The sequence below is a fragment of the Onychomys torridus genome, chromosome X (genome assembly GCF_903995425.1).
Source record: "Onychomys torridus chromosome X, mOncTor1.1, whole genome shotgun sequence".
NCBI lineage: Eukaryota > Metazoa > Chordata > Mammalia > Rodentia > Cricetidae > Onychomys > Onychomys torridus.
In genome coordinates, this window is record NC_050466.1 from 121,134,682 (window position 1) to 121,278,860 (window position 144,179).

General features: G+C 36.0%; 1 protein-coding gene across 1 annotated transcript; it reads left to right on the forward strand.

Annotated features, from left to right (window-relative positions):
* Positions 1 to 12,341: 12,341 nt before the first annotated feature.
* Nrk (Nik related kinase) lies at positions 12,342 to 112,513 on the forward strand. Its single transcript, XM_036175669.1, has 29 exons — positions 12,342 to 12,398; positions 19,667 to 19,732; positions 59,618 to 59,674; positions 60,414 to 60,485; positions 63,974 to 64,099; positions 65,579 to 65,689; positions 67,096 to 67,186; positions 69,400 to 69,530; positions 71,989 to 72,043; positions 73,359 to 73,437; positions 74,431 to 74,606; positions 76,352 to 76,415; positions 76,837 to 77,083; positions 77,120 to 78,001; positions 80,452 to 80,550; positions 83,907 to 83,974; positions 84,303 to 84,397; positions 86,452 to 86,549; positions 87,805 to 88,169; positions 89,324 to 89,624; positions 91,749 to 91,929; positions 92,719 to 92,790; positions 94,695 to 94,838; positions 98,119 to 98,277; positions 101,040 to 101,140; positions 103,023 to 103,172; positions 106,113 to 106,248; positions 109,207 to 109,346; positions 112,378 to 112,513. Exons 1-29 carry the CDS (start codon positions 12,342 to 12,344, stop codon positions 112,471 to 112,473), a joined length of 4,419 nt encoding a protein of 1,472 aa, XP_036031562.1. The 3' UTR covers positions 112,474 to 112,513.
* Positions 112,514 to 144,179: the final 31,666 nt, after the last annotated feature.

Here is a 144,179-nt window from a genome sequence, read left to right on the forward strand (position 1 = left end):
TCTTAAAATCACCCATTTCTCTTCATCGATAAGTTGCCATGTGGCTTGTGGCTTACCAGCACTTTTATATCTTGCTTTCTCTGTGTCTGGCTGACTCAACCTTCCTGTTCCCAGAATTCTCCTCTTTCTTTGTCCCGCCTATACTTCCTGCCTGGCTACTGGCCAATCATCACTTTATTTATGAACCAATCAGAGCAACACAACCACAGCATACAGAGCTATACCCACAACAGAATATTATCTGTAAAGAAAAATGAAATAATGAAATTTTCATGTCAATGGATGGACCAAAAAAATATTACATTGAGTGAGGTAGCCCAGACCTAGAAAGACAAATAGTGGAGTATCCACAGAAGCTAAGTGGGAAGAGAGAGAACTTAAGAAGGGAATAGGGAAATATCAGGACATCAGTGATATGAAACAGGAAATGGAAAGATGGGGATGGGGGGGCTCTAACTGGGGAGTGGGAGGGAGATTAATACAGAAGGAGGAGAAGGGAGGAAGTGTAAATAACATCAAGGTTCTTTGATAAGGCCTAAAGAGTCATAAATAATTATATTTACCTAAAATTATACTGTAATACATATACACACTTTATGTCACTTAGGCTGACAACATTCCCCACATGTACCATAAAATAACAAAATTTCCTATACCAGTCACAAGAAACTTTCTTTCAAGTTTTTACTCAGGGTAGTCCAAATGACTCCAATAACTAATATAGGCTATTGCTGTTGTGCTTGAATGCCACTTAGAAGTTGAAGGTAAGCCTCTATTACTGAAAATGCAGAACACATAGAAAATGGGACTTGGATTATTCAACATGAGTATAACAGAAAAGTCTCCTTCCTACAGTCTAGGTTCTGTAGTACCAGAAAGTTCTATTCAAGCTACCAAGGGAAGGAAGAAATTAACAGTCCTGTCAAACTGGGGCATCTATGAACCATAAAAATGACCAATATGACAAGATATCCATAAAGGTCAATAGTGGCACTAACATGTTGGTGGGAACCAAAGCTATCTAAATGACCTTAACGCCTAGTAAACAGGACTCCATAAACAATAAATGAAAAATGACAATATCAGTAGACATTTTTTGTGGTTTGAATAAGAATTGCCCCAATAGGATCATCTATTTGAATGCTTAATCACCAGGGAGTGGCACTATTTGTGAAGGATTAGAAGGATTAGGAGGTGTGACCTTGTTAGACAAAGGGTGTCACTAAAGGTGGGCTTGGAATTCTCAAGAAGATCACATCAGGCCCATGTTTGTCTCTGTCTCTCTGACTGCAATTCAAGATGCACTCTCAACTACTTACTTACTGCTCCAGTGTTATGTGTGCCACCATATATGCCACCATGCTCTTAACCTCTTTGCCATGACAATAATGGACTAACCCTCTGAAACTGTAAACAGGCCCCCAATTAAATGTTTTCTTTTCTAAGAGTTGTCTCTTTGCAGCAATAGAACACTGACTAAGACAGACATGCTAAGGCAAAAGGATGAAAATCTCATGGGGTCCTGTCCCTAGACGAAGCACTGCAAGCAGCTAATGAGATCTTAGAGAAGGAAAATGAGTCTCTCCTGTGATGAGCCTCATGATTGTTTATCTAATACAAAGTTGTAATACCTGAAGCCATGTACATATAAACAACACACATGGACTAGTAGGTTTTGTGGAATATAATAGTTTTAATAGAAAATAAAGATCATAACTGTATTACCTTGAAGGCTCTCCTTAATGTTGCAACACTCCAAAAAGTAAAACAGAGAAGATTGAAACAGTAGGTATTTGCAGACTGTGCTAAGAGTGTTCTTAGTATGGTGATACCTTGGTGTGCTGGGGGTTAAGGAGAGAGGGAAGGAGTGGTAGCGATGCCTGCATTGCTTGGTGCTTGCTCCATATGTATAAATAGCCAGCTATGCCTCTTCATTCTAGCCCATGTAGCATTTGTTCTGTGACCCTACATAAAATGTAGTCTGCTGGGTGTGACTTAAGGATAGTACATGCTCTTGCATTAGAAATAGAATTGCAGTGCCCTATGGATAAACAGCTCAAGACCACAATGTGCAGTACAAAAAAAGAAGAATACCATAGCTTCAGACAATTAGAAAAGTCAGTTTCTTTAGTTTGATTTATATTTTAACCATCCTTATTTTCAAGTTCAAGTCCAAGGCAGATATTTATCCAGCTTCAGCTTGAAATAGTTACAGTTTTAGAGAAATGGCTCCTTTAGAAAACAGCTATTTACAGTGACAATTATCAGAACTTTCGTTCTTTAATTGCTCCAAAATTTACCTGTTTATAACATCTGTCTGATAATTCTTTTTCTTTATGACTTCCCATTAAAAGCACCCAAAGATGGCTTCTGAGCCTCCTCTCCATTATGCAACATCTTCCTTTTCTTAGTTAAGTGACAGCTCTGCTTCTTTAAAATGCAACTCTCTAGGACAGTTACTCCTCCTAAGGGTTCTTTACACAGCCCAGCAAGCAATTTAGACAATTGCCCTAGATCTGGGTGTTTTATTGGCCTGTGTTATCACTGTAACACCAGATTAATACTACCTCTTCATAGTGAGTTTCTGAGATTCCATCTTTGTGGACTTGTTTTCTCAGCTCAGCTGCAAGAGTTTTAGTTATATCTCTGTTGAATATAATTTGGTTGGTATAAGCCAACAAAGTCTAGGCTCTTGAACAGTGTGATTCTCTTCAAAATGGACCTGCAGTTTTAATGTTCCAGCTAAAGCCCAGAGAAAATACAAACCATGAGGGAGAGGAACAGTGGGAGGAAGAAGGAAACAAAAGCCAACACAAACTGCCCTTCATCTGTGCTTACTCCTTGCTCCATTTCAATTCACTCCCTGCCTCCCTGTCTCCCTTTCCTAACCCCTTGCTAATTCATCATCCCAGTTTCCTGTCAGGCCTGGTCTCATCTCTAGTTTTATCTTCTCAGCTTTTCTGCTTCACTGCCTCCCAAACCTAGGTCCAATTTATTGCTTCTCTCCTCTAACCTGTTTTGGCCTTGGGACCCTTTTGTTTGAACTAACCCTAAAGACTATCTCATGACTCAGCCAAATCACTTCTCCAGCTCTACTCCCTTCTTCTTTAGTCAGAAAAATACATAAATCTGTAAATGAGTAATTCTGCCAACTTTGGGTTCATCAAGAAAAGTTATATCCATGCCTTTCATGTTCCCACTGAAAACATCAATGAATAAGTTGAACCATGAGCCAAGAATACAAAATCTGTTTCACATTCCTTTTAGAATAGCTCTGCTTTAGAGTCTACTTCCCTTTTTCTGAAGTCTGGCGATCTAATATCTTAAGACCACTATCTCTATGTTTCTATATAGATTTAATTTTATCTTAATATGAAATACATTTTAATTTTAATTTAATTAATCCTTACAGTTTAAGCACTTGGTGACATACTTCAACTAGCTATCATAGTTATATAATATAGAGAGTATTTTCAATTATACAAAAATTCTTTTGAACAGTGCTACTCTAAAATGTTTGACTATTCTAAGAATAATCCTTTACAACATCTATTTATTTATTTATTTATTTATTTATTTATTTATTTAGGTTTTTCGAGACAGGGTTTCTCCATGTAGTTTTGGTGCCTTTCCTGGAACTCACTCTGTAGACCATGCTGGCCTCGAACTCACAGAGATCCGCCGGCCTCTGCCTTCTGAGTGCTGGGATTAAAGGCAAGTGCCACCACCGCCTGGCTTAACACATTTATTTTTATTTTTATTTCTGTGTACGATTGTGTCTGTGTAAGTGTATACCTTATACATGCAGATTACCAATAAGACCAAAAGTGGATATCAGATGACCTTGGAGCTAGAATTATAGGCAGTTGTGAGGTACCTGATGTGGGTGCTGGGAACCAAATTCAGATCCACTAAAATAGCAATAATAGCTGTTCTTGACCACTGAGCCGTTTCTCCAGCCCTTCTTGCATTTTTGTATCAATATTCTAAGTTCACTTTATTTTACGTTGATTTATTTCCTTCTGTTAAACTGTTTTCTTTTGTTAAGAAGCCTTTAATATGCTCATTATTGCTTTGATTCTATTATTCTATTTTATTTAATAATAGATCATGAAATCATATTGATATGTAATATATGTGTAGTGTGTGTGTGTGTGTGTGTGTGTGTGTGTGTGTGTAATGGTTCACTTAATAAGTAACCCAGTCAACTAGTTATTTGGTGCTTCATAATATGTCATCCCTAAAGTTAGTTGCTTAAAAATATTTTTTCTCTCTCATGTTTCCTATATGTCAGAAATTTGGGAATGTATTCTTAAGGTTTGTCATGTTGCATTAGGATATTGGTTATTATATTGGCTTCACTGGGAACTTAAAATCTACTCACAAAGGGGTACACTCACATGGCTGCCAACTTGGTGGCAGCTCTTGGCCACAGATTTCACCATAAGGTAAATTTCAATGTCCTTGAGGTTTAGAAAATGACTTCCCTCATATTGTACAATCTGGAAATTTTAGACACCTTTGTGGCCTGATTTGACAAGTCATACATGAGCATGATCTCCATATTCTACTGACCCGCAAGGTCAGATATTAGATAATGTGGGAGGAGATTACACAAAGTGAATACAGATGTGTAATTTATTAGAGGTTACACTGAAGGCTAGCAATTACACCATTCAAAACAAGAAAGGAACTTTGGTTTGTTTGTCATGGCCCATTGTAGGTAATGTTTGCTTTCCCCTAGGGAGCGTCTCCTATGAGCCATTCTTATAGTATTCTGTGAGAATGCCTCCCAGAATCAACCTCAAATTTATTCTATGCTTTCTGGAATCCATCTTTTTGTCCTGTTGTAAATTTTGAATTTTGCCTATTTCTAGTCTTGTGCCCTTTCTATTATGCTTCAAAGAGCATAACTATCAAAACCATAGTTTTTGGTTTTTTAATTATAATTATATTTTATTTTCTGAGCCTAAAGATTTGTTCTTAAACACACACACACACAAAAATGCCCCTATCAATTTTCTTTCCTCTTCAACCTCTGTATAAAACTATGTCACAATATTTTTTGGTTCAGCAAGTATTCATTCAGAATTTGAGCTTTAAATCCTCTTAATTATGTTTGGCTGATTATTTAAAACTGAAACATTACTTCAATAATACAAAGTAGTACATAGGGAATTATGCTACCTTGTCTAATCTATGGGATCATTATCACTCTACCATAAACTCAGCTCCCCCAAAGTATGTGATTCTTTTTCATAGTTCTTTTTTTACACAAAGAATGCATGTACACACACACACACACACACACACACACACACACACACACACACACACACAAAGAAATTGAGTTATTTTGCCAGCATTTAATATATTTAAATTTTTTTTAAGGAATTTTTTATTCATTTTACATACTAACCACAGATCCCCCTTTCTTCCCTCCTCCCACACCCCCAGGCTTCCCTCCCCCAACCCACCCCCCATTCCCTCCTCCAAAAAGATAAGGCCTCCCATGGGGAGTCAGCAGAGCCTGGTATATTCATTCAGAAGAGGCAGGTCCAAGCCCCACCCCCACCCCCCACCCCCTACAAAGGTGAGCAAGGTGACCCATCACAGGTAGTGGGCTCCAAAAAGCCAGCTCATGCACCAGGGATGGATCCTGAATCTACTGCCAGGGGGCCCTTAAGCAGATCAAGCTACACTGTCTCACTTATAGCATTTAAATATTTTAAAGAAACTTGACATACTTTTGTTTATCTGATGAAAAGAAATCTGAATATATGCATGTATATTGTAAGTATGGAACAGATGAAGAATACAATCATTTGTTTTTTCATCACTCTTGGATCACATTTTCTTAAAGTGTACCTGCAGAGGGCATTTATTGATATCTACATATATATGCAGAAACATATTCTGACTTTGAACAAAAAAATCCTTGTTCTTAAAATTTGATTTTTGTAGTGTGTATGCATGGTATCATTACTGCTTCTCCCAAACAGTGCAAGGATCTGGAATTAGGAACATCTGCCCAGCTAGGTCCTTCTATCAGTCTGTAGTATAGCCCCAACAACAATGTTATGTGTTTCCTGTATCCTTTATCTCCAGACTAATGCTATCCATCCTGTTTTAGGATAAATTCCTTTTCTACATAGACAGATAATTTCTTGAATTTAAGTGCTAGAATTCTGTGGGCTTTTCCCTTTTCAAAAATATGTGTTTTCTAGCTTTGCACTGCTAACTTTAATTCATTTTTTTAAAATACTGACTGGTATTATTGGAGATTTTTAGATACTTGTAAATTTCAAATTCCCTGTGTTGTCTATATGTACTGCTCTCCCAGCCAAATCCAAATAATTAGGTCTGAAACTTTCAGAATTTAGGGAACTCACTTAAAGGGGGAACATAACAATATCAATACAGTATTACTAGACTATCCTAAAACCTTAATAGTCACTAAAGCTCACCATTTGTTAGTGGTTCACATTAACATGTTCCTTTGTGTATCTGTACCAAGCAATAGCAAATGTGTATACTGAAGTTATGAGGCTAGAGATTTGATATATATCTTCTATAACAAGAAAAGACTAAGAAGAAAAGGAAGCTTGGCAATGAATTTCAGAAATCTGGCTAGTGGTTTTGGTGTCCCTGCTTTAATTCTCTTATAAAACAATTGACTTTATTTTTAAGAGTAGCATTCCAGTTTTCAATAGCAATGAAACCATGTTCATCCAGGATCAGGTTTCCAGGGCCCCATTTTAGAAACAAGCATATCAAACCAGGCTGAGCTTAAGAGTATTCCATGACAAGCAACAGAAGCTCTGCAAACAATGGTCAGAAGGAACATTTCATGACCTTTAGCCTGACAACTAGAGTGTGGATTGTTGCTTTATCCCCAGAGGAGGAGCACGTAGGAAATATAAAAAAGCACGCATGGTAGCAAGATCGTTCAGAACTGTTAAATCTCGTCAAGTCTTTATCACAGCAGTTCCCAAAGTTTTCCTCCCTTTACTAGGACTTTCACATAGATAGGCTGCCCCATGTTAATTCGAAGATAATGGACCAGGAGTGTTTTGACTTGCATATGTATGGATCTTCTTTTCAAGAGGAGTGTTATATACCCTTGCTTTGCTCTTCCTTCCTAGGACCCTGTGCTGTACACAATAAACTTATGCTAATAGAAGGGTTATTGGGGTTTTGTTTTGTTTGTTTTTTGTTTTGGTTTTTCAAGACAGGGTTTCTCTGTGTAGCTTTGCGCCTTTCCTGGAACCTCGCTTTGGAGACCAGGCTGGCCTTGAACTCACAGAGATCCACCTGGCTCTGCCTCCTGAGTGCTGGGATTAAAGGCGTGCGCCACCACTGCCCAGCAGAAGTTTTTAAGACATTAATTCATTTTTAGAAGTGACTTCCTAGAGAAAACCTAATAGCTGACAAATGTTTCATTTACAGTAGTCACTCTTAATCCTCAGTAGCTTTCCATGGCTTCACTTAACCACAGTGAGCTATGGTTCCAAAGTATCAACTGGAAAATTCCAGAAATAACGTATTTATAAGTTTCCGATTACTTTCATTGAAGGATGTTATTATGATTGTTCTGTTCTGTCATTAGTTGTTGTTAATTTCTTGTTGTCCTTAATTTGTCAATTCAACCTTATAATAGGTATCAAGTACAGGACAAGAATAGGTATCAAATATAGGAAAAGAATAATAAGTGTGTATAAAGTTCAATAATTGCCATGAGTTCTGACACCTACTGGGGGTCTTGGAACATAGTCTCTGAAGATAAATGAGGAGGTATTGTACTTAAAAGTTTTAATAAAGAATTTTATAATATTCAAAAGTTTTAAAGTAACATTATATATCTATTGGCATATATTCATGATAGTAAACGCATAAATGAAGGGAAAGGAACAATTTAAAATCCTTTTTTTTTTTAGATCATCTTGCCTCTGCTTCTAGAGAGATCTGGAATCTCTTTAGAAATTACTTTTCATGAAATATGTCTGTACTTTTAGTATTACTGTTCAACACTACTATGATTAGCCAAGTCTATGAAGAAAATGAATATGTAGTTCCTTTTACAAAGATGGAATTTGATTTCCCATTAAAAGGCACATTGACTGATGAGAGAGGAGATGTTATCAAGACCAAAGAAGACCGAGACTCACACTGAGTCCCTGGGGGATCAAAACCATTCTTTACATCATTTTACAGTGTTCTTTTCAAGTGACTAACTAGTTAGCTGTTACTTTGCATTTAGTGTGGCACATCTGCTAAGGAGGGTTTCTCACAAACACAGCCCCCTTTCAAGCCCTCGCTGAATACAGTTCATCCCCAGCCCCAAATCTCTCTGAGAGAAATGTTAATGGATTTCAAAAATAATTTTAATTATTCTTTAAGAATTTCACACACATGTACACAGTGTATTTTTATCATGTGGACTCTCTTTCTTCAGCTCCTCCATTATCCCTTCCACCATGTCTCCCTCTAAACTGCCTACACCCTTTTCTTTATAATTCACTGAGTCAAATTAGTGCTGCCATTGTGTGTATAAGTGTAGGGCCTCCACTAGATCTTGGACAGCTTACCAGGAGCCATATCCAGGAAAAAAAATAAAAACTGGCTCACCCTCCCCCAGCAGCCAACAACTGCTAATAGCTTGTCTTCTATGGGGCTCATGAAGCCCCACCCCATCTGCAAAGGAATTTTGACTCAAAAGCCACTGCGAGTCTTCCAATGGGGGATTTTAGGGCACTGAAGGGTGCTTACGAATTTTCTGGACACACATTCAGCTTCAAATTCATGAAATTTCCCTATTAGGTACTCCCCTCCTCGTGCTCTTTGCTTCTAGGCTTCGCTTGGGCAATGCCTATGTTCCATTTCCTTTTATAAAGTCCATGATATTTCTGTTAGGAGAGCTTGAGGGCTAAATAGGGGAAGGGGAACTGGATAGCTCAGGGGCCTAGCTAGTGTCATCTGATCTCACTCACCCTTGGGCTTTCTTGACTCTGGCTCCTCTTCACACAGTCTCAAAATATGCAGCAGCCCTTCTATGGCCATTGATAAGTGGTCTCTGGAGGCGGAGTGCCTGAGTTGGAAGCCAGGATCATCTAATTACTACCTGTGAGGCTTTAAGCAAGTCAGTTCTTCTCTCGCGGCCTCAGTTTACCAAACTAAATAATGAAGGCTACAATGAATACATTAGAAAAATGTTGGCAAAAAATTTATTAGTGTGGCACATATGGTAAACATTTTAAAAGTTTTAGTTATAAAATATATCAACAACCAAAAGTTTAAAAGGGCCCAGGGTCTTAAGAAAACATAATGGGTTAGAGGAAGAAAGTGTGGAAAAATATGGGACCTAAAATGTGGGTAAAACACAATCTGACAAATTCCTGGACCTTGGACAAAGTAGGATTACTTTTATGGCAGTTGAGGTCAGGAAGGTGGGAAGGAGGGAGGGAAGGAAGAGAGGGAGGGTGGAGAAACATGTGGGAAGAGGATAGGGAAACTGCAGATTGTGGGGTGAGGGGAAGAGAAGTCCTCAAGCTGGAAAACAGGTGCTCTGTTTCAAGACTGTGGTCTGAGCTGAGCCTCCTGTTCCAGTGCTATTTGTATCTGCTGGTGCAGTAGTCAAGTTGACTTTCTCCAAGTGAGCCTCAAAAATCCCCATAATGCCACCTTAAAAGCCTAAGTGTTCACATTCATCATTGCCTTCCTTTCCCTTGAAAATTATAACAACAACAATAACAACAACAACAAAAATAAGTAAAGGTTTCTCTGTGGAGTTCTGGTTAAACATCTAGCTAGGTGCTGCTCGCCCCACCCACAGGAGTCCATCCAGACACTTTAACTAGACCTGTAGAGTCAAGAAGTTCCTGCAGCTTTCCAATATGCCACTAGAAAGCACGAAGATCGAGTCTGAATTCTCTTGCTTGGTCCCCATTTGCTTTCCTAGGCTGAAACTGTTGGCCACGGGAGCATTTCCCCACCCCCACATTCAGCAAACAACATCGGAGGTAAAAATGTCAACTTGTGAACATGTCTTCCCTTTAACAAAGAAAGATTGTCTTAGGATAATCTTCAGAGTTCCTTTGATTGTATTTCTTGATTTTCCTGGCTTTATTTTTTAAAATAGTACATACATACAAAATTGTAATTTTTTATGAACTGCAAATCTTCCCTTTTAAAGTTATGAAACGTTAATTTTCCAGCTTACACTTAGGGAAACCCAGAAGCATTTTACTGGTCATTGAGGAAATCTTAAATTGTTTTAAAGGAATAGTGTTTTGTGTGGCAGATTTGTCAAGATTTGAGTTCTTTCAAAGTGTAATTTCTGTGGACACACACACACACACACACACACACACACACACACACACACACGTAACTTGGTTTAAGAAGATTCGATTCAGAACGCCCAGGCTTGTTATTTTGGAGGAGGTGGTGGTTGACTTATTCTGTTGCCGTTAACAGAGAATCTTTAAGTAGCGAGACCCGGTTCCTTGGACAAGCTGTAGCCATTACAGAGCTCAGGGAGAGTCTGAGATAAAGGATTGTAAAGAAGTCAAACTCTAGCGTTTAAAACAGACAGAAAAAATAAACAAAGTCCAGTAACATATAAGAAGAATAATTACAAAAGTTCGGAAGCTGGGTCAGAAATGATAAACTCGAAGCCAGTAGGAGGAACTATTCGTATAAATCTTCTTAGGATAGGTAACAAAATTTGTTCATTAAAAAAAAAAGAAAGAAAGAAAGAAAGAAAGAAAGAAAGAAAGAAAGAAAGAAAGAAAGAAAGAAAGAAAGAAAGAAAGAAATAGGAAACAAATTCCTAATAGCATTGTAACTTAGTGTTCGGGTACTCAAGCACAGTAAGCTAGCTCCGGGGAATGCAAGCAGTTTCAGGACATTTTCTAAAGTGTTCTTTGTAGTGCGCAAGAGCTTAGAATGCGGTTAGTTTTATGTACTGGCTCCCTTTTCTGTAAATGCTTCAAGAGGCAACTCACTTAAGGCTAAATCAGGCTTGCCTTGTAGGAACCAAGTGTCAGCCTCCTTGCGCTTTGTGGGGAAACAGGGGCGCACAGCTCCGGAGCCCTTAAAAGTTTTGCAATGAATGAGTGAATGAATGAGACCGGACCGAAATGCTGGAGGTTGGAAAGCAAGCAGAAACTTTCTGGGCTCACTGTGAGCTCAAAGCCTGCAAACTTAGGACCCAGGACAGCCAGGGCTGCTGACTCTTGGGTCTGTGTCCCTTAACCCAAACACCTGTTCATAGGTGTGGTTTTGACTGAGCAGCGTCAGCTAGACGCCAGTTAGCCCCTGGGCTAGAGGAGATGCAGATGTCTCCAGGGGAATCTAAGGAACTTTGGTTGTCCTTTCTGTACTTCCTTGAGCTGCTGGGGGCTTTGCAGATGAAGTTGTAGCAGCCCTAGGGACTCCGTTTCTCCCTTCGCAGTTGGGGATACCCAAGTCTGATCCCCAATAGAATGGATGAATCCTTTCCTTCTGGATTTCCTTTTTTTTTTTTTTTTTTCTCTTTTCCCCAATCAAGGAAACAATTAAATTAGAGGGGACGAGAAAGAGAACCCAGACCACTAGGAAAGTTACAATGTTTCTTTGGGGGAGATGACGGTGCGGGTTGTTTGGACTGTGGCAGGGCTGTGGGGCCCAGACTGGGAGCGGCGCTGAGAGGGACCGGTTTTCCGGGGCTGGCAGCTGCCTAGCAAAAGTTTCCTGTGGAACAGTGGCCGGCGGGGGCGGGGGCGGGGGCGGGGGCGGCAGGCGCAGCCCAGAACCCGGGGGCGGGGTGCAGGCGGCTAGGGGCTGGCCCGAAGACCGTTAGAGAGCCTCGCTCAGCCCCAGGGCCCCCCTGGCTCGCCTCCCCGCTGCGCGGCTGCCCACCTGGCGACGTGACGCTCCACCAATCCCCTTCGAGCTCCTCCAGGCCCCTTCGCCTTGCACCGCCCCCCTCCTCACCCTGAAAGGCGCACCCTGACCGGACCGCCCTGCGCTCTCGCCGCGGAGCACCCTTCTGGCTACTTCGTCTCCGGACGGACGGACGCTGGAGCTCTTCTCTTGCCCTTAGCCAAACTTACTTTCCCGCCTCTCGAAAACTCTAGCTTCTCTCTCCTCCCTTCAACTCGCTCTTTTCCACTCCACTTTCCTCTCCTCTCCCACGCCACAAACCCACCTCCCCTCTCCTCTCTCCCATTCCCTCCTCCCCCCCCGGGCCCCCCCCCCCCCAAAAAAAAAAAACCCTCTTCTTCCTCCTTCACCTCAAAGACTCAGTCCCAGCGCGCCTGCTGGACTCGGTGTCTCCTGCTCCGGTTCTTCTCGAAGTCATGGCAGGACCTGGGGGTTGGAGGGACAAGGAGGTGACAGATCTGGGCCACTTACCGGTAAGTAAAGGACTCCAGGCCATCCCCCTCCTAGTGTGCTTCTTTCTGAGGCTTTGGAAGCCTGGGGAAGAAAGCCCACACCCTCCAGCAGCCTAGGCCAGGACTTCGACGGGCTGTGGCTCAGGATGGGCCAGGGAAGCTCCTATGCACAATCAGCGTCCCTGGGTCACTGGTTGAGGTGAAGGCCACAAAAAAGCAAAGGGACAGGGTGAGGTTGGGGAGAAAGAAGTGGGTCCTAAAGGGTGGGGCCCTTTCTAAATAGAGCCCGCTTTGTCTAGCAGCGTCTGGGTACTTGTAATAGGGGCTGACCACCCCCTTTGCTTCTTTTGCCAGCGGAGATCTCTACCTATGGGTGACCCCTTTAAAAAAGATAATAATAATGAGCGCTAGAAAATTGAAGCACTGGAGTCACACTGCTCTCACTTTGTAGTAGTGGTTGCTAAAACTTGATTCTCACCAGGAGAATGTTCTCGATTTGGTATTGCTGGAGCGAAAAGAACTCGACGCCGCCTGGATAAGAACTGAATTCTGTACATGCCTTTTAATTTTTAGAACAATGTATTATGTCCCTTAGATGACGAAATGTAATTCTTTGTTCGTTGTTATGATGTACAGGGTCTCCTTTTGCTCCATGTCCAGTAGAAATTGATTGGTGAGCTATTAAAGTCATCATAAACAGCAGACTTACTACTGTAACAACACCGTTTATTTCATTGGCATCTGGTTTCTGGCTGATACTGGATCCCACCCAAATCCATTTTTCAAGTTCCCTTTTTAGATTGGCATTTCACATGCACCCTCTCTTGAATGCAAAGGGCCCCTGGACTCTCCAAAGGAGAACGAAGCAGGCACTGTGCTGGAATGATCGCCAAGCATGTGTTGTTCAGGGCATCGGCCTCCGTGCCTTGAGAAAAGCTAAATATTAACCGTGCGGTTATAGGACTAGTCAAAGTCATCTTGCCTTAATTAATTTTGTGGATGTTTAGCATTTAAAGATACCTGTTGTTAATGATGGCAGATACCTGCTTCCCTAAAAATGGGACATTCCCAAGGCCTCCTTTTATAATTTTGCAGATGTGGTATGGTATGTGGTAAGGGGAGGTGATCTACTTGGGTAATATTTTAGCAAACTATTATCAGTCATTAACGTATTTCAATACAAAACTGTTGAATGGCAGCTGGTAGAATTGTTGTTGCAACTTCATAAAATAAGACCAAATAATTAAAAAAATATTAAACCATTTTTCATCCCACATGCACCTGAAATAATTTCTTTTCCAGGATGTATACATGAGATTGCTGGATTATGGAGGCTCAATTGGCGGATTGCCTTCTGAGCAGAATTTTCCTATTCAGACTAAGATTGATTTGGTCCTAAATAAGACTATAAAGTCAGTGAGTGACCTGCTCACCTCCTCAACATTCTTAGGCTCTGTGTGTGTGTGTGTGTGTGTGTGTGTGTGTGTGTGTGTGTGTGTAAGCACACATAAACAAGCTGAAATAAACTGCTTTCTAAAAATTGTTCAATTGGGGGATGGAAAAGACCTCATAGAAATGATAGTACAGGGAGTTCCAAACCCAAAGAACACTGACAACAGAAAGAAAAGGTGCTCTTACCACAAACGTTGGGGAGAGATTCCCTGGATTAACTAACCTGGTCATGGCTTTGGGACATACAGGTCTTGATGAGAGTCCATGAGAGAAGCAAAAAGGCTGAAATCTTTATATTACAATTCACTAGAACATTAGTGTTCTCAAGATTGGATTGAGGGTGGCCATGGGTACAGGAGAAAACCATGAGATTGGTTTGTAATGTTGGGGAATACGGAAAAGACAAAAACATAGGGTACAAATGATATTTTCCTTCATTTTACTTCATGGAAGGTTCAATTTAGGAAAATTCTTATATTTCAGATTTTTATTTTAGAGTAATTTTCTGTACCATCTGAACAAATCATGGGTAATTCTCCCCTCTCCCTAGATCCAAATTCCAAGAACAGAAATATAGCTGTTCAATATTTTCTTTATATCAAATGTTTAGAGATTTAAAGTCATTGTTTCTTCAGTCACCGAGGTATAGTTCTTTGTTTTGTTTTACATTTAGCCTATATCCTGAAGACTTTGAAGTAAATGAAGAGATGAATTAATAAGTTAGATAGACATTTGCATTTTGATGCAGAGAGACACGATCAAGCAAAGAAAACGACATAGGACACTGTCTCTTGCAATAGTTATTTTCAATAGGACACATATGAAGGACAGAATATTGGCATATGGCCCTGCTAAGTGTAACAGTTTGGAAACAGCTAGATAATGAGGAGATATTCAAACCTTGAAGTGTCAAATTTATCAAAAAGAATCTTGGAGGCCTGGATATGAACTGGCTGAGCTGTAGAGTGCATGTCTAGCATGCACAGGTCCTGGATCCAGTTCCCATATTACACAGGCACACATAAATGTACATACAACTCTTTCAGAGTATAGAAGTACAATTAAATATAGGTTTTGGATTTATATATTACGTACTCTTTGTAATTGATCAATTAAATGAACATAAACCAGAAACCTTGGAGAGTACAAGCTTGGGCAAGAGTACAAATTGGAATTTAAAGAAAGGGATAGGATTTGAGTCATGGAAGCAGAAGGACCATGACTTTGGGGCTAGTGCAGGCTACATAGTGAGTTCCAGCATAGCCTGAGCTTCCAAAAAGACCCTCTCCATAGCACAAAACAACAAAAAAGTGATGTAAATTACTCGCTATTTTTAATTAGATAATATTTTATGCTTAAAACATTAAGCAATAGTGAAAGTAGAGGAGAAAAATTACATAATTTTCACAATTGTAAATGTTATTTTCATGTAATTATAAAGCCTTTTTTTAGGGCCTTAGACACATAAAGTAAGAAAGCCATTAAACATCAAGGAATAGGTCAATTTAATCATATTTACTCTTTGTTTTTAAGATAGGGTTTCATGTAGCCCTGGCTGGCTTCCAACTATTTATATAGCTGACACTGGCCTTGAGCTCCTGGTTTTTCTGCCTTTCTTTTCTAAGTGCTGATAGTAAAGATGGGTCACCACTTAATCATACTTTTTAAAGACCTGCTCTAACTTTCCCCAATTTTTAACTGAATATATACTTCCTATAGGAGAAGAAACGTACAGAGGTTTGTGGTTTATGCTTCCTTTCTTTGTAAAGAGAGTTACAATGTTGCATGTGTTTAAAATTATTATTGTATATTACATTTTTATTAATTTATAATTTATTATATATGTATGTATAATTAGTAAGCCTGCATAACTCAATCTTCTTCATCTCCAAATCTAGCTAGTCTTTCACTACGATTGTCCCCCAAGCCTTCTCTGCCCAGTATGGTAATGACATTCCTTGTAGCTTTGGCCTTGGTATTTGACACTCCCCTGTGTACTCCTAATCTATATTGGGGTCAGGATTAGACAGGCTTTGAGGACAGTAGTGGCAGAGGTGATCTGAAATAGTACATGATCCAAACACTATATTTGAAATACATTAGGCTTATATTTAAATATAACTTCCAGTTTCCCCAGTCTTCACTAAGAAGGCAAAATGGAGTTCCACATTCAGTCATGAGAAGCTTCCCACTTTACCAAGTCCCTTAGCTGCTTTGTGGAAGCCATTTTGCCTTCAAGGGCTCAAGGTTTGACATATCCAGCATACCATCCATTTTACGTAGAATACTGCCTCAGCATGATGTTGCAATTCAGCCTGTTTTCTGAGCCACGTTCTCTGTCTCTAGGACAGTGTTTTTTTCCATAGGTTCGTGCACAGAGGCAGAGTACGTGAGTTGATAATCATCTAGGTATCTCAAAAGAATGGCCCAAGGGAATTCTGATTTCGTCATTTCAGACTAGCCCTAAGGATTCTTTGTTTTTAAAGAGGATTTCTAAATGAGTCTCATGGAAAGAATATTTATGAAGTAGTGATCTATAAAGACTCTGATTCTGCTGTGAAGCTCATCCCTGCCGCTGTCTCTGAGTTTCACTCTAGAACCAACATTTTAGGGACTCTAGCCACAAGTTCTTTCCATGACTCAAGAAAATCCTCTGCCGTCACTCTGTATACTGAAGCCTTTATCCCACTCCCCTTGCTGTGTAACCGGTGGAACATGTTCCCTAACCTTTACGTGAATGTAAGTACATTTGAAACTTCTTGCTGCCTGTGTTGACCATGTGCTGCTTTTCTCTCCTCCTTTGCACAGGCGCATTCAGCTTTATTGATCAGGCTAGGACTGTGTCTTCCTTGACCAGGAAACACTGCCTTCTAGTGGTTCTTTTGCTACCTTTTTCTGTACCCTTAAGAAAATTAGCCACTGGGGTGCTCAGCCTTTCCTTCTCCTCCTGCCCTCAGAAGAAACAACTCTTAAGCTCCAGCTTTCAAGGGCAACTCAGTTAGGGATTTTAATTTGCTAGAGGTAATTTGGATATAGAAATATGTAAAAAAATATATATTTTTTTAAATTGCCTAATCATTTCTGGCTTAGAAATAAATTGACTTTTAAAAAAATCTCACTGAGAGAAGATCTAGAAATTCGGGTTTCTTATTTTATAGTCCCAAATAAACGTGGGCTGACTAAAATGGAAAATGAGATATCAAGATTGTGTATTAATTTATAAATCAGCACAGGTCTTCTCTCTTTCTATCTGAATTTAGTAAGCATTTAGATGTAAATCAGAGATGAGACAGATTAACAACATCACACAAAGTGAATGAAAGCAATAGCCTTAAAACATAAGAAGACTAAGTTTGACATGCTTTTAAAACTTGAAATTTAAAAATGTTTTATTTTATTTAAGGTGAGCAGTAGGGTAATTAAGATGGTGTCATTATTTGTGACTAGAGAACCAAAAGATTTCTGACAACATTAACGAGGCTAAAATAAGGTTTCTGTGATTTGCACAGTACAGTTCCTCATTTTCTCTTTTGAGTACTTGAGACACTTGGCTTAAAATCTCACTATAAGATTATTGTTGAAGGGCAGAAAGAGGATAAGATAAATTTCTGACTTTTTCTGAAGATTCAGAGATACCAGCTGTATCAACAGATGATATGAGAGTTCTCTAACATCGTATCTTTATTACGTTAAGCACAAACATACTTATAAAAATAATAGCTTACCAATAAGAGTTAGCTAATTTGTTTAATTGTTTTAAGAAGTAACCTGGCCCTGCAAGATGGCTCAGCAGGTAAGGTGCCTGCCCCAAAGAAAGTCTGAAGACTGGAGTTTAATCTCCAGAACCCACAAGGTGAAAGAACAGACTCCCACAAGGTGTCCTGTGACCTCCACATGTGCATTTATGGCATGCGTGAACATGCCCAAACACAGTACAGAATGAATAAATAAATACATAAATAAATAAATGCATTTTAAAAAAAGATCAGTTGTTGTTTATCTTAAATTGCTAATGGTGTAAATAAACTTCTCTCTCTCTCTTTTTTTTTTTTTTTTTTTTTTTTTTTGGTATGTGGAGCTGAGGATCGAACCCAGGGCCTTGTGCTTGCTAGGCAAGCACTCTACCACTGAGCTAAATCCCCAACCCAAGAGATTTATTTATTTATTATGTATACATAAGAGGGTACCAGATCTCATTACAGATGGTTGTGAGCCACCATGTAGGAACTGAACTCAGGACCTCTGGAAGAGCAGTCAGTGCTCTTAACCTCTGAGCCATCTCTCCAGCACTAAACTTCTCAATGATATCTTTGAAAGAAATGTGCTAAAGCAATAGTCCCTAAAACCTGGTTCTTAGTAACTCCTTTGTTGCTTACCTCTTCTCCATACATCTCCAAGAGAGTCATAGCAAAAGTTATATACTAGATGTTAAATATGCTTTGCTTATCAAATAGTAAAAGCTGTCATTTAAACATTTTTTTTAACTTTCAGTAGGTGGATGTGCCTTGATCTATTTGCTTCTAATCATGACTTTATTGTGTTATTAATTTTAATGAGTGTTTTAAGAAAGTATGATTCTGGGTTGCTGCCTTGACAATGTTTTTTCAGTCCTGTGGAGACATTTGGATTTTAGGATGAAAGAATCTGATATTTTTCCTATAAAATATTAGAACTCAGACAACATTGAACATAATGCCTTCATTTCCCATGTGTGCTAAAGGAACCTGAGAGAATAAAGAAGTTCCCCAGAGTTATATACTTAATAAAAACAGCTCTGAAGCTAAAACCCAATTCTCCTGACTCTCCATGCATTTGGATATTTGTTGACTAAGATGAATTTGGAGCTGTCATTTGCCTATGGCAATTTTGCTAGATCACATAAATATCACACTCAAGAAGTCTATGACTTTCTTCATGTATGTTCCTTTTACTAAGGAGTTTTCCATTTATTCTTTTTATCTTGCATTTTAGACAGTGACAAAATAATTTTATAACATCATTAAATATTTATGTTCTATATACTTTCTGGATTTCCAAGTATTTATTAATTTCTCTACCATTCTTATATAAGTTGACATCTACTCATGGTTCATACAAAATTTTCTAAAATCTCTGGTGTTGATTAAAAAACAAGTAAAATGTGTGGAACCATGTTTTTGGTAAACAGAAAAATAGTACTCACATTACAAAGTAAGGGCATAATCCTTAAGGATGCATATGGAAGATTCAGAACTGTATCTATATATACATTTTCTTAGATATGAAGAGTCAGGAGAATATTGATCAATTTGTGCCATGAAAAGACATTCAGTTGATATAAAGGTGAATGTAAGAAGCAAAACCAACACTAGCTGCTCTTTTTAGTTCAAAACTACTAATGCCTTAGTTTTTGCTTTGTTATGCGTATATAGAGATAGTAGTTATAAGGGTTATAAATGAGTTCATTAGACTTTGCATACAATAGCTACCTCTCATTCATGAATGCTAAACTTTTAAATCTATCTAGTCAGAACTCAAAAATAGGTAATGAGTGAATACTTCTTCAGCAAGTGTGTGAACTTATTTCTATCTTACTTACCTATCTAGTTTACTCAGAATTACTTGTATATATTTTACAGTATGGTTGCATGAGTTCTTAGTGTTTTTTTGTTTTGTTTTGTTTTGTTTTTTATAGATGACTATAGTCAATCTAAGGACATTGTTTCCTATTCTTTTGGGAAGTGGGGTCATGAAAGAACATGTTTCATGAGTGCCTTTTATTTTGTAAATTCCTAAGGAACAATGCAGATTGGAATGGTTTTCAAGAAAACTGACCAATTTTGTTCTACTTTTTGTAGGACCCAACTGGAATATTCTCACTAGATAAAACCATTGGTCTTGGTACTTATGGGAGAATCTATTTGGTAAGTGGAACTAGGTTATTTATTCATGCTTAATTTTTAATAACAACAGTAATTGTGAGTCAAACCCCAACAATGCAAATAAAATACTGCTAAAATATAGTGCATAAATATGAGAGGTGAAACAAGTTAAATATATCATTGAGATTTTAAAATTTATTGTTTATTAATGCAAAATTGGATTAGAAAAACTATGCTGAACCAAGGAACATAAGACGTAAAATTAATAAACTGAAATTCTTTGATTGAAAGGGGGAAATCAAATAGAATGTACCAAAATAATTATATCACTTGTTTTGTAACATATATCAATGGCTTTTAGTTATCTATATTCAACTTTAAATTGAATGTTTTATTGATAGGCAAAGTTCATATTAGTGCACATGAGTCTGCAAATGTGTAGATAGAGTTTGCTAAAGAATTTCTCAAGAAAAGGTACAATTATTTAATAATTATATATTATACACTGAGTGTTCCCCTAAGAATGATAATCTCTTGAGACGAAGTAATAAGTAAAACAAGTGTAGTTCCTACTCTTCTGAGGCTTACAATATTGAAACATATTAAGTGTGCATATGTAGGGAGGCTTGTTTAAAACACCCACGTATGATATGTAAGTAAACACACAGCTATATAATTTTAATTGTCATGTATTAACTGTTAGGAAGTTTATAGCAATATGAATGTATAAAACATGGAAGTTCATTTAGATTGGAGGATCAATATTGACCTACTTCCTGAAAAGTTAAAAACTGATATCAGGAGGATAAAAATGACGTGTTGTTGAGGTGGAATGTTGACACATTCCAGGGGGTAGGACAGTATTAAGGGCTTGCGAGTAGCTCTGTAACTTTAGTCAAGCCTGCTTCTTGTACTCTAAATTATGGTAAACTTCGATTGTCTCTGTCCAGTAATGTTATAAAATATAAGGTTCTTCACAGGGAAGCATTCCTTTTTCCAAGGCCTTTCTCTGGAAACCAATATTACTGTCCCTAGGCTAACTTACTGCCTACTGAATTCAGGTCATATTTAAATGGATTGTGTAGCAATGACCTGATATAGACCTAAAGTAAACATCTTCTTTCCCATCAAGACAAGGGTACCCTCTATAAAGACATGTCTGGAGCAGCATCTTCCCAGTGAGACTTCTTCTCTAATTTATCTGCCCACATTGGAGTGAGAGATGCTTTTTAAAAAAATTTCACCAAAGCACATTCCACATAGTAGCAAGACCAATGTAGGCAGGCCCTAAGTATAGAAAGAAGCTTGGCAAGTACAGGGAACTGAGAGAGTGACAATAAAAAGGAAAAAAGTTTCCTTTTCTTTAAATAGTTTTGATCTTACACATAAACTGAACTGATTATCTACAGACAGTAATAATGGCACAGAGCCAAGTATATTGCTTATGCTGTGTTTCATTTCAAGCTTGATAACATTCTCAGTTTTACCTTCTGATACAGTGATAAAACACCAAATACATAGGTAGTAAAATATCTTTTTATGACAGACACATTTATAATATGCATATTATATAAACATTTCAATTCCTGAGGTTGGTTTATTTATGTATATATATATATATGTATATATATATATATGTGTGTGTCTGTGTGTGTGTATGTGTGTGTGTGTGTATGTTTGTAATTCTTCTAAGAAGTATAGAGCCTTCTGCATCACCAAATGTTGGAAATAAGGTAAGAATTAAACATTCATCAGAGCTGTCATGTCCTCACCAGAAGAGCCATCAAAAAGGTAAAAAGGTTATACATGAAATTTTCATTTTATTTTTTTAAAAACACTGTGTCTAGTATATAATTAATAAAATTCACTCATGAGTTAAACAAATATTTATAATCATATAGCTATTACCACAATGAACATTTAAGTATAGCTTTTATGTTAATGTAAGCCAAAGAATACCTTTACACTTAATTGTGTGGTATACAAGATGATGTGCAATGATTATGATTATTATGAATTTTGTTTTTACTTATAATAAAAACCTATAATTGTGTTATAAGTTTATTTATATTGAATATACTCGCTGTTTCCATACTTATTGGGATTTTTTGGGGGGACATGGGTGGTCAACTTCTTAGACAAAATACAAATAATGTCTTTATATCAACATTTTGTTTAACCAATTTTATATCTGGTATGAAGAGCTTAAGACTGAAGACCTGAATGTTCTTTATACTTTGAGGTTTCTACTAATGAAATACATGACTTCTTTACTTCTGGAAGATATTTACAGACATAGGAGCTCGACTGACATTTTCTTTCAGCAATATAAACATGTCAGTCCATTTCCATCTGGTTTCTATAGTTTCTGAAGTGTGTGTGTGTGTGTGTGTGTGTGTGTGTGTCCGTCCATGTCTGTGTGATTCAGAGATGTCCTCTCTCATTTTCTTGCCCCATCCTTCATTTTGTCTTTGCCATAAATCTGTAATTTCTAATTTCATCTTGTATCCCACTTTCCAAGACTTTGGCAAATTCATGCTTGGCGTTTAGTAATTGACTTTAAAAATACAAGATTTCTTCATGTCTGCTTGTATGTATTTCTATTACCCCTGCAGCCATAGGTGAACCCATACCTCTCTTCAGACTTAAGGCTTGTTAATTGCTTTGAAATTTCTCTCTAGATTCAAAAAGTATGATTTTGTAGATTGATTTTTTTCTTGATGTTAGCTTAGGAATGGTTCTCTCTGGATTTCATATCCTCATCCAAAGTGAGAAGTCTATCTAAATTTCTTTTAAATGAATGCTCATGATGTTGTATGGTAGAACACATCAACTTCTAAGAATTTTATAAGAACTATTTAGATCCAGAGGTTAAAAAAAATACTTTGCACTCTCAGATTTTCTGTCAGAACCCAGTTTCAGGATGTTGATGATTAAATCTATTTACAACATAAAGATTTCTTTCTGTCACTCACACATAACTTTACTATTTTTCATTGTATCTCAAATTAATTTCTTTCTGTAAAAAGATACATTAATATTACCCTCATAGAAAACGAGGAGTAAGTAGTCATCAGTTTTAAAGTGATTATCCTCTTTACACTAATAGTTCTACTTTTAGAAGTTTTTAATAAAATACTCCAAATTAGAAGACTAAAGACACTCCCTGCAGCTGAAAGTTGGCACACTGTGGGGAGGACAGCTCCTTTGAGCCAGGCAGATGTGATTAATTCAACGCTTAGAGCTATGACAGGGAATCGGTCATTTAACCTCGAATAACACATTTCCTTTTGTTTATGAGACAGAGTTCATCCTACTTACCTTGCAAACTTGAGTGAAACAGTATTTAGAGAATGTTTGACACATGGCTGATTTCTGTTAAGATGGCTATTACTGCCATTATTGTTGCTATTATTTTCACAAAGAAAAATTCAGTGACACTGTAAACAATACAAAAATTAATTATACTTGGTATTTCACTGTTCTGTAAAACAGTATTTAGTAAAATGACAGAAGAATGCTTAGTGAGCTAAGTAACATAGTCATTATTACACTTCTATCTTAAATATAGTTATGCTTAAATATGCAGATGAAAAATATTGAATAATACTGTTATATTAGTAAGATACTGGATAATTTTTCTAGTCCATATTTTTGATTGATTGTCTTTTCTGTCTGTAATGTTACATGGTTGAGATAAAAAAAAACATGTGTCTATTTTACATAGATATATACATCTATTATATATTAGACATTACCAGCTATTAAACAACTAATCTACACAACACAATGGAGATATGATACCATTCACAGTTAATGTGAGAGTGACTCACAGAGTCCTTTGCCTTTTCAGTACTGCCAACCACATCCCCTGCTGTTGTTTGTTTTGGTTAAAGTCTCTCCAATGTCTTCCAGCTTGTTTCCAAGGCCTCCTTCTCTGGCAGCTTTCCAGCTGTCTGCTGAGGTCTGTGCACATAGAAATGAAGACTAAGTTTCACTCAACTCTACCTAGTAACTCTTTTTCCCTTCCTTCTTCTCATTAGACACCTATCTTCCCACCCTATCCCTCTTCCTGCCAATACAAGCTTCACTAGAAATTGTGGGTTTCCTTTTCCTTTATCATTTTAGGAGAGAGAGAAAAGTATTGACTTTCCCCTTTTCCCCAAGTGGGGTTAGAAATGGTATTTTCTCTCTACCTTTAACTACTAGTCTCAGAGCTTTTGATTAGTAATTTCAATTGGAAGAATATTTGATATTTGGCAATGGAAGGATATAGCCGCAAAAAGAAAATAGGTTATGGCCTGGTAAGATGGCTTAGTGGGTAAAGATGCTTGCAGTGTAAGCCTGATGACCTGAGTTCAGTCCTCAGAGCCCTTAAGAAGGTTGGAGAGAATCTAGTCTACAAAGGTGTTCTCCAATCTTCATATGTACCCTATGGCACATAAATGATGCCCCCCACCCCTCCAGAGAAGGTAAAAATAGGTTGCAACTCATTCTTCAGTGAGGCAGGATAAAACTCAAATTTCTCAAGGAGCAATGTACATGGAGGTGCCACAGTAATTTTATGAAATATTAAGCAAGACACCAAGACCCTTTAGGGAAGAAGGGTGGAAACTGGCAACCTGACCATCTTAACTTACACTAAGCATGTCACTTGAATTTTCTGCATATTTATTCAAAATTAACATAAATGTTCTAGACATAATAATTGCCAGAATTTCATGTGGCACTTCACATAGTGCCTGAGACCATATATAATGTAAGCAAGTCTGACCATCATCAATATAATAACAATAATCTTGTGGTCCCTTTACCTTCTTACACACTAGAAGTTGATTATTGGCTAGTGGCAGTTCGTTGGAGTAGCTCCATGTTTTAGTCCACCAAAGAAAATATTCTTCAGCCTATTTTTCTGTTTCCTCCTCTATTTCACTACGTGATAGGCTTGATAATGAACTGAGTAATTATTATCCACTGCACAGGTAAAAGTTGGCAGTAGGAATATAAAAAATGCAAAGATGCATCGGTATATAATATTAGTGAAACAGTCAACAGAACTTTCAGAATGAATAAAATGACCTTGACCTTCATGAGATCTCAACTGAACTGCAAACATCTGAATCTTGCTCCTACATTACCATTTAGATGCGAAGAAGACAATAAAAGGAGCTAAATGATTCAAGATAACCATTTCAAGCAAAGGAAAATTCATCTGAAATATAGTAAAAATTTATATGATAATTCTGAAACTGAGGCTTACCTTGCATGTTGATCCTCAGAAGACCTTAGTGGGGAATTCTGCAACTTGGTAGTCAGAAGGTTAATGCAGGTAAATAATAGTGTGACATTATAGTCATGAACAAATTCCTGACTTGTTTTTGCTCTGAAAATGTACCACTAATTATGGACATCTTGTTTAAAAACACTGTCCAATGCATGGCTCTTAAATTTTAATTTTTTTGTACATATTGCTGGACTCATTGCTTCTATTTGCCAACCTTGCCAAACAGGTGAGATTGAGCTTTATTAGTTACATTTTCTGCATTTGAATTTGGAGCAATGAATGGGAAAAGAGAGGAAAGAAATGTCTTCAAAGTTGATGACATACAATTTATGATATTTAAAATTAATTTCCAGAAATATGATGCTGACATTTGAGTTGCCTAGCCACTAGGTCTATTGGATGAGAGAGTGAATATTTTTCCTTTTAGGCTGAAATTATACTGTTTATTTGCCTACCAAATGTCTAGCACTGTGAATGCTTTCTTTTTAGGTAGGAAAGTTTCCTCACATCCTTGCCATTTTGCAAATATAGCTCAATTAAGTCAGCCAACAAATATGACTTGAGTGCCCACAGAGAACACAACACTGGGTATTTTATCATACATTGCAAGCCTCTGTAGCAGGAGCTGAAGCTGAAGTTGAATTGAAGCCATAGGCCTACCAAGCTATTGTGTCTTCTTAATACAATATCCCAATTCCAGAGCAGTACCTTGGTTCCACCTCCTTTCTGTGATTTTGCCCCTTTTTGATAATATGCCTCAGATGTAAGGATTGGTCTTTCTCAAGTAACATCAGAATGATCTAGCATAAGAAATGTTAAATGTCTCTATTACAAAAAAAGCATTGTTTTGAATGTTTAAAACATTCATGACAGAAATTTCCAAAATGTTATTGAATACATACTATTTCTCGTATACTGTATTGAGTAGAATGTGATAAGATAATCAGAAACCTATTGGCAGACATTTTTCTTGGTTTACTTAACTTAGACCTCACATTCAACGAAGGAATAATTATAAGAGGAATAAAAAAAGAGAGATGAAGCCAGGCGGTGGTGGTGCATGCACTCGGGAGGCAGAGGCAGGCAGATCTTTGTGAGTTCGAGGCCAGCCTGGTCTACAGAGAGAGATTCAGGAAAGATGCAAAGCTGCACAGAGAAACCCTTTTTCGAAAAACCAGAGAGAGAGAGAGAGAGAGAGAGAGAGAGAGAGAGAGATGAATTAGAGTGGGCAAACGAGAGGATAAAATAGGAATACTATTTATTATTTTTTACTGGCTGTAGAAAGCATAATGAAGCTTTTGGTCAGTGAGATTCCAAGAAGAGTTTTTTATCTTCAATAAGAGAACAGAGATTGAATATTTGTAGTGTGATGGTGAAAAGGGACATCATATGCCAAATAAATTGAGACTCAGGAACAAGTTAATGGAAAGTACTAAGTCTTAAAGGCCTTGGAGAAAAGGATGTGTTTCCCTCTTGGCAATGGCATCTCTCAAACTGTGGAAAAGGATCTAGGCCTCTGAATTTTAGGTTTGCCTTGTTTTCCTGTTTTATCAAAACTTCTGTATCTCAATCTTGAAGAAAGAAGAAGCTGTTAGTATTACAGAACAAGTCATGTAAGCATTTCTGCTTCTAAGATATCATTAATGTACTCAATATAATATATGGAAGAGCAAGTTTTAAGCATATTTATAAATTACACTCATATTCACAGATCAAATCCCGTAACTTTCGTTTTGTTTTAGCCGTTAGTATTTTCCTACTAGGTCACCATCACATCTTATTAAATAGATGAAAATTTTTAGGATAACACTTGCATTATTTCAATAATGCAATGAAATAAGAATGAGTCCCAGTTGGTTTTCAGGCTTCTCAAAAGTCTATCATACTTGTGTACCTATGTCTTAGGTACTGTTGTGAGTGGTGCTAAATCTGCCCTTAGAAATTGTCATTGTGACTCTCTGAGGGGTATAAAAAAGTGGAAGCTCTTAGAAATTTATTTTGCTCAGTTACTGCAGTGATAAAAACTTACAAAGAAGCCTATCATCAAAATTAAATGAAAATATAAAGGACAACCAAAATATACAAACAGATCTTTATGCTACAGTTTTATTTTCCACTGCTTATCTATACCTATGTTATAATAAATTGCTCCTCTACCAAAGCATGAGAAAGGAGGGGAAAATGGGATATTAATTGTTGTGCTATTTAAATTAGAGACATAATGGCATCATGGTGGTGGTTTATGTGTCATTTGTATTACAAAATAAGAAAGCATCTATAAGTTTGTCTTTTTTTAGGCAGAGCCCCTTTATGAATGGGAAAAGAAGGTTGGATTGTTCAGAGTCCCCCGAGGGAGAAAAGACTGATTATATTCTAAGCACTGCCAATGGCATTTTGTATAAATCATTAACTCTGAAGAGCAAAAACCAGAAAAAAAGCACCACCTTGATCAAAAAGCACAGGTCTTAGAATACTCAGAGAAGGGCAGCTTTTCTTGACTTTGAGAAAAATACTATAATATGATTTAAATACCCACTTTTAGAGACTGTGACCTGAAGGTAGAAACAGCACATTTATCCTTAGTTCTCACATTGCCCCTTACTTTTCATTATTACCTTTAAATCTCATAAGAGTACTGTGAAATGAGTACCTTGTCTATTCACACATTAGGAAACATAAGATGGAAGAGATTATGAACTGACAAAAGTAGTAAATTAGAAATTGCAAAGTAAACTCTTAACTTCCCCAGTCCCTAGGTGTGTGCTCTTAACCCTACTATATTATATGATCTATATAATATATAGAGATCTGTATAATATATAACATATTATATATATATATATATATATATATATATATATATATATATATATATATATATTAGCATGTAGCACTTAGAATAAAATCATTCTATCAGACATCAGGTGAATGATGTTTGCCCCAAATGCAAAAACACGCATGTTTACAAAACAAAACACAAAAATCTCAGGTCAAAATGAAGACCATTAAGGATGTATGTATCCCTGGAACATACTTTGTTACCTTCCTGAAGAGCACTAAGACAGTCAGTCACCGGGCCTTTTTCTGGAACTTAATAAAATTTCAGAACTGGATGAGCACAAACAGGTAGGCTTTTAAGGGCACTCAAGTTTGTGACTGCATTCCTCCTCGGACTCTTAGAAATCATGGGATAGTTGAAAAGCGGTTGCTGTCGCCACTTCCTATTTTCTAGTGCTCAAAGTCATACTTCTGAGGCCATGAACATTTTTCCTCAGTTACTGGTCACCTCCAGGAGAAAGGAAAACACTAGAGTCATTTAAAGTTAGGGCCTTGTAGATAATTGGTTTGTAATTGGTGGGAAGTTCCAACAAGAAAATTCAGAGGATGTGACCATGAAGTCCCATCCCTAGCTAGGGAGCCAGAGCAATTGATAGCTACTGAGAGAGGGAGAGTCAAATTCCTCTAAGAGTGTAGCCTCTGATAGACTGCTCATGTTCCAGTGGAAGTTCACATATCCAAGAAAATATGGGCAACACACATTTGACTTGATGGGTTTTTAGAAGAGGGGCATAATGATGAGTAATGGATATGGAAGGAGTTGGGGTAGGGCTTAAATATGATCAAAACACATTAATTGGGATTCTCAAAGAACCAATAAAAATAAAATGAATGCTTTCAATGTGTATATTAAATATATCTATTCATGTACTTCTAGTCAACGTGTATAAACATTAGGCTGTGGAAAACTTAGAGACCCTTTTATCTGCTTAAGAACATAAATTCTCCCAGGAAATACAGGAAAAAAATTGCACATAGGGGTTCTGTGGCTATAGCTCGGACAGTTAGCCAGTGGCAGAGGATGAGAGTTGAACAAGTGGACATAGAAAGCAAGGCTTCAGTATTGTAGATGTGCAGATGAGAATCAGGTGTGCCTTTTAAGATTTTCCCTTACATTGTTCCCTTCAGCTGGGGATGCAGGTTTCAACAGAACTTACTGTTTGAGGTTTCCCTAGTGGTTAAACTCTACAAGAGTTGTAATCAGCCAAATTCTTCCCACCTTGTCACAAAATAATGTTGCAATGACAGTATAAAGCCAGCTAGAAGGCTTGGAGTGGAGGTCTAAAGATTAGTTAGTCTTTAAAAGTGCTGGGCAATTTCTATAGAGAGCAGGGCTCCAGGTGTATTTTTTGTTATTTTGACTGTACTCTTGGAGTGCCTAATAAAGTGAATGGCACATGTTGGGGGCAGGTGGGGTGGGGGCGGGGAACAGCAGGAATAAATAACAAGGGAAATTTTCCTAGTCTATCTTCTATTGTCCACATTATGTTTGCATTTTATCTTAGGAATTATCATTTAGCAAAGAGATTATGATTTAAAAAGGGTGCATGCAGAAAATCAATTGTAACCACTTTTGTAATCTCTTTGGAAAAAGCATGGCACCTTACACCCATGGTGCTTAGTGTGTTTTCTATTGGAACTCAAAGGATGTGTACAGAAGTGACTTCCTCTCAAATGGCACTTTATTGGGAGCTCTCTGCAGATGTACCTCGATGGAAAGAACTAATGACACCCTGTTTAGCCTTTCAAATTATACCACCTAAGTAACTTTCTATTCTGACTTTTTTTAAAAGGTGGTACTGTGTAGAGATAAATATTTCCAAAGGATGGAAATATTAGCCCTACTTTTTATTACTCTTTCCTGAATGAGTCATTTAGGAAGCTTGAAAGAGTATATTTTTTCTCAGGATACTGTAGTTTGCTGTAGTGTTGTTGGCATGGCCAAATAAGATGGTTTCAAGAGAGCTTCATACCTTCAGGAAGATGTCTAGAACATGTACAAATATTTCCTGACTTGGAAAATTGGCAGCCATTAGAAAGAAAAACACATATAAATAAGAACACACAAACGTCCTTGCTTCCCTTCACCTTCTACCCATGCTGGCCAGTTTTTTAACTATCTTAAATTTTATTATGCTTTAAAAGAAATTAAATGGCCCAAAATATTAAACTCTAAAAGATTTAGTAGTGTATTTTTTAGCAGCTTTCCTCCTCCCTCCCTCCCCCTCTGTTTTGGTTTCTTCCCTTCCCTCTCCCTTTCTTTCACTCTCTTTACTGCTCCCTCTCTCTCTATATATAGATAACAAACTTGTCTTGGTTTACTGGTTACGTTTCCAGCCTTAAGTCCCTGGAATGCTACTATTAGTCTCTCTCTCTCTCTCTCTCTCTCTCTCTCTCTCTCTCTCTCTCTCTCTCTCTCTGTGTGTGTGTGTGTGTGTGTATGTATTTATGTATGTATGTTTATGTATGCTTGATTTATGACTCTTTCATACTTTTAAATATATATTGTACTTGTTATTAAAATATCTACTCCTGAATTGCACTAGCAGCAGAATTAATCATGAACAAAAGGATGCAAATTAGTTGAAGTGTAAAATAGAGTAATGATATTGGTAGAGTGCAGAGTCTGTGTTTACTCCAACCAGTGCAGTGTAGAATCAGTTCAACTGATTTTTCAAGAGCACACTATCATCCCTGAAAATACACAAATAGAATTAAATGACATTTAAAGAGATAATCTGCTCAGTCTGTATAATGCTACTTGTATGTATGTTTTAAGTATTAGAGGAAGGAAAGGATCTGCTTTTTGTCATTATATACACCTATAGCCTTACTAAAATAGAACATAGATATTTTATATGACTCAAAATGGTTTTGGGTACTTCTCAGGCACATCTGAATGCCTAGACTCAAGAGAAGGAGATTCCAGAATAATTACTTCCTGTCAGCTTCTTTCCCCTAGGCCCTTCAGATGGGATACTCTGATATGAGGACAGAAATTTCCAGATAAGCCATCCCCAGTTCCCTCCACTCATTTGAAAGTGCCAGTGATATGGGGTGATTATGTGAAGTCAGGAGAGTTTATAGGAATTCTTTGAAATATGGATATTTAATCTCTGTAAGATAATGTTTAGAAAAAAATAATGGGTTGGGGATTTAGCTCAGTGGAAGAGCGCTTGCCTAGCAAGCGCAAGGCCCTGGGTTTGATCCTCAGCTCATAAAAAACAAAAAAGAAAAAAAAAGAAAAACAAAACAAAATAACTATACCCATTATTCTGTTAAAACTACTATAAGGCCTTTCAGATGCTATAAAATGGGACAATTTGTATTTTTTAACATTTTTATTTTTATAATTATTTATTTTAATTTTAACAACATTTTTCTATTTCCTTTCCTCCTTTCAAACACTCTCATATAACCTCCTTGCTCTCTTTCAAATTTGTGGCCTCTTTTTTCATTACTGTTGTTACATGCATATATGTATAAGTATGTACGTGTATGTTCCAAAAGATAATCTGCTCGGTCTGTATAATGTTACTTGTATGTATGTTTTAAGTATTAGAGGAAGGAAAGGACCTGCTTTTTTGCACCAGTTTTTAAGTAGTCATGTTCAACTTTGCAAATACTAGTGGCATTGGGATTCTGTTGAATTATCTTTTAAGTTAATTTGTCAAGACTGCTACTCACTTGATGGAGAGTACAATTCAAGTACATGAGTTATAGCAATAAAGATTCCTTTCCTGAGGATGTATTGCTAGGTTTATAGGACTTGCCTTCTATTTGCATTAAAACATGCAGAATGAGAAGTAAGCTAAATACCTTCACTGATTCCTAATTGAGACTTTTATTGAAAAACAGCCATGAGGACAAGGGCTAGATAACATTTCTTTAATCTTCTCTGCAGAATCCAAAACAAATTTGTTGGTTAATTGTATAGTTTCTGGTTTTCTTTATTTAAATATTATATTGATAATCAGGTAGGGAGTAAAAAATAAAGCATGTTGGTAAAGGAACAGAAATAGAAGAATTAACAGTCTTTAGAACTAGAGTTGCCGTTTGGACCCCAAATGCAGAGTATTCAACTTAAATTTGAATTTTACTGAATAGAGAGTAATTTTGAGTGCAAGTATGCCTCAAAGGTGTATACTTATACTAAATGGACAGTTGTCCTTCTGAAACTAGAATTTAGCTGGGCAAGTTCTGTCTTTTACCTACCAGCTTTATACAGAACTAGCTTTACCCTGGTCACAAATTTATTGTTTGCTAGCTCTATATTAAGAAGTAAGAGGGCCCCTGTCTTACCCACCTGCTATATGACAAGGAATGCTGAATCAGCTTAACTAGAAATGCTGCCAAAGGGTGGGGACAGTTGGTCTCCTAGTCCCCAAACAGCTGCTACTCCTCCCTGCTTCTAGCAAATGTTGTCTTGTGCTTCATTTGGTGCTCCATAACAAAGCTGCCTTGCTGGCTGCTGTAGGGGGCACTAAGTCCAGGTGAGTAATTCTTTCCTCACTAAAGGCCTGAGTCAAGCACAGGAGAGTTTTCACCTTGGCATACTACAAACATTTTCCTGCTCACTCTACTAGACTAGAGAAGACAATCAAAATTAGTCTAAATTACTCTGTGTTTTTCTTTTTCTTACTGTACATGTAGACGGGCTCTGGACTGGTGAACTCATCAGTATTTGTCCAGCTTAATTGCACCTGATATAGGTCCAATCACTTAGTATGATTGCAACAAATATAGATCAATAATGTTGATTTTTCTTCTGCTGAAAGACCATATATTCTATGACAGAGATCAGGTAGACTGGCCACCAATAACTAGTGTTGTTTAAAACTCAATTAAATACAGTCCATTTTGTTGAGTTGTGATAAATCACTTTTTCTACATGTGGTACCTAGACCTTTAGCTTTAGTGAAATATACTTAAGACGCCATTAGTTTGTATATAACATGGAATGGAGGTAGACTAGTAGCAATGCTGTTTAAATCTAGCCATTACATCACCCCTTTCAAATATAACAACATGGTCCAGAGATGCTTCCTCAAGTACAACTGACAGTCTCCAAAAGAATAGCATAGCTGCAGCGCAGTGGTGGCACACACCTTTAATCCCAGCACTTGGGAGGCAGAGGCAGGCGGATCTCTGTGAGTTCAAGGCCAGCCTGGGCTACCAAATGAGTTCCAGGAAAGGCACAAAGCTACACAGAGAAACCCTGTCTCAAAAAACAAAAACAAAACAAAACAAAAGAATAGCATACCTGTGAATTTTAGGAAAAATCTAAAAGGAGGTGTCTAGTTGACGTGACATTGCTAGTTATTCCATGATTTCATGTGTGTATTTGGTGAGTCCCAATCGAAAGAGCAAAGAACCTTGAGCCGAGTCACCATCCCAGGGACATTTGCTGGTCCTTCTACCACCATTAGTTCTTTTTCTAGTCATTCATAAAAAATAGTTCTTAATTTAAAAGTAGAGAGACTTTATCCAGGTGATATGTAGATACAATTAATAAGTTTTGATTTCTAGGTAATAAAAATACACAATAACTTTAATTGTTTACTTTATACCTGATTTTCTATATACTTAGTGGGATTTAAATATTTTACTTTCTTATACCAACCCCATCAAGTAGTTTTATGCATGTTGTCTGTTTTCTTTAAATTTGGTGTGTGTGTGTGTGTGTGTGTGTGTGTGTGTGTGTGTGAGTGTGTGTGTGTGTGAGTGTGTGAGTGTGTGCGTGTGCGTGCACATAAGGAGGTCAGAGGACAGCCTGCTGGAGTAGGCTTTCATCCTCTAACACATAGGGATTGAATGCAGGTCTTTAGGTTTGGCAGCAAGCATTGTTACCCATTGAGCCACCTTTCTTGCCCTATATATGCTATTCTTATTTGATCTATAAAACTGAAGGGTTGTGAAGTGAAATAAAGTCATGCAGCAAGTTGCTAAGCCCGATTTGAAACAAGATTGATTTGGCATACAAACGCACTCACTTTTTAACCATGTAGTGTAATATTATCAGAAAGTTGTTAAATACAAAAAGGGACAGTATGTAGACTGAGCAGCTTATGTTTAGGAACATATATGTATATAACAACAATTAATGAAAAAATAGGTTATGAATCGGAGGGAGAGAAAGAAGAGGTATATAAGGAAGAAAGGGAAAGGAGAAATGATGTAATTACATTATAATCTCAAAAATAAAATAAAAATAAAAAATACTGCTGTGAAAGCTGAGATAGATTGGGAAGAATCAAACTCTACTGCAGGTCAGAATGAGAAGAACTCCTTAGGCACTATAGATTCACCATTTCTTTACAAATAAAATAAAAAACCCAAGCCCTCAACAGAGAAATTACATGCTAAAGGTCAAATAAGTAAGTATGTAAAACCTCATACTTTATAGAAAATTCATGTTCCTATTCTTTACTTACACTCAGTTATTAATACTAGAATGTGCAGGCAGCTGTGAGCTACATATCCTGCCTCTTTCCAGAGAGCTGAAGGTGAAATATCTCACTTTTCCCTGCTTTTGAACCATATTGTCAATCATTAAAACACTAATACAGGCTGATAGTACTAGCTTTTATTACTCTACCAGGGGAGTATAATTCTTTGGAAATTAGATATGATTCAAATATTTCTCTGATATCTTTTGAATGAAAGCCACAAATAAACAATATCAATCAATTTATGTAAAGGAGTTTTGTTGATAATCAACAAAATTCAATGAGAGAAAAAAAGAATCTTCCATCTTTGACACACATTATTCCCATTTCTCTGGATAAATTATTTTGTTTCGTGTCTTCTATCCTGAGTCTTTTCTCTCTAGATAATAATTCTACTTAGTGCAGTAAAAACTTCAACTGCCATGAATTTCTTCAGACTTTTCTGGAAAGAATCTGAAAATATGGAGAAAAATTTTTCCTAGCTTTCTATAGCCACTTTCCAACACGTTTATGTCCATATGTTATGTATTATTATGTCAAATCTTAGATGGTGATGGTCATTGACAGTAGGGACTAGAAGGCAGTAATAGAGAATGAAAGATACAAAATGGACTAAATTTTAGTACTTCATTCTTTCCAGAGTCATCCACAATTTGATAAGAACTAAGAAACTGTTTCAGCAGCATTGTTAGCAGAGTCAGTAGCAGGCCTGGACTTGCATCCCTCCAATGGAATATAATCTCCTTATTTTTGTACTGTACAAGTTCTTAAATTGGAGTGCACATCAAAAATCCCCTGGTGGAATCTGTTGCACAAATACATGTCCAAGGTCTACATTAAAATATTTCCATTGGGAACTACTGCTAAACTAAACTTCAGATGTGAACTAGAAGTCTCAGAGAGGGCTTATTAATTTATTCAGAAGCTAGGAACCTGAAACATAATAAGATTTGAGAACGTAGAGATTTGACTCAACGCAGTAGGATTTGCTGAAAAGATAGACCAAAATTCTTTCCCACAGAACAACTTGCTCCATTTCTCCAAATCACCATCATTTGACAGTCATACACTAGGTCTTGCCAGAAATCACCTTTTCACATGCATCTTATAAATTAAGAACTGCATTAAGCCACTGATTAACAGTTTATTACATGAGACTAGTTCTCACCTTAATCCCAAGGGAAATGAGGTCCATGGCAGGTAAATTATTTCTGATGGCTGTGTGAGAATTAAGAGAGAGAATTTCGTAACAAGGAGAGTTGCTCCCAAGAAAAGCAAAGCCAGATGTAGCACCTCTGTAAAAGGAAAGAGCCTTAAGGCCTATGTGGGAGGGGTGGGGGAATGAAGGCAAAGTACACTTTGCCAGAGGTTATCCATTTGCCCTTGAGGAAGGAGCCTGGTTCTCTCACTCCTACAGGCTCAAGTCTCTTGCTTAGAATGACCCTTCACTGACCCTAGCTCATTTAAATGCAAAACAACCAAAAGAGAGACTGAAGGACTTAATCCTAGCCCTTAAATTACAGAGTATTAAACAGCTGATTTATCTGACCAATTCAGGGAAGAGACAACACACACTGTATATTCAAAGCAACTGTTCAAATTTATTTGTCATTTCAGAGAAATAGACTACATTAAGCCAATGGAGAAACAACTTTCTCAATCTCTTTACGCACAGTATTTTATTTGCTTACCTGAACCTCATTTAGAGTTTTGAGGCCTTTTCATTCTCTTGTGGAAAGGGGAATTGACCATTGGGTCAGATACTGTGAGACCTTTTAGATACAGTGAAAATTTTGAAATGGTCAAAAGCTAAGGATTTAAACTGAAGGGTGTAGAAAATGGGGACATAGCCATGTAGATTAGGTTGGCTTTTTGTTTTTGTTTTTTGTTTGTTTGTTTGTTTTTTCGAGACAGGTTTCTCTATGTAGCTTTGCGCCTTTCCTGGAACTCACGTAGTAGACAAGGCTGCCTCGAACTCACAGAGATCCGCCTGGCTCTGCCTCCCGAGTGCTGGGATTAAAGACATGCGCCACCACCGCCCGGCGATTAGGTTGTTTTAAATTAACTGTTGAGGAGAGAAATGATGAAGTTCTGTTTGTGGGTATAAATGGAATTTGGAGATTTTGACATTGGTAACCATGACTTTTACTATCACCTTTTAAATCTTGCCCCAGTTATCAATAAAGCCTGTTTTTCTAGATGTCTTCAGAGTACATATAGTTCAGAGACTATGTTCCCTTTCAAACATGGTTTTGATTAAGCCATTCTTGGATCATCCAGTTTCTTTTTGGTCAGTTAACTTGAGCCTTGGACTTTAATATTTTTTCCTTTTCATATTTGGCCATGTAAAAGGAGGATTAAAGCACATATCAAATCTAAGCAGCAGGATTTAAACCAAGCCAGACTCATGGAGTTACTCCTCCCTTCCAATGTTAGACATCTATTCCCTAAAGCATCACCAATGTTTTCAATTAAGGAAGCCAGTTTAAGTGGCATGTGGACCAGTTTCTTAAGAGAAGCCCAGAAGCCAGTTCTAAAATCTTGGCAGATAATAAGACAAAATTAAAATCTAGTCACTTTGGATTTACTGGAAATCTGCTGAAACTTCTATGAAGCCCCAAGACAATCCCGATGGTAAAGGAAGGAGGAATGCAGTGTCTTTCAAAAATTTTTGAATGCTCCATTACATCCTTTGGAAACTATCATCCAACTAATGGAATTATAGAAGTGGGTATTTACATGTGTTTCTTCCCCTTCTTTTTTGGCTAAGCCTGTAACATTCAGTGCCCCATTATGGTCATCCTTTTAGTTTTTCATTTATGACCTATGAATTGGTTAATTAGCAGATTCTATTTTCATATATTAATTCCTTTTATGTTGTCATTTTCAAAGTCAGGCCACTGGATCACCAACAACATCAGTATCCCCAAAAACTTGTTAGAAATGCAGACGTTTTGGTCCATTCCAATAATATTGAAACAAACACAGTTGCGAGTGCCAACTGGGTGAAGCAGGCACCTTGATTTAACAAATGATGTCACTGATGAAAAGTATTTCTTAGTCGTATTGCATCCTTGAAGTTGACATTTTTCTTCTCATGGTACATATAACCTTCAGTCAGAATCAGCTACTAAACAGAGGAAAACACATTTTTTTTGGAGTTTCAAGATCATTTGGCAAAACTTACTTAAACTCCCTCTCAATCTCATGACTATGCGACACACACACACACACACACACACACAAAGATGCAAGTTAGAAAACAAAAATATTTATCATTATTTAAAAATTCCAAAATTCCATGAAAGGGAAAGTGAATTGTCTTTTTTCCACTTGGAAAATCTGAAGAAAAAAGATGAGCTAGGCATAAAATTTTCCAGGTTAAGATCTTTCAACATATAGATTTAATGAAGAAGTGTAAAACTCTCCTTCACAATAAAAATAAATTCTAAGCCACGAAAGTATGTCTTTGGGCATGGATAGAAGCAAACACCCTGACACTCCTGCTCCCACAAATCCCTAAAAGTTTAGAAATACATGCGGACCTGGTTTTGATTATAGAATTAGTTACTTTTCTCTGCTTGGCATATGTATTCTGTTAGTGAATTGGAAACTTAAGCAATTTGTTCCTTACATCTTAATACACAGTCGAGTAGCATTTTGGGACAGTCTTCACAAAGTTCTTTCTTGGCAAGTTAGTGATGGCAGCTTAATGCACTGGTTTGGAGTAGTGTAACAGCATTCTGCAGTAAATTTCTCTGTGATGATGGCTTAGAATGTACTAAATGTTTCTGCAGAACTTTCAGATCTGGAAACCTGTGCAGGATTTTTTTAGAAAGGGCAGAAGTTGACAGTAGTGATAGAAAAAGTTGTAAGCTTTTGTGGTAAGATTTACAAAGAGATAATTTGGAGATAATTAGAAAACTTTTGTTATTTTCTTGACAAATATGTTCATTCATTGTTCCAGTCAACTTTGTGAATCCATTTAAGAGTAAATAAGGGAATAAGAGAGAGTGTTTGTCAAACCACATATTTGACCAAATTAATTCTTGGTTAGCTTACAATGGTTGAATATATCATTCAAGACACATAGCTTCAAGCTACTGCTGAAGTTTTGTATATTCCTGTTAGGAAACTGAGGCAATATTAACATCTGTAAGGCACATGAATATAATATGATATATAGTTAATGAACTTCATATGAAACATACTAATTTTAGTCACAGAAAGCAGCAACCTTTATATACTCTAGAATATGTCACCTACGTTTCTCCAAACTTTTACCCAAGTTGACTGAATCCAGACTCATTATATTCTGCTATATAATACCTTAAATGGGTATGCCATTGGATAAAGTTTCTTGAGTTCTCTTGGAGGTTGGCTTTCAGTAATTATAGGAAAATATCAGATTCCAAAAATATGGATATTTGACAATATTTGCATGTAATAGCTTTGGATTCATATTGTGATGTGCATGCTAGTTGTTGAAAAATATACATGGAATAAAAAATAATGAAAGAATATCAATGTTCACTATACTACAGGCCATTCTAATTTTGGTAAAAGGGAATAAAATAGACCAGACTATGATTTAATTACCATAGTACTACTGTATTTAAAAAAAAAAAAAAGAATAAGGAACTAGGGACCGCTTACAGAGATAAAAGGTCCAATTTTCTTTTCTTTTTTTAAATTATTGTATTTGAGTTTTAATTTTACACATCAGCCATGGGTTCCCCTGTCCTCCCCGCCCTGCCCCCACCCCAACCTTCCCCCCAACCCCTCCCCTCTATTCCCATCTCCTCCAGGGCCAAGACTCTCCTGAGGATTCATTTAAACCTGGTGGATTCAGTACAGGCAGGTCCAGCCCCCTCCTTCCAGGTTGAGCAAAGTGTCCCTGTGTAAGCCCAAGGTCCCAAACAGCCAGCTCATGCACTAAGGAGAGGTCCCGGTCCCACAGCCTGGATGCCTCCCAACCAGTTCAAGCTATTCAATTGTCTCACTTATCCAGAGGGCCTGATCCAGCTGGGGGCTCCACAGCCGTTGGTTCATAATTCATGTGCTTTCATTCGTTTGGCTATTTGTCCCTGTCCTTTTTCCAATCTTAGGCTCAACAATTCATGCGCTTACAGTCCCTCCTCTTTCTTGACAATTGGACACCTGGAGCTCCACCTGGGGCCTGGCTGAGTTATCAGCCTTCCATCAGTTATTGGATGAGAGTTCCAGCTCGACTGGTAGGGTGTTTGGCCATCTGATCACCAGACTAGGTCAGATCAGGCTTTCTCTCGACCATTGCCAGCAGTCTACAAAGGATGTATCATTGTGGATTTCTGGAGACCTCTCAAGCACTCTGCCTATTCCTGTTCTCATTTATCATGGTCTGTTATTCCTCATTCTCCCTTTCTGTTCTTGATCCAGCTGGGATCTCCTGCTCCCCTAAGCTTTCTTTCCCTCAAACCTTTCACTTCATTACTCCCACTGTCGTCCAGGTTGTTCATGTAGATCTCATCCATTTCTCTGTCATTAGGTGACCCCTGTGTCTTTCCTAGGGTCCCGTTTTCTAGGTAGCCTCCCTGGAGTTGTGTAGCAGTCTAGTCATCTTTGTTTTACATCTAGTATCCTACTATGAATGAGTACATACCATGTTTGTCCTTCTGAGTCTGGGTTACCTCACTCAGGATGATTTTTTCTAGATCCATCCATTTGCCTGCAAACCTCATGATGTCATTGTTTTTCTCTGCTGAGTAGTACTCCATTGTGTATATGTACCATATTTTCTTTATCCATTCTTCAGTTGAAGGGCATCTAGGTTGTTTTCAGGTTCTGGCTATTACAAACAATGCTGATGTGAACATAGCTGATGTAAATTATCCCACAGTAAACATATCCCAGTTATAACCCAGTAAACCTATCCAATAATTGTGCACCATGGAGCAAGGAGTGTTACATATCCCTTTAATCCCAGTACTTGGGAATTAAAGGCAGGAAGATCAGGGATTCAAGGACAGCCTGGGTTACAGAATACCCTACAGAAGAGTCAAATAACCAGGAGATTTGCTGCAAGATAGTATCTTCTATATATGACATGGAAGTTTTGTCCATGAAATCTCACAATACAGTTGCCTAAACTTAACTTGAAGTATAAAACCAACTTGACATATCAATATAGATGGGGGAAATCCTACAATGCCCCATTCCTCCATGAAGAGCTACAGGCAATTAATGGCTACTGGGAGAGGGAGAGGAAGAATAGCTTGTCTTCTTCAGAGATAAGCCCCCTGTATAGCTTCTCCAGTTGCAGTGCTCATCCCTAAACACATGTACATACAACAACATTAAAGGGATTCAACTGGCTATAATTATAAACACACACAAACATATGTAACAATTATAATTAAAGAACAAGAGGCTATGAATTTTAGAGAGATGTGTGAAAACACTCAAGGAGTTGGAGGGGGAAATGATACCAATACAGTACTCATATATGAACTGCTTAAAAATAGAGGAGAAATGAAGACATGAGACAGATGTGCAGATGAATTTTCTCAGGTAACAAATAGGAAGGCTGGGAAGGATTGCTTGGGCCCAGGAGTTTGAGCCTAGCTTGAACAAAATAGCAAGACCCCATCCCATAAAAAATAAGAGATAAAATTTGACATGTGAAAGAATGGAGACTGAGGTCCCACAGGCATAATTTTATACTTAGCCAGTAATATACTTCCTCCAAGTGACACCATCAGGTTACTTTCGTTTTCTGTAGTTTGTTTATGTGTGTATAAACTGAAGGGGCTTGAGTAGAATCTCATTAAGCTAAGGCCTTTCTCTGTTGAAGTGACCTGATTTGCAGGGTGATGGGGGAATAGAATTGTTTAAGTATCAGAAAGTAAATCATCTGTCAGAAAAACAGGTGGAATGGATAATGTCATGTGAAATTTGAGAAACATCTGTTTGCCTATAACAGTGCCTTGGTCAAGATGGAGCCACCTGGTTGAAATGATGTATCAGGTTACAAAAATCAGAATCTGGTTGACACAGGACATTTTGGGCAGTGTTGTGGGGAGGGGGAAAGACTTACTAGTTTTATAGTTTTAAAGATTGTTTTACTTTAATTTCTGAGGATTTGTTCCCACGCTAGCAGGGAAGAAGAAAGTTGAATTAATGAAAAGCCACCATCATTTTGAGGATTGTGCTCAAAAGTATAGATTGTAACTAAGATGAATAAGCACTATATTCTGAATCTGAATCTTTTGCTTTCTTGCTTTGCTACATTGGCTTGCTTACACAGCTCTCTTTCATATAGGGAAAGGAAAAAAACCCATGTCACTGACTGCATCCATGTGAAATTTGAATGATTAATGCATTTTATTTATTTATTTATGTAATTTTTCTTAGTTATGTTTTACAGAGCTGGATTTACTTTCCTAAGCATAACATAAGCATACACAAAATAAAAACTGTGATGAAAATGATGATTTTGGAAAGGAAATAATAAGAACCAAAGCAAAGTACATTCTCTGGTATATTCTTCCAGAAAGCTTTTCCAGTGATGAGTACACTTATTTCAATGACTTTAGAAATCATTGTCCAAAGCCGATCCCATGGATTTTCAAGTGCCTCAGCTATCCCCTGCTGTATAATGTTCACTTAGAGACACACAAGCAGAATCATTTTTTATCACTCTGTGGGCATGTAGCACAATATATTTAACTTTTGAGCGGAAAAGAAATAGTTGGGGATTCATTTTCAGGCAGAAAGTTTAGAAATAATGCAAAACTGGTTGGTGGTAATTTTGAAATATTACTTGATCTTGAATGGAGTCCTTAATTTATTTTTGAAGCTCAAGCCAGAACTTGCACTGAATGTAGTACTTCTATTTGATTTGTCATGGTTTTGTGCTTACTATCTATTGTACAAGCACTATGATTCTTTTTGTATTTACCTTTTTCTTTCTAATTTCTAAAACAAACTTCTGTGGAAAAGTTACTCCTATTTCACAGATGAGGCAACTGATAATCAGGAGGAAATCAAGAAATTTGCATTTCTGATAACCAATAGTTTTGAGTACCTTGCTATAAGCATATTTATTTCTTGTGTATCTTTCTTGAATAATATCTTTAAATATTTTGTCAGTACAAGACCATGAGAAGCTACATAATTATCTTCTCCTATTCCATGAATTGTTTCTATACTTCAGTTTTCAAGACAGGCTCTCATATAGCCCAGATAGGCTTCATACATACTGTGTAGCCAGAGGTATACTTGAACTTGTGATCCTCTTGCCTCTGCCTCCCCAGCCTTATAGTTTAGTTGTTACAAGTTCAATTTATCTATGTTTACCTTACTTCTTTGGGCTTTGGGGGTCATAGTTAAGAAATAAGTTTTCTTCCACTATTTTTAGTTTTATCTTTTGTATTTGTAGTTCACGTATTTGGAGATACTGTCTATATAGAGTAGAAAGAAGAAGAACTTTTTAAAAACATAGTTTTAGTATTATTTGTTAAAAGAATTCAACAATTTCCATTGGCTTGTGCTGCTGTTCTTGTCAACAAAACCCAATACACTATAAATATAAATATTTTAACTTACTTTGTGTAATTGTCAGTGCTGTTAATTACGCTTGCTGTGGAGTTGGTTTAGACATTTTGCCTCCATAAAAATGAGATAGTAACATACAAATTGGGCTTTCTTGCTGTCAAATAATTATTGAAATAATTTCATACTCACAAAAGAATAGTGGCTTTTAACAATGAATGTAATATGGCCAGAAGTGGTCATTCACATTTGCAATGCCACTACTGTGAAGACCAATGCAGTATTGCTGTCAGAATGAAGCATGCTTGGCTAACAGAGTTACTTTCAGGCTATGTTGGGCCACAAGGTGAAACTCTGTCCCAAAATAAGCAAGCAAAAATAAAAACCATGAAAAAAACCAGAAAGAAAATGTAGTTGAATAATAAATCAATTTGCTCTACAATAGTTTAACCTTGAAATTGGATTTAGTCGGGAGGTAGTTTGGAAAAAAATATATGTGTCATCATTGGTGCCGTCTGTAAAATCCAAGAATTCCTCACTGATTAGCTACTAAAACTTCAAACAGGAAAGAAAAGGAAGCCAGATAATTATCCTGTACTAATTAAACCTAATCATAAGACATTTCATAAAACAAGAATCACAGGAAAGTCATCGCCCATATTTAAAAGGAAGAAAAATGTATTTTAAAGTCTCAGACATGCTTTCTTCCTCATGATTTTCCTTTGACTGAGATTATCCAGAGATGTGTTTCAAAGGATAGCAATGGGTGACAGAATATTTTGGTGCCAGGATATGGATCATTTGATGTACAAACAAACTATATAGAGAAAAAGTTGGCTCCAAAATGAATGTATTTATGGCTTTAACTTTCCTAAGTCAACATTTGTGATGAGCACAATTAGTGACAGATGTTAGACTCAGTATAGGGATGGTTGTATTTACTCCATCTTTAATACTTCTCAGCAAATTTGCTGAACTTATTTCTAGTAAGCAATATTTGTGGCAGAGTAGCAGTACATAGTACATAGAAAGCTCATACTTTTTTTTCAAACTTTCTGTATGATAAATCGTTGGTTTGAAAGTAAAGATTTTAGTCATTAGAAAGATAAAATGTAGCAAGAAATGTTATATCCCATTCATTATTTGGATTGGCCTGGGGGTGGGAAATTGTATAGTATAGATGATAGACAAGGAAAAGTAGGTACTTTGTAGGATGGTATAATATATAAATTTTATGAAACCCCAACCCAAGTCATTGTATCACATTAATTACATTTGTTAAATATCATGAAAAAAGTTACTGTGAGGACACCAGGGATGATTTTAAGGATGCTAAAGTTGCAAAAGTTAATGGGGCAGTTTTGTTGCTGAATACTATTGAGGAAAAGAGCCCAGTTGCAACACCTACTATTCAGACTGACCACATATCAGTCTATTGGGTTAGTTGAGCAAACGTAAAAATACGCAAAACTGTCATTTTAAATAACTTCTTACTGATGTTTAATCAAAATATTTTATACTTTAAGTAAACCTGTCTCATTTTTATCAGTTTGCTATAGTTATAGCAGCATTCAAGATGTTCTATATACTTGAAGACAATCTTCAAGTTAACATTAGACATTTTCTCCTTGCAGTGTAACAACACTAGTACCTGCAAACTTCCTTAAAAAGACTATCAATCCAGTAATATCAGCCAGCATAACATTCTTCACTTTTAATGATGATAATATTCAAATTGATTGAAGTAAAATCTATTCAGGAAAGTCTCACTTTCTATAATTCCTCAGATGAAGGAAGGAGCCTCGCAATCTCAGAATTGTATCTAAGTGACTTTGCTTTTCAACCTGAATATTTTTCACAGTGTCTTCTTTCACCACTTATGATAGTAATTTTTAAGAATTATATAAGCAAACTTATGCTGAAGCATTTCCTAGACACTTTTACTATAGAAGTCAATTTGGTCTTGAATGCATGAGTCAATTTTTGCAAGAGAATGATCTTTTAAGGTTTTCCCCATACAAGGGCATTCTGTGGCATGAACAAACTTATCATTAGTGTAGAGATTTAAATTTTTACCTTAAGGTTTTTCTATATTATTACTGTTTTATTTAGATTATATACTTTAGAGATATTGTGAATTTAATTTCTTTATCAAAGGATAGACCATACAATTATCAATACACTGTGAAAGATCCTATAGTCCTCAGTGATAGTTAATAATCAGAAATCTAAATGAAACACGAAAATATTATTTAGCATATAATACTGCATAGTATATTTAGTTACCTCATAAACATAGAGGAGATTTTGAGATTTCTACAGGCCAAAGTCCAGGTATGACAAGGCAGTTTTGCAAATCAAGTCAGTCTGTTTATTAGGAAAGTTCTCAGGTGTTTTAACTTCAAGTTTCTAGATCCTTTAAAGTTAAAAGAAATAAAATATTAACAAAGAATATCTGAAACCGTCAAGTGTGATCATTATAGAAAGAAATAAAAGGCTTATAGAAATCATTTGTTTTAACTAGTGGCAAAGACAATTGTTTCTGTTTTTGTGTGCAAAGTTAAATGAATATATACATAAAAAGTGCAACGCATACTCACACATGTATATTTATATTTCTCAGTAGTTGAATAGTTTCGCTGTTTCAATTTGATGGTTAAACTTGCCAAAATAATACTAGTTTCTGATTGACTTTCTGTAAGGAAACACTTGGTCAGGACAGAATTAATTTAGTAGGATAAAACTAAGTCATTTATGGAACCTAGATTTTGCTAAAATAGTAGAAACATTTCACAAATTCAAAACAAACAAACCAGTTACATGAGTTACTTGGCTCTACACATTACTCAGTCTCCTAATATTCATCAAATATCAGTTAGCATAAAAACCACAACTCTGCCCGATTTTGTCTCTTTCACAAGAATAAAGTATTCTCTCCTTTCTCCTCTCTTCTTTGTTCCTTTTTTCCCTCCTCTGGATCCCTTTCTCCCAACTCTTGTGTCAGGAAGGCAGCTTATGAATACTCAACACTTACACAGTCCTAAGTTACCCAGTCAGAGTATAGAGCTGCCCCCCCCCCCCATTTACTCTCCTGTATAGCAGTGCTTCCCTTCAGCCTTGTGAGATGTTTCCTGCCTATCTCCCTGTCTCCCATTTGGAAATTGCTTATTTTATTCCTTTGCAACTGCATAAAGAAACATTTCTCGAGGATTCAACTAAAGCAATGTAATAATAAAACAATGCATCTAAGTCATTACTTGTGATTGTAGGATGAGAATAGTGAAAGAGGAGGCAGTAGGAGGCAGAATTACATTCTGAGAAGAGAATATTTGTCATTAAGGAGGCCTTGAGCTCAGGCTTTCAGCCCCATGAAGGCTGGAGATATTCTTCAACTTGTCATAGTTCACAATTAAATAAAAGTATACAATACACAACAATAAGAACAACATCTAAACTACAATGCTGACAGTGAGTCATGACTCTAATACTAGCAAAGACCCTTAGAGACAAAATGCTTTTGTGTTAAATCCCAGAAGTAGACTTAGTGAGTTGTTTTTTAATTGCCCTGTTGAAGTAGAAATATAGCAGTATGTTCCAGGAGCTCTTGGGGTATGCAACAAATGCTTAGGCCCATATAAGTGGCAAAGCCTGATGCATTGCAGTTTATGGAAAAGCTGTAAGTTGGCCTGGAACTTACTGGGATTTGGTATATTAATATACAAAATCAGAGTACTGAAGTAAAATAAACCATCCTACTTTGCCACCTTTCTTTGTAAAGACTCCAGCTCTATCTCTGTATCTGAAGAAGACTTGTTTAGGAAGAAGGTAATTTGTCTTGCAGCCTTATCAACATGCCTGTGGCAAAATACATGGCAAAATCTCCCCTTCATTTATATCTTGCCAATACTGGCATTCTTGGGGTGGGGGGATCCTTGAGGGGAAAATACACTTCCATCTTATTTTCCTAAAAAAATTAGGCTCAAGGAATTCCTCACTTTGTGAGTATTCTAGGTGGCACAGCTTTCTAATAATAAAAGTTAGTTATGTTTTTTAAAAAGGAAACAAATTCAGAAGATATTTTGATGAGAATATTTTACCTCTCTTTGTGAAGTCTCAAATGGATTTGCTTTCTTGGTTTACATTGACATTTATAAGCAATAAGGGGTTTAATACATAATTAAATACTAAGGTTTATTGTTCTAATATTAAAGTATAAGAACTTTTAGGCAAAGTGTTGGAAAGTATGTCCTAAAATAAGTGAGATAGAATTAGTAAAATTACAAGGAGATATTAATATTGTACATGCAAAATTATAATGGAAGTCTTTGACCTCTGTCTCAGAATTTTTATAGATGAAGATGGCAAAAAATGATAAGAATACAATTAGGATGTTTGGTCTCTTTGAACTATGATGAATTCTGCTACCAACAGATAGAGAATAAGCATTCTTTCTATGCACATATGGGACATTTAAAAAACTGACTATATGCTTAAGTATAAAGAAAATATTACAGTTCAGAGATTCAGTATCCTACAGAACATACTCTAGCTAGATTCAATAAAAAATTTAGAAAGCAGTTTCAAAATGCACTAAAAATCTTTATGATGCATTCAGAAGTGGGACACATGCCTGTGTCTATAATTTGGAGGCAATTTACTACTTTACTATAAACTCAAAAGCTTGTTCTCTCAGATACTTAGCTAATACAAGAGTGCCTTTTATTTGTGATAGTGCATATCAAGTAATAATAAATTCACATCATAATTCATAAATATTTGCTGAAGGTCTGGACAAAATATTGCTAAATATAATAATATATTTGACTTACTTGTAGGGAGATTTTTTAATCTCCTTGTAAAAAGAGTTTTTGTTCAAATTCTTTGGCACCATTAGAGTATATATAACATATCTGGCTTGCTGCATAGTTTAAGGGGGATATGCAATAATTAAAAAAAAATACAGAGACAACATGAAAACCTAAAAAACAACACCAGACTAGGACATGATTCAGTCTGTGTCTGTTGTTCATCCTGTCACTGGTTGTGTAGATTAAAGGTTTTGGGGATTAGTAGTGGAGAAAATAGTAAAAAAAAAAAAAAAAGACACAATTTGAATTAGGCAAAGTTGTACTCTACATGCTCCCATGATATTTTATATCTTTCTTCCTTTATTCCAGATCTGAGAATATTTTCACATAAATGTGTGTTTCCTTTAGGTGACTGTCTTAATCCCTTATATTACCATGCATTTCTAGATTGCCTTATTAAATTGAACCACCATTCCTCAGTGATTTTTTAAAATAAAATCTGTTCCACCCCCAACATAAAAAATTTTTCTTGAAGTCATAGACACCCTCTCCACTTTTGACATACTCAGGGTTGTCGTGTTTAACTCTGCTTTTGAGTGGGCTGCTTGATAGAATTGGAGACACTGCACCTCACATTTGTCAGAACACACGGAATACATTCTGTGTGAGTGATAACTCGTCCATATATTGCATACAGAAAGCAGTTTATCCATTCTGTGCTAGAACTTGTGCTTCTAAAGAATTTGTTTTTTTTTTTTTTTTTTTTTTTTTGCCCTTGCACATGCCCTAACACAATGTCTCATGGCTAAGCCCAGAAATATCTTAGTTTAAGAAAAGGTAACAACTCTGTGACAGTGAGAAAAAAATAGTAACTGAGGAGAGAGGGGAAGGAAAGTAAAAAATGAAGTAGCTTCTGGTATCCAAATCCCCTCATACTTTTTAATGTATGGTACTTCTGAGGAAGTATATACACATAGAGCTGTGTAGTTCTCTTTTACTTCATCATGTTCTCACTGTATTTTAATGAATAATGATGCTTAGAAGTGGATTTGAGATAGTGTGGGCCCTAGAGTCATCCGTGTCGTAGTTTTTTTTTAATCATAAAATTGTCTAGATTGTAGACTTGTCATTGTAAAAGACACCCACCTCATGTTTATATGTTCATAAACATGCCATGTATATGCAGCTGCCAGTAGGGACTAAAAGATGGGTTTGGAGTTGGATTCCCTGGAGCTAGATTGTCAGCCACCTGATAGGGATGCTAGAAACCAAGCTCAAGTCCTCTGAGAGAGTAGCTAATGTTCTTAGCCTCTGAGCCAACTTTTCATCCCTGTGGACTGTCACTTAGAATTTGTATTAATGGCCAGCATTGAAGGTTTTATGATGCCACCTACTTGTAAGAATGAACTTCAATGGTTTTGTATTTTTGTCACCTTAGACCTGGCTTATCATTTAGCAGTCTATTGAGGGCATCTCTTAAGTTACCTACTAGCCACTATTCACATATTTTTAGTACACGCACACACACACACACACACACACACACACACACACACACACACAGTTTTAGCCAAGTGTATTGAACTTTATTGTCCATTTTGTGCAATTGGCTGTTTGAGTGCTATACTGTCAGAGAGAGCAGCTCCATTTGCAAATGATGTTACTACATATTTTGACCTATTTTTCCCTGCAGGAGTAATAACAAGGGTAATAAAAGTCACTTGAAGCTGCTGTATAAGCACACATAACTGCCTCAAATTACAGGGCATATCCTAAGCTACAAAGCCACTGGAACCGCGAAGGCCCTCTTCCGACTGTTTCACAGTTCTAGTTAGCATGACCATGAATATCCCAGATTTCTGAAGAGGAAAAACATTAATCTGTCTGGTTATTCTGGTGCTTCTGTAGCTTTTTGCTTACAAAGTCTGGTTCAGTATGAATCCATTTACTACAGCTAGCCATGGTTTCTGTATTTGGATGATTTGCTATGAGAGAAAGAGGTGAAGTACTTGGTGCTCTCACCACTTCAGGCTGCTGGACTTGATCGTGTGTGTGTGTGTGTGTGTGTGTGTGTGTGTGTGTGTGTGTGTGTGTGTATCACAACACATATAATACACATATTATATTCTATATAGTTATCATATGTTTTATATATATATTATATATACTATATAATGTAGATAGTTAGTGAAGGTTTCAGTATAGTAGCACAGATGAGATTCAGTATAGTAGCACAGACCAACCTTGTGTGGGTTTGGCAAGAGCCTTGGCTCTGCTTGCTTTTAATAGGTCCCTGCCCTCTGACATGGACTAGCATGTATCTCTCCAACCCCTGAAGCTTTCTACCTTAAGAGAATTGCTTGGAACTTTTAGTGGCCTCACAATGGAACCACAGAGAAGATTATAGGGTTGAAGAAAGTAAATTCACCTACTGATAATCAATTGCCTTTGGATTCCTGGAGTACTTTGCATCACTTCAGCATTTAATACGCTTTGTCTGGAAATTTCAGTGTGTCATCGTGATTATTAAGCACTACTGTCTCTCTAAATTTTCTCCTAATTTGTACGGCATAAAAAAATTATCTATAGCCCCACCACCACTCACATGTCTACACTCACCACTTATCCATCCCCTTCCTTTTTAGACTCATATTGCAATTAAGTTGGTTTAGCCCAGTACACATTTGCTAAATGCCTATGACCCTAAAATTAAATAAAATTAAAATTGCCCTTAGACATCTGTCATCTAGTAGTAGATGGATAGGTAAATGATTCTTTAGGTAAAAGGAATGTATGAGATCTCAGTCACATAAAGTATCAAGGCATTATATAATTTAAGTTTATGTAGCTTAGGTAACTGAAGTACAAACTTACCCTCATTTTATGCAAAGATATGACATAGCTTTATAATATTTATAATGCTTTAAAACAGTTTCTTCATTAGAATTCTTAATAGAAAATGACTCCTTTTTAACCTCACCCTTTAACTGGCAATGCTTGCAATGAAAGTTGTAGTTTGGTTGTAGAAGTCTTACACCCTAAGGCTTCAATAGTATTTATTCAGTTTCAGGCTCCATCTGCTTTTAACCACAATCATTTGCCTACTCTGAGTTTTCTTTAAGGTGGGAAAGGATCACACCTAGGAAGACTTTTCCAATTTTGATACATATACTCTGCCAAAACCTTTGTACCAATGAGATGTTCGTGCAAATATTGAATAACATATTCTAAATAATGCTCTCTGGCAGCCATTCAGTCTCATGTAATGATCACCATGTGTGTTTTTTCAGTATACTAGGCTTTGTGGGAATGAAAATGGATGAGTCTTGATAATTTTGTCATTTAGTAATTATCACCTATCTAATACCTGCATATTGGAGTCCCTTAAAACATATTTTTAAAAAATCTAAATTTGAAGCACATAAAATTCATTTTTTTTTTCAAAATATACTACAGCTCCTTCTTGGAGAGTGATTGATATTTCATGTATGGCCTCAGTTCTCACCCTCTGTCTTCACCATATCTTTGCTGATTTTAATCACGCCTCAGTTCTCACCCTCTTTCTTCAGTATATCTTTGCTGATTTTAATCACGCCTCAGTTCTCACCCTCTATCTTCATGATATCTTTGCTGATTTTAGTCACACCTCCAAGCACTGATTACTCTGATCACATCTGTCAATTTGGGCTTCTTGAGCTGTATAATGAAAGGATAAAAAGGAAAACAAAATGAGAAGACATCCATGTAAGAAATAGTACCTTTATTACCAGTCTGAAGTGGGACATGCTTAGAAGCAAGAATGGCTTGCTAACCTTTGAACCCTCAGCGAACCACATCTTTTATATTTCTGCATAGATCTGTTGATAGAAACTATTATGTTAGCTATGTTATCTCAACAAGCACTCCAAGAGACTGCTTGTGGCTGCCTGGTGGTGGCACAAGGATCAGTTGGATATTTTCCTAGGGATCAAAACAGATGATGAAGTATAAAACTATGTAAAGGAATAACAAGTCACACAGTTATAGAATGGACATGAATTGTCTTTCTCCACTACAACCCCAACTGAAAAGAAAGAATGCCATGGAGATTATGTGGTTTCAGTTTGCCAACTGAAAGCAAAACAAATAACTGGAGGAACTCCGAATGAATGATTGAAGAGAAGGCAGTTTTTTCACAACAATTTCTTTAACTACATAATATAAAAATTGTCTAATGAAAATTACAAGGCCATCAAGAACTAGCCTATATTCTTTCTAGGGGAAAACATAGTAATTAACTGTTGCAGAATGATGGATTTTACCAACACAGCTGTCACAACTGCTATTTTAAATCATTTGTTATGGTTTAAAATGTATAATCCCCCAAGAAATTGATCATTACTGCAATTCAGTGCTGATTTTTCAGTGCCTTACCAATTTTGAGGCTTGCATCAGACTTGCTGTGGATATCGCTCTGTGCGAATAAAATTCTGATTGGCCAGTGGCTAGGCAGGAAGTATAGGCAGGACAAGAAAAAAGAGAATTCTGGGAGGTGAAAGGCTGGGGCGGAGATTCTGCCAGCCGCAACCATGACAAGGAAGATGTAAGGTAATGGTAAGCCGTGAGCCACATGACAAAGTATAGATTAATAGAAATGGGTTAATTTAAGATAGAAGAAGTAGATAACAAGAAGCCTGCCACGGCCATAAAGTTTCTAAACAATGTAAGTTTACTTGGTTGGTTCTGAGCGTCTATGGGCCTGGCGGGTGAGAGAGATTTGTCCTGTGGGCCAGGCAGGAAAACTACAAATGGCATCCCTGGGTGGGCATGAACCACCAACCTTTCGGTTAACTACACAGACTATTAGCTAACAAAAGCTAGTCATAAAGTACACAACTAATGACTTATTTTATCAGTGAGATTCTACTTTTTCCACTGACATTTCTGATATAACTAAAGCAGGTGTGCTCTGACATTCTGTTTTCATTTTTCTGCTGTATTGTCATTCCCCCATTTCCTAACATTTTTGTGTTTAGTAGGTTGAGTGTTCCTACTCAGCATTGCCTGATGGTATTTGCTTATGAAGTTCTATCCACTTGAGACCACAATTTAATCCCTGATCTTTTCAAATGCTGTGCCATATTCATGTTCCAATTGACATCTGTACCACTACCATGAAGGTTTCCCAACTATTCTACTGTAAATCAGCAAACAACTGGAAGAGACATTACTCTACACCTAAACAGCCCCAAAGGCAAGGGGAAGAGTTTAAAATAAAGAGGAATAAAAGCTTATTGAAAAGATCTGTGCCAACAGAAAGGAAATAAGGGCTTGGAAAGGTAATTGACTTACTGGTCAGATAGAAGCTGGTAAGGCTAAGTGTCAGGTGATCAAGACACTGATAATTCATATATTTATTCTGTTGTTATAAGTTCAGCTAAATTTGCTTTTGAAACCTTAGTGTTTAAATTAGCCTTACTTTATTCTTTTCAAAAGACTTCACAAATTGTAATTATTCTTTAGTATAGCACTTGAAGGAGTCTGACCACGAAGTGGTAGTACAAGTTTTCTTGAAACTCTCACCATTGTGTTCATGACTGTCCCTTAACTTTTGTGAATATCGAGGGTCAGTCTTCAATGAAAGAAATAGTATATACACTTATATACATATACAGTATATATACAGATGTTTGTATGTGATCACTGTCTTAAATTTATGGGTATGTAGCCTTTTCTATTAATAAGATATGTTAAGAATTTTCAAGCCATTGAAAACCAACAGCACAATAATGAACACTGATTTTCCCAGAGGAAGCAAACTAAATAATGCTACTTATTTGATTTCTTAAATTAATTAAGAACACAAATCTTTGCCAAGTTGAAATTAGCACATTGAGGGATTTATGTTCTCTCCTGAGTTATTTCAAATAGATCTGTGAAGAGAATACAGGTTTAGTTGTGAAGGCATTATAATTTTTTAGGACGGTTAATTGGGATCTTATTTATGTCCATTTTTATGGTAACCTGTATTCATTGTCTTGAACCCTTTAACATATTCTGTTAGGGATTCAAGAACATATACGATTAACCAGTCTCTGAATTTTCTTTTCCCTGTTATAGGCATATACATTTTAAAAGTTGTGACTTCAGATAGTTTATCTTTCTAGTATTTTTAGTGTTTTATATTTTAAGAAGATTAATATTCCAGTACAACTACTAATTTCTGTATATTATTGATATTTCCATAGGTAAAGTGGACAACAAAATCCAATTCATAATTTGGGCTTTTCAATACTCAGTAGACTTGAGGAAAATCTTAATGTTTTAGAGTACAAAGCCTATCTGATTTCTTAGCATTTTCTACAAATATTTACAGAAAATTTCACATACATAGAACACAAATTGTACCTGAAAAAGGAAAAGGCACACTGAACCCCACCTTACAAATGCTGCACTCCTCTCACTATAGCATAGCTTTCAGCTCTTATCTGCAAACAGCTTCCACTTAATCAGCGAACCACAAGATGGCACTACTGAACAATTAGTTTATTTCAGAAAGGTGCTTCTAGATTCTGTAAATGGCTGCTCAAGAATAACAGCATCCTTCAAAACTAATGTCAGTCACTTCCAATGAATTACAGTATGACATGAAGAATAGTGACTCCATTGTGGAGAAACTTCACAGGTCTTACATTAAGTGATCAAGGTCAAAACTTAATTGTGTTGTAATACTCTTTACCCTGATACATATGTATTGTTGTTGTTTGTTTTGGTTATTTTGCTCTTTTTGGGGGGCCTGACACCCAGCTCCCAAATAGATCACACATGGAGGCTTATTCTTAATTATGAATGCCCAGCTTTAGCTTGTCTTAGTTTCTAGCCAGATTTCCTTATCTTAAATTATCCCATATACTACCTATGGACTCTGGGCTTTTCCTGTTCTCTTACTTCTGAAAATCTTACTCTTTCACCGTGGCTTGCTGTATAGCTGGGTGGCTGTGTGGCTGACCCCTGATGTCCTCCCCTTCTCTGGCTCCTAGATCTCCCCTTTCTACAGTTTTATCCTTCTATATATACACTCTGCCTGCCAGTGCCACCTATCCTTTCTCCTGCCTTGCTATTGGCCAGTTCTTTATTAAACCAGCAGGTGTTTTACACAGGCACAGCAACACAACTTCACAGGGTTAAACAAATGCAACATAAACAAAAGTAACACACCTTAAAATAATATTCTACTACATTTCCCCCTTTTGTCTAAATAAAAATGAAGGGGTTTCAACTTAAACATAGTAAGACTATATATAATAATGATTATCAAGTCAGGATTACATTCACAATATTCTGTACATGTATAGTTAGCATATTCTTAGAAAATAATGCATTATCTATCCTACCTTATTGAATCTAAAATTTTTACACTTAATTTACTTTCTGTCATAACTAAGAGAACCTGCAACTATAACTATCTAGTCTTCAACTCCATCAAAGACCCAGAAGGATGTAATATTACCTAACAACAGAGACATTTGGCTACCTGGACAGTCATCCAGTTACTCTGCAATGTTGGGGCATCCATCTTCAGCGTACATGCCTAGTGTATCTATCAGACTTTTCTATGAAGCAGGAATTTTGGACTGTCCTGCCTTGTTTAGGCAAAGTTCATCAGTCACTTTCCTCTGTATCCTGCAGAATACTTGGAAGACTGTTCTGTGAAGTAGGAATTTTGAAGGACCACACTGCCTTGTTTTGCCAAAGTTCAACATTCTTTTTCTTGTGTGCCCTGCATGTACAGTCTACACAGTACATTGTCAGCAGTCAAATGCAAGAACAGTTTCTTTGCCTAGTGGCTAACCTTGCCATATTCAAAGCAAACTCCATAAGGAGTTTCTTCAATGCCCATCATATCTGAAGTAAATTGGTGCTGCCAGGGGCAGATGTGTCTCATTATCACGAAAAACCCTAAGTTAACGAAACATTTTAGATGTCATATTCTGTCTTTAAAGGGTTTTAAGACTATCTATCTAAAATATATCTATGATATGGAAAGCATACCTAACATATCTACAATTTTGATTGTTGTAAATGACTAACCACTAACCTATGTTTCCTGATTATTCTATATAGTTTAGAATAACAGCTTTCAAAAACTAGAAATTACCTTACATTTTAAAATAAACTGCATAGGTACAATACCTTAAACAAGAATAGAAACATATATACAATATGTTGTAACAAAAATAATCTTAAATTTTTATCAGTATACAAAATCCTTTAAATAAGAGTAGAAACATATATAAAGTGTTGTAACTGGAGTATTCCTGTGTCCACCCAGCTCCTGTAACCACTCAGGCCCAATTAAACACACAGCAATTCCTATTATTTATAAACTGTATGGGCATGGCAGGCTTCTTGCTATCTGTTCTTATATATTAAATTAACTCCCTTTCTATTAATCTGTAAGTTGCCATGTGGCTCGTGGCTTACCGGTACCTTAACATCTGCTTCTCCTTGTGGCGCTGGCAGTGTCTCTCTGCCTCAGCCTTCTACTTCCCAGAATTCTCCTCTCTCTTTGTCCTGCCTATACTTCCTAAGTGGCTACTGGCCAATCAGCATTTTATTTATCAATCAAGCATAGCAACATATATTTACAGCATGCAGGACATCCCAAAGCACAATGTAACATAAATAACTAAATTTGTGTCAATATTCTATATTCCCCTAAATGATAACAAACATCCATAACCCTCCAAATAACCAACAGCCACCCACAACCTCCAATTCTTGGGAATGTGGGAGTAGTTTTCTTCATAATTCTTCCTGTTGTCTGTGGACAAAGTATCTTTAGGGTCCCAAGGAGAAAATTTTGAGATGATGACCAAGTTTTGGGAAGGCCAGAAATAACGTTTGCTGATAGATATCACATGTCAACTTTCAGGAGGTCCCACCTAATCAAACCTGATTCTTATTAATCTTGAAGGAATCCACTTCCTCTGGGAACAAAACTCCAAAGAATTTTTGATATCCATTTGACAAATCTATTTTTTGACTTTTGAAAAGTTAAGGCATTCCTAAAGTATATAGGCTGATTTATTTCAACAGCCCCTCTTTCAATTCCAGGTCTCTTTGCAGCTGTTGTTTGTTTATTAACAATCAAATTACAAAATCAACACAATACTACACAGGATCCAGACTGCCTGTATATTTCCCATCTTACAAGACTTTTTTTCCCTTTTACTCTCTCTTTAAAGACTTTATTTTATAAACCATTCATTTTTTTATGACTATACCCTTTTTGTTTCTTAAGCCTAGGGACATTGTTAAACACACTGTAACCTGCTTAGAGGATTTTCTGTCTGGACCTCTTTTTCTGCATATCTTAACCTTTACTGACTGCACAAGCAAACTTTTAAACTTTAAGGTACACTTAGTTTCTCTGCATGTGGCTCTCAGCTGGCTCCATCCACTTCTCGGTCAGAAAGACAAGCATGAAACTGGAGGCCATTTGGATGTTTATCTGTCCAGGAACTGTGTTCAACCTTCCCATAGCTCTAGAATGTCAATGCTTGCACTGTGGGAAGGCGTTTTTAGTTTTTTGTTCCTATTTAAAGTACTAGCTGCTCACAGGTTCACTGGCTGGCAGAAATGATCCAGCTAAAATGCTTAAAGAAGCCATATATTCTTTATTTCCCAAAGCTTTTTCAGGCACTATGGAAATTCGAGTGCCTCAAGTTGGTACACCAATTTGTTGTTGTCTGTTTCTGGCTCTTTTTGGGGTGCCTGCCACCCAGCTCCCAAATAATTCATACGTGGAGGCTTAATCTTAATTATGAATGCCCAGCCTTAGCTTGGCTTAGTTTCTAGCCAGCTTTCCTTAACTTATATTATCCCATCTAATACCTATGGACTCTAGGCTTTTCCTGATCTCTTACTTCTGTAAATCTTACTTTTTCTCCATGGCTTGCTGTGTAGCTGGGTGGCTGGGTGGCTGTCTCCTGATGTCCTCTCCTTCTCTGGCTCCTAGATCTCCCCTTTCTTTCTTTCTTTTTTTTTTTTTTTCCGAGACGGTTTCTCTGTGTAGCTTTGTGCCTGTCCTGGAACTCGCTTTGGAGACCAGGCTGGCCTTGAACTCACAGAGATCCGCCTGGCTCTGCCTCCCGAGTGCTGGGATTAAAGGCGTGTGCCACCACCGCCTGGCAGATCTCCCCTTTCTACAGTTTTATCCTTCTATATATACACTCTACCTGCCAGTGCCACCTATCCTTTCTCTTGCCTTGCTATTGGCCAGTTCTTTATTAAAACACCAGGCGTTTTACACAGGCACTGCAACATAAACAAAAGTAACACACCTTAAAATAATATTCTACTACACATGTGATAAAAGGGACACTTCATTTATTTGCTCTTCACCCCAAGTGTGTGATCTTAGAATAATTACAAGAAAGCATCAGATAAACTAAAGCTGAGGTATATTATCCAAAATGGTTGACCAAATAAGCTGTAATATAGTTTAAAGGAGTATCATGCCAATATTGACTTTTAATGATTATACTATGGTCAATGTAATATACTAACATTACAGAAAGCTGAAAAAGAATACATAGGAATTCTGCATTTTTTAAACTAAAAATAATAAATAATTTGAAATTATTTCATAGTAAATGTTTAAATAAAAATCAGTGTACAGGGAGAACTCTGAAAGGTTATCTTAATAACAACAATTTATAATTATGTACTTTTGAATATACTAGACATCTATGGAAGCTTGTAATGGTTGTGTCTTAACCTAATAAATGATTTCAAGACCTAGGGTGTAGCTAGTTTCCCTTCAGGAATAGCAAGTAAATTCTTGAAACTCCACTTTAGTGAATAATTGTACTACAAAATAATTGTGTGCAATTTTAAAATGAGCATCAATCACAGATTGAAAGGCTATTAACGAACTGATTCTTTAGACCATGAGTACTAGCACTTACTGACATTCAAGTACCTCACTAATGTGTGTTTACAAGTATGGTGGTGATGGATTTCAAATTTTGCAAGGTTTAAATTTTACTCTCAATCAGAGAAGATGATATATGATTAATATCTTTGTTAGTATGGCAAATGCTTTATATTTCACAGACTAGTAGTATGAACAGAATAGCAGTTTGACCCATGAATAACCTTTTAGAATCAAAGTAAAGAAAGTTGTAATTCAATGTGCCTATGGAGAAATGCAAGTATAACCAAATAAGGTCACAATCTGAAGTACAAGGTGAACTTGCAATTTGTAAGAATACTGTTCAACCTATTATATAGCCCAAGAATAATTTTGTGCTAGAGAACTATCATATAAGGCATTCCACTTAACTTACTCATAGTAACACTGGATTGGAATTTTTCTTTTACCACAGAATGAAATAATTTTTTTAAAAATCAGCAGCCACAAAATAAGCTCTAACTAAAAAAATCTTTATGTTCACATTAATATTATTATAAATCTATGATTTGCATTTAGGCTAAGACTGTACTGTTAGAAATTATTGTGATTCCAATAAGAATATTTCAGAACATATTTCATAAATGTGTCATTCTTACCAGTGGACATTATGGAAGAAATTGTGTGTGTGAAGAAATATTCAATAGGAAGATATCTCTGCACAGTATATTCATATGTAGGTCAAAAAGTATAGAATAAAATGTCTTCTTTTTGTTGTTACCTTCAATTGAAGATTTGTACTTTTCATATGGATTCTTTGGTGAAACACAAATCGAGACTATTACTTATATTAAAAAATAATAATTTTAGATGATCAATTGTGTCCACAAATTATTATATGCACAAACATCTAAGCTACCTAATAAACTTGCTTCATTTTCAGTGAAGTGCTTTGGATTTATGTAAATGTTGATAACAGTTATGTTCACTACAAACACATATACCTATTTATTAACATGCTGTGATCTTGATTTAATTATAATATATTTCGCTTTATTAGTTTCTTGATAGCTGAGTAAATAACAAAAATTTGACATTTATCACTATCCTTTCTTTCAGGGAATCCATGAAAAGACCGGTTCATTCACGGCTGTTAAAGTAATGAATGCCCGGAAGGTAATCAATACTGTGGCCTCTCTGTATTCTGCATGCTTAAAACACTGTTGTACATGGGATAAACAACTCCAAAAGCACTGTTTTGAAGTCATGATTTTATATATTAGTGAATTAACATGAAATAATTACAATTATGTAATCACAGTTAATAATGTATTACACTTACTGGTAGTTTTATTTCCACATTAAAAATAATTCACTCACACCATAAATTGCAAATATTTGATATTATAAGCCAGTTGGGGAAATACCTGTCTTCCTCTCTATTTTCAGTTGATTATCTATTGTTGGGGATAGCAAAGAAGATATTTCCTTTAGTATTTGTGTTAATACTATTCTGCTCTGTCATATTATTTCTCCAATAATTTCTTTTGAGAATTGAGGCCATTAGATCCCCAATGACAGGTAGAAGGGAAGAAGTTGCCAGAGATGCACATTTTTCATATATTTTCTGACATATAAGCAACAGAGACAATTTAATTGGCACTGTTCCTGCTAACATTCATAAAATTGTGGCACAGTTCATAATTTATTGTCAAGGAACTTGCAAAGGACTGATTTCTGCCCACTTTCTTTAGCTTGAGTAATTCACTTTCTCAAGATAATATTAACATGAACATAACAGAAGTTAAGAAATTTTTATTGTATATGTGTGCTAAAGCAGCACAAAGTATTTTGGCATAAATGATTGCAAAATCATACTAGTAGGTCTAATAATATTTTCTTGGTTGTTTACCAGACTCCTTTGCCTGAAATAGGAAGGCGGGTGAGAGTGAATAAATATCAAAAGTCTGTTGGATGGAGATACAGTGTGAGTACTAAATGTCTTCATTAGCACCTCCTTAGTCTTGACTTGAATTTTAGGTTTCAGCTCATTGTTATCTCTACATGGGTTCCTTCTAATATGCTCCTGCTGGAAATGATAATGCATATCTCCTCTACTATTCATACAGATTCACTCATCATAGTTGAACACTAACATCTGTCAAAGAAGAAGGTGTAATAAATTATTGGCTACAGAGGAAAATTAGAGTATGTCTACAGAGTATAGAACCTTCTCATTGGCAAGCAACAGAGGAAGAGCTGACTGTACCAAGAACAACTTTTTCCTAAAAGTGACCTTAACAAAGTCATTTTTACATGTTACACACCTCCTTTAGAATCAGTTTCTGTCATCCAACTATTTTGATCACAGACATCATTGTATATGAGCCAAATTATGCTTGAACAGTCTTCAGAACTTTGTCCAGAATGCTTGAACACAGGAAAGACTATGAAACCCTTTCTCCTTGCAGAATTTTTGAGATCTCCCTTATCTCAATGATGACTGGCTTTAGAATAAGTTCAAGCATACAGAATTACAGTTTTCAAAAGATCTTAGCTTTCTATCAAAATATTTTATGAGACTAAAACCAAAATTATTATATATATCAATATAAATCATTGATCAATTTTTCTAATTTTCTCTCCTGCAGTCAAATAAATAAGGTTCAGATATTTTTCAGCCTTTATGCCTGAATAAATATAGTGTCATGTACATTAAACATAACTCTAATAACACAAACTCATTTAGAGTCTTTCTAGGTATATGGAAAAAACCCATTACCAAATACCTTCATGATTTATCTGTTATACAACAGGCTTTTTTGTTTATAATGTATCATAACAGGAAGCAGCTATAACTAGCTTTAGTACATCAAAAACCCATTAAACAAAAGAAAACTAGAAATTATTTGGTCAATTCTGTTTTCCTCAAAAGTTTATATTAATTAAAACATTTTAAAATCTCCAAGACCTTTCTGGTATTCTTTCCATATAAAAAGGGGATTTTAATTGTGGCATTGGTAAATTTACAAAGGGAATTCTGGCATCCTTGAGCTGCCTTCTGACAAAAAGCAGGGTATTCAGACTAGTCTGGGATCAACTGGCACAGAGCCAGGAAACACTGGAGCATCATATTACTGGGAGATGTGTGAGAGTTTTAAATTACCCACTTGGCCTGATGGATATTATGTACTTGTGTGTTTCTTACAAGCTCAACTTCCCGTTAATTGAGAGTGGCAAACACACTAATGCTTTCCAAACATATCTGATCTTCATTTATTTGTTTTGGGAGAGTTTACATTTATGTGGAAAACCCACTCTTGGAAGTTTTGTTGTTTTTTTTTTTAAGTCATGTATTTTGAATTCTGTGATTATGTTTTAGTAAAGGAACATCGTTGCTGGCTAATCAGTTAGCATCTCAAAATCAGCTTGATTACTTTGGCTAAAAAGTGTGTTAGTTGCACATACATAGATCTCCTATGAAGACAGGAAAATGTTCGTGTCTTCTGTATTTTTTAAGTAAATGGAATCTTGGGAAGATTAAGTGGGTTTCCTACTATGGAAAATTAATGGTAAAAAGAAAAGTACTACTAATACTCTGAGTACTTGCTCTTTTCTAAAATCAACTTATCTTTTGATAGAGTTGTCTTTTGAAACTATGCTTTTCACCTCAATGATCTCACCTAATCAGGTGGATTTGGGTATTAATAAATTGATAATTCTTAAAAGGAGTACTTCAACATCCCCTAAGCACCAGAACCATATCTCCATTCTTTATAATTGTATGTTGCCCACCAAAGGATATATAAGGATTCATTGCTATGGATAGATGTGTTTTATGTATTGATCAAAATTTTGAAAGAGAAATATGCAGTTGTTTAGATTAAAACGAATTCCACATATGTATCTCTGTAGCTATTGTGGGTATGTATCATATATTCCATATGTGAATTGTGTATTCATCACTTCAGTCTATAGCATGCACTACTCTGACAGAATGTGTACTACAAAACTTTTAACAAGAATCTATGAAAATAATCAGTGAGATTGGATCATTACATGTTTTACAGACATGATGATTAGGAAAACAAAATTTTTATAAACTTACTTTACAAGATTAATATCAAGTGAACCCATACCTTTAAAATGTATTAGAGGATAATCACAACTTTTTCTACTAGCTCTACAAATGTATGAGAAAAAATCTGACTGAAAATAGATCAAATACCTTAACATGAGAGTTACAAAATGATTTACAAACCATAACATAATTAGAAAAAACATAAAAGTAAATATTTGTGATTTTTATTTGATGACTCTTTAGATATGAAACAAAAAGTACTAACAATAAAACAATAATACATTGGACTTTATCAAAAGTAAAAATGTGTGTACTCCAAAGAAAACATGAAAGTGTAAGGCAACTAAGAATGGGTGAAGATATTTATAAACCCACTATCTAGTAAATAATTTGTATCTGTAATATCTAAAAAAAAAACTTATATTTATATAATTAAAAGACAACCCAATATTTAAATATGCAAAGAATTCTTTATTTCAATGTTTTGCAACACACACACACACGCCAATAAGAAATTGATAAGATAATTTGAAACTACTTTGTATCAGGGTATTATAAATTAAACCACACGATACTATCATTTCCGTCTCAAAGAACAGATATAACAAATATCAGAACATCCTGTATAGGTTATGTTAATAAGGCAATGTGATGCAGTTGCTGTTGGATATGAGTTTGGCATTTCATCATATTAACCATACTAGAAACATCAGAATGAAATGATGTCCATTAATAAATTTCACATGAGTGCTCATAGAAACATTATTCATAGTACCCAGAAGGTAGAAATAACAAATGTGCCCATAATTTGATTGATTGTAAACCAAGATAAATGAAATACTAATATTTTATGAATGGTTATTTCATGTATAAACCTTAAAAATAGCTGATCTGAAGAGACTACATATTATAAAATTTCATTTATGCACTTTGGATAGAATGTAAATTAGTGGTCTCTCAGAACTAAGATGAGTGTGGTAGAATTGGGGGTAGGCTATGAACCAAAGTTTATGGAGTTTCATTTTAGAGGAAAAAATGTTCTGTGATTGCTGTGATGATATTAATATATATCTAAGTTACTAAAAGATGGGTGTTACATTTTAAGTGACCAAAGTCTATAATATGTGCATTATATCTCAATAAAATTAGAAAAATATTGACACCATTTATTGAATACTTTCTCAAGGTGACCTTTAGTTCAATCTTTCTTTTTACTTCTAAATTATAATTTTCCAGGAATTTCCATTCACTGTTAATTCTTGAAGTCTTATTTTGAATCACTATAGAATATACTGTTACTATAATATTTTCTTTTATAAATATATTATAATTTTGAGACTAAATGCCACCAATTTACATAGCTTAGAGCTTTGTTGTCTGCTTTCACTGCTTAGGATGAAGAGGAGGATCTCAGGACTGAGCTCAATCTGCTGAGGAAGTACTCTTTCCACAAAAACATTGTGTCCTTCTATGGTGCATTTTTCAAGCTGAGTCCCCCTGGCCATAGACACCAACTTTGGGTATGTTTTTCTTTGCCTTTGTCTTTTTTCATAAGAAATGTCCAGCACAATGTGATATTTGCTTTCCTACTAGAAAACTTAAGCCCTCAACTGTTCAAGACAGTATTGCAAAATGTATTCTGACTCCTTGAGACAGCATCATAAGAAATGGAAAGAGTAGCTTAAATGCCCGTCTAAGAGCTTTTCAATTGCATGGAGGAGGACCCAAACAAACACTATTAATTTATCGTTCAAATTGTAAATTATAGCTTTGCTCTTTGTCCTTTTTGCTGGTACATAGGTGGCTTGATGAGCCAGAAATAATAAATAGATGAGGATAAATTTGAATTAGCAATTGACATGAACAGATAGCTACATATTAGGTGTTTTGACATATGGGCACTTATGCATAAATATAGCTAAATGGTTCATTGATTTGTCATCATGGCTGAACTATTATAAATTCCAGATCAAAAAATATAAATTTCAGTAACTTACAGGAACCTAGCCCAACTAATCCACAGTTACTAGAATTTTTCCTGTACTCTACTATCTTAGATAATGAGTTTTAGTCAGTGATATCTTTAAAAACAGAGTATTTGGGCCATAAACTGGGATAATGTTTTTAATAATGATAAAAAGTGTTCAGGTTCTTCTAGTGTCAATAAAAAGCCCTTCTACAGTCTACATAATAGATTTGGGGAATTTGTGCAATTGATGCTGGAGAAATGCTTACAATGACACACTACAATGAAATTCAAACTTTAGCACGAATCAGGAACTTCTGGAGAACTTTCTGTAGCACAGAATGCTGGCCCACCTTCACAGATTTTAGATTGAGTAGTTCTGGAATATGTGTGAAGTGTGGACTTTCTAGTAAGTCCATAGAAGACTGTGATGCTTCTAATTTAGTAACAGGACTCTTAGAACCATCAGTTGTCACAGTTGAAATTTTATTAAATAATGTTCCACAACTCCATGGTTACTATATTTAATATTTCTGTGTGTATTATATTTTTCATAAAATATTACAAATTTAACTTTCACACAATATGTAAAGTTATTAGAAATATTAACTCATTATCAGATACATCAGTACTCTGTTCATTCAGTCATTCTAGCCCATTAAAAAATGAAAACAAATCCAGTCTTAACAATGAGCTGTAGATTCTTTGAAGACTTTCCACATTTAGGCAAACTAGTCTCTCAGATATTCCTTATTTTATTTTCCACTCCAGTCAACAGTCAGGCTTCTTCTCCTCACAAACTTCTTTTTAAGGTCAAGAGCATCTGTTCTTTTATATATATATATATACATAAATTATCTTCCTTCTAAGTACCTCAAACTACAACCTACAAAACCTACATGCATGGATTAGTTCAAATCCCACCTGCTAATGAAACATTCAAATGTGCCTCCTGGTTTACCTAATTTCACAAATTCTCATTCCATTGCTGTAATTTTTAAAAATATTTTATGGTTTTATGGATCTTCTGCAGATTGTGATGGAGTTATGTGCAGCAGGCTCAGTCACTGATGTAGTGAGGATGACAAGAAATCAGAGTTTAAAAGAAGACTGGATTGCTTATATCTGTCGAGAAATTCTTCAGGTGAGTATTCAAATAATCCTTGCCCTGATCTTAAAAGAACCTAGCTCTAAAACACACACACACACACACACACACACACACACACACACACACACACAAACACACAGACATACACACACAATTATACATACATACATATGTGTATATATATATATTTATATTTATACTGTACACATGACTAAAAGCTCAAATCATAGTCTTGAATGGCTCTCTGTGAGATTCATGCTACTATGTTCATCAAATCATGGGATTGACATTACAGTTTTTTATTTTTTAATCATAGTACTATCATCATAGACTAAGATGAGGTCTAATCAGGAAAAGTTAGTGTTCTACAGTGTGGCCCCAAACCATCTGCAGCCTTTTAAAAGGGCAAATATCAATTTGAAAATAGCCCCACATTTCTCCTTACTTCTCACATTAAATTGGATGAAAGGAATGAGCTTCTTAGTCAGCCAACTTTAATTGCTGTTCAATGCTTAAGTCATTAAGGGTCACCAGAAAAGGATATTAATAAAATGAAGATTATCCTCAACACTTTTGGAATGCCATTCTTCCCATTTTGTCTGAATTTTTTTTTGCAATAACAATACAAATGTATTAAGAGTGCAAACCATATGCCAAGTTGGAATTTCAGTTAATCACAAATTAGTTGTGTGTGACCTTTAATCAATTTCTTGATTTCCCAAGGTCTCATTTTCCTTACCCATAACATAGGAGGATAGCATATCTCCCAAAGGGATTCTAGAATAACTTAGCAATGATTCCATCTAAACATTTAGCACAATGTTTGGTACAGAATACAATCTCAATAAATATATTATTAGTGCCCAACTAGTGTGTGACATGATCTCACTGAAGTGCAAAACTGCATACCATGGCATCGTCTAGCCAGGTCATGGGGTTCTTTCTGTGGTGAATGGGCTTCAGCCAACACCAATTGTACACACTTTAAAATGAATTTCCATATTCTCTCAAATTCTAGGCCTACAGACCTCACCAGAAAATAGTTTAGACTAAACAAATGTTTGGATAAGAAACAGAACCAAACAGCTAATAGTTAAGATGTCCATGTCTTTACTGTCATGGCTAGGCAGAAATATAGAGGCTATAAAGGAGGATAGAGTTTCCCAATCTATATAAATAGTACTTTTTGGTATTCTTTTTCTTTCATGAGTATTCTGATTTATTTTCCCTTCCTTATAGCCAAAAGTAGTATTTCTGGGAACTGGTTGTAATCATTCCAGCTTAAAGAAAGAATTTTGTTTGAAAAACCAAATGTGGACCATTTTTCTTAACAAAAGCTTTTTTTTTCTCCAAAAGGACTTAAAAGCACTACTAGAAAACTGAAAAAAAATATGTATCTATATACTTACCTGACTTTTAAATTGTGTATGTATGTACAGGGCTTAGCTCACCTTCATGCACACCGAGTAATTCACCGGGACATCAAAGGCCAAAATGTGCTGCTGACTCATAACGCTGAAGTAAAATTAGGTAAGTTCACTCTGGCAAGGGTTCGATGAGGTAGAAAGTGATGAAAAATGTCTTTGATCATTTCAGTGCCAATATATTATTTGGGCTTTCCTCAAACTTTGGCAGGAAATTGGCATGAAAGTAAAAAGGATATGCCTAATGATTTCTTTGAAACTGCAGATAAACTATCTTTAAATATAATATGAATTGTACTTTTGGGTCATGTATTGCTTTAAACTATGTTAGAGATAATTTTCATACTTATTACAGTGATTGAATTATGTAAGGTGTTAAACATTTAAAAAATATTCTTGCCCATAATAGAGCTGTATTTTGAAGACTGCAAATAACTTTCAATTGTTTAGACATAAATTGCTTATTTGCATTTATTCCTTGAAAATACATTGATCAGAAGTGAGGTTGCAATATTATGGAAACCAAATTCTGAATTTCCCATTTTCTTGCTAAATAAACAGAACCAGAGGAGAGATTTGGGTCATTAAGAATATTTTATTGAATATTTGTGGAACAAATGAGATAGTAATTGTGTGTTCTTGAAATGACAGTAGTTTTGAGAAAATGTACCATGTCTCATTTGCATAAACTACAGGACTGGCAACATAAACTGCACTGAAATACACATTTGAATATACAAAATTGGATACTGCACTGTCAAACTATTTTTACCCTATATTCACATGCTTGGGTCAAGTTGCTGGTAACACCAAACATTCTTAACATGAAACAGAAATTGCAAGAACAAAGTGTCTTAAATATCTGTTTCAAAGTCTATTCACTAATGTAGATGCACTTTATTCATGAGGCAAATCCTTACACACTTTGATTTTGATTTTTCAGATAGCTTTGTTTTAAGCAATATACATGAACGTAATGGTAGCCACAGAATTGACAGCAGAGAAGACATTGTAAAGTGATAGTAATATTCATAATATATTCATTGTATCATTAAAGAAAATACAAATTATTCTATTTTGCTTTTGGTCTTGTTGTTGCTGCTGCTGCTATTATTTTGAGACAGAGTCTCTCTGTGTAGCTCTGGCTATCCTGGAACTGACTCTGCTGACTTGGTTAGCCTTGAACTCAGCTCCTCTGGCCTCTGTCTCCCAGTGTTAGGATTAAAATTGTGCACCACCACACCCAGCTTCATTGCTGAGTTTTCAACTCTACATTTTATCATAATTTTCTTTTCCTTTTAAAAACTTGTATTTTCCATGATTTCTTCTAGATTTTTACTCACTTGCTTTCCCTGCATATATGGGATATATCAGTTTATGGCCTTCCTAGCTATTTATTGGCTTTAAAGTAGGCTATTAGAGAGAGTAGGAAGGTTGAGCTATTATGTAAAGAAATACTTTTTTAAAGTTTAGATAGAGACCAAAGATCTTCAAAAATATTTGGAATATTCCTCCCTCTTGTTAGATACTCTCTGAAATACTGCCTTAAACTATTAATTTTGTTTCATTTTTCTTTGATTCCACTAAATTATCCAAGCTGCTTTTCAGTTATTTTGTTCACCATCTTCCAGATTCCCAGAAACCATTATAAATTTGAAAATCTACTTCATATTTCATCCCTGTCTTATTGTTTTTGGAATTAATAACCCCAGTCTACTTCAGTCCTTTTCTGTCTGTTTCTCAGGATACCATACTAAATATTTTCCTACAATGTATCCCACAGATGAATGAGAAACTGAACTTTTATAACACAAAACTAAGATACAGACAGTCCGGATAATTCTGTACCTGATTCAGAAGACCCGAATACTTATTTAACTCATATCAGGAATTTCACTTTTCCTTATCAGTGGAGCTGGAGTTTCAGATGTCAGGCATGAGACTTCCTAACTGTTAACAGTACTTACATTAACTAAGATGTGGCTTGTAGTGCTATTTATCCTCCAGCTTGGTGGCACTTCCAAGCTCTATATATGCCATATGCCACATTTTAATAATCAGTGGAACTTTACTTTTAATATTCATGATAAACATTTATCCAAACCTACATAAAATTTATAACAGCACTGTTGGGTCTCATTCCAACATAAATAGCAGCTAAAGCTCATTTCCCAGTATTCCTGGAGAAGACTTCATGGTAAAGTTTTCTGGGCCAGAAAGAAAATTTGTTATCCATTGCGGCTTTCGTATTGCCTTTCCAAGTTGAAGCAATAACTTATTGAGATTTGTGTTCCTGATTAATTATTTTGACATATGTAGTGGATTTTGGAGTGAGTGCCCAAGTGAGCCGAACAAATGGAAGGAGAAATAGCTTCATTGGTACGCCATACTGGATGGCCCCTGAGGTGATTAATTGTGATGAGGACCCAAGACGCTCCTATGATTACAGAGTGAGTATGATAGTTCAGACAGTGAGGATTCAATTTTGAAAAAAAAATGTTGACTACATTTATCTCATTTTATTTTTTAAGATTTATTTTATTTATGTGTCTGTGTGTCTCCGTGAGTGTATACACACATTTGTGTGCAGGTGTCCATAGAGGACAGAAAATAGCATGGAATGCCCTGAAGGTGGAATTATAATTAGTTGTCTGCCAGGTAACCATGAGTGCTGGGATCTGAATCCAGGTCTTCATGATTAAGCAACAAGTGATTTTAACCACTGAGCCATCTCTTTAGCCCCAACTATCTTAATGATAAAAGGATAAAAATATCCTCTTCCTTTGAAGTAACCTCTAATCAGAAATAGTAGTCTCTATTCCTATATGTGGTTTCATAGTATGCATAAGAATAATATTTTCTAATAATGAAGACAAAGCAGAACATTGGCACCTTTTCACACTCTGGAGGGAATATCTACCTCAAGTTGTTGGCAACTTCTTTATAAAAATATATTAGATGGCTTTATTTGGAAATTTAACTTCCAAGAACACAGGCGTTTCTAAACTCAATAAAATGAAGCCAGGACTGGGGTCTCAAGACTGTAATCCCAACTACTTGGGTGGTTAAGGCAGGAGTATTAGGCCTGTTTGAGCTACAAAATGAGTTCAAGGTCAGCTTTGTATCAAAATTAGGAGTGAAAAATATGGTTGATGATACTGGCCAGTGGGTCTAACATTCATGAGGCCCTACATCTAATCACCAGTTCCACATGTAAACAATAAATATAAGGCAAATAATTAATCCTTGTAAATTCAAAAATAAAAATAATAATTTAATTACTTGGTGTACTGGAGAAAATCTTTGGCATTTGGCTCATTTCCAGAACCACAGAAAATCAGTGGAATAGACAAATGAACATTTCTACTGAAATCTCAAATTGAAATGCACATGTATACCTATATGTATACAAACAAATATTCCAAAAAGTCAATATGGAAAGGAGCAAAAGTCCCCATTTGCTAGAAACTAGAGAAACTTCTCTCACTTGCCACATCATAAGTCTTCCAAACAATTCACTGTGACCTCCTTTTACAGAACTTAGGACTCAATACTTGAAATCAATCAATTTACATTTCATCTCTTTGCCACTCCCTCCAATGCCCTTTGTTTGTTCTGTAAAGTAATTATTTACTGAGAATCTATTGCACTTTCCGCACTACAGTGGGAGATCTGAAGACTATAGAAAGAAGTCTCTATAACTCATTTACTACATGATTTATGTCTGTATCTATTTTACAGACTTTCAAGTAATTCAACTTGTTTTTATTATTTAACCAAGGCTCCACCAATAGTTAACTATTTTAAGGGTCAGCCAGTATACCTCTAATATGGTGCCCTTTACCCTTTTCTAAAGCTACATTTTATTTAAGTATGGTATCTGTGCTCATTCACCTGCATGCTGTGTGCATGTAAAGGTACGTATGTAGAGTTCAAAGAAAAACTTGTAGAAATCAATTCTCTCCTTTCAGCATGTGGATCCTGATGATTGAATTCAACTTAGCAGGCTTGACAGCAAATATCTTTACCCACTGAACCATCTCACCATCGCCTTTGCATACTTTGAAAAACCAAGTACAGTTGATAATGGTGGAGATAATTTATAAAAAGCTTCATAATGACTCTAAGTTCACTTGATTATATTCCAAGAGCTAATGAAATATGTATCAATGATTTATATAAAACATACCAGCAAATGTGTTTTATATGTAGCATAATTTGTATATTAATGTTTAACTAATAAATTATTAAATACATGTTTATTAAATATACATATGTTATGTACATATACCCATGTATATGTACATGTGCATGCATAACAATCCTGTTAAATGAGTGCAATTAAAAGGCATTCTACAATAAATGAAATTAAGATACACAGAATTAAATTGCTGGACGGTGGTGGTGCATGCCTTTAATCCCAGCACTCAGGAAGTAGAGGCAGGCAGATCTCCATAAGTTTGAGGTGAGCCTGGTCAACTGAGTTAGTTCCAGGACAGCCAGGACTACACAGAGAAACTATGTCTCGAAAAATCAAGACAAAACAAAACAAAACAAAAAAGAAGAATTAAATCACTGACTTAAAATCACACGCTGTGGATCTTCATATTAAGACTTCTATATAAAAAGTTACTTTTTACATTTAAAGTGCAGCAATAGTCGAACTGTAGCCAAGATGAACTTTCCTTTCACTGAATATCATCCCTTATAAACCTATGGTACAGTGAGGTGCTGGCTGGTCACAAACTCAGATCAAGCCTTTCTGTAACTTCAGTCTCTAAAGAAACTTTATTGTAGAAAACCGATGAAATGGCTGTCACATGGATATCCTATCTCACCCAAAATGGTTTTGAGATTCTTAGTACTAATTTCCCACTTTAATAGTAACTTTCTTGCTATCATTTTTAGAGTGATGTGTGGTCTGTGGGAATCACTGCTATTGAAATGGCTGAAGGGGCTCCTCGTAAGTACAAATGTTTGATATCATTGATCTAGTTCAAAGATTGTGCAAGTATATTTTACAAATTTGTCTCTCTAAAATGATGCTAACACTTGGAACAGTCAGCTTTTATTTGGCTACACTTGTGACATATCCTGTACCAAACCATAAATGGTCATGTTTTCAATGGTGACCAAATGTTTTTGTTAAAAGTCATCATATGTAAATATATGATATATATCTTATTATTTTATGTTTCTTATGCCTTATCCTTTGATACCTACTTTCTGTCCATCTCTTCAAATTCAGAATGTGATAGTTGGCATTAATTCTATTTTAAGATTTTAAGTAACAGATCAAAAAGGGACCAAAGAGAAAAATCATGGGCGGGCAGAAGAATTTTGCATAGAGCTTGAAAATGGCAAGCTTCTTTAGAAAGTTGAGTGAGGGCCAGGAGATTCTGAGCTCACAAGGAGATAGGCCGTCTGCCTAGATAATTAATGAAAATTGCTTTAATCATGAGCAACTCTAGATAGCCTCACTATCAAACATTTCTCTTTCACTACTATCCTGTATTGCCTGGAGTATTTACTCTGCCTGAAAACGATACTCGTCAATTTAACTGCAGCAATTTTCTAGGTTATGATAATTATCATCTCAGAGGGGATAGTTTTCCAAAACCACAATTATCAGATGGTGTCTTCCAAGATTTAGGTAAGAACATTATCATCCTTTGATCTTTTGTACATCAGGTTCTCCCAGAGAAAATGAAGAGGAAAAACTTAGCAGGGAAGTGGTGCTTTGCCAATAGAAAACAGAAGCTTTTTTAGTTCTCAGGTTATATGTGGGGACTTAAGCACTGAGGCTGGAAGATTTGTGGTAGCGTTCAAACACCATAACACCACAGGCCACAAGTTGAAGAGATGTGCTTCTAAGCCTCTCCTTTTTTTGTGACAGTGTGAATCTTCTGCTTGATGGTGAGCAGAATATGGACAGAAATTTCTCCTGTATACCAGGCCAATTTACTTTCATCTGGACAATATATTTCCCTAGTTTTGCATTCTCCTGGACATTGTATAAAGTATTTTAATATTATTGACAATTTTTCTAATAGCCATTTTTAATTGATTTGTTAAACCTGGTAATGGAGACACTGACTTAATGTAAGGTTTTTATTCAAACAAAATTTCCTCTTAGTTGTTATACATTTATGTATAACTGTTCATCTCTTAGTGTCTATTTAACAGGATATGTGAGTGAGCACTGATACTATGAATGAGCAGTAAGCTCTGCAGTTGCCCTTTACTTTCTTTCTGAATTCATCTGTTTCCCTTAACAGCTCTGTGTAATCTTCAGCCCCTGGAAGCCCTTTTCATTATTCTACGGGAATCTGCTCCCACAGTCAAATCCAGTGGATGGTAAACATGAATTTTTTAAATATATTGATTTAGTAGTTTATAACAAAGTTTTCATTAATTTGGTCATTCTTATTTCAATATTTTTGTCCTTATTCCAGTATCTTAACTTGTATGTCTAAATAGCCAGTTTTCATCAAGATATACATGATTACCTAGAAATAAGTAGTATCCTCTATAATACATGATGAGGATATTACAATCTTTTCATTAATAGACATTTTCAGCTGCTTCTATAGCAATGAGGTAAAGCAATGGCACCTGAAAGTGATATTTTTCATGGTGTCTAGACATGCAGTCAGTAATTCAGATATGCAGCCCTATTGGTTAGACCATTATATTAAGCATCCATAAACTTGAAGAACTCCCTCTGCATTGCTACAGGCCAGGCAACCATGAGAATTCTGTTCTATGAAGCAGGTTAATCCAGTTAAACTCTTGCTTACTATTATATTAGTAAGAGGTGAGAATTGTTATTTCATTATTGGCACTTTTTCTGAATCTCTTTACACAGATTTAAGCTTTTGGACTGTATTGTTTTCATGTGCCATTTTACAAGCTTAGTTTGTCCTGGTTATCAATACCTTCTTTAAGAATCATAGTGAAGCCTCTGTGGTAGTAATTGTTTGAAGTAAAACATTCTGACTCCAGAGGATGACTGTTAGAGCATATGACCAGCCCACACTCCCTGACAGCATATGCCACATTAATCTTTTAATTGCCATCTTAGTACATGAGCTTTACCATGTACACGGTGCCAAATTCATTGAAATTTCTGGTGTCGAGTAGAAAAGTTTGTTGACTTCTGTTTCTGAAGTTTAAATGACCTCATTGTATAATGCATATTGTTACGACACTGGATATTTGCTAATTGAAAGACAAATATAAATCGAACATGTCTTTCAGAATATTTAACCTTGAAGGTAGCACAGTAGTAGCATAGGAACAGTGCAGTATGTGACAATGTATTTCATCTGTATGCTTCATTTATTTCAGGTCCCGTAAGTTCCACAATTTCATGGAAAAGTGCATGATAAAAAATTTCCTATTCCGTCCTACATCTGGAAATATGCTTCATCACCCATTTGTTGAGAATATTAAAAATGAACGGCACATTGTGGAGTCATTGACAAAACATATTACTGGAATCATTAAAAAGAGACAGAAGAAAGGTAGAGACAGCAAAGTTTTGTATCATTCACATAAGAGATTTCATTTGTTGGTTTCCATTTCATGTTTGTTTAAGAATTTAACTGATGGGAGCTGGAGAGATGGTTCAGCAGGGAAGAGGTAGGTCCTGTGTTCAGTTCCCAGCACCCATGTCAGATGGCTCATAACCAACTTCAACTCTATCTCATGTAGATCTGACACATCTGGCCTTTGTAAGCACCCACACTCACATGAACTTATACACACACACACACACACACACACACACACACACACACACGTAAAAACAATCTGAAGGTTAAAAATACAGAGGCTTTTGACATTTATATTTTCAGTGCTGTATGTCACTAATTCACATGATTATCTCTTTTGTGAACATTTATGAAGTTATTCACCTTTTTCTATTATACCTATCAAGTATTCATATTTATAAGACTTAAGCCTCAGATTCAAATACAATTTTGTATTGTGGCTATATTATTTTAAGTAAACTTCTAAGTAAAGAAATTTAATCAACTCTTTGGAAATAAATGTGTTCATAATTGCACATTTAATGACTTAGTTTTGAAATAATTTGTATATATCACGTGAAGTTAATTTTATGTACTAATTACAAACTCTGAGATATAATTAAAGAAGATAATTTATGTACACAAAGGTAAGCTTGCATTTATTGATGCCAAAAGTGACAAGATTATTTTACTCAATGTAGGAGAAAATACTCAGGAAGCTCCAATTTCATATTTTCTAGAATTTTCTGCATTTGATTTCAGGGACTATAGACAGGGTCCAGAGTAACTATGGAGTGAAGAAGAGGGAACTTGAAAAGGATAAAAAGCATGCTAACATCTAATCAACTGTGGCAGTGACTGCATTATTGCTTGTCCCATCTACAAAGTTATGTGTCCTGTTTCCAAATGGGGAACTAGAGGGCACTTTATGATCTTCTGATAATGAAGTTATTGGGACCAAAATCATACAGGTCAGCCATTGCAAATTGCTACAGGAACATCTAGAGTTACAAGATTTCAAAAAATATTACCTACAGGAAAGTTCCGTTTATTTAGAGATTACTCCATAAATGTAATTATAGCTGTCCTAAACAATTTGTAACCGGGAACTGAAAGAAAACTCTTCCATTTTTAAGATTCCACATTTCAGTAGGAACAGCACAGCTGATAGGAAAGAAGAATGCTATATATTAAGTATATAACAAGCAAAGGCAGACTACTTAGAGCCTTGCATGAAGAACTCCCTCACTCAAGGTGGTTACCTAAGTGAAAAGGACTTAAACAACTTCATGGACAGCCAAGGTGTTTGTACCACTACAGGCTTAGGATCCTGCATGTAATTAAGCCTCTTCTGGAGCAGACTTGGGAGCATCAATGACCATATTGGGTAGCCCAAGTGTTCAAGGCTGCACAGGTCAAACCCACACCATAAAGTTGTTCTTATCCCTCCCCACCCTTTTATTCTATTCTGCCTTTTATCTCTTTAGAACTCTTCAGACTGCCAAAATTTTTTTTCCTTATGCCCAGAGAAACTAATTTGCCTGAGGTATCTGCACTGTGTTTCAAAAGTGTACTTTGAGAGTTGACACCACCAGCAAAGTATGTTTGAAGAGCTGTCTTATTTGTTACTGTCTTACCTGTATGAATGCACTCTACATCCTGAGCCTTAGAAGCTGCTAAGTGACTAAGGAGAATCACACATTGTTTATGCATTCTTTTCTCTTTTTCATTATAAGACATACCTCTCGTCTTTGAAAGAGAAGCAGCTATTAAGGAACAATACGCCACAAGGAGATTCAGGTGTGTTGGGAAAACTGAATATATAATTAGATAGCAGCATGTTACCTAAGAAAATAGGTTTAATGCTATTGGCTTCTGCTCTAGACAACTTAATCCTTTCTGGTATAAAACAAACAAACAACAAAACCAGTATACTTCTGCTTCTATGAGATATTATATGAAAATATTAGACAATTTTGTTACTATTCCAAAATGACTGAATACATATCAATAGAATGATCATGTGGAATACCAACCTACATTAAGGATTTAATCCATTAGCATTGCACATATTACCTAGAGAGACTATTTCAGACATTGCAGGAATTATTTATCTTTGCAGAGGGGGGCTCTATCTTTTAAAAATTAAATCAATTCTCATGCATGACCTAGTTCCACTGAACTCACTTATTAGATACAGTCATCTGTGTGTTTATTTTAGAGGACCTTCTTGCACTCATGAACTCCTGAGAGTGCCAACTAGCAGCAGATGCAGACCACTTAGAGTCCTGCATGGAGAACCGGCTCAGCCAAGGTGGTTACCTGATCAAGAAGAGCCAAGATTCCAAGCGCTTCAGCAACTGCAGGGGGCAGCCAGGGGAGTTATGCCTCTACATGCTGAGGACAATACACCCAGGCCTTTACAGAAGCAGGCTCAGGCACCACAGCGCCTGCATGTGGCAGCTCAGGTGTTCAGGCCATTACAGGCTCAGATTAAAGCTAAGGCATCCACACCTCTATTCAAGCAGATTCAAGCACCTCCCAGCTTAAAGAGAGCAGCCCGAGTGCTCATGCCACTCCCTACTGAGGATAAAGAACCTGATCCTTCAGAGATACAGGCTGCCATACCCAAAGAACAGCAGGCCCAGTCTGGGGCCTTAGAAATAGGACAGCTTAAAGATTTGGACCAGGTGCCAGAAGAATTTCAGGGACAAGATAGAGCACCTGAACAGGAGAGGCAGGGCCAGGCTGCTGAACAACAGCAGAGGCAGAATCCAGTTCCTGAGCAGAATCCGGAGCAGAATAGGGCACCTGAGCAGCCAGAGGTGCAAGAACAGGCTGCTGAGCCTCCACAAGCTGAGATTGAGGATAAGGAACCTGAGGTACTCCAAGTACATGCCCAGGTGTTCCTGCCTTTATTGTCACAGAACCATCATGTGCTCTTGCCTCTTCACTTGGATACACAGGTGCTAATTCCAGTAGGGGAACAAAATGAAGAGTCACCTCAGGCACAGGCCTGGGCTCTAGAGGCTTCACAGGCTATTGGTGCAGTTCAAGCACTGATAGAGGGACTATCAAGGGACTTGCTTCAAGCACCGAATGCCTATATCTCAAAACCACTTGGTCCACTGCAAATCTTGCTGGAAAATTTGTCATCCAACACGTTTTACACTCAACCAGAACAGACACGGAAGAAAAAGTCAAAGGTTGCTAGTCTAAAGCAAGCACTGGTGAAAAGATTATCACCCAAGAGGTTCAGGGCAAAGTCCTTATGGAGAATTGAGGAATTTGCACTTTCAGATTTAGAAGCCAGCAGGAGACGGCGCCAGCGTAGATGGGAGGACATCTTTAATCAGCATGAAGAGGAACTGAGACAAGTTGAAAATGTAAGAGATTTTTATATTTTTCCTTAGTCAAAACTATTAAGAAAATGTGCTAGTTAATGCCTACAATTTTCCTCCAGGAAGCACAATGAAATAAATACTCCATGCTCTACCAAAGTTTTACTAATTTGTACTTCAAATGAATCAGTCTGAAATCTCCAGATAATTGTGATCAAAAGAGGAAAAATTGCTTTAATAATACAAGTAATGGTTTAATGTATCTCTATAGGAGTTTTGCCTTAATTATTTGGTTTGTTTTGTTTCACCAATTATCCCTTAAACCAGTAAAAGGATAGCATACAAACACTTAAAATAATTATTTTAACTCTTGAAACACTCCTAATTTAAAATTCCAAAGTTGCCTCCATTTTTATTCCTCAATATGTAACTTTCTGGGACTAGAGATATGGCTCTGAACACAAGAGAATTTACCGCTCCTGCAGAGGACATAAGTTTAATTCCCAGAACCCCCCATGGCAGCTCAAAACTGCCTGAAACCTTCTGTCTTCCGTGAGCTTCTGCACACATGTGGTGCAAATAAATTAAAGTATACACATACACATAAATAAATATAAATTTTCTTTTAATTTGAAGTTGCTTATTTGTTATTTCTTGCCATAGAATGATGGACTGCACTGTGTGTGTGTGAATTGCATTTATTTGTACTTTGACACATTTAAATTGAGATTAAAAAAAAACAAAAAGTCACTGACTCAGAGATTAAGAGCACTTGCTCATTCAGAGGACTCAGGTTCAGTTCCCAGTACCACATGGCATCTAACAGTGATTGATAACTTCAGTTTCAGAGAAAATCTGAAACCACCTTCTGGTCTCCACAAACACTATGCACACACATGTTGGCAAAAATAAACATACAAATAAATTAAAATAAAAATAAATAAATATTTTTAAAAATTATAGCAAAACTAATTTCCAAAGTGCTCTATTTGTAGTTGTCATATTTATTACTTGTCTTTTTAATGCACCTATGCTTTTATGCAATTATTCAATGATATGACTGCACAGACCAGAAAACAAGAACTTAACTTCTCATTTAGGATCAGTCAATAAAACTTCACTACTTCAAAACTCCATATGTAGATGAATAAAATTTGACAGGCTTTGTTGAATTTTATCTGGCAATATTAATCTGATAATGAATAGTCTGTAAGTTTGATAAGCAAATTAAGGTCAGGAAACATTAGGAGAATAGTTGTTTTCTAATAATTTTTTACTATTCTTTGTATAAAAGGAATTATTATATGATGATTAAACAGTTAACCACATCCACTTAAATAATAACTGATGTAGTGATTACAAATGAACCTTGCCTGAGTATCTAGATAAGTAATTATTTAGGTGTGTGCACACTAAATCAATTAAACAATTGATAATTCCCTGGCGCATTTACATGAGACAAGATTTTAAAAACCAGAAAAAGAATGACTCAAAAAAAGAAATAGATGCATCACTCCCAGAATAAAAAGAAATAGAAATCACATGCAGAAGAGGAGACATGAGTCTGAAATGGTGGTATGTAGCATGAATTAAGGCATCTAGCATGCTAATGACTGTTCTCAATGAGCACTCTTAACCAATTAGAGCTAATGGGATTTGCATCAGTGAACGAGACTTGTATTTATCCTGGAAATATGCTTAATATTAGCAGAAGAGAACATACTTACTGACAGTGTTTTGGATATATGTATGTATATGTGCGTGAGTGTGTGTGTGTATGTATGAGAAGCTATTTCAAAATTTAAATAAGTCAGTGAACAATTATTACCATCCTATGAGCCTAGGTTCTTACATAGGCATTCATATCTTTATATGTATTCCTTAAAAGTAACTTAAAAGAAATAAAATTCTTCATACTAAAGACATAGTTCTTTTGAAATACATGAATATGAAATATATGAAATTTAATTAGAATTTAGAGACATGTGTGAGTGCTTTGCCATATTAGTCAGGAAAAATGAATACGTTTTCCTTATAATTGGACTAGATAATGTTGGTTGATTCATTTGATTGAACAGTTTCTTAACTGAGAGCTTAATTTAAGGAGGAATATTTGCACCTCTGTATAGATCTTCCTCTACTCAGGACCAAATGTTAGAATTTTAACAACTCACCAAATGTGAAAGTTAGGTTGTGATTATGTGCTAATCAAGTGTTAAATCGGATTCTTAATTTAGAACCATGGATAAGCTTCAGGAACCCAACAGCTGGCCTGAAAATCTATGCAAATGTGTTTGACTATATGCAGTTTTTGTGAGCATTCGGTACCCTTCCTCTTCTTGAAAAGGGATCCTTAACCAAAAACTGTTAGAAGCTACTTGTTTAAATAATTTTATTTGGAAATTATTCATCACAAATTAAGATGATGATGCTGTTGTTCCTATCACTTGCACTCTCACAGTCATTTAAAGATTTATATGATTTTTGTTTCAAAGGATAAAGAAGATGACTCATCAGACAATGATGAAGTGTTTCATTCAATTCAGGCTGAAGTCCAAATAGAACCATACGTTCCAAATCCTGCAGGAAATGAGGTAAATTTCTCAATATGAGATGTTATGACATTAATAAGTACCGAGAAAAGTGCCCCTTAAACTTAATGCTCTCAGGATCACTTTATAATCTTAAATATTGAGAATTCTATAAAGCCTTTTCATTACGTCATTAACTACCTAACTTACTGAAAATTAAAATAAAAATAAAAATATACAAATACATTTAACATGATAAATAAATATAAATGAAAAATATTTATCTTGCCCAAAATATTATTATAGGGGTGTCATTGTCTCATATTTTCAGATCCTTTTAATCTGCCTTGCTTAATAGAAAACAGCTGGATATTCATATCTACTTCATAATTCAATCTGTGGCCATATGGTGTTTTGCTTGAAATATATGTGAAAGAGCAGGCTTGTTACTTATAGGTTGCTAGAAAGGGAAATTTTGTATAAAATTTTCAGATAATTTTAAGTGTTGTAGATTTTCCTTCAGACACTTGTGCATATTCTTTGGTAACATGCCCAAACTAGACAAATAGAATCTAAAATCATATTCATAAAATTTTGTATAACTAATTAATTTATATTAATGTAATTAATTTGTATATTAAAATCCATTGCAATATCTTGTACTATGAATAAATATTTTACTTATACATGATTTCTAAATTCATGTATTCATCGAGTGGAAAATATTAGTACACAGATTCTCCCAAATGTTTATATTCCATTTTACAATATCAAAACAGCACTACCAGTTTTACCAGAAATGTAATTGTGTATTCATAAGCTGTCAACTACTCAGTAACAGATACTAATTTACAATTTTACCTTGAAAGCTCATGTTTTTATCATTGCTGGCAATTGGCATCACTTTGATTTTTCTTAAGTTTGCAAACTTATTTCATTTAAAATTTCTAGCATATGCACATAGTTCAAGTAAGAATGCTTTTCAGTGACTTTTTAAAAAAATACAGTATTTCATATCAAAATATGAGTAGTTCATGTGGATAACCACATGTCATCCTTTATCCTGATAGTGTCTGTTCTTGGTACTCTATTAGTCACAAATCTGGGTCAGTTAATCTATGATTCATTTTCTCACACATGAAAAATTAAATGATTACATGTCAGGGTGACTTCTGTTTTGATGACCACATCAAATAATACAGTATTCATAACAAATATTTGTGAGACTGAGGATGTGAGTTTACTTATTATTTAGATATGGTAGCATTATCATGACTTGAATTCCTAACAGCCAACATCCCAAATTATTTTTGGTCACTGAGATTAGTACATGAATAAATAATACTAACTTTCCTCTGGTGACGGTGGTTTAGGAGTCACATTGTTAACAATAAGCACAGATACTTCACAGGAGTCTACTATGAAATTTGTCAAGACTTTTGAAATATAGTTTCTCAGATACTAAGTCTTGATTGACTAGTTAAGATTATTGGGGGAGTTTTTTTGGTTTGTTTGGTTGGTTTGTTGGTTGGTTGTTTGGTTTGTTGGTTGGTTGGCTGTTTGGTTTTTCAAAACAGGGTTTCTCTGTGTAGCTTTGGTGCCTTTCCTGGAACTCACTCTGTAGCCCAGGCTGGCCACAAACTCATAGAAATCTGCCTGCCTCTGCCTCCCGAGTGCTGGGATTAAAGGTGTGCACCACCACCCGGCAAGATTATTGTTTTATAAATACTAAATATTTACAGAAAGAAGATAAGTGGGATTGTGTCAGTTCGTGAGAATAGTCAGTAATATCTCCCTTGCCACCTTAATACATTGCCTCGCTTATATTCCCAGATGGTAGTTATTGACACTGAGCAAGACATGGAATGAAATAGCATTGTTTGGTTTGGAACATGTTTTGTCTTAAAATATGCAATTCACACTAATTATTTTCTGTCTTCCATTTTTAATAACAAAGAACATCAAGTCATATTAAGCCTTGTCTTTTCATTTTTTACTATTACACACATTTAGTGATTTTTGACATTCATTTACTAAGTGTCACTTAGTTTGTTGACACTGCTGTGGTGACATTACATATCTGTAGTCTCAGCTGTGGGAGAGGCAGAGGCAGGAGCATCATTTCAGCTTGGAAATTTTAGGAGAGCCTGGGAAACATAGGGAGACCCAGTATAGAATAAAAATAAAAATATTTGAATAAAATAGAAAGTTCCTGAGATCAACTTCATGAAAAACATAAGAGTTAATCAGGATAAAACCAATTGTCTAAACTGAAATAAGAAATAGTTACATGTGGTTACATTTGGAATTGCTTGTTAGCCAAATATGAAATACTGACAGTGTTTTGATTTCTCACCAATCTATCTGTTGAAGTACAAGGACAACTTTGATAAATCACTTCATAGGGCACACTAATGTATGAAGGCTAAGTACGGTTCTAGGAATTAGAGGAATTTTTTTTTTTTACAATATGCTAGTTTTTGTTAAGTGAAACATGATGTAATTTCCTCTCTAAAGAGTCTAGTGACTCTTTTATTGCATGTTAGAAAGGCCTATTGGGGGGCATAGCAGAAAATTACTGGGAGTAAAATCTTAGTGATTTTAAACCTAAATGAGACAAGGCAACAAACTATGGATCTCCCTGCTATTGTCAACAGAAAGTAAATCTACTCCATTGGTGTAAATCAACATTGTACATGCTCTTTCTTGAGTATTTTATTATAATAAATGGAGTGTATGATTATAAAAAACAAAATAATTTACTTAGAGGCAAAAAGTATTTGGAACACTTATTATGACATACTTTCTCAAAGAAACTATAATGAATTGTATGTGTGAAAATTTAGAGTTTAGACAGGCATGAGTTTGAACTTAAATTCTTAATTTTTGGTTAAAAAGTAAACTGGTTTTAGATTTTTATTTTGACCTGTACATTTTTAGAAGCATCATTATCTTTTTCTAGGCTAGTGATGACTAAATAATAAAATGAAAAGGTTTTGGGTTTTTTTTTTAATTTTTTTGGTTTTTTTTTTTTTGAGACAGGGTTTCTCTGTGTAGCTTTGGAGCCTGTCTTGGAACTCACTTTGTAGACCAGGCTGGCCTCGAACTCAGAGAGATCTGCCTGCCTCTGCCTCCTGAGTGCTGGACTTAAAGTCATGCGCACCACCACCCAGCTAAAATGAAAAGTTTTGATTACATTATTTCCAGAGTCTACACCTATGCTCAAAGAAAAATCAGAAATGTTGGTCAATAAGTTCTAAGGTTATAACTATAAAAACTTTTGGTTTAAAAAATTGTGTTTTTAAGTTAGATTTTGGGGAAAATGTATGTGAACAGATTAATTTCCTAATAAATTCATAACACAAAAGAATTTATGGTCAAGGACTTTATCAAACTACTGATTGCATTGCATCTCTAAGGTCCAAGAGAGATCTGCTTCTATTCCTTGCAACCGGAATCGTACACACCGTGTGAAATTTTCTTCAAGGTATGTGTTTCTGTTTTTAAATTACTTGTGGTAACTGTGAGGTAATAAACAAAATTTTGTTTCCTTGAAACTGTTTCTCTGTTGGAGATAAACTAGGTTTCAGAAATTACAATTTGAATATAATATCCAAGCTCTACTTTTTTCAGTGTGATATATAATTTTATGAAAATCCTGTGTTGAATTGTATGTACTCTTGGGCATGTTAGAATGTGCCACATGCCTTCCTGTCTTTCTTTTGGTTTTAATAGATGAAGGTAAAACATCATAATATGCTTATCATCATTATAAACACATCTTCAGTAAATCTTTTGTCCATTCATCATTTTAGTGTCTCTCAGCATCCTGTTTTCGAAGAAGTTCAGCATCCCAGGGACGTCAGACAGAGGAGTTCCCTATATCCTCAGAATTACCAAGCAGCATCAGGTGATTCAGAACTCAAAGTTAAATACATAGGCCTAATATTTAACAGCTTATGTTTCAGAAGTAAAGAAGAATTTCCAGAAATAATGAATGAAAAATATTAAGGAGACCAAGCAGTTGGTTTGATTCTGTATTTGAGTGGTTAGTGGTGACCACTGAGAAGTGGAAAGTGATCATTTTGTTTAGTTCCTATACAACACGAGATAATATGTTAAAGACCTTGAAAGACTATTCAACTAGCCAAAATTCATTAGGCTACATTTACAATATAATAGAATAATTGTGAGAATAAGCTTTACTTGTCATTTTATTTCTCCTCTCCAAAATATGATCGACAATATCACATAAATATTTCTTACATTCTACAAAGTGATGGCTTTATTCAGAATACATGAAAAATTAATTGATCAAGTAATACCAAGAGTGCTTCTCAAATTTTGGTATCAATTTCAATCAAGTATTTTATTGATGATGTGCATTTAATAGACTTGTAATTTATTATACATTTTTAGACATTATGAGAAATCAAAAAATTGTGCATTAAGTCATAAAAATCTGACATTTACCAGTTTTAAGCATGCAAGGTAAGTTTAATTAGAGGGCATTTCCTAACCAAGCCCTCACATTATTTATAAAAAATCCAGCATGCAGATTTTTGCTAAACGTTTATATCATAAGGGATATAGAATACCAAATATTCAAATTTCTGAATTTTAAAACCCTATTCCAGCTTAGGAGAGTAATATGATGAAAGAATTCTTTTCATACTGTATTCTCACTTAGAAAGATGTTCTGAAAAGATAAGGCAAAATACTAGGAATGTTTTCCTTCTAAATTGGTCTGGTATAAATTTGCTAATCTCTGGCAAACACATCAGTTTTACAGTTCACTCGCTTGCCTTTCTGAAATCAAATAATCTATCAACATTGATAGGAGAAGGAAGCAAATAAGAGCTAAACCTATCAGGGCTGAGACTCTGTTATGTGTATTACACAGAGCATCTGAGATTCCCAGCAGATTAGGCTTCCTCAGAGAGGAAATCACATCACTGTCAATGTGCCAGAGAAATCGTCAGACACTCCAGCTTTCCAGTTCGTCTCCTGCTCTAAAAGGCTTGAAAGAAAAAATAATCAACATCAAAACTGCACATTCTAAGAGATGGAGTATAACATTCTAAAGATAGCAGTACTTCAAATGCATGTGTTTTCATGTGTAGTGTTTAGACTTTGACTATATATAGTTAGTTTGCAGATAAAGGAAGGGCAGTAATACTTATACTTTATATCCCTAGAAATAAACATGGATCCAGTATTCCTTTGGGAAACCTTTTATATAAATATGTTCACCTAGATGCCACTGATTTCTGAGCATATTAAATATTCTCAGTGAATTTTTAATGCAACTTATTATTTACCTTATCACAGTTTTCAAAACCTATATTGACAAACTGGAAGAACTTGTATTTTAAATAGAAATAGTAATATCATAATGGAATTGTGCTGACCAATGTGACAGTATATAGCCACACCACAGGTCATTATGAAAACTAAACCACAAATGAAATAAACCTTTGAACAGCCTATTTCTTATGTGCACTGGCTACATTTCACATGCTCAGTAGCTCCCCTGGTGGTCCAGTGGTTAATATTAAGTACTCTCAAATGCCCATTAGCCGAACAGTCACAGAATGTTTCCAACACCAGAAAAAGTGGCTTCACAAATTACGTGTGGTACATAGTTATGTTTTATAATTTTCGTTATCTTTATTGAAATATTTGGGAAGTCATAACTTGGTTAAAACTGGGAGGGTTAATAGATTTATCAAATGTACACTAAATATTGAAGACAAAAATGCCTTGTAAGTCTACAGAACAAACAAAACTTGAGCCTGCAGAACTCAGGATCACAGCCGCAATAGGTTTTAATATGAGGTGATCTTTCCATAAGAGAATGACAAAGGCTGAAAGAAATACAGTAAGGTATTGAATTGATCCACTACACACTGAGGCAGTTGTGAAATCGCTGTTGTTACTAATGTATTTTTTGGCACTCCCTAGAGTCATCTTCTGAGGAAGATAGTCCTGTGACGAGGAGGAAGTCCCAGTCATCGCCACCTTACTCTACTATTGATCAGAAGTTATTGATTGATATCCATGTAGGTTTCTCTCATGATACACTTATATCTATTTTTAGTATCAGTTTGGTTTGGCCTATTCTTTCTGACCTTAAAACATGGAGGTTAGGCATGGACAAACAACTCGACTCAGCACTTTTTTTTTTTTTCAGAAGACTAGGGTTTGTTTTCCAGAGTAAATACGGTGACCCAAAATATCCGCAGTTCTAGTTCTAGAAGATTTAACACCCTATTCTGGCCTTTGCATACACCAGGCACGCAAAAGGTGCACATATATGCATACAGACAAACACTCATACACATAAAATATTTTTAAATGGAGAAGTAAAAGAGTTTACATGTGTCTTATAATCTATTTTTAAAGATCACATTGTTGGGCAAGTACTCAGAATATAAAATTTTTGAATTTAAAATTGAAATGGGAAAAAATACTTATGTGATTAAACAATACTGTATTTTCACATTTTTGTCAGAATTTGTTGATGAGAGGTACTGAGGATATAGTCTGGTGGTAGAATGCTTGCCTAGCATACTCAAGTCTCTAGGTTCAATCCCAGTACCACACAAAATAGAGATAGAATATATAGGAAAGAAGATTGACAAACATACTTCCAGAAACTATGATATGACCAAGAGGTATAAGTTACATTTTCAACTGTTGTTTAATAGTGTTCCTTAGATAATGAGACAAAATATTAGCGAAAAAATAGTGTCTTCTGATTGTATAAGTAAAAGGCCTCCCTAATCTTTTTCAATGTGCTTTCAGATCATATTGTTTTATTTTCATAATACCCTTACTCTAACATATACATGTTTATGCCTAACATAAGAATTGCACTTGTATTCATTAGCTTTTTGGAGGCATTAGAAATAATTTAATATACTATAAGGTATATATGGACAAAACTGGGAAAATAACCTATCTATTTCAAGAGTGATACTTTAATCTCAGTGTTAGGATAAACCAAAAGAAAAAACAGACTTTGTGTAGAGCATACTGTCCAGCAATTGTCTACTCCTCAGCAGGCAAGTAGGGTTAATAAATAGTGAGTAAATTTGCTGTGTGATCTACAAAGCCCACTACTAATTACTAATGTTTGGATTTGGGCAACTCATCTTCACTAAAATATTTGCTGTATGTATTGGGTGGACATCTTTTTTTCTGTAAAGAATAAAATTTTAACATGTTTTAAACTGTTGTCATTTTGGAAACTTCCAGTATCTAAAGAAAATGAGAATCTATTAGAGACTACCTTAACCTTTCTTGTGCACACAGGTCCCAGATGGATTTAAAGTGGGAAAAATATCACCCCCTGTATACTTGACAAATGAATGGGTAGGCTATAATGCAGTCTCTGAAATCTTCTGGGATGATTGGTTAATTCCTGAACCTGTCATTCAGCCACCTGAAGAAGATGGTGATTATGTTGAACTCTATGATGCTGGTGCTAACAATGATGGTGATGAGGAAGCTTCTAACGATGCTTATGAAGATACCTGTGACCATTTCAATGGCCATGATGACTTGAATAACCAGGTTGATCAGGCAAATGTCTGTAAAGCCCGTGGTGCTGGTGACTATGATAATGGGTCTGTTCGTGACATAGATGATAATCTTGATGCTGCTACCAATGGGCCAAGGTTTGTTTGTCTCTGTTATTATAACATAGATGCTTATAAGTTCAGAACTATTGGCATATTTGATTTATTTTTTAATGTAACATAACATTAAGAGAATTAATTAATTGTATTTACATATTGGTAAGTGTTTGGTATTATAATTTAAATTTTTCTGGTGCAGAACATGTAACTGAATTACTTATACACAATTTAAATTCAATTATTTATTAGTTTCTTGATAACTGGGATTGTCTCAGTGTTTCTCTTTAAATTAATGCCACTAAATCTCCCTCACTATAAAATCACAATGAGAAATGGGTTAAAAATGAAATATTCTACTATTATTTGAAAGAATTGCTAAGCATTTCTCAGAAAGTTGAGATTTTGTCGTGTATATGAACAATTTAGGATGCTCTTTATTAGTTTAATTGGTGAAGTTACCAAAAGTTTATTGTATATTTTCCCCAAATATAAAATCTATAAAGAATTCCATTTTCATACAGATTTTCTTTTATAATCACCATAGGGAAATATGTTTAATATTGTCTTCCATGAAAAATGAAGTATATTGGGCATTTAAAAAACTTAACATTTATAACCCCTGATTATGTGATTATCTTACTCATCCTCTAACATATGAAGCCTATATCACATGAACTTTCTCGTGAGAGTATTGACTAAGGGGCCATAGCAGAGCTGTTGGTATATATGTAAATAAGTGAAAGCATGTATTAAAATGCTATAACATAGTCTAGAACACTGAAAAACATTCTAATATCACTATGATCATTAAGAGGATGGTAAGTTATTGATAAATTATTCAATTATTTAAGAAAATGAGTATTTCCTGCACTAACCAGTCATGTGTACCTAATAACAAAGTGCAGTTCATTTTTCTCTGTCACCACAATGATGACAAAGAATTGACAGTGGCTATCATGTTAATTCAGTATTTAATATTGGCAAGGAATTGAGGAATTTTTCACGTGTGTATAGAAGACCAAAGCATTCACATATAGCAAAAACATTCCTGAGCATAATGTGAGTGAGTGTGTGTGTGTGTGTGTGTGTGTGTGTGTGTGTGTGTGTGTAAAATCTGATTTCTCTTTCATTTTCTGGCTTTGATTTGTGTTTTTATTGAATGGCTATCTTTCATTAATATGTCCTTATAACAGAGCAAGCTATCGTAGAGGGGGAATATTGAAGAACAGTGGTGGAGGTAATGTACAGCAGGGAGCTTTCAGAGCCTATAGAAACAATGGAGCCAAAAGTTACAGTGCCGACTATGCTGGGGAAGCGAGTGCAGCCTGTAGAAGCCAGGATGGACATGGAGCCAGTGGAAGGAACAGATATAGAGGAGCCAATGGAAGCAGTGAAGAGAATGGAGCATTTGGATTCGACGAAGAAATTCACTCACAGAAGGATGAAGCAGAATTGGATCAACTTATATTTCAGGATTTTGAACATGGACAGGAGGTAATGAAGCATTTGAAAGCAAGAATATACATCTCTTTTAAATGTATATCAGCACATGATATGAAACATTGCAGCTATTCATCATTGATTATATTCTTGTATCCCAAATCCTGAAATAACTTAAATAATATAATTAAATTACTATTGCATGGGATCTTCACTACATACAATTTGATGGTTCCTACATGCTTTCAAGATCAAAAACAACAACAACAAAAAAAACCTGATTTATTTTGCTATTTTAAGTTAGATCATACACTTGGGGAAGTATTTCAAGGTACTGGTAATATTATTCATAGCTATACACATACTGAAACTTTCCAAGTATTCATATCGATAACATTTTAGACATGCACGATAGTGTGTAGCCATTAGCATTAACTGTTTATTAATATTTTGTAGCATTATGGCATTTCCCTAATACTTGGGTTTTGTTGGTCCTCCTCTTCCTTTCATCCCCCTCAACTATGCATTTTCTCTCCAATCAACTCTTAGCTCACTCCCTCCATTCAACTCTTAGATCACATGTATTCTATAGACCCATTTTCCCCATTACTCTTCCTTAAAATCTCTCTCCCTCTCACTGACGATCTCTTCTGGTTCTATACTACACACACACACACACACAAAAAAAAAAAAAAAAAAAAACAATCTAGCATCTGTGGATCTACGATAAAGAACTGGAAGTATGTTTTTCTCTGAGTAGAATTATAACCCTTAATATATTAATTTCCACACCCTCTAGTGCTTTCTGTAGGGATGGGTTTGTGGATAAGTATTGTTTAAATCTGGTTTTGTCTTAGAATGTCTTGTTCACTCCTTCTATAATGAGTGAAAGTTTTGCTGGGTACATTAGTCTAGGCTGGCATCCATGGTGTCTTAGCATCTGCATTACATCTCTCCAGGTCCTTCTGGCTTATTGGGGGGAGGGGGGAGGGAGGAGGAAGGACAGGGGAATCTGTGGCTGATATTATATTAAATTAATTATAAAATTAAAAAAAATTTCCACACCCATCCATTATTTTGAAATTTTCATGACTCCATTTTCTTTGTGGCTGAATAAAATCCCATTGTGGATGTGTACATAGCACATTTTTGTTTTCCAATTAATCAGTTAGACGTCTAGGCTGGTAGATTTTAATCTTCACAAATAATTAATTCCTGATTCTTCCCCTGACCTTCAATAACCTCAACAGAGAGTTGATAATTTTTTCACCTATTGAATATAGAATCATAACGCTTGGAGGCTTTTATACTTGAGTGTCTACTCCATCAATGAAAGCATGACATATGTTTACTCTAGGATTGTTAAAGTTGTTATTTTTTTGTTTTATATCTTTTGTTTGGACATTTGAACCACATGCCCCTCATGGTTCTTCTTACTATCAGTTCTCATTTTTTTGCTTTGTATTGTTTTATTTTAGTTTTTTGTTTTGTTTTGTTTTTTGTTTTGGGGTTTTTTTTTGTTTGTTTTTGTTTTTGTTTTACAGTTCTAGGACCAGAATCTAGCTCTGTAGGCCCATGCTAGTCTGGAACTTACTATGTAGCCCAGGCTGGCCTAAGACTCAGGACTACAGCCTTGAACATGCCAGGAATATTTGCATGTGCCTCCAGACCCATCTCTGTAGACATCTTAAATTAATGCATGAGATACCCTCATGGTGTACTCTTTTTTCAAAGTGGTTATTTGGCATATACATTTTGGGATCAGATTCCTTTCAAACTTTAGATCCCCTGCTTACCAGCTCACTGATCCAGAAAACTTTTAATTTCTCTAAGTTTTTTTTCCTTATAGCAGAATCAGACAATGGTATTTACTTTTTCATGATGTGGTAAATGTTCATGGAGATAGACAAATAATGGTACTAGCATAGCACCTGGTAGATTTCCATAAATATTAGATCTGAAATTGTACATTTGGCAACTTAATGCTCCTTCTATTTCTCCCTTCACATTATCCCAATAATAGCTTACTTCTTTGATGACACTGCTGAATATTTTTAGTAAATATGGAGTTTAAGGATGAATATATTACAAATTTTGCATTCAGATTTTCAAGTCACCCATAGCATGTTTTCCTGATATTAACAAAATAGATTAAAATGCCCTTTGGTCTCCTTACAGGAATCAGATGGTGGAACTGAGACCTCATGCTCAATTGCCTTGGATAACACATCCCTCATACTTGATGGTGAAAATCCCAATGATATATCAGAGTCATCAACAGCAGTGGGTTTTCCTATCATCCATTCATCTTCCAGAGGGTCTGCTTCTGCTTCAGATACTGACATTGCAAGTGACACCTGTAAGTATTTCTGGTGTGATCTTCCCATGCTGAATGCTTATACTTGCTCGTACAGTAATTCATGGTGTGTGGTAAATCAAAGAATTTGAATATTGATTTGCTATAAAATGAGATTGATGAATACCTTTAAAAAGTTTTTTCCTCAGCCTTGCAAGATGAATTGTAAGGTAAAAATATTTGCCATCAAGCCTAACAAGTTAAGTTTATTCCCCTAGACCAACATGGTAGTAGGAGAAAACCAACCACAACATATGTGCTTAAATAAGTAAATACATGTTTGTTTGTTTTTTAAATTACTCCTCAGTGAAAACTTTTCTCTTTCCTTGCATCTTTGGGAGTCTCATGTAACCCAGATGGCACTGAGCTCATTATATAGCTGTTACTGACACTGACTTCCTCATCTTCCTGGGATCACAGGCCCTTGCTATCACACCCAACTATCATTGAATCTTTATGATGACTCGATTGGACTGGCAATTAAGAAATTGACTCCTTCATTCAATTATTGGTTTTGCAGTATAATCAAAGACACAAATCACATCCATACTCAGCAATGTATTTTAACCATCACAATTTGCATTTTCTAATGAGTTAAAAATTTACTATAACTTACATAAGAGATTAAATACAATAAGGAAACCAAACTTTGAGGGCCATCTCCATTATGGAAATACTTGGCACATTTAGTATATAGATCAGTGATTTGTCCTAATGCCTTTCCATTTGTACTATATGCTGGATTTGTTGAGGTGCCTGAAGTAAATGTTAACTCACTCTGTGTCTCCCCAGCATATAACAAACCACTAATCCACGTGTATGAAAAGGAGTTCACATCTGAGATCTGCTGTGGTTCTTTGTGGGGTGAGTTTGAGTTTGGTCTTGTTTTGGATCCATGTTCATGTAGAGAATTTGTGCAGCTTATAGAAGTAAAACATTTTACCATTACCAGTCGATTACAAATGAATTGATAGGAATTGCTTCAGGGCTGATCTGGCTTGTTGAATTAATGTCTTGCACTTTTTGCTTTTTAGCTTGAGTTATCTGGAGGAAAATACAAAATTAGGCTTCATTATGGTCATTTGACAATTTGAGTTTAATATTTTCTAAGTTAGTACATACTTATTAAAAGAAATATTTCTGCAGGATCTTGCAGTTTTTAAGTTTAGAGGATGCATAACTTCTCTCTATAAAATCTTAAATTTGACAGACTTTTTCAACTCTTTGTTTCTGAAAATTATGACCATAGCAATAGAGCTGAGTATATATATATGTTGTCCCAAACTAGTCTACATAGTACATTGCTATAAAATAACTTAGTACAACCAAGGTCCAAAGTAAACATCAACTTCTAACTTAACACTTCATATATTTTTGCCTATGTATGATTGAACAGAAGACAGGTTTTTAAAGAAAAATACAAAGAAATAGCAAATTTAAATTTAATAAGGACTAAGCCCCTAGAAGAAAATGGTCATCCTCAATGATTTTATAACTTAGTGGCTCAGACAATAAATAATGCATGAGCACTTGAGCCTACTAAGTACCCAGAAATGTAGTTGATGTCTAGAAAATGAACCAAAATTAACTATACAGAGAGAGATTAAATTTGCTTAAAAGTAATATTCAGAAGGTCTGATTTGTAGACAAATTGCTAAACAGTCTTAATAAAAAACCCAGAGCCAGATATTGGGGTGAAAAACTGAGAGATCAGAGAGAGTAAGAGAAACCACAGACAACGTCACCTCACCCACACCTCAATCTCCAAAGAGACCTACTTCCTGTATATCCACACTATATGCCTTTCTGTTCAACAATCTCATTTCCTCTCTCTGCCCAGCTACATCACTTCCTGTCTGTCATTACAGACCTACAGACCTTTATGGTTAACTAGTGTTGGAATTTAAGACATATTCCACCACTCCTGGCTGTTCCCAGTGTGGCCTTAAACTCACAGAGATTCAGACAGATCTCTGCCTCCCGAATGATAAGATTAAAGGCATGTGCTAACATTGTCTGATCTCTATGTTTACTATAGTATCTGTTTTTTTCCTCTGATCCTCATATAAACTTTATTGTGGTACACAGATAAAATATCACCACACTGATTGATTCTGGAAATGTTTGTGACAATTAAAATATAGTGCTATGGTATACATAATATTGTGTGAGTCAGATAGCACAATAGACAATAGGCAGTAGAATATTGCTAGTATATATGGACATCTATTTATACATTTTAATGAAACACACTCTGTTAAGAGTATACATAGTTGAATAGTATGAGATTAACAAGGCTAACTAGCCTGAAATTATAAAAGTCATCTTATATAGACTAGCAAGCTGGAATAACCAAAGCAGTTATACATATATATTTAGTTAGAAAATCAGTAAGTAAAGAGTAAAGAAATATGAAACACACATATATGTAGTACAGTATTATTCAGCTATGAGAAAGAGTAGAATAATATTTGTAAGAAAATAGGTTATAACTGGATATTGAAATAAGCCAAATGCATAAAGACAAAAATCACATTTCTCTTCATATGCAAAATCTAGTTTCATTTTCTTAAGGTCCTAAGTATAGAGTGGAGACTGTTAGGGAAATGGACGAGGACCCAGAAAGAGTGAGAAGGAAAAATAAGGAAGGTTAATGAGAGTGATTTCAATTAAATTATGTGATAGATAAGTATAAAAACCCTTTCTGTAGAATTAATACATACTAATAGAAATAATCAGCTAATACAGCACTTTCTGTATCTAAACAGGAGTCAATTTGTTGCTGGGCACCCGATCTAATCTGTACCTGATGGACAGAAGTGGAAAGGCAGACATCATTAAACTTATAAAGCGAAGACCATTCCGCCAGATTCAAGTCGTGGAGCCACTCAATTTGCTGATTACCATCTCTGGTTTGTTTAAGTTCTAAAATTAACTGAGTAATTATGCGGAGTAATTGAACTGCAAACTAGGTTAAAGGCTTTCTTGGGTGAAGGTGTTCATAGGAAAACACTTTAAATATAACTAACTGGGACAGCAGAATCTCCTACTTGTGTTTTCTTATCCATTTAGACTTTAAACAAACTCCCTTTGATCTTGATGCACTTAACCTAGGTTGGAGATCAAGAAAACTGCATTTGCATCCTTGAATTTCTTTTCAGAGTTGTTTCCAAAACTTCAGAACTATAATCTCACTCACAAGGGACTATACCAATATCCAAAACACAAGTGGATGAGTAATTGGGTAAAAGAAAGACATGTTCCTGTCTCTGCCTGATATTACATGGGCAAACAGACAAGATTAGTTACAAGAATGGATTCCCTAAAAACATCTACACCTTTCACAAACAGTAGCTGATTTTCATAATCTTTCACAATTTTCATATTCAGAACCTGAAACTTTGACTATGAAAAAGCAAGTACGTTGGTGTTAAATTAATTGTGACTACTAAATGAATGAAAAAAATAAATAAAATGAGGACATGACTGCTCCTAGGTGTGGAGGAGGAGAAGGTTTATTGTAGATACGAGGGAGAACACAGCCAGAGGCATCTGGGAGAGTCCAGTGTGGACGTGACCTGCAGACTGAACAGGGCCATATGAGGAAAGGGGAGGGGAGAGAGGGAGCCTGGAGCAGCAGCTGAGAGGCCAAGAGGCCAAAAGGCAAGAGTAAAAGGACTGGTGTAGCCAAATGGCTGGGTTATATATTGAAGAGAATATATAATATGGAAGAATGTGTGTATATGAGAGAAGGGCAGCCTAGCCCTTAAGCTGGAGACTTCAGGGTAGGGGGCAGGATATGCCAGCCAGGAGGACCCTGTAACAGGTAGAGACTGAGGGTGATGGGAGAAACTGGCAGCCAATTTCTGCTTTGATTTGTTAATAAGCACCTTAGTTAGCCTTTTGTCCTGAGACCTAACACTAAATAGGGATTAGTATCAGAAAATCAAAAGACAACTAATGAATTAATGGGAATGGTTAACCTAAGAGTTGTCCACCAAATAAAACCATATCAACAACTGATATTTATATGAATTTTTGTACTTCATAACATACAAGATGTATATGGAATATATATATATTAATGTGCAAATTGCCATGATTGGATAAGATTCATTCTGCTTCAAAGTTTGATTAAAGGCAAAACTCTTTACAGATAAACTCAGACTTCATAATATTTTAATTATATTTCATGACCAATCATTTGTAGTGATTTCAGGTACACAGAAGCAATTCTTAGTTTTGAAAACGTCTGGGTAGTTTAGAGATTATACACATCTGGATGAGAAATTTTTTTTTCATCTGATTTTCTCAAACCCAGATATACCTTTTTACAATCCTTAAACTTAACCCAATTGTAATTTGTTTTTGTTTGGTACTGGGTTTTAAAACTAAGGCCTTTTGCATGGTAATCAATGATTCCTCAGCCTATAACTTATTTTTGTGACAAATACTATAAAATCATCATCCTCAAGGGCTACTCTGAAAAGAATTTACAAGGATGCAATGTGAAGTTGTTCAGTAGCTTATTCTACCTGTTAAATATAAAATGACAAGTGTAATTTTCTGAACCCTAACATCTCTTTAAAATTTCCCTATAAAAACACAGTAAAATTAATCACATTAAGAATTTTAGTGGTAGGCTGAGTTTGGAGGCACACGCTTTTAATCTCAGCACTCAGAAGGTAGAGGAAAGTGGATCTCCAAGTTTGAGGGCAGTGTGATCTCAAAAAAAGATTCTTATTATTGGGACTTTTATACCAATATTAAAAATAACAAAGAAAAATGAATAAAGTCATTATGTAGGGCCTTTAGTGTTTAAATAAATTATAAAAAACTTGATAGTATTAGTAATTAGGAAATTAAAATGAAAGACTATCTCACTCATGAGTAGAATATAAAAACTGTCTCAAAAGGTTATATTTATATATTTATGAATATCCATGTATATACATATATGTTTTTAACAACAATTATGACAATAGAGGCCATGGATTTGAAAGAGAGAAAGGAGTGTTATATGGAAGGGCTTGGAAGGAGGAAATGATGTTATTATATTATAATCTCAAAAACTAAAATAAATAATTCAAGCATTACCTGAAAGAGGCTGAGGGTAGACTGGTGGTTGCCAGCAGCTGGACTGAATGGAAAGGGGGATGAAAAGTGATATAAAGCAACAGGTGCATAGTAAGTCAAATTTAAAGAGGAGTACTACATTTTGTTGTTCTATGACACAATAGGTGAATGTAAGGAAAATAACACAGTATGCTTATTTACCAATGTGTAGCCAGAAGGTTTCTCTGGTCATGCCTGGTCCCACAGTCCCACAGTTGCCTATAAAATAATCATTCAGAGGCTTAATATTATTTATAAACTGTATAGCCTATAGCAGGCCTCTTGCTACCTAGCTCTTACAGTTTAACTGAACCCATAACTGTTAATTAATCTATGTATCACCATGTGTCCCATGGCTTTACCTGCATCCCATTACATGTTGTTCCTAGGATGGCAATCTGGCATCTCTACCGCCTCTGCCTTTCTTCTTCCCATCTCTCTTGGATTTCCTGCCTGGCTGTAACCTGACTTGCCATAGGCCAGAGCAGCTTCTTTATTGACCAGTTGTAGCAACACATATTCACAGCATACAGAAAGACCATCCCACAGCACCAACATCTACATTAATAAAAAATACCACATTATACATCATAAGTTTATAAAAATAAAAGCCTTAAAAGACAAGTAAAAATTAAGAAGATAAAATAATTGAAGAAACAAATAAATGTGTCCAATTCATTTATAAACATGCTAGGTTAACAGAACTCAAGGAAATCCAATTTCCTGCCTCCAAAAGCCCAGTCAGCATTCAGACATCTTCTTATCTATTCATATTACCAAGAATCACCTCTTGGTCTGGGAACTGCAGAGGAGTCAAGACTTAGGAAAGTTCAAATGGATGGATAGTCATTGGGTTGGGTTGGCTGCCTAGAGACAGTCTTAACCTATCCTGGTGGGATCCACTTCAGATAGGCACAGAGGCAACTAGTGGAACCCAGAAGACATGAATATCATGTTAGTTTTAAAAGGTGACTTTTAGTTTAATGAACATTTGGTTTAAAGAGCAGCATAGCCCTTCTTTGTATTTCTAGAATGTAAAAAGAGGGAAAGAATTGAAACATCATGTTTTCCTACCAGGCCGCAAGAACAGACTTCGCGTGTACCATTTGACTTGGCTGAGGAACAAGATTCTGAATAATGATCCTGAAAGTAAGAAAAGGCAGAAGGAAATGCTGAAGAAACAGGAAGCTTGTAAAGCTATTGATAAGTTGACTGGCTGTGAACACTTCAGTGTCCGTACGTACATTTCACATTTACTATTGCTATAGAGTTTATGCTTCCATTTATGTGGAGAGGTCCATAATTGCAAAAGACAAGACAAGGAAAGGAAATAATTTGCAATTTTGAATGAAAATATGAGTGGATGTCATCGAGGCCTTTCCTAGTTGTTTTCTATATAACATACCTATTGGCTGAAATAGCTCTTGGAGTTAAAGTTGGCTTATTTCTTCTTTCTTCCTTTCCTAGTCACACTTAGTATATGAAAGTAATATTTTCCTTACTATAACTATTCTTGATATATCTTTATCAACTTGCAGAGATGTATGTGATATTTCCTTTCCTTTGAATGGCAATAAAATATGATCCCATTTAATACTTTAATACCAGGAAACTTTATAGTGAATCTGAAAGTTTTTCTGTGATCTGTTGACTGTTGCTCCTAATACTTTATGTTTCATTATAGAATGTTTTCATATTATGTATCTCTTTATAAATATCTCTGTAAAATAGAGTAATAACCCCTTTGGGCCTCAGAATACTGTTCTGAGCCTTTGACAAATATGAAATAACGTTGTCCCAGTCTATTCCATTTCTGAATCAAATCCCCTGTATTCTCAGTTTCCTTTTACTCTGAAGCAATTGACCCTTAGAGCAGAATTGGTAGTGTAAGTGAATGATTGCTGAAATCACATTATATAAATTGCAAGAGAATAATTATACCATAACTGACTTTTTGCTTTCACTTGTGTGCACATATATACACATATAATGTTAAATGAAAGAATTTGTATCTAGAAAGCTAAAGTATAGGATAAATCCTTTATTATAGCCTCTGATAACACCACTGCCTGCAATCATATTATATAAATATGATGGCCCTAAATGTGAAAGATATTCCAAGATGCTAATCCAGGAATTTATATCGTACAACTCCTTCTTACTAAGTTGGCAATTTTTATCTTAATGATAGATCTTTACAAAGGTAATCTTGGAAATCTGTACTCAAGGTGAATGGACAAATGAAGTCCATTTTCCTAGCTGAGGCCGTGCCAATCATTGGTACTGCTACCCAGGACAACCAAAAGTCATTTCTTCCATTGACAAGTAGAATGGTAGTAGAGGTAAAAATAAAAGAGGAGGAAAAAAATATGGTCAAGAGACAGAATATTGGAGAGAATCAGAACAAAAGCAGTGTTCTAGCCAAGGAAGAGGGATGTTACATAAAACAAGCCTACACTTTGTATAACTTCCACTTTCTCTATCAATAGTGCTATTGAAGTCATTTATGTTATGAAATGTATTTTTTTTAAAGTGGACAACTCAATAACTATTACTATGATCTTACTTACATAAAAGTTCAGATTTTTCTCTCCAAGGAAACCAGTATTCCATTACATTATTTCCTTCCCTTTTTTCCCACTTGTTTTGTTTGTTTTTAAAGATAAGGTTTCTCTTTGTAGCCTTGGCTGTGCTGGGACTCACTGTGTGCATCACCACTGCCCATCCCCTTTCCTACTTTTTGTGAAGTACTAGATAAAGATTAGCCTATTTTCTCCCTATGTATTTGCCTTATCACAGAAGCTAACAGAAAATATCCATGTATTATGTGGTCTTCTATAACAGATTTCTTTCACTTAGTGAATTTCAATTGTATTCAGTTTGTCTGTATTCCCATTGTTTAAAAATATTTGATTCATATGACTGTTTTGCCTGTATGTATGTCTGTGCGCCATGTGTATCTGATGTCCAACAAGGTCAGCAAAGATTCCATTGGTCTAGACTGTAGGTCCTAGAGTAGCAGACAGTTTTAACATGTCCAAGTAGAGTGCCAGTCACTGATCTTGGATCCCGTGCAAAAGCAGTTTGCTGTCTTAATCATTGGGCCATCTCACCAGTCCCTTTACTTTTTCTTCAATACAAATTACATATGTAAGAAAAAGATGTGTGCTACTTGTCTCCTTGAGTCTGGTTTGTTTAACTTAATATAATAATCTCTAGATATATCTACTTCTGAAAATTTTATAATCTTATTCTTTCCTATGACTGAATTCAGTGCTACTAATTAATTTGTAGTAAACACTAAAATCAGAAAATAGGTGTACTTCAACTTTAGGCTTTTGGGCAGACTTTTCTGAAGAGTCAGAACATGTATAAGATTATGTGTGACATTTAGGAATAGACTCTTTATTCCTATAGAATAGATCATTGAGATTTCAACATGGATTGAATTTAATCTGTCGAGATTATTTTAGATAATTGCATTTTAAGAAAATCTACCTATCCATGAACTTGGAAAGTTTTTTCATTTATTTTGACTTTCTGTAATATCTTATTCTCTGTTAAGAATGAAACTCTGAGCTTTACACATACTACCAGAACACTTTACCACTAATCTATACTCACAACCCTTGGATTTCTGAGATAGGCTCTTGGTATGTAGCCCCAGGATGGTCTCAAACTCAGAATCATCCTTCCTGAGCCTCCAAAGTGATAAAATAAGTTATGTCACTCAACCTTACTACTTTATTTTTATTCTCTTATTTTGCTATAGTGTATAATAATGAAGTGCACTTGAATGCTGATAAATACAATCCATGGAATTATTTGGTGATATTAATATTGAATGAAGAGAATACAACTCCAGCAAAATAGCTATTCTAAAAATATGCAGTTTTTGCTTTTAACATTGTGGTTATTTCATTTGTGATAATAAATATAAATTCCTGAGTGTTCTTGTTAAATCTGAGGTATGACTTCTTTGTATGTTGCCATTATAGTTCAACATGAAGAAACAACATATATCGCAGTTGCTTTGAAATCATCAATTCACCTTTTTGCATGGGCACCAAAATCCTTTGATGAAAGCACTGCTATTAAAGTGAGTGACCATTTCATTTACATCATACTGTTTTTCCTCTAAAGAAGAAATTATAAACAAAATAGTAGTTTGGCATGTAAATGTGGAAATATAAACCATTTGGCTACAGTTATTGCAATTTGAATATATCATGTCAATAATTATCATTTAACCCTTTTTTAGACAATCCACAGGTGCCACAGCAAGGGAGAGTTTGAGGGAAGTCCCCAACCCCTCCCCTTACAGGACATCCCCACCAGCTTCTCACTCCCATTTCCTGTAGTCAACATGAAGATCTTCTCTTCTAGAGGCCCAAACACAGGCTTCAGGTGCCACCCCAATGACTTGAAGCTGGGAAAGTCCCTGTTCTCTCTTAGTGGGGGGTGGAGAGCAGAGGAAAGGTAAGATGAGATGTGGAGATACTAAGGAAGCCACATTGGAAGTGGAGAGAGAAAGGCTTTGCTCCAACTACCCTTACAACATTACATGGGTGGGGGAAGAAAGTGGGGGTCTATATTTCTTCTGGTCTGAAACTCACTTCTCTATAGTAGTGCTCTGGGACATAGTGAGTAGGCACAGTATGTGTTACATCTCACTATTTAACTGAACTAGTATGGATCAGCTATGGAAACTAGCCATCTAATGGCCCAAACAAACTGCTGCTGATTTTTTTCTTTCCCATAAATTGAGTTCTATTTAAGTAGGATAGATTTTTTTTTTTTAGAAAATCTAAATAACTATTTTGTCTTGCTTATTATAGGTATCAGAATCAGTGGGAGCATTTGTTAAATGCTTAGATCTCAGACCCAACCCCAGGCTGAATTAATGAGTCTGCAGTGGGGCCTGAGAATCTGATTTTAACAAATGTTCTCAATGATACTGAACTACTTGGTCCATGTACAGGTTTCAAAAAGGACTGATAGGAGCACATCCTGATAGTCTTCAAGGTATTCACGAAATACATTTATATCTTAGGTCAGGTTCTATTTATATGTTCTAATTTTTAGGACAACACAACACATATATACATTGATCATTGTAAAACACATATGAATACTCCTCAAGAACTATTTTTACTGTTTGCACAGCATCCCTTTTCTAGATTGAATAGGCTACTATATAGACAATCGGTCTACCATGACAGATAGAGCATCCCTGATCTGATCTGCCTAAATTGGGTCTTGGCTCAGCTGTCAACATTTGGATATGGGTTAATTCTTGGGTGTCTGCTGACTTGTCAGCGCTACCTGGTATGGAACTGGAAAACAAAGAGATAAGTAGTAACAATATGTCTAGCTGGTTCCTGTCCAAGTCCTCATTTCCATTCTTGATGCCCACCCCATGACCACATTGTTGTGAATCCTGTGATGCTTAGTCCTTTACCTAATCTGATCTTAGCAATGAATCCTGTTTGTCCTTTTGGTTCCTTGGACTATACACCATAGGAGTCTTAGAGGATAGTCTGTCTACCATAGGTTAATGTGTATGGCCTTTTTCATTCCTTACCAAGTATGCATTGATCAGTCAGCAGACTCCGAAGGAGACTACATGTCCTATGAAGCCTATATACGAATATTGGCAAAAATACAGGCAGCTGATCCAGCGAACCGGTTTAAGAGACCAGATGAGCTCCTTCACTTGCTGAAGCTCAAGGCAAGGAATTTAAGGACAGCTAATGAGAGAACAAGAACATATGCGGTTCTGAAGGTCTTAACCACTTGGTCACTCTAGGTTGTAGGAAGCCCTAGATTCAGTCCCCAGGATCATAAATCAGTCAGTTAACCAATCATAAAGAGCCACCTGAGTTTTATAAACTCGTAAATATGGCAAAAGAATAAGGAAATTTTTGCATAGTCAGAATGTCATTTTGGCCTTTGGGCCATATTTGCTTTTATATTTTCAGGTGTTTCCAACTCTTGATCTTAAGCCAGTGACAGTTGATCTGGCTATTGGTTCCGAGAAAACACTGAAGATTTTCTTCAGCTCAGCTAATGGATATCACATCATTGATGCAGAATCTGAAGTTATGTCTGATGTGACCTTGCCAAATAACGTAAGATAATAACTTCAGTTCCATAGAACTTATTGTAAACACTTCGAATTCTTCCAGTTATCAAAATCCTCAAAAGTTTAAAAGTATAATTTCCCTTTATTTCTTTTACTTTTTAAAAGTGATATTTATTTTTACTTCATGTGTGTTTTGCCTGCATGTACATGTATGTCTGAGGGTATAGAGATCTAACAAGTAAGTTTAGCATGCCAGAAAATGTTGCTACATAAATAAAAAACACTAATGGTTTCATATTTCAGATAGTAAAGTGCGGTCTGCAGACAGATTTTGTTTGAACATAATGATTTAGTTAATAATGAATACATGTAACCTTTAAAATCCAGAGTTATATTGATTAAGCAAAACTGATCATCTCAAACCCACACCACCATCTGGCTATTATCAAGTGGAACTAATTGAGGGCTGCCTCCTTTTAATGGCTTTGTGTTCTACATTCACTATCCATTCATCTTTGTGTATTTATACTAATTAGCCCTAGGATGCTTTTCAGTTGGCTTTAGTATTTCTATACCCTGTAATATTCTAATATACTTTGTTAAGAAATCAATAACACAATTACATAATTATGTGCACTCCCCTCTTTATTGCATTATTATAGACTATATTCAAAATTCATTTATGATATTCATTATATTTGGAAATTTCTGATGACAAGATTCAGTATTTTTAAAGTAAATGTACCACAGTTTTCAACATGTAAATAAAGCCCATGATCTAAGCTGTGAGTGGCTGTACAAACACTCATTATTAATATAAAGAGCTTGACAATAATATCATACCACACCAAATGCATCATACAAAATATTGATGGTAGAATTGATGATTTTCCTTGAGAGTTATATTTAAAACTGCTGTCTTTACCAGCAATTGTTTTTCTCTTCATCCTTTATCAATATTCAGTTTGTTGAATATTAAAATTTCAGCAGCTTATCATTACATAAAATCCTTGGACAAGACATTTATATACTTTAAATCACTCAATTTGTGTGGTATTTTGAACATTTTTAAGAATACAGCCTATGTCTCTAATAATGCAATTAAAACAATTACATAAAAACAATCAGCAGAACATTGATGACATTTTTAAAGATATTTTGGTGAAACTAACAATCATTAGTTAGTGACCTAGGAGTTGCCTATATACACAATTTACCATTTGTACTGTGAAAATATTAAACACAATCTTAGCCAAAACCACAAAAATAATTTTGATATGACTATGTTATTCTTCATTTAAGTTATCTCTGTAGCTTCCTGCATCTTATATTTATCATCATAATAGACAGCCTTTATTCAGAAGCCAGTGCAGTAAGGAATATTTGAGTGTTGGTTTAAGTCTACATTTATTGAAAAGCCCAACCAGGCATATTAGTACACACATATAATCCCATAACTTTGGAAGTGTAGGCAGGAAGTTTGGGAACATTATGGCCAGCATTGGCTATTTAGCAAATTTGAGGCTGGCCTGGGATACACTAGTCACTGGCTTGAAAAATAAAATCACTGAAAAAGTTTAAATCTAAATAATAAGCAGGGAAATTATTTGCTTTAGAAAATCAGTTAATTAACTATAGAAATGAGAATGAAAAAAGTAGAGATTTCACAAATCATTTTCTGACCTAATTAGGATACCTCATATATATGCAAACATATTTTTAGACAAAATCCCTAGTGTCTTGACCCACTAAAGTAGAAAGGACTCTAATATGAAAGGAGGGTGTCTTCTGAAAGAGAATGTCCTAAAAATAATATTTTCTCCAAAGTGCTAGATTGCCAAGACGCTAATGGTGCAGGGAGCCACACATGCTAAGTGTATCCGGTTGCTTCAGCAAGCACCTTAGAAGCAAGGAAATTACCTCGGAGGCTGTCTGGATTTGCAGCAGTCCCATTTTATTACAACATATTTTTCTTGAGACAAGCTTATTTCTTGCATTTTCTTTCATTCTTATCTTTTTTCTGATTCAACTGCTCATGCAAGTACCCAGGGAACGCATTAAAGTTGCGTTTCGCCTCTGGATTCCTATTTTAGTTTTGAGGATTGTTGTTGCTGATACATGGCCTCAAGCACTTGGCCTGAGTACGCTGGCTTTGGCAAGTATAGTTTCTGACCTTCCCCACCCCCGTAATTTACTAATTTGGAAAAACAGCAAAACACATTTTTTAAAAAATTTATCAGAGAAATACTGTCAATGACATAATATCTGTGCTCTAAACAGATTTTTGTCGCATTTATGAATCTGAAGATTTACAAATGCTTTGTTATCTCTTAGTATTTCCTTATTCTGCCAACCAATACTTCTGAATTTGCATATAGAGCCTATATTAACATTATGTGACTTGAATGAGATATTCTGCATTTTCTTGAATATGGGACAAATATAATAAAACAAGCTGGGAACAGTATTAAAAGTTGTCCCTTAAAACATTTTAAACTTAAGCTCTTTGAGGTCTATTTTCCTTTTTTCCATGAATTTGCTGATGATCAAGAATTATATATATATATATATGATTTGATACTTAGTTCACACATTCATTATGAAAATACTGCTTAATTTCTGAAATGAACCTTAAATTCAGGACCATATTATTTTTCCTATTACAGTGTACAATTGTTTTATGGCATTTTAAGAAATTTCTCTATGTTGGAAGTACAGCTCTGCCTTTTTTCCAAATTACTATCCTAAACAAAAAATAGAGAATATTAAAACTGATGACCTAATGGAAACCAGCTCTTCTCAAATGTTTAATTAATGTCATTCTATTGAATTTAGAAACAGAGGTTACCTTCCTCCCTGCATGCTGAGCATCTTTTGGTCTTCAGTTAAAGTAATAATTACTTCAGTTAACATAATAATTATAAAATTCTGGACACAAAAATCTTTATGAAACATAATCTTGATACCTGGAATCATTATATCGCAGAACATCATCATTTTACCTGATTGCTTGGGAATTGGCGTGATGCTCACCTTCAATGCTGAAGGTGCTTCTGAGGAAGCCAATGAACAACTCTTCAAGAAGATCCTTGAAGTCTGGAAAGACATACCGTCTTCTGTAGGTATGTACCAAATTCCTTTTTCTGTCAGATGATCCAGAGAAGCTTTCAGAGAATGAAAATGTGTACTAAATAAGGTTTCCAGAATTGTTTTTTTAAAACACTGAAGGGTAATTTTAAAAAAAATTTCTATTTTGTCTAGTCATCAATGTTCTGTTTATAGAGTGGTATTTGTATGAAATCACTTATATAAAAAGACAGAACTTTCTGGAATACCTGTTTGTTGCCACCCATTTTTTCTGCCTAGGGCTGCTGGTTTGGAAAATTAAAATAATTTGAGATTCTTTTGTATGTTTCTAATGCTTAGTGACTAGATAACAAAATACACACAAATAGTTAAAATATTAGAAAGGGTAATGATGAGATGAATGACAGCTCTCTCCTCCTACCCATGTGTGTCTGTCTGTGTGTCTGTGTGTCTTTGTCTTTGTGTGTCTCGGTGTGTCTGTGTCTGTGTCTGTCTGTGTGTGAAGAGACAGTTGGAAAGAGAAGGAAAAGCTGTCTGTCCAAACAGAGGCCAGAATTCCCCAAAATGTCTGCAGTGGGTAGAAAAGTGACACCTACAGTATTTTAAGATCAACTTGAAAGAACTCATTTTTGGAAAATTTTCTATGGGGAGATATTTTTTGCTTTGCATCTGCAGAATCTTAAGTTTTTTATACATAGTCAATGTTAAGGATTTTTCTGAAAACCTGTTCTAATTTCTTCAAACAGGTAAGAATTCACAAAGGGTTTAAAACTGTTATAAATGACAGACACTAAATGCTTATGGTACAAATTGATGGATCTAGGGCAAAAGAAAGTAAAAGCGATGAGTCATGTTATATCTTTTATACTTTCTGAAATAATATGTCAAATAGAAACTAGTGATGCAGCCTAGGGAAAGAATGCATCCCCAGAACCTCAAAAAGTATATGAACCAGAAATGAAAATCAAGTAGCAAAGTCAAAATAGGAAGCTGAGAATAACCCTAATATTGAAGCCACTATATGATCATAAGAGTAAAAGGGATTTTCAATGTCTACCACATATTTGTCCTCGGGCAAGAAAATTTCTAACCTAGATCAAAAAGCTATGGTAGGATTTGAAAGATACATATATAAAACAAATTATAGCACTACAAATATGTGATATTAGTGTTTGTTTAGTGCATAATGAGAATATAGTGCAATATAATACTGATGTCAAAGAAATTATTCAATCTGTTTTCTAACTGAAAACAACTTGCTGTTTACAACTAGCTTAAATCCAGAGCTTCCTAAACTGAATTTTACAGTTCTTGAAACTATGATTTTTTTCAATAACAAGGACAGTGTTCTTTATTCCCAAATAATTGTATAGAAGTTTAAGAATTGTAGAAAGTTTTACCAAAAATCTCTACTTCCAGATTTTAGAGTCTCATTTCAGAAACAAGCTAGTTCAATAAGTATCTAGGTTAAGTGGATCTGTGATGATATAAATACTGGGTGGTGGTCTCAGTAGACAGACTATGTTAAATTAGAAAGTTTTGCTCTGTGTGGCTGTTGAGAATAATACTATTTTAATATAGCAGTCATGTGAGTAAAAAATTTAAATTCATATGTGCTAAATATGTTACTAGTTACTGTAAGCCAGGCCATTGGTTCTTCATACTTCCTGTGACAAATTTAGTTAGGGCTTGAAATTACACTAATAAAGTTATTTCAAGACAGCTAATTTTCATAGTCAAAATATGATAGTAATTTAATAACAATTTTGATATCAAAATCACACAGGTAAGTAGTTTGCATTATAATCAAAACTGGGATAATATATGCTTTGCACTTGTCTTTGACATAAGCTACATTGCTCCCAGTATGCATTTGCTAGTTACTTTTATAGTTTACCTAGTCTTCCATAAGTTATTTTATGTAAATTTAATGTTGATTACAGCAGGTAAATTTTGGTTTAAACAAGAGTACCCGAAAGCATTTGATAAAAACGGGCATTTTTTTCTTATATAAAGACATAGTTATACTAATGCCAATTTCTTCCCTTCAAAGGAAAGGAAAACCGTCAGATTAAGAATTTTGCTTTCAGTCATCAAAGTGTCACATTTTGTGTTTTAACTGCAGTTAAATTTTGTGTCATTTTAAATGTTACAGTGCAATTTATGTATGGAAATTTTCTTCCCCATAAATTTCATAAAGAATAGTAACTTGAAAGTCAAATATTTACTAATATTACTTCTTCAGCCATAAAATACTTCACAGAATCAATAAAGTATATGGATTTCTCAAAATAAGCATTCTTTCAGATAGTATTTTCATAAGTGATATTGTCACAAAGGATTATAAAATAGACCAAAAAAGTTTAAAATGTAATACAATTTTCCTCTACAAGAAAAAGCCTTAGATGTATAAAATTACCTTCAGTTCTGCTTATACCAGGAATGTTTATTCAGTTAAATTAGTTACTAAAGTCATTATTTGAATGAGATATTATTTAGTAATAATTATTAGTTTTAATTCTTTTTCAGGGCTGAGAACTGAACCCAGAGCCTTGCAATCTACCACTGAACTAAATCTGTACCCTTGTTTTAGATTGTTTATGAGTCAGTTTTCCACATGTGTTACAATACAGCTCTTTATTGGGTCCACTGTACTTTACCTACACTGTTATTGCTTTTTTAAGCCGTGGGTTGATTTGAATGTCTACAAAGTTGTTAACCCTTGTGTTAGACTGTGGTCTTACAGTATAATAATACAAAGATGAACAAAGATCTAGAAAGTCAATGCTGATCACTGTGGGAATCTATAGATAACTACTCTGAATACCAGCCCTAAGCAGCAAAACGTCCAAAATGGCCGACTTCAGAATAAGGTCAAAACCAGATGGGTTTAACCATACCAGTAACTGTTAACTTCTTAATAGTTAACTGTAGTTACAATTTTTATCTCACTGCTACAAAAATGAAATCTTCTTTTTTGATTTGTGTTGTAGCTTTTGAGTGTACACAGAGAATCACCGGGTGGGACCAAAAGGCTATTGAAGCACGGACCCTGCAGTCCACTATTCTTGAGAATGAGCTGAAGCGCAGGTCAATCAAGAAACTGCGATTCCTGTGTACCCGTGGTGACAAGGTTAGTTTACAGTCTTCAGTAATGTAGAACTAAACCAGGCATTGACAGTAATTAGACTTTTTGCTAATAAATATTTAGGAATACATATGTTTTAAACTGGCAATTTAAAACTTTAAATTTTTAAATTTTTATTAATAAAAACAATTATCTTTTTGCAGCAGAAATAGATTTGGCAAATAATGTAATTTCGTTTCAAAAGAACCCTATTTTCAAAATAAAAATCTCTAGTGATACCCTAATTAAACTTTGCTATTTTATTTAGCATGAACTTTCATTATTTTTGACCCATAGTCATTTTCATTTTCATACAAAGAAATTTAAGAAAAATATGAGAGATAATCTGCCTCCTTAGGATGATTTAAATATTTTGGTTTTAATTACCATAATTTAATTGCGCATATCAATGACATTCATTGTGCTATTTCAGTGCATGCCCTCCATGTGCACTAATCAGATCTCCCTTTCTCTACCTTAGTCCCAACATCATTCCTAATCTCTAGATAGATAGTTTTAGCATTGATAGATGAAAGAAAACATTAATATTTTGTTTTTAGCTTATTTCAATTAACATAAGTTCTCTTGTTCTATGTATTTTGCTGCAAATGGATGATTTCATCTTTGGGGGTTTTGTTTTCTTGGTTTTTGTCTATTCATCAGTTGATGGGTGCCTAGATTTACTCAAAAGTTATTGTGGATAGTGCTCCAATCACCATGGATATAAATATCTCTGATAGGCTGGTACCCAAATCCTGTGGATACATACGAAGATGTGAGAGCCAGAGAACCTGGCAAGTTTTTTAGGGCTGGTTTATCTGTTGTTGTCTTTTTTGTTTGGTTGGTTAGTTGGTTGTTTTTTTTGTGGAACTTTTATACTATTTTCCACAATGGCTATAATAATGCACTCCAACCAGCAGTGTGTAAGAAATCCTCTTTGGCCATCTCCTGACCAGCATTTCTTTGATTTTTGAAAATCTTCTATTTCTAGCTTTCAGCATATTCCAAGAATAAAAGAAGGAAAAACTACTTACATTTGTTGAGTATATAATTATATGTTAGGCTTTATGCTTGTTATTTTAGAAGCTGTCTGAATTTATCGTCACAAGTAGGTATAATGATGACTATTTTACAGGGAAGAAAACTAAAATTGAGTCTTGGAAATTGTCCGTGAAATTTGATCCATGTTAACTACTAAAAATATCTAGATGGCAAAGTTCATCACCTAAGTTAATATTTTAAGAAGTAATACTTTGAAAAAAAATAATTTTAAAAGGATTAAGAATCATTACCAAGGATTACACAGACTTCAAATTAATATAAGAGAAAGCAGGGCAAAAATCATTGCATGTCAAGGAAAGGTGCCCAGTTTGGAATGAATGCTAAGAACCAGCGTTTGGATCAGAGAGTTTGGGGTTGTGGTTCTGGCTCTGTCACCTAACAAGATGTGATAGCCAGAGAATTTTCATTGATCTTTACTATGTGTCTTTTTTCAGGGGGTGGGAGAATCTGGGCATAGAACCCAGGACCTCACACATGCTATGCAAACACTGTACCATTGGGTCATTTCACCAACCCTTGTTTGATCTTTTAAAAACTTAATCCCCTTATATCTAAGATGGAACTATTAATAACTATTTGGGGAACAAAGGTAAAACTCTTACATAATATGCATATAAGAAGCATCTTACAGAGTACTTGGCACATGAAACATGTTAAAGGTAGCTGGTTTATCTTATGTTCATCATCATCATGCCCTGCTAAGCTTAACTTACCATGACATAAGAAAGTTTTGTCTTCTTTTTGACATTTATATCTATGTTCTGTTTCAATTTTCTTTATCATGGGAGAATCCACATTTACACAACATGTTCCTCCCTATCCCACTGGGTTTAACTCATTATACCAGGGAAAGGAAAAAATGTTGCAATTCAATTATAATCTCAAAACATAAAAACAAATCCATTCTAATTCAAATTGTCTTCCCTTTTAATACAAGGAAAAATTATTTTTCTGTCACCACTTCTGCTTATATTTAAGAAGTTATAGAAATTTTCTACTTTTTTATGATTTTTCTATTTCAGTGAAATGAGTAGAGGATTTAATTCTCTTTCTTCCCTTCAAACTCTCCAGTATATTCCTCCTCATCATTCAAATTCATAGTCCCTTTTTTCCACTAATTTTTATTACATGCATATATGTATATGCATATGTATTCCTAAATATAACCTGTTCAGTTCACATAATCCTACTTGTGTGTATATATTGAGGGCTGATCTTTTGGCACTGGACAACAGATTGATGTCCTCCTCCCTGGGGAAAAACATCTCTCCCACTTCCAGCTCCCAGCTTCCCTCAGTTGCCTGTAGTTCTTTATGTAGAGTGGAGGTCTTGTAGGATTTCCCCAATCCAATTTGGCATGTCCATTGGTGTCATCCTTGCTCAGCTAAAGGATAGTGTTGTTGACTAAAACTAACAAGGAACTTCAGCCCCTGAAGACCACCTACAACAAATATTATATGGCAGTTGGTAGCTTCTAAGGAAAGGAGAATCACTATTCTTTGGGGAGGGCACTGGTAAAGTTCCCATGATCTGTGGATGGCCTCACTATTGTGCACATATGGTCAGCACTGATTGAACCCAGTGGGTTATAAATTTTAAAAAGAGAATATGGGAGGAAACATGTTGAAGGGGTGGGGTGGGGGGCTGAAAAAGTGATCACATGATCAGAATTCATTGTGCAGTGTATGGAAGTCTCAAAAAATAAATTTTAAAAGTGAAAACAAACCAAATAATAAACTATATGAATTATAACTCTATAGACTATGGTGAAAAGGTTACTTTGATATACATAATTTAAATTCCAAACTAATCAAATTATGTTCCTTAAAATAAAGAAAAATTGTTCAAAATAAGATGGTTTAATATTTTAATTACATCAAATTGTAGTTATAAACTGGTATGTAACTGTTTATTAATTATCTAGCTAAAATGGATTAGAAACTCACTGATGATATTTTTCTCTTATTTTTTAAAGCTGTTCTTCACTTCTACACTGAGCAATCACCACAGCCGGGTTTACTTCATGACCCTTGGAAAACTTGAAGAGCTCCAAAAACATTATGCTGTTTAAAAGGTTCCAGTGATTTACTACAACATTTACATCCATCACATACATGCCATTGCAGCTAAACATTTCGGTTTTACCATTAGAAACACTTTAATCAGGCTTTTAATCTAGCACATAATAGTTTCAATGAGAAATGCAGCTTTATAAATACAATTAACTATAGCAAGCTCTATGTACTCCAATGGTGTACAATATCTTTTGCACAAACTTTGTAACTTTTGTTACTGTGAATTCAGACATCACTCTTAGGACAGTTTGGACAGTATCTGTATTCAGATTTACAGCATGGAGTAAAGAAACCTGTTATAAATTACAAGTGACTTTCAAATGAATTGCCCCTAAATAAGCTTCTCCAAAAGAAAAAAGTAACAAATAAACGTGATTTTTCTGAGTGAAGGTTAGATTAAGAAACAAAAACAATGAATTTTATAGCCCAGACTAAGGTTGAACAACCTGCATGCACAAGGAAAATTACAGTGATCAAGGGGGATATGCCACACGATTCTTTTTCACAATAAATCCACAGTTGGAGACCAGTTGTGATTTTTTTCTGCCCCTTGTTAAAGTGGTTTTCTGTGTATAAGAAAACCTCAGATGTTTGGTTCCCCCTTCCTGAAGCTCCAAATATATGCAATAGCTGTTTTTACAATCTAGACAGTCTAATCAACCAAACAATACATTTACTGGTTTGAATACAGGACTGAACTCCATTACACATGTACTGTAGAGAGTTTTTTTTTTTGTTGTTGTTGTTTTTAATACTTCAAAGTTGGCGTCAAATTCTGTCCCCATGATTGGGTAAGTTATGAATTCTATTATCTAGCCAATACTTTGACCATCAGACAGCATTGAATATTTTCCCAGTCCTACATTAAACTATATAAAATGCCCTTCCATTTATTAAACAAAGCAATGTTACAAAAGGAAAAGAACATTGATAGCTAATACTTACATTTTCACGTTTTTATCACTACGAACTAAGAAATTAAAGTAATTAAGTGATAATCTCAAATTTAGTCATCTTTTGTAGGTAAGACTTTTTAAAAAATAACATTGTATAACAAAGTCTGCAAAATTGTAGTGAAATTCATGCTAGTCCATACCCAAATATTCTATAGACGCCAAAAATAGGTGATATTTTCTCACCTGTGGTAACTGCTACCTGATAAGAAAACATGATTTATACCTATCCATCCTCAATGCCATGGTTAGTTCTGGGGCAAGAGAAAAAACTCCAGAACCTACCACAAAGTATACCTCAATAAGTCCTCTAGTTCTTCTTCTAAAATCTGAAGACTTTGCTAGTGGGATAATAATCTTTAAACTACCTGCTTAACCAAAACAGAAAGCAGCTGACTGGGTGTGATTTCCTGACAGTATATCATTTCCTGGAACCTTTGTACCAGAAATGAAGATTTGGATTTTCCTTATGACTTCTCTCAAGAGTGTAGGAGCTCAGTGTTCAGCTTACAGGAGAACCTGAATCCACAAGTTAAATGTGATTCACATTTCTGTTACTGTGACACAATAATGTGATCCTAAAACTGGCTTATCCTTGAGTGTTTACAATTCAAATTACTTTTTTAAAGCTCAGTAGTTACTTTAAATAAACAAACTTTAATATCAAATCAATAACTTAGAAGTAGTTTTTTACTAAAAAAAAAAATTGTACACCAAAGGCCATGGGGAAATTGGTGCAAGTACCTCATCGCTGAGCAGATGGAGCTTGCTATGTTTGAATTTCAGAAATTTTTCTCGTTTAAAGTAGTATGTAGGAAAAGCCTTTTAAGAATTTTTTCTTAATATTTACTCAAAATTAAGCTTATAATAAGTTTTATCTTAAAATCATATGTTTAAGGCAGTAATACATTAAAAAATCTGTTTCAGCAGCTCAACTCCCATTATTCTCCGTGGCAGTTATTCCAGCAAGCATAGGAAAATAGCAAACAGAGTCTACAAAGTTGCCCAAAGCTAGCATGCAGGAAAGATTACCAGTGAATTGCTGTGCTTTGAAGGCTAATGTGTTAATGAAGAAAAGACATTTGGCACCTAGCAAGGAAAAAGAAGCTTCAAGCATTGGGTGGCCAAGTATGAAAGAATGAAATACTTGAAGTAGTTCATTAGTAATAAATGTCACTAATGAATATTTCCAACTTAGATGTAAATTTGTGTGGGATCTATATAGCCTTTGGTAGGGGAATCAGTAAAAGTAGGACAATGTCATTTCATAGTCACTATACTTTGTAATAGAAGGAATGACATATGTACTATACCTTGTAACAGTACCTAGAAGGCCCAGCACATCACAGATGTGTGGAGAGGCACCCCTGAAAGCCAGTGCAGCTAGAATTATGGTTTGAAGCATAAACGTTTTGGCAGGTTATGAGCAGCACTGGTGAAAGTATGGTTTGATTTCATGGTGATTTAGTTTGTTTTTATTACCAAAGCACTTGTAATAAAAGATAATAATGTGAAATGTTTGAAAACTAGAAAATGCTAAAAGGATAGGGCTGCTAACAAAACTTCTCAATAAATGAATCAGTTTAAACAAAGAAAGATGCTAAGAGCAAAGAGCAAGAGGTAAAAATCATCAAAGAACTACAATAAGCAAAACACTATTTCCCATACACCCCCCATCCCTTCACCCAAGCAGAATGCAGAAGATTAAATTCTTTCTGAGATAAACTGAGATCTAAATCATGTTTTGTGCCATGATTCATTTATTGGAGGGCTGGGCAGATAGCTAGATCAGTAAAGCCCTTGCTCTATGGCTCTAAATTCATTCCCCAGAAATCACATAAAAATTCCAGTCCCCGTGCTGAAGAACGGTAGACAAGTAGATCTCTGGAGCTTGCTTGCCAGCTTGTCAAAACTAACTGGCCAATGAGAGACCCTGTCTCCAAACAGGAGGATGGCATTCCTGAGGATGACACTGGATGTTATCCTCTCTCTCTCTCTCTCTCTCTCTCTCTCTCTCTCTCTCTCTCTCTCTCTCTCTCTCTCTCTCTCTCCCTCTCCCCTCTCTCTCTCCCTCCCTCCCTCTCTCCCTCTCTCCCTCTCTCCCTCTCTTCCTCCCTTCCTCCCTCTCCCCCTCCTCTTTTCCTCTCCCTCCCTCCTTTCCTCCTTCCCTTCCCTCCCTCTTCCCCTCCTTCCCTACTTTTCTCTGTCTCCCTTTCCATAACACACATATACACAAGCACACACATACACATGCATACACAGGCACACACACATACAAACACACACACTCACAAAACACAATTCATTCATCTGAGACAGTCTCCATAAGATAAGGAATAATGCCACACACTCTCAGTGGGATCTTTTAAGTACTTTTTGATTTGTTTCAAGTTATGTGCCTGTTTGAATCACTTACATTCAACTTGTATGGAGTTAATCTTTGAGACTTATTCTTTGATCAAAAACTCTGTGATGTATCATTGTTTGGCTTCTTAAATAAAAATTTGCAGTTATTGATCTGTATCATTATTGAAATACACAAGCATGGTGTCTTTGGAATTTGGGCTCATTAGAGGAATAATATCTTTAAAATAGGTAAGAATCTACTGATTGGAGGATATTTGAGGGTCTCTCTGTTGTATGGCTCTAGTCAAGGAAAGCTATATTTATCTACTAAGAGCTCTTTCTATAGACTGGGGATATAAGCCAGTAAAGACCTTGTCATTCAAACAGGAAAGTGCCAGTGTGGAGTCCTGAAGTAATGGTAAAACTGTTACAAACCCAGCACTGGGGGAGGGGGTGACAAGTGGATTCCTGGAGCTTCTGATCAGTAAGACAAAAAATAAGGTGGCAAGCAACTGAGGAAGATGTCCAATGATTATCTATGCCCTCCAAGTGTACATGAACATATATAGGAAATATACACATGCACACACAGTATCTAGCAAAATTGCTCTGAGGCTACACCTGTGAAAATAGAAACTAATAATGTTTCCTCTAGATATGTGGAAAATATAGGCATAGAATCAAATAGTATGACACATTTTGTATACACATGGAACACAGTGGTGGACACAGGTATCTCAGAGTCATTCAGTATGGGTAAACCCAAGCAAATGTCAATACTACCTTCCTTCATATCCTACCTCAGTATCTTCATGTCTGGTGGAGAATGAAAAGTAGGAACCTTATCCAAAGAGGAAAGTACATATTTATAGTTTGTTAGCAATGAAGGGGGCGGGGGTGTAAAAGCGGATAACAGAAAATAGAAGAGAGCATAAACATGACATTGTCACATGTTATTTATAGTCAGAAACATATCAGTCTGATTCAAAATAATAGTTCCAAATGAAATAAAATGAATTTATATGGATTTATGTTTTCAGAAGCTGGTCGATAATGTAGATAAATGAAAAATCAGATTTATAGCTGTCTTACAGCTTTACCACCCATATACTAAAGTTCCTCATTTGGTCACAGGGAAAATGTTCAATAAATGCATGAAATAAAGGAAAATTGGGGGCATTGGCAGTGGGAGGCTGAGCTTATTCTGCATGCTATTTTATTTCCAACCACTTGAAATTTAAAAATTCATTTGTTATTTATTCCAAGTATCATCTGATCCAGTGATTGCATGAATATGGCTCATTTTGGTTCATTTCAAAAGATCCTCACAAACTTGCAATTTAAAGATAGGTCAACAAAATGATCTTTGTAATTTATTATTTACCTTGAAAAGAAACACAAAGGAGGCCACTATGACCTTTATATAGTTCAAGGCACATGGGCAATGGCAAAGTTTTCTTAGTTACATCAAACATCACGAAAATAAGATATTTATTTTCTGGCTTTATACAAACATTTGTTTTTGTGTGGTTCTCTTTTAACAAATTATACTGTAGCATACTGAGATGCGTTTAAATGTCTTGAAAAGTTTTCAATATGTTTTTTAATATGTCTTCATCTACTAACGTTACATTACTATAAACAAATATATTCCATGCATTCATTGAAGGTAAATTATTTTTAGGGAGGAAGCCAATAAAACAAGCATTCCACACCAGAAAGATGAGTATCTCAAGTTTAAATAGCAATCAACATAATGGAGTTCAAAACTGATTGAATTACCAAAATGTAAAGTTCTTTTCCATAGGTAAAGTTAAAATTATACGACAAGCTGGGAAAATATGTGCTACATTTGATACTGCTCCACTAGTCTGTTGTCTACACTCATCCAAATAAATACTTGATTCCTTGAAGTGGGTTTGGGGTTTCCTGGACATGAGTATCCATAAGAGTCTTTGGGCTAGGTGCCCAAACAGCTTGGATCACATTCAAGTGATCCTCCTTTCTGGGTATTGTGAATTGCTGCTTTGCGAACTGTAGTTCCTCTTATCCTATCCCACTCCCAATGAAGCCTTCTCCAATAAATCATTTAATTCTGTCTGTACCCCATGCCCTCCCATGTATAATCAATTATCTCTTTCCATTCACTTTAAAGAATGACCTAATATAGTCATGCCACAAACTTAGACTTTTAAAAACAGTTTCATTCATGTTCCACTAATAACCCCTTTAAGATTTTTGAGTAGCTCTCCATGAGCTGTGTTGTCTTACTTAGCCTAGGGAAAATGAGTAAATACGTATCCATTCCATATAGGACCTCAGTGACAGATCATGGGAATGATTATACTCAAGTACAGCTTGATGAATCATTTGCTGTAGCCAAGAAGGTTTCTCCAGTCCCACCCATCCTCATGGTCCTACAGCTGCTTATAAAATAATCACTCAGAGGCTTATATTAATTATAAACAGTATGGTCAATGGCTTAATATTCTTGCTAGCTAGCTCTATTATCTTAACACATTTCTATTAATATATATTTTGCCACATGGCTGTGGCATTACCAGTCTGCTGGCATGTTGCTCCTTGAGTGCTGGGCTAGTGTCTATCTCTCCTCTCCTTTCTTCTCTCCATATATCTGCTTGCATTTCCCACCTGCCTCTAAGCTGCCTTGCCATAGGCCAATGCAGTTTTATTTATCAACCAATCATAGCAACACATATTCACAGCATACAGAAAGGCATCCCACAGCACTTCCCCTTTTCTGTCTAATCAAAAAGGAAGATTTTAATTTTAACATAGTAAAATTATATATAACAAAACAGTTATCAAACAAAAATTATTGTTAGAATATCTAGTATATTTGTATTTGGCAAAATTAAAGAAAATATTCTATCTGTCCTGTATTTGTGAGTCTAAGGGTTCATATCTAATTTATCTTTTATCATAACCAAGGAAAATTATAACTATTTAGTCTTCAACTACATCAAAGACCCCAGAAGGATATAATACTACCTAAGTAAACAGGAAGTGCATTGTAAGCAACTTCCAAAAATCTAGAATGACAGAGACAGCTGGCTGCCTGGACAGTCACCCAATATCTATAGGCCTAGAATTTCTCAGTCACTTCTCCCTGTATCCTGCAGAATGTCTGGCAGTCTCCTCTGTGAAGCAAGAACCTGAAGGACCATTTTGCCTTGTTTGGGCAAAATTCAGTAGTCATTTTCCTATAGGTACTGTATGTCCAGTTTATACAGCATCCTGTCAAGCAGTTGAGGCAAGGGCACTTTTTGCCCAGTGACTAACATTTGCCACAAAGAAAGCAAACTCCTTTAATGGGTTTTTTCCATGCCCATCATCCTCTTTGAAGTAATTGGTGCTGCCAGTAGCAGACATGTCTCACTGTCCAAAATAGTCTGTATTCTTAAAACATTTTAAATGCCATATTCTGTAGGTCTTTGAAGTATTTAAAGATTACCTACCTAATTGAAATATATCATTGTATATCTAAAAAAAACTTAACTAATTTGAGTATAAATTTGATTATCATAGATCACTAATTATTAACCTGTATTTCTTAATTATACATTACAATCTTAAATGAATTGCATACACATAATACCTTAAACAAGAGCAGAAATATGTAGATGTAACCGTCTTGTTAAATAAGAGTTAAAAACCACGAGGTCAGAGCAAGAGCGGAAAACCTTACCCTTCACTACTTCTGCTGTCCTTCCTCTCCCCAAGAGAGCTACCTCTGTGTGTCCTATCTTTTTTATAGACTTTCTGTTCTGTTTTCTCATTGGTTGTAAACCCAGCCACATGACCTCCTCGTCACTGCCTGTTTGTACAGACCTCCAGGTCTTCTATGGTTGGTATTGAGATTAAAGGCGTGTGTCTGCCATGCTGGCTGTGTCCTTGAACACACAGAGATCTACCTAGCTCTGCCTCCCAAGTGCTGGGATTAAAGGCGTGCACCACTATCGCTCAGCTTCTGCTCTGGCTTGCTCTGATCTCAAGGCAACTTTATTAACATACAAATAAAATCACATTTCAATACAAATAAAATATCACTATAGAAAAAGACATATATTATAACAAAGTTAACTTTAAATTTGTATCGATAAACTAAAATCCATAGAAATGTAAAAATTTTAAGCAAGTTGTTGCTCTTTAAAAGTAGATTCAATAATCTACCCTTCTATCCTATAATACCTATATCACACATTTCTATTTCATATCCCCCTTTTTTCTTTTAGAAAGAGATTGAATATGACCAATAACAATTTGTAACCAACCAACCCTCTAAACAAAGACAAACATCCATAATCCATTTTTGGGGGGAATGTGGGCATAGTTTTCCAGGCTACTTCCTGCTGATTAGGGATGCTGCTAACCTTTATGAGTATCCTAAGAAAATCAAGAATTATAGTTAAATTTTGTCTGTAGTAGTCTGTGAGGATGGATCATCTCAGCCAGTTGCTTTGAAGCTAAGTTTGGATGTTGGGTCATCTGGGCCAGGGTGTCATCATAGTACTTTCAGGGGGTCTTCCTTGATGGAACCATATTAGCCTGGAAGCAATCTGTAGGTTATCATCTTCAGTGTAAACAAAAGCAGAACCTCTTTAACAAAGCAACATGTCTTTAGACATAAATTTTGAAGTCAGGATACCTTTAGAATATTGGTTTAACTGAGTAGCCTTTACAATCAAATGTCTTTCTGCAATTAAAAATCCCAAAGACAATATAATCCAGACTCTGTGTAATTTCCTTCTTTATGTGGTTTATTTTTATATTACTTTTACTGTCTCTTTAAAGACCTTATTTTTTTAATTATGTGTTTCTTTATATAACTGTCTATCATCCTTTTCTCTCTTCCAAGTGTACATACATTTTTATATACAACATAAACCATTTAGAGGTTTATTCTATCTGAATCTGTCTTTTGTGTATCTATATTCCTTTTCTGATCATTGCAAACTGCAGCATGGCTGAGATTGAGGCAGCAGCCCTAGCTGCTGACTCTGCCCACTTCAGCTTTTCAACATGGCAGAGATACCCAAGAAAGTCACACTTACCCTGCCAACTCTGGGGTCTATGCTGCCATCAGGTAGCATGCAGCTGGCCCATCAACCCTTTTGGTCTATAAAAATAAAGGCTAAATCCACTATGCAGTGTGCTGCACAGCTTGGAAACAGCTCTGTGTACCAAGGCAAGAATCCTCCATGCTGTGCTCAAGCCCAAATGCTGTAGCATCTTGAGGCCTGAAAGAGACATGAAGTAGGAAGCTGTTTTGGGCTCTGTTTTAGAATCTCTTATTAAGTTCTCTTGTGTTTTATGTGGAAACTCGAGTCAACATGTTGGGCAGCCAAATGTAGCTGGAAGGTTTCTCTGGTCCCACCTGGCCCGGCAGTCCCTCAGCCTCTTATAAAATAATCATTCACAGGCTTAATATAAATTACCAATTGCGCGGCCTATAGCAGGCTTCTTGTTAGGTAGCTCATTCATCTTAAATTAGTGCATCTCTATTAACCTATCTATATATTGCTATGTGGCCATGGCATTACCAGTCTGCTGGCATGGTGCTCCTTGGACAGCAGGCTGGCATCCCCTCTGCCTCTGCCTTTCTTCTTCTTTCTGTTTCTGTCTTGGATTTCCTGCCTGGCTATAAGCTGCCTTGCCATAGGCTTATTTACCAACCAATCAGAGCAACACATAATCACCACATACAGAAAGACATCCCACAGCAATTAGCTTTACCAATTGACTTTAGAGTACAGGAACCTGAGTGATGAGTTACTTACTGGATGTGAGTGATCACTCAACCAGCTTCAATTTGTGAGTTCTTTTGGGATTTTAAATTCAATAAGAAACTTGTGGCTTCTTTTAGTAAAAGATAGCTTGCCAAGAGTTGACACTTGTCATTGCCCAGCTAGAATTTTAGCACTGCAAAGTTTGGCTTTGGAAGGTGTGCTGTTCCTTGGAACTGAGAAAAATGCAGATCAATACAATTCAAACAATATCTTTTCTGAAGAATCATTAAGAATTCCAATTTTTTTCACCTACTTGTCAGTTGTTGGAGGATAAGATTATATTTATTTGACATTAAATCCCACTGTTAATATTCAAAATATAGTTATGGTTGGAGCCTTAAAAGTCAATGATGGCTAAAGAGATGGCCCAGTTGATAAGAACACTTAACTGTGTGTGTATTAAGACCCAAGTTGAAATTCTAAGTATACATATAAAATCAAGGCATGGAATATGTGCCTGTAACCCAAGGACTGTGGTAGACAGAGTCAGGAGGAGCTCCAGGGTTTGCTGGATGCCAGCCTAGCTCCCAGTTCAGTGGGAGACCCTGTTTCAAGGTAATAAGGTGGGGGATGTTAGAGCAAGACACCTGATGGTCCTCCTCTGACCTCCATAAGTACATAGGTGAGCACACTTAGAATGCACACTTTCATATGATATTTTGTTTGTGTTCTGACAAATAAAGCTTGCCTGGAGATCAGAGGGCAGAGTTAGCTACTAGTTAACCATAGAGGTTAGGCAGTGGTAGCACACACCTTTAATTCCAGACCTGGGAGGAGGAAGCAGAAAGATCTGGAGTTCAAGGCCACCCTGGACTACATGAGATTGAACCAGTCTAAAAGAGAAACAGAGTGTGGTGGTGCACATCTTTGATCCCAGCACAAGGGAGGCTCATGTCTTTAATCTCAGCACTAGGAAGGTAGAGACAGGACTATAAGGCAGATAGAGATAGGCTCTCTGACCTCTAAGGATTCATAGAGACAGGATCACCCCATTTCAGTCTGAGATTTCATAGAGTTAAGAAGTCTCTAGCGGCTGGATGCTATGCTTCTCTGATCTTTTAACATTCACCCTAACATCTAACTACAAATTTTTATTAAGACTAATTAGAATTGTGTTTCAAAACATAGGTACATGCACTATACATACAATCACATACCCTCAAAAAAGACTGACTGACCAATTAAATGATTGATTGAATGAAATTCTTTGAGTAAGGTGTGAAACAAAAAGAGACCAAGTAGAATCCTCTACTATCCTATTACATCATCAGAGCCACACACGCCTCTATGACACATATCTGTATAGTTGCCATGAATATTAGCTCTCCTGGTACTTACCTGATAACATGAATTAGGAAATATATGTTTTTCATGACTTAGAATTGAGAGCAAAAATAATTCATAAAAGGTAAGTGAAGTGAAAGACAGCTATTATCCCTACCAAGTGCATCTTTTTCTTACTGGTCTGTATACATGTGCACACATTGAAAAATCTCAACATATACAATACTGGATTTGTCACTGTTTATCACCTACAAGATTAAGTGAGGTCATGTAATGGGCTTCACTTCAAAGAATGTGCTTGCTTGAATATGTGAATATCTATCTAAACTACTTAAAATAACAAGTTGTTTAACACCAGAAACTAAGGGAATTTGGTTTCAAATGTTGGAGCATGGTCCCTCACTATGCTCCCCTATTACAAGTATGTAGATTGATTTCTAAAGAGTCTTATTAAATAACAAACAGAGACAAATATAGGGGTGGAAGCCATAGAGACCAGAACAATAGGCGCCAACTAACCTTAGCTCACCATGTTGCCATAGTTTCCCAAGAGAACCACTTCCTGCCTAACCTGCCTCTTTATTGCCTTCCTGTTCTGCCCAGCCACATCACTTCCTCATTACTGCCTGTCTATACAGACCTCCAGGTATCTATGGTTGGTACTAATATTAAAGGCATGTGTCACCATGCTTGGCTGGGTTTTTGAACACACAGACTCTGCCTGCCATGCAATTGGATTAAGAGTGTGAGCTACCACAGCCAGACTTCTGTTTATGGCTGACTATGACCTCTGATCTCCAGGAAAACTTTATTTATTAACATACAAATAAAATATCACATTTCAGCACAAATAAAATATCACCACACAAGTACATGGAATGTTGGATGGCTTCTTGTAGTCCTGAGTGCCAAGTACCTTCACATCACAGTTCAGTTTGAAGTAAGGAAAGAAGCAAGTCTCCTTTCATTCCATTCACATTTCAAGAACTAGTGTTAGGACACTGATTTCATTCATGATGGCTTTTATGATGCATTTTCTCCTTTAAAAGATTTTATTATTTTTTATGTCTGATGTGTTTATGTGTGGGCATGGGTGTGCCAATGCACATCTGCAATATGTGATTTATGGAGATCAGTGTAAGATTTGTAGAGATCAAAGGTCAATTATGTGGAATCAGTTTTTTCCTTCCATCTTTACATGGGTTCTGAGGATTGAGCTCAGGTTGTCAGGCTTGCACCTCACTGAGCCATCCTGTTGACCTTGTTCTGGTCTCTCTCTCTCCCTCTCTCTGTCCCTCCCTCCCCCTCTCTCTCCCTCTCTCCCTCACTCCTCTTTCTCCCTTCCTCCCTCCTTCCCTCTCTCTCCTTTCCTCCCTCCCCTCCACCTCTCTCTGATTTTTTGAGGCAGGGTCTCACTGTGTAGCCCTGGCTGTCTTGTAACTCACTCTATAGACAAGACTGGCCTCAAACTCAGAGATCCACCTGCCTCTGCCTCCAGAGTTCTGGGATTAAAGGCTTGTGTGACCATGAACCATGCATTTCTTCTTCTTCTTCTTCTTCTTCTTCTTCTTCTTCTTCTTCTTCTTCTTCTTCCTCCTCCTCCTCCTCCTCCTCCTCCTCCTCCTCCTCCTCCTCCTCCTCCTCCTTCCATTATCTAGCCCTGATCTGAACCTACCTATGTAGACCATGCTGGCCTCAAATTCATAAAGATCTTCCAGAATTTTAGAATTAAAGGTATACATCACCATGCCTGCTCTTGTTATGGCTTTTTTCTTTCAGTTTTTTAAATAGATTTTTATATAATTCTGATTATTGTTTCCCCTCTCCCAACTACACTCAGACCTTCCCCCACTTTTCCAACCCATACAAATCCATACCCTTTCTTTTTCTCATTAGAATACATACAGGCATCTAAAATAATAATAAAATAAAGTAAGATAATATAAAATAAAACCAAAAAAATCTGAATAAGACTGAACAAATAATGTTTGTAACTTCTTGAAAGCTGCATTGATGGAGTTTCTCACTTGAGTTAATCTTCTATTTCCTGTGTGTTCTAGCACCTAATGGGCCATCATCCAGCTGGAAGGTGGGTACAAGAATGAGTGGCTGGAATCTAAGTGAGGATCTAATTACCACCCCAACCATTCCTTCTAAAACAGTGGCTCTTAAATTGTGGGTCCCAAGCCCTGCAGGACCACATATCAGATATCCTACATATAAGATATTTACATTATGATTCATAAAAGTAGCAAAATTTCAGTATGCATGTAGAATGAAATAATTTTATGGTTGGGGGTCACCACAACATGAGGAACTGTATTAAAAGGTCACAACATTAGAAAGGTTGAGAACCACTGTACTAAAAGGAAGTACCTTCAAAATACTGAACAATCTAATTTTAAAAATGGGCTACAGAACTAAACAGAGAATTCTGAACAGAAGAATCTCAAATACCTGAAAGATATTTAAGGAAGTGATCAACACCCTTAGTCATCAGGGAAATTCAAATCAAAACAACTCTGAGATACCATCTTACACCTGTCAGAATGGCTAAGATAAAAAACACTGGACACAGCTTATGTTGGAGAGGATGTGTAGCAAGGGGAACACTCCTCCACTGTTGGTGGGAATGTAAACTTGTACAGCCACTCTGGAAATCAATAAGGCAGTTTCTCAGAAAATTGGGACTAAATCTTCCTCATTACCAAGCTATACCACTCTTGGGCATATACCCAAGGAATAATCAATCTTAGCACAAGGATACATGCTCAACTATGTTCATATCAGCATTATTCATAATAGCAAGAACCTGAAAACAACCTAGATTCCCCTCAACTGAAGAATGTATAAAGATGTGGCACATATACACAATAGAATACTACTGAGCATTAAAAACAATGAGATCATGAAATTTGCAGGCAAATGGATGGAACTAGAAAATATCATCCTGAGTAAGGTAACTCAGACTCAGAAGGACAAACATAGTATGTACTCACTCATAGGAGGAAACTAAATGTGAGGGAAGTGATGGCCAGACTGCAACCCACAACTCCAGAGAGGCTAGCTATCAGGGAAAGACTCTAGGAGGGACACATGAATGATCCAGTGAAGGAGAAGTGGCTGAGATCTACATGAGTGGACTGAATGTTGGAGGGTGGCAGAGGGCAAGGAGTGGGGGATGAGATAATAGGGAAACGGGAGGGTCAACCTAGAACAGTGACAGAGTGGGAGGACAGGGAGGGAGATACCATAATAGATGAGGACATCATGGGACTAGGAAGAGGCAGGGTGTTGGGGAGTCTCTCAGGAATCCATAAGGATGACCCCACCTTGGACTGCTGCCAGTGGTCCAGAGGGTGCCTGGACTGGTCTACTCTGGTGACCAGTCTAGTGAATACCCTAACTGTCATCATAGAGCTTTGTCCAGTGACTGACGGAGGCAGATGCAAAGATCCATGGCCAGGCAGCAGGCTGACCTCTGAGAATCCAATCCATGAGAGAGGAGGGATTCTGCAGGTGGGGGACATTGAGATCATAATGGGAAAACATGCAGAGATGACCGGCCACACTAGTGGAAGCCCATGAACTGTGGACTAGTGGTTGTGGAGCCCCCATGGGACTGGACTAGACCCTCTGTATACAGAAGATGATTATTTGGCTTGAACTGTTTGGGGGGCACCCAGGCAGGGGGATGGAGATCCATCCCTGGTGCATGGGCAGGCATTTGGGAATCTGGTGACTGTAGTGTGATGCCTTGCACAGCCTTGGTGCAGTGCGAAGGAGCTTGGACCTGCCTAGGCTCACTGTGCTGGGCTCTGCTGACTCCCCATGTGAGATCTTAACTTGGTAAATGTGGGGATGTGGGGTGGCTTGAGAGAGAGGGCTGTGGGGTAGGAAGAGGGAGGAGGTGGGGTCTGTGGGTGGTATGTAGAGTGAGTAGAAAATTTCTTAATAAAGAAAAATGAAAAAACACTTTAAATTAACAACAATGATGACCTCTTTTATACAACAGCTGGAGAATAAGCAAAGCTTCTGTCTAAACTAACATAAACACTGTGAACACTGTGTCAGAGGTGTCAAAATTTAATCCTCAATTCTTTTCTGGTTTATGATTTGAGACAGAATCTCATGTAGCGCAGGCTGGCCTCAAACTTACAATGTGGAGAGTGTTGATCTTGAACATGTGATTTTCCTTCCTTCACCTGCTAAGTATTAGAATTGCAGGATTGTGCCAGTATACCTGGTCTTTATGCAGTAATAGGGATTGAAGCCAGGGCTTCCTGCATCCAAGGTAAACACTTTACCAGCTAAGCCTTATCCTCTGCCTCTCTTGATATTTTTTAACCTCATTCTAAATGTGAAAATTCAGTATTCATTGGAATTTGTTTTTCTTCAAAAAAAACATAAAGCATAATGTATTATAGATCGTAATTTTATTTCTAATTGTGCATTCTTGCTGCCCTCACTAAGGCACTATGGTTGATCTTAACACCTTTCATGTAATGACTTGGTCTCTTTGCTTTCATTTACTGAATGCTCTATTGGACTAATTTTCATGATGGGCTGTATTTAATTTATTAAGAACATTTTCAATGTTGCTGTTTCCACTTAATTTATTTTTCCAGGGAGAAAATAGTTTAACATACACTAAACCTGTTATATCATAAAGCTCTAAAAATATATAGAAAAACTGAGACCTGAATGGCGAACACAGCTAGAAATTTGCATTGTCCATAATTAGCAAGGCACTCATTCTCTGATTATCTACTGCCTTTTCTTGTAGATTGTTCTCTGTCTTTCCAAATTTACTCAAACATTCTCAACTCCACTCATCTTCCTAATCAATAGAATTATCCAGCAGTCTTTGCTGTTCTGTTTGGGAAATATGAAACAGTAGATGGATAATAATTCAGTTTCTCATAAATATGAGAAATAACCAAAATATCTAGTATCATTGTATTCTTCAACCTTCCTTGGAATTAAATGCCCACTTTTGCAATACAAATATGTAGGTATGATAGTAGCTTTGGACAGCTAAGGATGATGTATCAGTTAGTTTATGACATTCCCTGAGCTATATGTTGGAGAGAAAATTAGAAAAGGTGTGTGTGAAGTATTACAGGAATTTAAAATACATGGTGGGAGCTCAAAAGAGACTTAGTGTTTACTGTACTTGACCTAAGGAAACCTTGATCACCAGGGAGAAAAGGCACTGGAGAAACCATATGTTGGTGAGAATTCAGGAGGATGAACCCAAGTGCATCAAAAAAGAAGAAAATATTAAGGGAATCTTTCAGTGCAACTTCCCTACTACAAATGTTTGTGAAACTCAAGGGGAAAGAAGTCCAGCATGATCTATGGATATGTTTACTATTTTAAAAGAGCAATGATGCAAATGTTTGATTTTGCCTCATGTTTACATTTATTTATGCCTGCTACATTGGCACATACCAGCATCATTAGTTTGCCCTCACCCTTAATTCTTACAAGAGTTATCCCTATACTCTTGTTGACTTCTTTCTGGCAATAACCCCAGAATCATCATGCTTCATCAGCATGCTAGAGTTGTTCTGGTATCAAAGGCTATCTTAGATGACTATCCAGAATTTGCCAATAATTGAGATACTTTGCAATTGATAGATGCTTTATAGTACAGAAATCTTAAACATGAAGCCACTATCTTGTCTTAGGTAGCTAGGAGTCTGTCTGTTGAGTAAGATTTCAATTTTCATTCAGTGTGTCAACTTTCTGGGTTTTATTGTTGTTGTTGTTTGTTTGTTTGTTTGTTGTCTTGTTCATTGTGACCTTGGGGCTCATTGATATGTGGGTCTGTCTCATCCTATCAGTATAACATGAAAATGAGTTTAAGTATATGCAGGGCCTTTTGAATGATCTATTAACTGTACCTTCTTACTTTCAGCATACAACAATGTATTTGTCTGTTTCTGTTTGGTATATGTGGAGGTAATTATAACATCATATTTTTCTGCAAGACATATTGTAAACGACTGTCAAATCACACTAGGAACTTTGGTGTTATACATATACATGTTTTCTTTACTCTTTTTTTATTATTATTATGTGTTTTAATTTTACACATCAGCCATGGGTTCCCCTGTCCTCCCCCTCCCGCACCCACTCCCACCTTCCCCACAGCCCCTCCCCTCCATTCCCACGTCCTCCAGGATCAAGGCACCCCTGGGGATTCATTTAAACCTGGTGGATTCAGTACAGGCAGGTCCTGTCACCTCCTTCCAGACTGAGAATGTATCCCTGTGTAAGCCCAAGGTTCTAAACAACCAGCTCATGCACTAAGGACAGGTCCTGATCCCACAGACTGGGTGCCTCCCAAACAGATCAAGGTATTCAATTGTCTCACTTATCCAGAGGGCCTGATCTAGCTGGGGGCTCCTCAGCCATTGGTTCATAATTTATGTGCTTCTATTCATTTGGATATTTGTCCCTGTGCTTTTTGCAATCTTGGATTCAACAATTCACAATCTTGCAGTCCCTCCTCTTTCTCGACAACTGGACACCAGGAGCTCCACCTGGGGCCTGGCTGAGGATCTCTGCATCCACTTCCATCAGTTATTGGATGAGAGTTCCAAGATGACTATTAGGGTGTTTAGTCATCTGATCAACAGACTAGGTCAGATCAGGCTTTCTCTTGACCATTGCCAGCAGTATACAGAGGATATATCATTGTGGATTTCTGGGGACGTCTTGAGCACTCTGCCTATTCCTGTTCTCATGTGGTCTTCATTTATCATGGTCTGTTATTCCTTGTTCTCCCTTTCTGTTCTTGATCCACCTGGTATCTCCTGCTCCCCTAAGCTTTCTTTCCCTCAAATCTTGCCCTTCATTACTCCCACTGTTGTCCAGATTGTTCATGTAGATCTCATCCATTTCTCTGTCATTGGGAGATCCCTAGGTCTTTCCTAGGGTCACGTTTTCTAGGTAGTCTCCCCGGAGTTGTGTAGCAGTCTAGTCATCTATGTTTTACATCTAGTATCCTCCTATGAGTGAGTACATACCGTGTTTGTCCTTCTGAGCCTGGGTTACCCCACTCAGGATGATTTTTTCTAGATCCATCCATTTGCCTGCAAACCACATGATGTCATTGTTTTTCTCTGATGAGTAGTACTCCATTGTGTATATGTACCATATTTTCTTTATCCATTCTTCAGTTGAAGGGCATCTAGGTTGTTTCTAGGTTCTGGCTATTACAAACGAAGCTGATATGAACATAGCTGAGCAAATGCCCTTGTGGTATGACTGAGCATTCCTTGGGTATATGCCCAAGAGTGCATATACAGCTGGGTCTTGGGAGAGATGAATTCTCAATTTTCTAAGGAAGTGCCATATTGATTTCCAAAGTGGCTGTACAAGCTTGCATTCCCACCAGCAGTGAAGGAGAGTTCCCCTTGCTCCACATCCTCTCCAGCATAAGCTGTCTTCAGTGTTTTTGATCTTAGCCACTCTGACAGGTATAAGGTGGTATCTCAGAGTCATTTTAATTTGCATTTCCTGGATAATTAGGGATGTTGAGCAATTCCTTAAATGTCTTTTCAGCCATTTGAACTTCCTCTGTGGAGAATTCTCTGTTTAGTTCTATAGCCTATTTCTTAATTGGACTGTTGGGCATTTTGATGTCTAATTTCTTGAGTTCTTTATATATTCTGGATATCAGCCCTCTGTCAGATGTGGGGTTGGTGAAGAGCTTTTCCCATTCTGGAGGCTGTTGCTTTGTGTTGTTGACCATGTCCTCTGCTCTATAAAAGCTTCTCAGTTTCAACAGGTCCCATTGATTGATTGTTTCTCTCAGTGTCTGTGCGACTGGTGTTATATTTAGAAAGTGATCTCCAGTGCCAATGCATTCAAGAGTAATTCCTACTTTCTCTTCTATCAGGTTCAGAGTAACTGGATTTATGTTGAGGTCTTTGATCCACTTGGACTTAAGTTTTGTGCATGGTGACAGATATGGATCTATTTTCAGCCTTCTACACATTGACATCCAGTTATGCCAGCACCATTTGTTGAAGATGCTTTCTTTTTTCCATTGTACATTTTTGGCTTCTTTGTCAAAAATTATATGTTCATAGGTGTGCGGGTTAATGTCAGGGTCTTCAATTCGATTCCATTGGTCCACATGTCGGTTTTTATGCCAGTACCAAGCTGTTTTTATTACGTTAGTTCTATAGTAGAGATTAAGGTCGGGAATTGTGATGCCTCCAGAGGTTGTTTTATTGTACAGGATTCTTTTGGCTATTCTGGGTTTTTTGTTTTTCCATATGAAGTTGAGTATTATTCTTTCCATATCTGTTAAGAATTGTGTTGGTAATTTGATGGGGATTGTGTTGAATCTGTAGATTGCTTTTGGTAAGATCATCATTTTTACTATGTTAATCCTGCCTATCCATGAAGATGGGAGATCTTTCCATTTTCTGACATCTTCTTCAATTTCTTTTTTCAGGGACTTAAAGTTCTTGTCATATAGGTCCTTCACATGCTTAGTTAGAGTAACCCCAAGGTATTTTATATCATTTCTGGCTATTGTAAAGGGTGATGTATCTCTGATTTCCTTCTCAGCCTGTTTGTCTATTGTATATAGGATGGCTACTGATTTTTTTGAGTTGATCTTGTATCCTGCAATGTTGCTGAAGGTTTTTATTACCTGTATCAGTTCCTTGGTTGAATTTTTGGGGTCACTCATGTATACTATAATGTAATCTGCAAATAGGGAGAGCTTGACTTCTTCCTTTCCAATTTGTATCCCCTTAATTTCTTTATGTTGTCTTATAGCTCTGGCTAGAACTTCAAGTACTATATTGAATAAGTATGGGGAGAGGGGACAGCCTTGCCTTGTTCCTGATTTTAGTGGTATTGCTTTGAGTTTCTCTCCATTTAATTTGATGTTGGCTGTTGGCTTGCTATAGATTGCCTTTATTATGTTTAGGTATGTTCCCTGTATTCCTGATTGCTCCAAGACCTTTATCATGAAGGGGTGTTGGATTTTGTCAAATGCCTTTTCTGCATCTAGTGAGATTATCATGTGGTTTTTTTCTTTGAGTTTGTTTATATGGTGTATTGCATTGACAGACTTTTATATGTTGAACCACCCTTGTATCCCTGGGATGAAGCCTACTTGTTCATGGTGGATAATTGTTTTGATGTGTTCTTGGAGTCTGTTTGCCAGAATTTTATTGAGTATTTTTGCATCAGTGTTCATGAGGGAGAGCAGTCTGTAGTTCTCTTTCTTTGTTGCATCTTTGTTTGGTTTAGGAATCAGGGTAATTGTAGCCTCATAGAAGGAGTTTGGTAATATACCTACTGCTTCTATTGTGTGGAACAATTTAAAGAGTATTGGTATTAAGTCTTCTTTGAAGATCTGGTAGAATTCTGCAGTGAAACCATCAGATCCAGGCCTTTTTTTGGTTGGGAGACTTTTAATGACTGATTCTATTTCCTTAGGGGTTATTTGACTATTTAAATGGTTTATCTGGTCTTGATTTAACTTAGGTATGTGGTACCTAACCAGAAAATTATCCATTTCTTTTAGATTTTCCAGTTTTGTGGAGTAGAGGTTTTTGAAGTAGGACCTGATGATTCTCTGGATTTCCTCATTGTCTGTTGTTATGTCCCCCTTTTCATTTCTGATTTTGTTAATTTGGATGCTCTCTCTCTCTCTGTCTTTTGGTTAGTTTGGATAAGGGCTTGTCTACCTTGTTGATCTTCTCAAAGAACCAACTCTTTGTTTCATTAATCCTTTGTATTGTTCTCTTTATTTCTATTTTATTGATTTCAGCTCTCAATTTGATAATTTCCTGTTGTCTGTTCCTCTTGGGAGACTTTGCTTCTTCCTGTTCAAGGGCTTTCAGGTGTGCTGTGAAGTCACTAGCGTGAGATTTCTCCAGCTTCTTTATGTGGGCATTCAGTGCTATTAATTTCCCTCTTAGCACTGCTTTCATAGTATCCCATAAGTTTGGGTATGTGGTGTATTCATTTTCATTGATCTCTAGGAAGTCTTTAATTTCTGCCTTTATTTCTTCCTTAACCCATTGATGATTCAGTTGAGCATTATTCAGTTTCCATGAGATTGTAGGATTTCTGTACTATTATCAGTGGTACATCTATGTGTATTTAGAAGCATTTAGCCATTACAAGCAATATCTGCATAACACAGAACAAAAAATAGGTAAAACACAGTGAGTGATAATCCATGTGGGGAATATAGGGAAACACTCATTGGTGTGTATGCATATAACTTGCATGGACAAATCTGTGCAGAGAGATTATTTAATACTTTATGTTTTCATAAGAAGGGTATTCAACCTACATTTAGAATTCTCAAGACCCAAGGACTATATGCAAATCTCTGATTTATCATCTAGTAACAATTCTGGGGACACACTGTATAAGCCTTGTATCACAAAGCAGTAATGGAACTGCCTTCTTTTAAAAACTTGTACTATGACAGAAACAGCTCTAGACTTTTATAGCATTTGTTATAGATTGAATATCAGCATTTATGACTTAATGTAGTTTGTGGCTTTGTATACCTTTATTGATTATAAGCTTATTTACATGCATGTAAAATTATCTACAAAAGAAAACTTATATGATAAAATTCCATTGAAACTGTAGCTTTTATAAGCCGGGCGGTGTTGGCACATGCCTTTAATTCCAGCACTGGGAGGCAGAGCCAGGCGGATCTCTGTGAGTTCAAGGCCAGCCTGGTTTACAGAGTGAGATCCAGGAAAAGGCACAAAGCTACACAGAGAAACCCTGTCTCAAAAAACAAAAAACAAAAAAAAAACAAAAAGAAAGAAAGAAAGAAAGAAAGAAAGAAAGAAAGAAAGAAAGAAAGAAAGAAAGAAAGATCATGGATTTTATTCAGACAATTTTTGCTTATCCCTAGGTCATAGGGTGTTTTCTTCATGCTTCTTCTCATAGCTTTGAAGATATGGATTTTACTTTGACACTTAAGTCCATTTTGCTTGGCTATTATGATGACTAAGAGTTAAGGAACTAGGTCTAGCCTTCTGCACGTGGATATCCAATATCCACCATTGATTGCTCAAAATGCATTACTGATTTTCAGAAAATGTTTTCAGTTTTCTCCCATCATTTATAATGTTGGATGGATAAAGGTCTGTCATTTTAATTATGTTGATGTATGATCTTTCTATTCCAGTTTCTTCAAAACTTTTGTAGTGAATAGATGCTGTACTTTGTTAAAAACCCTTTCTGCTTTTATTAAGAGGATAATGTTTTTGCTATTTTGTATTTATAGATTTGAACATTTTGTACCAAATCAGCATTTCTCGAATGAAACTAGCCTAAACAAAAGTTAAAAATTAAAAAATACAAGGAAGCACCAATGGGTCCAATCTTGTGAGTACTCACAGTTAATCTCACTTCATGGTGGTAAAACACCCATGTATAATCTGGAAAAATATTCCACATTTCACCTATTCTTTTAGCTCTTATACTTTTTCTCACCCCTCTTTCACAAATGATCTCTGAGCCTTGATGGGGATGAGATATGTTTGATTGTTTTCTCCCATTTATGGCTGGTCATTGATCTAGCATGACAGAGCAATACTCAATTATTCTAATCAGAAGTAAGTTTTGTTATGAGTCTCTACAATAACTACTGCCCACTACAAAAAGCTTAAGTGAACAAGAAATGGCAGCAATAATTGATAATCATAAACAGACATGTTCAAAATGCAATTTGACAGGTACATTATACCATTTAACAAAAGATGAGCAGTAGCTTCTCTGGAGCATATGATCTTCTCAGCCAGAGGTTGTTTGATTTGCAATACCAAACACAGAGCCCCTCCTCTGGAGTGTGGCATAAATTCAACTTGAAAAAGTTGGCTATATCCATAACATCTCTACCATCATTGAAACACTGAGCACATTTTGACATGCTGATGCATTTAACATGCTTTGTCTATAGCTGAATAAGGACTTTGTGGTAATTCTTCCCTAGTAGCATACATAGTACCTTCCAATAGTGAGAATGCTAACCAGCTGAAGCAAACTTCCTCTTCAGTCCAAATTAGATTTCTTTGTCTTTCAACCAGAGATCCCATCTTCATGTCTACAACAGTATGACTTACCATCTACTTCTGTCATACAACCAACAACAATAGACCATTAGGATGTGGCTTTAGAGGCTTCCCTACCTGGGAACTCCCAGAGAAGTAGTCTACCACTGGCACTGAGATTTTCATGTGCTAACCTTATGGCTTCTAAGGGAAGCTTTAGCCATCTATTCAAAGTACCTTCTTTCAAAATTCTAACAATTATCATAATGTTTATAGACACAAGCTTTTGTAGGATTTTTCCTCAGGTATTTTGTTACTCATTATCTGTACCTCACCCAACCATAACATTCCCAAGAATTTAAAATCTGTACCTGCCATTCCACCATGTAAGAACTGATTGTCCATCATCACTTGCTTAGGTGTGCTTGCACACACTTCATATGCTTTTCTAAACATGTGGAACACCCAGAGCTTAGCTTTATATAATGAAGCATTGTTATAGAAAGTGGGCAGAATCTGAAAAGGCCAAAAACTATATATTCCAGCAAGTGCCAACTGGGCTTAGACTTTATTAGCTAAGGGCATTTAAAACATGTGATCAAGGTCCATAAAAAGTTTCCACTGATTCCTTCTATTGTTTCTGAAAAAGAGTAATGTGGGGCCTAGCAGCATGGATGAGGAACACTATTTTACCTAATTCACTATCATGGTCTGTAAGCCATCCATCCTGCTTCTTCATTGTCATGATGTTTCTGAGAGAAAGATCACTGATAGGATATATGGGGAGAGAGAACATAAAAAGATAACAAAGATGACAAACTTCTGATTTATTCACATTCCTGAAACAAAGGTCTAAAGTACTGGAAGGCTTTTTGTCCCGCCAGCAGGGCCCCAATGCCATGGAATAATCCTCATATCCACTGTAAAGATTTGTCACTCAAGTTGGTTTCATAAAACACTGATTGGCCAGTAGCAGGAAGTATTGGTGGGGCAACCAAACTAACAATACTGGGAAAAGGAAGGGCAAAGTCAGGAGTCGACAGCCAGACAAAGAGGAAGCAAGATGAGAATGCCATACTGAGAATAGGTACCAAGCCATTTGGCTAACCATAGATAAGAATTATGGGTTAATTTAAGTGTAAAGCTAGTTAATAATAAGCCTAAACTACCAGCCAAACATTTATAAGTAATGTTAAGCCTCTGAGTGGTTATTTGGGAACTGGCAGGTGGGAGAGAACCATCTGTTTACAGGCCAGTCTGAAAAGGACCACATCAGGACATGTTCACATGAAAGTTGTGGGCTTGTCAGCTTCCCTGTCTTTGTTCAAAGTAATCAACTCTAAATTAGGGAGAAAAGATGCCTCAGAGATGGTTAATCCCCCATCCCTGGAGTAAAAACCTGAGCTCAGCTTCTAAAGCCTCCATTCTTCTTTGCTGAGTATCTTTCTCTCTGTGTGCATGTCTCTGTTTTGGTTTCTGTCTGTTTCTGTGTCTCCACCTCTGTCTCTCCCTCTACTTCTCCTTCCCTTCCCCTCTGTGTATGTGTGTGTGTGTGTGTGTGTGTGTGTGTGTGTGTGTGTGTGTTGTTTCCTCACCTTTAATGAATTATCTTTCTTCATCAACTGTTTCTGTCTGCTTTCTGAGATTTTTCCCTGCTGCTACCTGTTGTGCTTAAGAGTTGTCCTGTCTTTTAAGTTTTTAACTGGCAGAGAAAACAAACCTGATCAAGGCCCCTCAATGGTACCTAGATGTTAACACTAGGGCCCTACCAGGGGAGCTACCATATATTCCTACTACTTGGACTAAGAGCCAAAGGATATCAGGATCATGCCCTGTCTAGTTGGGCAACTGCACACAACCACTCAGCACAAGCAGTGTTAATGCAAGGTGCAAAAATGGATTACAATAACAGAAAAAAATATATAGTGGATTGTATTGCATAGACTCTTTGAACACTAATAATGTTCCTCTAAGGTGAGAAATGCTACCTGGGTGAGTAAAATACTGACTTTTCATCATCCAGCCCCTTTGTACTCTTATAATACCTATATACATGGGATAAAACAATTTTGCTTATTTTTTAATTTTCTAAATTATTTCCAAGACCTGGATATTATTTTAGCTATAAAATACTGGGAAATTCCTCTCTCCTGAGAAAGTCCTGCTTCTGTATTCTACATGGCACGGTTGAATATTGTCTCTTTACTCAAAGCTTCTTTATCTGAATATTCACTGCTCCTTTCTCTAACTCCCCTACTGGTTTAACTCCAGATATTGGAATGGAATAGGGTGATACAGAAGAGCTGCCTAACCCAGAGCAGAAAAGGGCAAACATGGCACTTACCTGAGCTCTCTTGGGACAGCTATTTATTATTTAGATTTCATGATTCTACTTTAGCTTGTTTTAAGTAGGTGTTAGATCAAATGTAGAAGGTAGAAGCAGCCTTTAGTATTAGGACAAGTTGAACCTCTTCAAATAATTCTTAGACCTGTGTCTATGAACTATGTAAACCACTAAGTGGTGCTATAAGCTCATATTTGAGAACCATGTAGCCTGAGTTCAGTTATTTTGTTACATATAATGATACTCAGGATTCTTTAAGTATAGCAAAAAACTATAGGCCATTTTTTCCACCCAGAGTTTCACCATCTTGTTTGAAACGAGGACTCAGAAGTTAAGGCTTGAGAGTGGTGGGTATGGCCATGTAGAAAGACTAGGGTGTTAAAGACACAAGGAGCATTTCATTTCATTATCCCATTGCATACCACATTATTTATAACTACTGCAAGATTGTAATACAATTGCAACACCAGAGAATATCATCTTTTTATTCAAAATTCCATTCTTCTTGCATTTAATTTGCCTATGCTCTATGAGTATTGAAGATATGTGTAAAAACTTGATGTACTAGAAGACTTAAAGAGATAAATGCCTAGAATGTATATTATATTTACCAAATCTTTGTTAACTACCTCACATGTATAATTGAAAGCTCTACTTATTATCTAATTTCTCTTTATCTTATTATCTAGAGTAGTTAGTGATGATAAAGAGAGGCATTGTCTCACAGGCATTTTGCTCTTGAGACAACTGGCATAATCCAAAGGCAATGTGGTTGCCACAACTGGATGAAGGCGGTACATTATCTATCATTCAAGAGGTAGAACCAACAGAGAGAAAGATACTTAGAAGAGTAGAAGGGGTCTGGGGAGATGGTGCAGTTGGTAAATTTCTTTCTTTCTGCAGAAGCCTCAATTCCTAAATTCATCACAGCATTGGGAAAGGCAAGCAGGACAATCCCTAGAGCTTTCTGGCCAGCTTCTCCAGCTGGACCAATGAGTTCCAGGTCCAGTGAGAGTCTTTGTCTCAAAAAAGAAATTGAAGAGTTATTGAGGAAGACAAAGGGACATCCATCTTTGGCCTCTCCAATGTAAAGTTCTGACTCATACACATAGACACACACAGACACAAGTACACATCCACATGCATGTATACACACACATACATATATGTATGTATGTATGTATGTATGTATGTATACAATGGAAATGGGGAAGAATGAAAAGAGAATAAATGAATTAAGCCAATCTCAGAAAGACAACCATCATATTTTCTCTCATACATCACTTGTAGATTTCATATAGTAATCTAAAATCATGAATTAAGCAAAAGTAGAAATGAAATTATCATGGAGAAAATGGGCACAAATGGAATGGAGAGGCATGAGAAAATTAGGATGAGGAGGGTAAGAAAAGAGAGAGGATGGGAGAATGTGGCAGGAAGACATTATACAATATTATGATGATCAGTATAGGGTATCTATCTGGCCGATAAAAATGAAAAGTACAGAGAATAAAAAGCCGTTTTAGGAGTGAGGATGGTGCTTCTTGACACAGGGTCTTTCTAGTAGTGATAGCTGTAATCTTCTATTCCTCCTGCTTCTGCTGCCAGAGTCCTGTGATTACTAACAAGCTTGATTTTGTTTTCAGCCAGTGAATCACATACATGTATCATCCCAGCTAGAAGGTTAATAAGATTTGTCCATTTCATAACTACTGTAATTATTAAATTACAGTATACAGACATAGTAGGAATTGAAAGCCAAGCTGAACAGCACAGATCCTGCTCCAAAATATGTTCAAGGTTAAGAAAGGATATTAAGAGAAATTCCCAAAGACATTTAATTTTAAACATATTTTCCTGATATTAACGCCTCTCTAGAAATCAAAATGTTCTGAAAAATAATGCACTATGCTAGAGAAATACTGAATCTCTTCCCTTTAAAGCACTGCATATGAGCACATGTATATGTGAATAACTGTGCATACATATGATAGAGAATTTTTTGTTTATTGAAATTAGTTAAATGTGTTAATTTATATACATTGCTGTGACCAGATTACAGCAAATTAATCTCTGTAGTTTATTTGGTTACTCCAGCTTCATACAGAGCAAAATAAAGTTTAGGAAAGTAAAATAACTTGATCAGAAGCATCAAATTTAATACTGAAGTCATTTTTGTTTATGTTCTTGTTTTTGTTTTTAAGACAGGGTTTCTCTGTGTAGCCCTGTCTGTCCTAGAACTCACTTTGTAGACCAGACTGGCCTCGAACTCAGAGATCCACTTGCCTCTGCCTCCCAAGAGCTAGGATTAAAAGCTTGGGCCACTACCCCTATTCAAATTCAGGGGCTGTTTTCCTTTTTGTGGTGCTGATGATTGCATTTACAAACTTACACATTATTCATGAGAAGGACCCTTGAGCTACATCCCAGACCTTTAATTGCTTTTTTCCTCAAATATTACTAGATTATACTATTATAGTGTATAGAACAGTTTTAAAGTAATAGCCAAATCAAATGGAATCAAGTCTGTGCTTTTAACTGCCATCGTACCTCCTATTCTCTCTCCCATAAAAATTACTGTGTCTAGAGAGGAAAGGAAGGTGGGAGGGAGAGACAGAAAATGACTAACTGCTTACACACATATGTAACTGAGAAGTAGCTTAATTAAGAAAAGTTAGGTTAGAAGCTGCTCTGTCCATCTGGAGTCTGGTATTGGCTTCTTAATACTGTTGCCTTGAGCATTAAGTTTCAACACGAATATCCAAAACATAGCATCAACCCTTCGTTGCAATCAGCCAAGTCAGTATTCTTAGCTGGGGTTGTAGCTGTGCAGAAAGCCTAGCGACTCTGTGACGGTTTCTGGGCTTGGCATTATGCACTTATGCAGAATACCTCCATTGAAGCTCCATTTAACAATTTTATTTTTATTTTGTTTTATTTTTGCTGGTTGTTTTATTTTTGTTGTTGTTATTTGGGGTTTGGGTTTTTCATTTTTGTTTTTTTGTTTTGAGACAGGGCCTCACTGTGTAGCCCTGGCTGTCCTGGAAATTGCTATGTAGAACAGGTTGGCCTCGAACTCACAGATTCTGCCTGCTTCTAACTTCCAAGTACTGACATGCAATACATGTACTACAATACTCAACAAAATTATGTTTTAAAATTAGCTTACAACATAGTGAATTTTTATAAAATTGTTCATTTAGGCTGTCTCTCCTACCAACTCCTCCTCCCCAACCTGCCATCCTTAGATATGAGTTCATACAATGTTTCTATATAATGCTACTCAAACATTGGTATTGAAGCTTAACAAAATTTTCTAGCTTTATTTTCATGTTGATGTAATTCAAGCTATTTTTAGATTTCCCTTGAGAGTTCTTTGATCCATGTTTTATTTATAAATATATTGTTCAATATCCTTGGATTTGACAATTTCCCAGCCATCTTTTGTTTGCCGAGGACTAGTCAAGGTGCACTTTGTGGCCTATGATGTGAGATACTTCAATATTTCATTAATGTCAATTCCTTCAAGTTGATTTTACTAGTGCTTTTCCAATGTACTGAATCCTTACCAAGCTTCTGGATGCTTAATCTAGTGACTACTGACAGTTTTATGACATCTCCAAAAATAGAGGTGGATTTATCTATTGCTATTTGTAGGTTTAGCAGTTTTGTGTCTCCTACTTTGATGTTTTATTGCTAAGTGAATGCAATTTAAGGATTCTTATGTCTGGATACCTGACACATTTATTATTGTAATGCATGTTTTTGTCTGTAATCATCCTGATTCTGAAATTTGCTTTACTGAAATTAATAAAAATTCCAGCTTTCTTTTTATTCACATATATCTTTGTCATCCCTTATCTTTCAATTCAGTCTTTGTATTTAAGTTTGGTTTGTTAGCTAGGGGTGATAATGAGCCCCGTAGTCTCAGCTACTCAGGATGCTGAGATCAGAGGATCACTGGAGTCTAGAAGTTTGTGACCAGTCCAGGCAACATAGTGAAAACCTGCTCAATAAACTAATTAAGTTTGTATAGACAATATATACTCAGGACCTGTTTTACATTGACTTCATGTGTTTTAATTGATGTATATAAGCTTTGTCCTTTATCACAATTAGTACATTTTGATTAGTAATAGTAAATTCCATGTTTATCTTCCATTCACTGCACTTGCTCTTTTTAGCCTTCTCTGGTTTTACTTGAATTTACATTTCATACATTTTTAAACTACTTAAGTTACCTTAAATAACCTTAAGTTTCAATAGGCATCTTAATTAGCCTAAACCTGCCTTCAAATAACACTTTACCACTTCTTATGCATCACACATAACTTTGAATAGAATGTATAAAATTCTTCAGGCCTGGCTTTCCTGGCACTTGTACCATTCATTTCCCTCCCCATACGATACAAGTCTGTAATACAGTGCTGTCTTTATTACTTTAATCAATCTTGCGCCTTTTAGAACAACTAAGGAAAACACAGGGTTTTCTTTTTTGTTGCTGTTTTGTTTTGTTTTTTGAGACAGGTTTTCTCTGTGTAGCTTTGTGCCTTTCCTGGAACTCACTTGGTAGCCCAGGCTGGCCCTGAACTCACAGAGGTCCGCCTGGCTCTGCCTCCCGAGTGCTGGGATTAAAGACGTGCGCCACCACGGCCAGGGTTTTCTTTTGCCTTCATCTGTATCTTTTCTTCTGGAATTCTCCCTGTTTCTATATGAAACCATGTTGTTTTTGTTTTTGTTTTTTGGTTGTTTTTTTGTTTTTTTGTTGTTTTTTTGTTTTGTTTTTTTTACTTATAGAGTCCCTTCTCCCTAAAGAAAACATCTTTATGTTCTTTGAGCAGTGGTTCTCAACCTCCCTAGTACTGCGACCCTTTAATACAGTTTTCATGTTGTGGTGACCCCAACCATATAATTACTTTCATTGCTACTTCACAACTGTAATTGTGTTACTGTTGTGAATTGCATTGTAAATAGCTATATTTTCTGATGATCTTAGGTGACCCCTGTGAAAGGATCATTTGACACCCAAAGGGGTTGCGACTTACAGGTTGAGAACGACTTTGAGTAAAAAAAAAATGCCTGAAAAGGAATTCTTTCATTTTTTGTTTTGTCTTTATATTTTACTTTATTTTGTGATATTTGAGATTGACTGAAGCCTTAGCCCATGATAGGCAAGCACCATACCTGAGCTAAGCCATAGCTTCTTTTAGCTTATTTAAGACAGGATTTCATTAAGGTTCACAGGCAGCGATGATTTCACTCTGTAGCCTTAGCAGGCTTTGAATTTACAACCTTCCTGCCTCTGCCTCTAAGTAACTAGGAATATACAGACATGTACCAACAGGCTTAGCTTTTCTTGAATTTTATTTTATGGTTACACAATTTTAAGTCCTTTGATGTTCTTTTTTTCCACCACAAATTTAAATATCTCCTACTTCTCTCTGTTTACATATATGGACTATTATTTTTTAAACAGCAAAGTACACTGTCATTCCAGCCAAGTGGCAGACTACAGAATAGAATGCAGAAGGGGAGGTGGAAAGATTTGAAGAGCTAGGGGTAGTAGATGGTCCCAAGAAAACAGCATCTTCCAGACACAACTGGACTAATACACATGTGAACTTAGAAAGACTGTGACAGCACATGCAAGACCTGTACAGGCTTAAACCAGTCAAAAATTCCAGCAGACACAAAGTCCCATGCCTAACCAAGAAGCTATTTGCAGTTGATACCTACTGGAAAAGGGGAAAGAATCAGTTTTCTCCAAAAGAGTGGTAGTGGGAATGTCAACCATACTCCCAGGCAGGCCCCATCCCCAGGAGTAGTTGGCCAAAACAAAAGAGACTTCAGAAGTATTTGATGCATTTTATTTTTCTTTCTTGTTTTGTTTGATTGATTTTTCTCTTTCTTTCGTTTGTCTATTTTGATTTTTTTTAGTTTGTTGTTGTTCTTATTTTGTGGGTTTTTTTAAGAGAATACATATAAAATTGAGTGGGTAGAGAGTCAGGGAGGATGTGGAATAAGTTAGGGGAGGATAAAGAATATGATTAAAATGTACCACATAAAAATTTAAATAAAAGTAAAAAATTAAAAAGTTGACTAGGATACCCTCAAAAAGAAAGGGGCAGGAAAGAAGGAGAGAGAGGGAGGGAGAGGGAGGGGAGAAGAGACTGGAAGAGGTTGAAGCCAATGGGATACTTTTTCAGATTCCATGAAGTTCTGGTAAAATCTGTTTCAGTGGAAAGCAGGTCTTGGCAATGCATACTTTTTCTTTCTCCTGCCAAACAAAAGTGGTGTCCTTTGGGCTTTCCATTATGAAAAGCTGACAGGATTTCTGGAGATAAAACTCAGAAAACTTTAGTGAACACACCATCTCTCTTCCTGGGATTGCTCTGATTCCAAAGGTTTCTCCTCACAGTATTTCACATCACCATTTACGTTTTCCCATCAATTTATGGCTTTAGTGGATTCTGTCGGGGGGGGGGGCAACTTGGATGTGACTCTCTGGGTTCTCTGTCTATATTGAATTGTGGTATTTGCCCTGAAACTTCAGTTTGATAATTTTGTAGTGTTTTGAATTTAAATGGGATTACATCACTTCCCTTTCCTTTTCTTTCCTTCAGGCCCCCAGAGCTACCCACCCTCAAACCCCTCCCATACCCTCCCCCACAGTTTGATAGCCTCTTTTTAAAAATTATATATTTAGTGAAAAAAAAAGAAATACAAACAATTCAAGTGCAAGGATGTTATTTGTTTTGAATTCATTCAACTTTCAGTTTTTGCAAGCATGGGAATAGTGGTTGCTCAGGTTTTTCTGTGTTCAAGATTAAACCAGAAGTCAAAATTGATCTTTTTTTAATTTCATTTAATTGGCTAAATTTAATTTGTGATTGTTTATTTCTT

What these genes read in the sequence shown, in the direction of transcription:
- Nrk (XM_036175669.1), top strand. Translation starts at nt 12,342, where the DNA reads ATGGCAGGACCTGGGGGTTGGAGGGACAAGGAGGTGACAGATCTGGGC. An exon ending in CTTATGGGAGAATCTATTTG is followed by an intron (nt 19,733 to 59,617) that starts GTAAGTGGAACT and finishes CCTTTCTTTCAG; the next exon opens with GGAATCCATGAAAAGACCGG. An exon ending in TCTGTCGAGAAATTCTTCAG is followed by an intron (nt 65,690 to 67,095) that starts GTGAGTATTCAA and finishes ATGTATGTACAG; the next exon opens with GGCTTAGCTCACCTTCATGC.